At 42.9% G+C, this 143,166-nt stretch overlaps 3 protein-coding genes and 3 long non-coding RNA genes across 8 annotated transcripts; 4 read left to right on the top strand and 2 right to left on the bottom strand.

The window, feature by feature from the left end:
* Positions 1 to 10,845: 10,845 nt before the first annotated feature.
* Positions 10,846 to 13,718, bottom strand: NHLH2 (nescient helix-loop-helix 2). Its single transcript, XM_021548852.2, has 2 exons — positions 13,242 to 13,718; positions 10,846 to 11,319 (listed from the first exon to the last, which is right to left on the bottom strand). The coding sequence occupies exon 2, from the start codon at positions 11,297 to 11,299 to the stop codon at positions 10,865 to 10,867; it is 435 nt and encodes a 144-aa protein (XP_021404527.1). The 5' UTR covers positions 11,300 to 11,319; positions 13,242 to 13,718; the 3' UTR covers positions 10,846 to 10,864.
* A 7,648-nt stretch (positions 13,719 to 21,366) lies between these two features.
* LOC110480708 (uncharacterized) lies at positions 21,367 to 59,112 on the bottom strand. Of its 2 annotated transcripts, XR_002467145.2 has the most exons (5): positions 59,004 to 59,112; positions 36,018 to 36,197; positions 32,427 to 32,485; positions 30,727 to 30,837; positions 21,367 to 21,472 (listed from the first exon to the last, which is right to left on the bottom strand). It is a non-coding gene; the product is annotated as an uncharacterized LOC110480708 (long non-coding RNA). The 2 variants fall into 2 exon arrangements; XR_013339455.1 differs by lacking the exon at positions 32,427 to 32,485.
* Positions 58,857 to 93,419, top strand: SLC22A15 (solute carrier family 22 member 15). Of its 2 annotated transcripts, XR_013339453.1 has the most exons (13): positions 58,857 to 59,033; positions 71,486 to 71,698; positions 74,759 to 74,891; positions 75,906 to 76,070; positions 77,527 to 77,656; positions 79,362 to 79,577; positions 80,926 to 81,066; positions 81,801 to 81,886; positions 83,336 to 83,456; positions 84,311 to 84,383; positions 86,889 to 87,077; positions 90,016 to 90,346; positions 93,216 to 93,419. XR_013339453.1 is itself a non-coding variant. In XM_021548849.2 (12 exons), exons 1-12 carry the CDS (start codon positions 58,947 to 58,949, stop codon positions 90,100 to 90,102), a joined length of 1,641 nt encoding a protein of 546 aa, XP_021404524.2. In that variant the 5' UTR covers positions 58,857 to 58,946; the 3' UTR covers positions 90,103 to 93,419. The 2 variants fall into 2 exon arrangements, 1 of the variants encoding a protein (XP_021404524.2); XM_021548849.2 differs by having other exon boundaries at positions 90,016 to 93,419.
* LOC144245882 (uncharacterized) lies at positions 60,398 to 64,005 on the top strand. The gene is made up of 3 exons (XR_013339454.1): positions 60,398 to 60,743; positions 60,974 to 61,080; positions 62,808 to 64,005. It is a non-coding gene; the product is annotated as an uncharacterized LOC144245882 (long non-coding RNA).
* A 13,381-nt stretch (positions 93,420 to 106,800) lies between the features above and the next one.
* On the top strand, positions 106,801 to 124,109 carry MAB21L3 (mab-21 like 3). The gene is made up of 7 exons (XM_031505530.2): positions 106,801 to 106,901; positions 111,110 to 111,250; positions 113,325 to 113,396; positions 115,753 to 116,044; positions 118,387 to 118,568; positions 119,304 to 119,498; positions 122,293 to 124,109. Exons 1-7 carry the CDS (start codon positions 106,854 to 106,856, stop codon positions 122,524 to 122,526), a joined length of 1,164 nt encoding a protein of 387 aa, XP_031361390.1. The 5' UTR covers positions 106,801 to 106,853; the 3' UTR covers positions 122,527 to 124,109.
* A 16,723-nt stretch (positions 124,110 to 140,832) lies between these two features.
* On the top strand, positions 140,833 to 142,069 carry LOC110480814 (uncharacterized). The gene is made up of 2 exons (XR_002467160.3): positions 140,833 to 140,962; positions 141,547 to 142,069. It is a non-coding gene; the product is annotated as an uncharacterized LOC110480814 (long non-coding RNA).
* Positions 142,070 to 143,166: the final 1,097 nt, after the last annotated feature.

Below are 143,166 nucleotides of genomic sequence, written 5' to 3' on the forward strand. Positions count from 1 at the left end.
TTGAATCAGCTAATCCAGAGGCTCACTGGATATTTCTGCTTTTTGTAGATATTTTTTCAAAGTTCTGTGCTGCAGAGATGTCAAGCAGGGATCCCATTATATGGTGAAGCACATCAGTAACTGGCTTTTGTGACAATCCGCTGTGGTGCAGCACATATGGAGACCGAGGTCATCCTGTACCAGTCCCTCTAGGAGACAATGACTGTAACCTCCTTGCTTCTGAGTGCTTGCTGAAGAGTGCAATCTTTTACTCGCTCTCCATAATTAGAGACAGTTTCTGCTCTCATAAAGCAGTGGCCAGCAATAAAGCAAGGCTAACCCACAGCTCTGGATCAAAACCGCCTGGGATGTTGATCTGCTTGAAAGCTGGCTCCTAGTTTGGTGGATGAATTTAATGCCTTAACAAACTGGCTGACTGCAGATGGGCATACATAGGCTGTCAGCTCCCTTTTTTATCTTTCAGATGTCACTGCTAGGAACAGTGATTAAATCCCCATGTGACTACTTTCAATCCTTAAGAGTAGGTCTTGTTTCTCCAGAGTCACTACCGGAGTGGCTCTGTCACCTCATAGCACTGAGAGAGCACCTGTGTTAGCCAAAGATTTAGATACTTCTCATGGTGGGATGAAGCTAGATGAGACGGTCAGCTTCACAGACAGGGTGGGACTGGGCAGGTTGCAAATTCTCCTGCTGTGTGGGTCAGGTCCTTATACTGCTGACAGAGCATTTGCAGTCTAAACACGTAAAGGGTGGAAAAGGGGAGCATATGTTGCCTCCCAGGAGGATGTGAGACACAGAGAAATACCAGACTGACTGTGATATTCAGAGATTTAGAGAAATGGCTTTGCTGGTGTCAGTCAAGCCAGAAGCTGCAACTCTTAGAGAAACTCAAGGAGCCACCATGCAAGAGAAGAAGGAGCCAGTGTACCAGAAGTGTCTGGTATGGACACTTCTCTTGAGTGTGACAGTAGTATAACTTCCACATGACAGAAATTCCCCTGCTGAAGATGCTATTGTTTTGAACGCAATTATCTTTTACAAGGTTCTTCCAATCCACCTAATCATCTTTATCTTAATGTGCTTTTCCTTTCTACATTCTAATGTAAAATCCATTTCCTTTCAATTTACTTCAGATCTATCTGCATCCAGATTACTGTAACTTGGATGCACGGTAATTAAATGCGGTTTGTCTGACTAGACAGGCAGTGAATGCTATTACAGCTTGTTTATGCTAGCAAGCATTGCAGGTTTCTCTGTGCCATCCCACCAGCATGGTTTAACCCTGCCCTAGAGAGTCTGTGTGCTAGGCCATGTGCAAGGTTCACCATGCATTTGGTCCTTGGTTGATGGAGTGACGTTGGTGATTAATGCTCCTTGGGTTTCAGATTCTGAGATTTCAAAGTATTCATCCCACTAGGATCTGCCTCAATAGTTCAACCTGTGTCAGCTCCCACCTGAACCTCTCTTTCTAGTGGGGGCATTTAAGAGGCTGCTGACAATATCTGCATGTTTAAAAAAGGATACAAGGTTTCTACCCTTTGGCTCTACAATGCAGCCTTGTGCTAGAATCCCTGTGCGACTGACAGGATTTGACCCTAGCCTTGGCTCCATATGAGACCCTGTATTCTGGGAGCTTGTTAAAGATGTACTCTGAATCCCATTTCATGTTGTACTTTCACCTTTTGGATGCTACTGAGAAGCAAATTGTGTGGTAGCAAGAGTCCTGGACGTCTTGAAATGATACAGAGGAGGTATTATGAATGTCTGTAGTTCAAGCACACACTGTAAATGCACCATTGAGAGGTGCTTTAAGAATGATTCAAGAAAAGGTCAAATGAGGTAAATTCACCTTTACAGAGTAAGGTTCAAATTGGTTCAAATCTTGGATACTGTTACAAAGCAAATGGAGTAGGAAAGTTTTGTGCTAATTTACTTTGCACATTGTCAGGAGATACTTCATGGGTCAAGAAAGCTAGGAGGTCTCCCTTAGAAATACTTTGGCACTGATGAGCCTTGTGTGGGGAACACTGAACTGGGAGAGACAAGGGCCTTGCTCTACAGTTTTTAAAGACACTTTATTTGAAAGCAATGCTTTCTCTGATAGAGTCTGAACTAGAGAGTGTAGCCTTTGAGACAGTCATATGATTACGTACAGCAAAGTGACTTTAGCATCTAAAGATAATTTCTGAATCTCTGGATCATTTTCATGTTCTGTGTCCCCTTCAATAGAACGGGGTGAGTGCCCTCAAACCACCTATGAAGACTTTCTTCCTAGCTGGTCAGCAATACCTGGCTCATACAGGAGGTGGCCTCTGGCCACAAGATGTAAGCTGCTCTGTACTGGGATTTTCTGAATGATTACATATGGGGTCTGAGACTGGTTGTTTGTCTGAGACACCTTTGATCATCCAAAAGAGCCCCAGTGGGATGAGCTTTGAAGATGATTGTCCATTACCCCCATAGTTCATGTAAACCACTATTTTCACTCCTCCTCTCTTTGTTAGCATTTTAACTTTCTCTTCATTTTCCTTGTTTCTTCTTAATTTTTGAGGTTTGAATCTAAAGTATGTCAAAATTTACTGGGTTTTGATACCCACAGTGGCTTAATCTAAACTCTTCAAGTCCCTCAGCAGTCCTTTCTTGTTTGAAACACTTTGCTAGATCAATATTATTTAAGGTCTCCAGAGCTTTGATCTTCTTGGGGCAATTCAAGCAAGATAAGAAGTTGTGACCCTCACTAATAGGACCTACATGCTCAGAAGGCAGTCCTGTCAAAGTAAATTCTGAAAAATATGTCAGTACAAGGAGACTGGGGCTGAATTCAAGGCAGACCCCATCCTACATTTGACCGTCCTACCATACCATGATTATCTTCAGGATCTTTCTTAGGATTGTTAGTCTGGTGACAATCATAAGTAACTCCTTTGAGATCATGGAACTGCTGTAAGCTTACCTTTATGTGTTTGACATCAAACTCCAATCTTTTGACTTTCAGAAAAACCACATTTGTTATGTTTATTGCCCCAGGGAGCAAGTCCCTTCCCCCTGCCCCCACCCCCACCCCCACCCCCCCACCCCCATCTAAAAGATTATATTTATCTTGCCACATTGGCCCACTGAGGACTCACAGATAGCTTTTTTGGACAGCTTTTGTGTTCAGGTCCAAAGAGACCAAGGCTTGAAAGATGTTGGCATCTCTCAAATATCTATTTCGTTCAGATCATGAAGATGGAGACTGAGCCAGTCTGAAAATCCTTCTATCCCAACATCCCAGTGCAAATGGGAGCCAAAGCAGATGCCTAGGGAATATAACAATAGCAGAGGTCTATATGATACTTCCTGCTAGAGGTCTGCTGCCCTTCAACCATCTGTGGTTTGAGGAGAGCCTGAGTTGGAAGAAACTTCTACACATTTAAAAATCCTCATCAGATTTCTATTTTGTGAGCTTCTGTCCTTGAACTTGTATAATATTTTTGCTTTCACAACATCCCGAGGAAGGAGTTCCACAGTTTTACTGCACATGGTGTGACAAGACACCTCCATTTGTTTGTTTTGAGCCTGGCATCCAACAGTTTCATTTGACGCCTCCTGTTATCAAATTATATTGGATGAGACAGGGAACAACTGATCCCTCTCCACCATTCCCTTGTTAACTGGGATATGATGGCTTTCTGTAAAATCATTGCTGGCTCAGTCCTTTTCACTTAGTCATTTACTGCATGGAAGCTATTCCATGCTTTGTATTATCCTTGCTATCATTCTCAGATGCTTTTGGACTTTTACTTTGTTCTTACTGAGAATGAACCAGAGCTGAACATAGAATTTGGGATATAGACTTTGGTTTTATGCAATGGTATAATGATGTTCTCTGCCTTGCTATCTACCTGTTCTGTTCTCTCAATGGTGATAATAATATCTTACATTTCATTTTCTTTTTCCATGACATGAAGACCCAAGCTGATGTTATCATGAAGCAATATATCACAGCTACAAGATCTTGCTTCTGAGCTTGGCTCAGGACTGATCAGCTATATGTGAAGTTAGAAATGTCCTTCCCTGCATGCATCACCTTATCACTTTATTTAGATTGAATTTCTTGTGCTATTTTATCAGTCTCACACAGTCCTTCTGCAATTTTTCATGGTCAGTCCTTGTCTTTATTATCTTGAATAACAAAAGTGTAATACAGCTTTGTGGCTCTATCCTGTAGGAATAATTTCTGGGATAGTGTTGAAGCTGTCTTAAATTTTGAAACTGCTTAAATGCTCAGAAGACCCTTGGTATGGGGAATATTGGGTCTGATATGTGGGAAAGAGTTGTCTTTGAATGCTGTGACTACACACAGTGGAATCCTGCTTTCTCCTGCTCTGCTCTGTTCTGCATTTCTGTTTCTTTCTTTCTTTCTTTCTTTCTTTCTTTCTTTCTTTCTTTCTTTCTTTCTTTCTTTCTTTCTTTATTTCTTTCTTTCTCTTTCTTTCTTTCTTTCTTTCTTTCTTTCTTTCTTTCTTTCTTTCTTTCTTTCTTTCTTCTTTCTCTCTTTCTCTCTTTCTTTCTTTCTTTCTTTCTTTCTTTCTTTCTTTCTTTCTTTCTTTCTTTCTTTCTTTCTTTCTTTCTTTCTTTCTTTCTTTCTTTCTTTCTTTCCCTTTCTTTCTTTCTTTCCCTTTCTTTTTCATTGCTGAGCTCTAGGGTTTGCAAATTTTTCTGCCACTTCTAGGCAGAGAATTGTTTTAAACAAGTAGACAGAGGATTTCTCTGGAGGATAGATGTTATATGACAAACCTCTTGTCTTTTGGTCCTTGAAAAAATGTTACTGTGCCAGTCCATCCCTCTGGCCTATAGTTGTGGTGATCTCTCCTAAGTAGCTTTGAATGTCTGGTTAACAACTCCTTACAGTTCTCTTGGTGCCTGGTTCCTGTCTGTTCCTGGACTGAACTTGCTTTTAACCCCCGAGCAAGCTGCTCCTTCTGACTTTGCTGGAGCATCTTCTGCCCATCCAGCAATCCCATACCAGCAGCTCTACCCAGCTGCTCATATCCTTCTTTCTCACACTTCCTGCTGCTATCTCTTCCTATGTTTGCTGCCTGCCTTTTCGGATGCCTTTTGTTCCTCATTATGCCCTGGCGTAGGCCTCAGGTTCATATGTACATCCCACCACCCTCATGGAAAATCCTTTATGTTATGCCCAGACGCTGATTGATGAGGCTCCTCCACCTACGTGACCTGGGTTCTGCCATTAATTCATTCCATGCTGCTTTTTCTTTGATTTAAGTACTCCTAATGGCACCCTTTTTCATATTTTCTTCTGAATCTCCTCTGAATTCTCCCCAAATTTCTTCTCTGATCTTGTTTTAGTGAGGAACAGCAGAACAACTGTCATCTGTTGCTTTTTAAGTGACTCCATGCCCAGCCACTCTGAGAGCAATCATTGTATACATCAATATCTGTGTGCCCTCATATCTAGGAAAGTTAGGGACGCAAAAGCAAGGTAGGGGTTGAGGTGGAATAGATGGGGGTCTTTTATTCATTTGCTAGGAATGCCTTAAGCAAATAAGTGAGTTTGAGAAGTGTAAGTTCTGTAACATCACCTCTCTCAGATCAGTCGAGTAGAAGTCTGCATGGATGAGAAGTGAGCACCAAGCAGCTCCCTGTGAGAGCAAGGGCTGGCTCCACTGCAGGACATGGGCTGCTGGGGTGGCAGAGGAGCAGAACCACCTCTGCATAGCTGTGCCTCTCTCAGGGACCTTGAAGGGCAGGGTGGCTGTGGGAAGGGGAGGGGTGCAGGAGCAGCTGTGAGACCTGGGCTGTGAGGACTTGGTGGGCAGCAGTGGTGGGCAGAGGAGCCTGCTCTGAAAGAACAGAGGAGGTGACATTCAAAGAGCACAGCCGTAAGCTGAGAAAAACAGCAACTTTGTGCCTGCACTTGTGTCTGAAAGCGGACAGGGTCTGAGTTCTCTTTCATTTTGAGCCTGAGTTATTCCAGCCCAGTGACTCAATTTATTTCTGTCTCTGCTCCTGACATTTCTCTTTCAGGTGTCTGCTGCATGGTTTTGGGTGGGGCTGTGGGCTGGGGTGACTCGTGTTTTCAAGCTCTTATCGGCATCAGTATGATGTTCTGCTTTTCTTTTCTGTCGTACGGCATCCCGCTCCCCTCCCCTTCCTCCCCTCCCTCTGCCGGCTCCCAGAGGAGGCGACAGACGGTCCTGTAATTTGGTTCCATTCGCTCGACTGGAGCAACACCTGCCCCCCTCTCTGGGGACAGGAGGGTCTCATCCCAAACGGTGCAAGGAGCCAAAGATGAATCTGAAGCTCACATGCAAATAGAGCTCAGGATAAAACAACACGGCCATTCTGGGCAGGAAAGGCAAAATCCGTCACCAGGGGAAGAGGCAGAAAAAACGAAATCGGCTCTGAAGAAATAAATAAGAAGCGCCAGGAGATTGCCTTTTCCTTTTGGGTCGGTTGCTATTGTGGTTATTGATCTGTCCCACCCTGGAGAATAAACTGAGAGTACTGAAAAATAATGGCTGATATTAGAACACATTTATTCACCCTAAAAGAACTGGGTTAATTGGGTTACAGGATGGCTAGATGGATAGATATGTGAAGAGATAGATAGAATGTCTCTGCTCTTTCTTCACAGCTATATAATGGGAAAGATCAATTTCTTTGTTGAGTTTCATATACAATATCCTCTTCACCTCCCCACCCCCCATCTCTTCTCAAACACACACACATTCCCTTTGCTAGAAGTACAATAAAGATATCAAATCACATCCAAGACCCTCAGAATTTATCTGCTGTAAGTATCAGTGGTCATATCCTACCTGGTTCAAACACTTTTTAACACAAACAGTAAGACACTACTTTTGGCTGGAGAGTAATGTGATCCTGAATGCACAGTACCATGAACTTTGCTGACAGTGATGGTCTATGCATAGAAATTCTTCCTTTTGTATGTGCATATGTAATAGCAGCATGAATTCAAGTCTATATTTTGGAATATTTTGTGCTTGAGATCTTTTGATCTTTTAGGAAACTGTATGATACTGAGATACAGTTCCCCTTTAGCTGTACAGTCCTGTCAAAACCATTATGTTTATTTGGAGGAGTTACTTTTGGCTTGCTGTCTGTCCTTGTTTGCTGTATCAGGGTCAGGATCTGTTCCCAGGGTTCAGATGAATGCATTATCTGCCCTGCTTCCTAATGATACCATGTTAGTGTGTACTGCACCGTGTCCCTGTGAGTCTATATAGGCCTGAAAATGTGTCTTTAATAGGTGTTATAGCCCAATGTTAGCATGCATTGGATATCCCTTGTACTAGGATATTTTAGGTTTATCTGTTAGAACTACTTGCTCTCTGTGAATGCTGGAGGTGTCCATTCAATGTTTTATATATGGTATCCAGTTCAGGCCTAAAGTCCCTCTTTTAGAGTCAGCTAAGGGTCCAGAGGTAGTGATCTGCCTTCACTGTCTTTGAGTGCACTTTCTTTCATGGTCTGTAGAATGAGCTTCTCTTTAGTTGTGAAAGAAAGGTATCTGAATGTAGCTAAAATACAAGGAAATATTAACTGTGTCTCTTCCCTTCCAGTTTTTGTAATGGCTGAGTGTGACATAAACTTCCATTCAGCAGTTCCAACCCCATTCTTCCTATAGCATTGTTATTCAAGGTCATTCACTCCTTTATTGCTGAGGGAACATAAACATAGGCAAACTTTGATTATATAATTATACTTTATTGCTATCTAACCCAGACTTGCAATGAGATGGAGTTAAATTTGTTTACCCATTCTTCATAAATCCATACTTCTGAGCACTTAGCAATGCAGCCTTGTTTTTTGCATGGGCCTTGTAGCTTGTGCATACTACTCAGCTCCTTAAGAATAAAAAAAAAGGTGTGGAATGTAGGAGCAAAACCTACATTCTGTTTTCAACACTCATCAACTGCTAGATGAGAATGCGCTTCCTTCTTGTTGCCAACAGGAAAAATAGAAGTAGTTGGGGTGATGTTATGGTGGGGACAGGATTTAAACAGGGTGTTGAGTATATGAAAGTGAGACAGGACTTGTAGGAAAAAGCAATTTCTTCCATCAGATAAAACTTGGGAAAAAAAGCACATCTCTTCAGGTTAAGTGCCCTGACCCTTTTGCAGGTTAAACTTGAGATCTGACCCTTTGGATATCACCAAAAGCAAAGCCCTTGGTGCTCTGTGTCTGAGTGCAGTCAGGCTCTCTGCTGTCTCAGGGATGGTAAGAATAGAAAAGCCCACAGATTTTCTGACTTCCTGAGCCTGTTTCCACACATCTCCACGCTGTGCTCCTCTTTGCTCACAACACAGACAGCAGCCTTTCTGGCTTATCACTTGGGCACAGGATCATGTGGCTGGGAACCTGAGACTCAAGCATTATCTCAACCTGTACCTCTGACACGTGTGTGAGACCCCCAGAAGGGGAAGTGAGGCCAGGGGGAATGTGGAGTTGACAACTACAACTGCTAGTGACTGCAGCCATCAGGTGTTGCAGAGCACTCTCTTCCCCTAAAATAGGCATTCCCAATGGTTAAGAAGGAAATAATAGGTTTATCTTTTTATTAACTAAGTCCTCCCAAATGCTGGTAGCATGAAAGCTTTTTGGATGGCAGGATTTATATCACTCAGGCAATTACATCGAACTCCACACAGTGCCCTGATATTGAACCTAAGAAACAAACCTGTCCCAAAGGAAGCCAACACTAAAGTTGGTGGAGTTATTTCAGCCCTGAAATGCAGGATTTGAAACCTGTGCATTGAACTACCAAACCAGTGTGTACTCCCTTGGGACATGGCAAGCATGTATTTGTAGGAAATGGAATTAACCGTCTCTCTGACAGGTTTTCTGCATGGAGCTTTTCAGCTGGTCAAGACCACACTTAATTAAATCGCTATGCAAAGTGGCAGCCATAAAAATGGGATAGAGGGGAGGGTTTTATCTCTCCAGCGAGTAAGAATGGATGATGCAGCCACCAGAGTCAATGGCAGTATTCAAATGATAGGTAAAATTAACCCCTTGTGGGAAACGAAGAAAGGGTTTAATAAATGAGACAGTCTCACATTACTCAGGTAATAACCTGTCTGCCATTGAGTCTGTAGTATCTGTTCCATGTTACAAATGACAAGATTTGGCAATTGAAGCCTTGTATGAAAGATAATGATTGAGGTTTTCTAAAGCAGGGAAAGGGCACAAGATTTTTCTTTGGTTTCAGTAGAATAAGACCTGGCCAGAGAGGGATCAAAGCTGAATTTAAACAAGAGAAAGAAAACCCAGTGAACTCAGGCAGGACACAACACATACATTTGGGTGGCAAAGCCAGACATTTCCAAGAGTCAGGTAGCAAAACAGGTGCTTGCAAGCATCAGATTGAATTGTACAGCTTGAACTTTGGGACATGTGACCAGATGCCAGTCATGATGAGACTGGGAGAAAGTGACAACGAGGGTTCTGTGTCTCCTTTGCATTTGGGCAGGGCAGCCAGCTGAGAGCGGCTGGAGCAGGGGAGCTGTGGTGGAGGGACTGCAGTCCGAGTCTCACTAGGAAGAGGCAGGTAACCTGTTGAAGCTTCCCACACACTTGAGAAGCCTTTGCAATCCTTATTCATAAGGACATCTCATGTCTGTCTTACAGAAGGACCAACAGGGAAAAATAATTAGGAAAAAACAGCTTTTATTTGATACTTTTATTTATATGCAAAACAGCTCACCATTCATGAGAGATATGAAAAACGCATCAGATAGAAACCAGATTTATCTATTTTCACTACAAAATATTGCATTATATAAAGCAACATAGACACACAAAAAAACCCTGAAAAAGACTAAAATCTTTGGATAGCAGATGTGGTTTTTTTTCTTTTTCTCTTTTGTCCCTAAAATGCGCTTCTTGTTTTAAGAGATTCACAGCAAAGAACATGAAACATTTTCAGGTTATAGAATTTTTTTGGTTGTCACAAAGGAAAGCAGTCCTGGATTTACTTTTCTTTCTTTTTTTTTTCTTTTTTTTTAGGAAAAAAATGTCCTTTCCTAAAAATATACCACACACATACACACCCACGCTCACTCCCACACACATGCATGTGTACACACACGCACATATACATCCACAAAGAAACTACTTCCCTTATAAACGATTTTCAAAGTACTCTTCAGACGCAACTATAGATCAGAATAACAACAAGTTTTTTTAAAAAAACCTCTCCTAGTTAAGTGCTAGTGGTTGTTGATCCCACACAAGGAAAAAAAGAAAAAAGGTCAAGAACAAATTCCTTGATATATATAAAATATACTTATAAACAGGGAGGGGAGGGGGGGTTGTGGTACACAAGTGCAATATAATTGGAGGGAAAAAATAAATTAAAAAGAAAATAAAATTAACACTGTATTGATCCCAACAAACACTCATAAAGTCAAACATAATATTCCACAGGAGAAAGTGTAAACACCCGACTATAGAAACCAATTGGCACGAAGTATCCAAAGTAAAATTGCCACCACTCTGAAAAATAAATAAATCTTGAAAAAAATAAATTGTCAACTCCTTCTACCATAAATAAAAAATAGTTATTTTTAACTGCACCCATGGGTCACACGTTTAAGGTCACAAGTAGATGTTTTTGGATATATATAAAGGGGCACTTGACAGCCTGAAGAGACAATCCGGTTTTACACTTCTCTTCGGAAAGCGGGCTCTCGACCGGGCGGGAGCGCTCCGCGGGGGAGCACAAGCAGCAGGGACCCCCCGCCCCGCCGCCCGCCCCGGGGAAGGCGCTGCCCGCCGCGGCCGGACCCGGGGCGGCGGGACTGGGGGTCCCGGGGCTCCGGGCGTCCGTCGGGCGCTACACGTCCAGCACGTGGTTGAGATAGGAGATATAGCAGATGGCGAGGCGCAGGATCTCGATCTTGGAGAGCTTCTTGTCGGGGGGCAGGGTGGGCAGCAGCTTGCGCAGCTCGGCGAAGGCCAGGTTGAAGGCCTCCACGCGGATCCGCTCACGCGTGGCGTGGGCCGAGCGGTACTTGGCCGTGGCGCGGCGCCGCCGGCGCTTCTCCTCCCGGCTCAGCGGCGGCGGGTGCAGCCCGGGCCGGCCCCCGCCGCGGCCCTCCCCGCCGCCGCCGCCGCCGCCCCGGCCCTCGCCGCCGCCGCCCTCGGCGGGCTCCGGGTCGGAGACGCAGCAGCTGAGCGCCTGGGCGTCCGCGCCGCCCAGGGACTCCGGGTCGGAGGGCGCCGAGGAGGGGTGGTCGGAGTCGGCAGCTTGGTCCGGGCTAAGCATCATCTTGGAGGGGGCGGAGGAGCCTTCCCGAGACAGAGAAGCAGAGAGAGCGGGTCAGGGCCCCGGCCCCGGGATACAGGGGCAAGGCGGGGAGCAGGGATACGGGCAGGACACGAGGGACATGTCGGTCCCCGCGCCCTGCCACCGGCGCCGGTACCGCGCGACCGCGGCAGGGGGAGAGCCGGGTGGACGAGTTGCGGCTCCTTCAGGGAGTACTAATGAGAGCAATAGCGGGGATAAACGATACCCCGTCATTTAACCATCCCTTCTCTAGCGTTTGACAGCAGCTTCTCTGGAATATACTTCCTGCCGTTATTGCCTGCGCTTCCTTGGGTGTTGAAAGAAGCCCAGAGAGCAATAGATTTTTTTTTTTTCAAGCAAGCTAATATCCAGCGTTTCAATAATATGGTGATTTCCCGCTCCCCTCCCCGTCCAGGCCCCCAGTTTTAATATTGTCCTTTCTAGCCTGCCAGTTTCTGCTTAACTGTTTCTCTTTCGGAAACGCTCTATGGGATCCAGGCTACAGACATGATACTTTTAAATACACATCTCAAGGATACACAAATATAACAAGGCCAGTGGGGAGATTTATTTCCCCAATCCCTACGGGATTCGATGTATCTGCTAGGCTCTCCCCTCCGCTCTTTTCTCTGTGCTACTTCTTTTTTTTCTTTTGCTTTCTTTCCATTCCTGCTGCTAATCATGCAGACAGCGATTTGCTAGTGATCAATTGGGAATATTTGGGTGAGTTTCCGTTTCCTAAGCGTCGGATTCAAAAATAAACAAAAACTCAAAGCAGAGGCCGAACTTTTCCGTCCCTTTAAATTTTCCCTCCTCTCCCCTCCCTGCGCGAAAAGAGGGGGAGGCTAAATAAATAAATAAATAAATGCGGACGTGCCTTTCAAAAGAAAATTGAATCGTATCTTCTTGCGGCCTCACAGAGCACCATCTGTCATGTAGACAGCAATACAAATCCGAGCGCGTCCGTGGACATGCCGGCATGTAATAAAACAATACATCAGGCAACTAGTGAATAACCTTGGACACAAATGTATGTGTGTGTGTGCGTGCGTGTGTGCAGCTGGGGTGTCGAGCGAGGTGGGGAGCGAGCCCAGTGGAGGAGGGAACATCGCATCCTCCCTTCCCCCGAATTAAGAGTGAGAAGTATTTCCACATAAAGTTTCCAGGGAAAGTCCCAGTCGGGCCTCACACCCGGTTGAGAAAAAGAAACTATTATCATTATTATTATTTTTAACAGTAATAATAATAACAACCACATGGGCAGGAGGAATTCTTCCCAGTCAGGGCTAGAGCCAAGCCGCCCCACAACGGGGTGAGCCGCGAGGCACGCGTGGCGGGGCAGAGGGGCTCCGCCGAGGGCCGAGGCTCAGGACTGGGGAGTGGGAGAGAAGAGCTCTTCCTTCTTTGGGAAAGGGCCAGGGCCGTCGGAAACGCTTCCTCTTCGATTTTTAATAAAGAGCGTTAATCAGGCCCACAAGGCAGGGGTAGGGGAAAAAAAAAAAAACATTAGTGCGCAAGTCAGGTATCAGGTCTCGTGGGGCGAAAAGATACAGAGGAAAGGTTTAAAATCACCTTTCAGCTGGCATCCAAGCGAGGGGGCTTATACAAAAAGCACGCTAGAGAGACAGGATTTGCAGGGTGATTGTACGAAAACGGGCGATTAAAGCGGTGGTTCCTGAAGAAAGTTGCTTAGAGGTTTCTCCTACCGGTGTTGAATTTTTGCTTTGATTTGGATTTATCTGTACGGTGGGGTTTGGCGAGCTGATCCAGAAAGACGCTCTTCCCCTCCTTACCCCCACCCGTCCCCTCTATTTAAAAAAAAAAATTATTACTATTATTATTTATTATTATTATTATTATTATTACAGTAAACCCATGCCCCCTGCTACCTGCAAAATGGAAAGATATGGTTAAGGCTGCTTACCTCAGTGGAGTCGTTTGGATATCCTCTCTCTCCAAGTCCCCTCGCCCCCTCGGCGATTCCTTTACAGTTCAAATGACCCTTCGGGAGCGGAGCATGGAAAAATTAAAAAAACCAAAATCAAATAAAATTAATTACGAGCGAAAAAGTGTCCTGCTCGAACAGGGAAAGGCAGATCTCATCCCTCGCCGCGGCCTCCAGCGCTCCAGAGATGGGAGATGTTATACTGTCGTGTTTGTTTGCGGAGTATAAATAACAACTTAAGTTACTTACGATGCATCAGGGGAGGAAAAGCTTTTCCCCATCAAAGTCCTCCTCTGCCCGCTTGTCCGGGGCAGCGGCTTCAGCGCACTGGCGGCTTTGGCCGGTCGGTTTTAGAGGAGGAAAGTGCCCTCTCCCCCGCTTTTCTTCCTCCTCTTTCCCGACCGCGATAAATAACAAAAGGGATGCGGCGACAGCACCGGCACCGTCCGGGATTATTCCCTCTCTCCCGCCCCCTCAGCCTCTCCTTCCCTGCGGCAGCCCCGCCGCTCCCGGGCCGGTCGCGGGGCCCGGGGCGCGGAGCCCGGGGCGCGGAGCCCGGCGCGGCGCTGCCGGCTTTGTTCCGCCGCGGCCCGGCTCACAGGCACGCCGCGGGTCGGGGTAACAATGCGTCGCTCGCTCTTTTCTTCTCTATTCTTTTTTTTTTTCTTTTTCTTTTTTTTTTTTTTTTTTTGGGGGGGGGTGGGGGTTGTAATGTGAGGTTTTGTTAATTCACCGGTCCGGCGGAGAGGGGCAGAAGCGGGGGAGACGCCGTCGGAAAATGAATGTTTGGTTTAGTTCTTCTTCTGGTCCTTCAAGAACTGGCGAGGGGAGAAAAAAAAAAGATAAACGAAACCCCCATCCGTCCCTGAGCTTCCTAACTCCTCCTGCATCTTTCGAGTGAAAAATAAAGGAAAATATACGAACGCTGAAAAAGAAAAACAAAACGAAATAAACGAAAATCTCGGCGCGGCTTCGGAGCGGCTGTGAGAGATAACGGCGGTGCAGGACAAGGTACGCTCACATGCATAAAAAGAAAGTGCAGTTCCTCCTCCCACCCCTCCCGGAGTGGCAAAGAAGCCAAGGAGGGGTGCGGAAGGTGGTAGGGGCGAGACAGACAGACGGAGCAGAGATGCGTGTGGCTCCACTTCTGGTACCAAAGGGTTTCGCCTAGAGATGGTCGGAAGAGATAAAGGCTTGGAGAAAAGGGGGCGGCATTTTTTCCCTCTTAAATTGGTATTTAATGGGAAAGCCTATTGGACAGAAACCTGGACACGAGTCACTTAATTGGACTTGACATCTGTCACAGTGTGGGAGTTTTCACAGCCCAAATATTTTCAGCAGATCAGATTCTCGCTGAATCTGTGCCACAAATTATAACAGTCGAGAGCAGCCCATGATATAAACCCTAGCCTCTGGATATACAGTCTCTAGCCGTGCTTGCTCCCACTGCCGTCGTCTCCCCCCGCCCAAATATTGGATACCCACTGATCTAGAAAAACACCGCTGGCATTTCACATGTAAGATAATAAATAAGCTTTAAACATCAATTTGCATCATGTATACCAAGCTTGTGGAGAATCATCAGACTGGTTTCTTAGTTCTTTTATTTCGGTGGTCCCCCTGCTCTGTCTCCCACCCACCCCCAATCCCAGTGTGTGGCAGGCATGGACCTGTCAGAGCCAGGGGGACAGAAAGGCTCCCGCACTCCCTCTGCCTCCTGCCCTCCCTGCTCCAGTGCGCAGACAATGAGGCGAGGGAGTCAGCCATGAGTCTGTGGCTTTTCTGCTCTCAAGGGGCTGGAAGAAGCCAGGCCTCTTATTGCCTGAGTCAGGGGATGCCTGTGACCAAAATGACTCCTCTTGCTGTCACCCTGCTCCAGCCCCTGCCAGATGGCAGTGCCTTCTCTGCTCTGATCCCCATCGCCCTCCCTGCAGATCCCTTCAAATGGGTGCCATAGCCACTTTTCTGGGTGTAATCATATTCTTTCATGGGGACTTTTCTGTGCCAGGAGCCTGTATTGGTAGGCTCCCTCTGAAGCCCCCAAAAACGGACAGCAGGAGGCATGGGTAAGACAGAGCAGAACTGATTCTGCTGCTCACCAGCAGCTCAGTGGGTAGTTCTGGGTCCCATCAGCAAAAAGCATGGGGGAGAGGTGGCAGGAAGACACTTGCAGGGATCCCTGAGGGTCATCCATATGCAACAGGCTGGAAGATCTCTGAAAGGGGAGACGTTCTGCACTTGATATGATTTACAGGACCATAACAAGAATGAGTAGCATACCTGAGTAATTTTGAGTTTTGTCTATTTAATTTTTTTTTTTTAATGGTGGATCCTGTTGCACAGAATATAACCCCCCTGCATGACACCTGGCCCATTAGGAAAAGAAATGCCTGAAAGTGGATCCTAATGAGCACTTCTCCCAGGAAATTTGGGGATTTATCTCTCTTCTCCTACCCATAGGAAGTCTCCAAGGCAGCAGGAGGCTATCACTTGCTCTGACCCCACAAACTGACACTGGTTCCATGGATATCCAACGTGAGCTCAACAGGGCTTCTGGAGATTCTTGGCTAAGCTATCCTTGCCTGCAGTGGGACATGCCAGGAAGATTCAGATGCAGGTCACTGAAGCTGTGGCACATCCCCAGTCAGCCCACCTTACTGGTAACCTTCACAGATGCTCTTTGGAGATCAGGATCTGAGCCGTTCAAGGTCACTGTGCTCCACATTCCAAGATCCAAGATCCCATTCCATTAAATGACCATGATCCCAGACTTCAATGAGAAAGCTGTGGAGAAGACCTTCTCCAGCTCTTTTTTGACTGTGGCTCAGTGCTGGGGGCTTTGGCTTGCAGTGCTCCCCAAGGTATAAGTCTGAGGCCTCAGCCCACAGAAGCTGCAGGTGATGGAATAAGTAGCTGGCTAAGGCTGCCACAGATAACAGCCAGGAAGCTGCTAATTCATGCAAGCCACCCTGCTCTCTGCTACAGATGCTGTCATCATATGGCTTGCTTTTTAGTTTTAATTTTCAGGAAAAGACCAAACAGTTGCTTCACAGTGCTGTTCAGTTATGATGGACATTTTTGACACCTCATAAAACACTGATTACTGCCCCTGGGATTTGATTACCCCACTTCTCCACTACCAGATATGTTAAATCTAGAGGATCCCAGTTTGCCCTGGGCATGCCAGGCCTAGGGTGTCTTCCCAAGCCTCTCTGCTAGGATACTGCAAATATTCTGACATCAACTGCAAGACACAGGGTGTAGTCTGTATCTTTAGCCTTAAAAAGATGGTCAGAAATGCTGGAGCTGACAGCCTGGCTCTTCTTTAACCAAATAAAGCCCTAAAGCCCAGAAGCAAAACCAAATTCTCATAGCAGTGAGCTCTCCTGTCTCTCACCACTCACACCTGGAGCAAGAGGCTGGTTTTGAGAGCTCAACATGCATGGGGCCCACTGGCCCAGGCATGGAAGTCACTTGAAACAATCAGAAATTGAGGGACAAAAGTGGATGGAAACTAAAAGTTCCACTTTGACAAAGGAAGGATGACTATAGATCTTTCTCAAGCTCTATTTGTCTTTTCCCTAGGAAATAGCTCACAGCAAGTGGAGACCTACGTGTTGGCAATAAGCATGGTCCCAAAGGAAGCTGCATAGATGCAAAGCCACCTTATGATTTATATACCCAAATACACACAGAGCCAGCCACAAATCTATGCTTGGCCTCTTCACTAAGCAAGCACTTCACTGGCATCAAGGCAAGCTAAGATTCCCACTAAGAGGGAATCAAAGATGCCCTCATTGGCATGAACAGCACTGATTTAGCTTCTCCATAAAAGATGAAACTCCAACCTACAAGCTGCACCTGCTGAAGAGAAAGTGAATAGGAAGAACAGTGGCACAACAAGGGTCTCCAAACTGTACAATGGGCATCCAGGGGTGTTATATGGCTATGGCCTTACTGCAGACTAAATCCAGGATAGTGAGCCTTGCAGCACAGGCAAGTGAATCTAGTGAAGGAGAATTTGGGATTTCATTTTGCCATGCTGGAGGGCTGTAAGGGAGTCATGAACATCTATTCTTTACCTGGCTTGAGATGTTGCCTGGCTGGAGGTACAGGAGAAGGGGAAGTGGTTTCCTGTGGACAGAACTACAGCTCACACTGCTCCTTCCCAGAAACCTCTTAAGTTTCATGAGAATGAAAGGTGTCCAGAGAAGGACTCGGTATGAACAAAGCCACACCCAACCTTTGTTGGGGCCATCTCACTGAAAAGCAAAACGAGAATCATTCTATTTTGACTTCCAGGGCTTGCTGACAAGCCAATAAAACCATTTGATCTAGACTGCTCCCTAGGTAAGTCCTAACACAGAACTAATATTAGTTAATTAATTAATGATAGCCAATAAAAGTTGCCCACTCCTGTGAGACTTACAGTAAAGTGTCACAGGCCACCAAACAATATCAAGTCATAGGTAGTACTGAATTTGTGACAGACACTCACAACTCATGGTTTTTCAGGCTTCAGGGGTATCAGACTTTGGAAAGGCAAGATTCACTAGAGGATTGTCTTCAGGATGTAGTACAAAGAGACAAGACTGAAAACAGTGCTGCCATGTAATGGCATTTTATGTAAAGAGGGCACTTTCTTGTGTGAACATAGCATATTCATATTATGCAATGATTTGAAGGTGATGCTATTTGTGAGAATAGTCTGGTTTGGTGTGTAGCCCCTGAAAGCCTAAAAGGGTGAAGCACTAACACCCTGAAGTGGCTATATGTCCTAAGGAGATGTCCTTCTGGTCTGGAAAAGTAGAACAATGAAAGAATCCAACTGCTTTTTCCAGCACTGGGCCAGATATTATATATTGGGCAAAACTTTTTCACTTTTAGCTTGAACAAATTTCTCAGGTCTGTCGTGGGGAGACATCAAACATGAGAACCCAGGATGCTGCTTTTATGGTGTTGCTTGTCAGAGCAGAGCTGCACTTCCATTACCTACATGTCCTCTGTCTGCTGAAAGGACAGCTTTCTATGATGCTTGAGAACATCCATTCTCTTTTATAGCGTACGCCATTCACGTTGCTGGCATATGCTGCCCATTGAAATAAATGGAGCTTGTCACTCTTGGATGTGTTCCTTGGAAATAAATGGTCAAACAAATTAGAACACTGAGCCATGAAAATCCTTGTCCTTTTGAAAAATCTGTGCTGGATGTTGCTCATGGTTCCCTTAGACATTTGGGTGATATTTTTTGTTTTTCTATTGGTCATGTTTACTTTCTCTGAGGCTGTTTTAAGAACAGGTCAGGAGTTTTGAGGCTGCTGGCAGGAGCAGCCTGCAACTGGGTAAGGGGAAAAAAATAATGTCCCATGAACAGAGGTTCATGGATGGTTTACCATGAACAGAGGTACCACGGCCACCAGGTCTGGATGTGAGTTCACCCTGGCTGAGGTCTGCCAGTGTTTGTGGGACAGGCAGGGCCTTCTGCTGCTCCATCACAAATATGAGTGTGACTTCCCTGGGAGTGGCTGCTATGTTTAAACCAGTGGTCTCCAGATGACATATATGCTTTTGGACAAAACCCTATTCTTTTTTGTCTGATTGCAGCCTTTGGCATATGTCTCTTGGTTTCCACTTCCAATCTTTTCTTTTGCTTGTTTGACTAGAGAAGACATGGTATTAAGATTCAGCTGCCACTGTAAAGAGCCAGGTGTGCTCATGAAGGTGGTCATGTCCCTTCACTGCCACATTGTCTTGACTTCTACAATGATCACAAGATATTCCTTGTGGTGTCAGTGAGTATTCATAGATCTCCTGAGAGAAGGGTATTTTGAGAAATGGAGGATGAAGAGGAGTTTTTAAAGGCAGAAGGGACAACTGTGAGCATCTCCCACAGGTTGAAGGCTACATTACTTACCTCTTCATTTCCTTTATGAACATTTTTCAGAAATAATACCCGTTCACGGTTTAAACATTAATGGTGGTGGAGGATTCCCAATGATGCCTGGAAAGTTACTTCACCAGCTGTTTCTCCCCACTGTTGAAAACACTGATGTGAAAAATGAGTGTGCACACCTTCAGCATCCAGCTGTGGGATTTTCTTATATTTTGGCCCCTGGATTAAGAGTTCTCTTTTATTATGTTATCAGGTTTAGGTGGGATTTTGTAAACAGGTATGTGCATGCGTGCTGTACTGCTGATATGCCTGCATACACCAGTTATTAGCTTGGACTTTCTGGTCATGCAGAGCATAGCTACAGTTACTGCTGCTGCTCAGGTCAAATGTCTGGAAATTTTGGACAAATGGGAAAATTCCACCTGGGTGAACATTTCAGACAGAAAGAGAAGACATGCCTGAGTAAACCCAGACATCTGTTGGTCCTTCCTAGGTCAGTATTCATTAGTAGTGGCCATATCAATTCTGCAGCCTTCTTTTTGCTAAACTGAACAAAATTCAATGCCTTGTCATTATGCAGAAAAGACCAAGTTTGTTATATTTCTAAGGTTGTTCTGATAATGGGATATTTTCTGTTCTTCCTGTCCATCTTCCTAGACCAGAAATGTGATGCTTAGCATGCCAAGCTTTGAATGTAGAAAAAGAAATACTGTGCTCTACAATATGTTTGTAAGACCCTAATGCAGCCTGGATGCTCCTGGAACAGGTTTATTGGGAAATTATATCACAACCAAATTATAGAAAACACATGTGAAAACCTAAGAATGTCCACAGTAGATTAGACCAAAGCTATCTTGTTTGCAGCATTACCAAAGAGGGAAACCTGTAAGAATAACATAAATCTACAGTGATAGTGCCCTCAAGTAGTTCCCTGACATCCACTTAATTATAATTTAATGCACTGGATGAATTTTCCTTTTCTGAATTTGTCAAGTTGTGGTTTGAATGCATGTGACTTTTCAACATCCATAATTTCCTATGGAAAGGGCTTCTCTGTGAGCCATGTGATTTAGGTAAATGAATAAAGAGATGCTTGTAAACATGTTTGCAAATAAAATAGCCAAGTTTGATGAATTACTGTGGCTTCTATTGCTGATGAGCACATGAAGAGTAGCATTGAGTATGTGGGCAGTAGTGCCTTATGTTTTCAATGAATGAATTTTGTTGGAGGCATAAACAGTGGGTGGATTAAAGCCAGTTAAGAAAAAGAGGAGGAATCTCCTGTAGTCTGGGTAAGAGGAAGGAAGAAAGACCTGTTCCTTGAAACTGATCACCTTTAATTGACTTGGGCCAGGATCGGAAAGTGAGACCTGTCATGCACAAGCACACAGAATCATTATATAGGTTGGAGCCATGGAAAGTGTCCATGTGGATCAAGCACTAAAGGAGTTAACAAAACAAGCCAGAAACAGAGATGTGTTAACCTTTGCAAAGAACTCGACAGCAATCCCCACACATAAATGACTAGTGAGGAATTTGTGAATTAAGTAGGACAAATAGGAGGAGCTTGGTGATTTTTATACATGCCTGATGCACTAAATGGGGAGTGTGGGTTCATGTGGCTCTCAGACATGCACAGCTGGCAGGCGGCAGTCAGGGAATTGAGGGGGAGGCAGACACCGTGTGCTTTGCCACTGAGGACCTTACCTGTGCACATGTGTGCAACTGCTGGCTGCCAGGGTGAGGAAAGAAAAAGTAGATGTCAAGTCTAGCTGGCAGCCAATGCATCTGTCTTCTGTCTTTCACTCACCCACAGTCGAGGTGGAACTTGGCTATTTTTAAATCTGATGTCTGTGTGTGTAGCCATGGGGAATGCTCTTTCCTATAAAAAAGAAAAAAAAAAAATAGAAAAAGAAAAAAATTAAGATTTTGCAGCCACCTGCATTCCATAAGCAGATGTTTCTCCCTCTATTGATGCCAAGCAGCCCAGCCCACAGTCTTCCTTTCTTCACTTGGAAGCAACTTGCAGAACAAAACCCAGTGATCATTACTGGACTTCTTAGGCCAGTTGACCAGAGAAGAAAAGCTGCCATGCTATTCTTACCTTATGTGCAGGGTAAGAATGGCCTCACAGGAGGTACCATGTGCCCAGTTAGGTGTCTTTTCCCCAGCCATGACCAGTATCAGCATTTTCTGGAATGAGCAGGAAGGTTTTCACCGGCATGTGGAGTGTTCAAGGCCATTTTATTTCTACTTGAATAGCTTAGGGCAGCTGTAGCTGGCTTTATACTGGCTTCTGTGAGTTGGATGGTCATTCCTGGTAAAGGAGGAAAATTTATTTATTCCAAGAAGTCATTCAGACCTAACAAATTGTTTTTCCTATCAAAATGTTTCCAGGGAATACAGCCAGGTGTCTGAAAAGCCGTTTGCTTCCCACAGAGGCATATACCATATCCTAGGCTCCATCCCTGTGCAGGCTTAACATCCTCCAACAGCTGCTTCTCCCTCAACTTCCAAAGCTTTGGTTCTCTGGTTCTGAGCATGTGGAAGGTGGTGTTGGGTCTTCTGTGTCTTCAAACATTTCCATTGACCACCTTCTCTATTTCACTGCGGCTATGTAGCACTGGTGTCTTGATTTTTGAGATTCTCTTTGAACTTAAACCAACTAGGTCACTAACTGCTGGATGTTCCTCTCCTATTCCCACAGTTTTGAACTCTGTCTTCTGGTCTGGGCTCTAGAGTTGGTTTTGTATTGTCTTCTTGGACATGTTTCCTCATATCTTTCTCAATATGAAATTTGTCTATTGAACACTGTTGGACTCCCTGTTTTCCCTTTTGTTTCCCCATGCTGTTATTTGTTATTGTTCATCATAAACTATGCTCAAACTACCTAGTTGGGTAGTCCCTTGTTTGAAGGGGAGAAGTCTTAATAAGAAGACTGGCTGGTGTGGACTCAGTCCAAGCGAAGAACACAGCCTCCCTGAAGGATAAAATAACCTCTGTTATCTTTTCAGGATTCCCTCATGAACTCAGACCATTTCTATTTGAATCTATGACAATGCTTGATGCTTATAGGACCTCTCCTGAAACATCCTAGGGGAGTAACTCCTTATATATATGTATACATATGAATTCAGATAGGTACATCTGTAAGGCAGCTTCTTGAGATTCTTCTCAGGTTCCAGATTTTCTGCTTGTCTTCTCAAAAAAAGTCCACTTTAGGGCTTCAATTAAAGATGAAATAAAAAAAGCAAAGCAATTGCATGTCTAAGAAATTTCATGTTATAATTCACATTCCAATTTACTTCTTCTGTGGCCTCTGTGTTCATGTCTACAGGATTAGTATGAGACATATCTGGTTAGGGAGTCTGAATTTTTTTCTGGAGTCATGATTATGTAAAATTACAGCATCCCCTTAGAAAAGTGCTTCTAGCCCTCATGGTGTTGAGATGAATTTGAAACTGTGCCTGGAGAGTGTTAGACACAGAGAAGTATGAATGTGCATGAAGAGTACTGAGGTCAAAATTCTGTGAGATATGAACTACCTTGCATCATTTTGATGGGGCACAATTTCATCATTCACAGTTACTGACAAGATTTTTAATAAGACTAGAGTTGTAGTAGGATGCTGTAAAGCACTTGAAAGTCCATATGGCTTAGCAAGTATATGAATTTCTAGAAGGTAAAGAGTGCCTGATGTTGAAGGGTGTGGGATGGAAGATGTTTCCATTTCTGCATATTGTACTTAAATGTTCAGTTCTGTGTAGCTCCATTTCAGCAGTCTTTCTTAGCCCTGCCAAGCTGTGCCCGTTGCCCCAAGAAACTCTCACTGAATGACTGGAAAGGGACTTTTTTCCAGGGTGTGTAGTGATAGGACAAGGGGGAAATGGCTTCAAAATTAAAGAGGGTAAGTTTAGATTAGCTATTGGGAAGGAATTCTTTACTCTGAGGGTGGCAAGGCACTGGCACAGGTTGCCCAGAGATGTTGTGGATGCCCCATCCCTGTAAATGTTCAGGGTCAAGTTGGATGGGGCTTTGAGCAACCCAGTCCAGGGAAGGTGTTCCTTTCCATGGTGGGGACATTGGAACTAGGAGATCTTTAAGGTCCATTTGAACCCAAACTATTCTATGATTCTATGAGCCAATTCACGCCTTTCTTCATCAAGACTCGGATGTCAGGAGCTTTTATGCAGAAGAACAGTCCCTTGCCTACCTCCATGAAGTGGTTTAGGACAGAGCAGTAACTAATGGTGCTCTGCTAAACCAAATAAGCTCACACTCTCAGGTCTGCTGATGCTGTCATTCTCTGATCCCAGTGTTTGGAGAACGTTCCCAAGGGAATTATTCCACAGATTAGTGGTAGCTATAATCTCCATAGGTCATTTACAAAGCATGACATCTCTGAGTCCTTGGCTCCAGAAAAAATGAAACATCTGAGCTGTAAACACTCTTGCTTGCTATAGTTTGCTTGTATTCTGGGTCCAGGTTTAAAGAAATAAAGTTAAACGTTAGGCTGTCTTGAAGTCCTTTTCTGGTTTTCTTAGGTAAGGTCTCTCCACTGCTCACTTTCTCCAGAGTCTCTTAGAATGAGGACTTAGTTGTGAGTTGTCACCCTCCGTGTAGTGAGCATGAACTTCCTGACAACTGCTGCTCTGCAGTATTGAGCAGAAGCTAATGCAGTTTGATTCACCACTCACTTAGGGTTGACAGATGAACTGGCCAGTCTTTTTGTGGCAGTTTAGGCTATTTTCATATCCAGCTGTCTACCTCCTCCAACCAGCCACAAATTATTGCCCCTGTGGCAGAAAGTCTCAGCAGCTCCAGTTCATCATCTGGTGTCTCAGTGCTTTTAAACTAATGCATCAAACTTTGCCATGGCAGAGCCACAGGAGGATGCACATTCCCATCTGGCAATTCTGCAAAGGGAGTAATGGGAGGAGGGTCACCGGGAAGTTCTTAAACTGCTACTGTGGGGCTCATCAAAGCTCATTTGTCGGAGTACTAGAGTGAATCAAGTTACTGGTAATTGAGATTAGTATCGCTGCTCTGTGCCTGAGCAGACTGCAGCTTGCAGGGTATGGAGGCTCCAGCCAAGTCCTGGATTCTTAGAGCCTTAGGTCCTAAAAGGAAAAGTATTTTCTTTTTTTTCCATGGATTCAAGATTTCATGACCATATCCATATTTTATATGCTATAGCTGGAAAATGAGTACACTGTTCATTCAGAGATTGTCATCTCAAGGAAAATTAAAAGATGGGTCACAGAAGGAAGCAAATTATGGACTGCAGCTAATAAATGGCCATTTACTAGGGCTGCAAAGACTCAGGAGATGGAGGGTCTTCTAAGGCTGCAGTTTCACAAGCAAAATTAACATTGCTGCATAGAGCTTGACAAGTATATTCAGGGTCTTTATGAAAATCCTTCAAGAAAAAAGAGACCTCTCTTTTTGTGAAATGGGGGAGCATGGGCAGGTAGCGGGGGAGGAGAGAAAGATTAAAGGCTACAGGTTGGGTCAGGCAAAGTTTGGTTTTATCCCTGCTCAGAAAGTTTGGAGAGGGGCTACTTTAAGGAATGTAGCCTGGGTCTGGAATCATGCCTTCCCAAAAAGCTCAGCCTGGCTTACGGTTCATTTGCAGGAAAGTAGGAGGTGGGCCTGCACCTGCTGTAAGAATAAAGCAGAGACACCAGTGTGGCAGCTGGTTCTGGTCCCTCTTACGGCTTGGGCATTTCCCTGTGACATATCCCTATAAAACCCAGAGGCATCCCAGAGCCTCAGCAGAGACTGAGACTGCCATGGTGCAGACACTGGTGCCGGGCTCCCCCTCACCAGCTGGACTGCTCTTCCAGCAGCCAGGAAAAGCAATCATTGGCAAAGGTAATGAGATGGAGTCAGGCACACTATGTAAATACTGTTTGGGCTACATTCATAATCCAACACCATGAGCCACATTTCCATGGGAGAGGCAGTCTGGTCCCCTTGGATAATTTTAATCATTTCTGACATGAAGACTTCTTCTCCTATTTCATGACTTATTTCCCCAGTATCATTTAAATGTATTAAAACACTGTTAGTGTAGAAAGTAGGCATCATGTTAGCATAATATCTAATCAGAACTAGTCTGCCTGTCCCCGCAGGGTTTATTTATTTATTTATTTAGTGTCTATTTGTGCTGTTTTCTTGTTAGATTGGAAAGCCCTTCCTTGACATACTCATTTGTTCTGCTGTGTAATAGAATAGGATCCTTCAGAGCTGCTGACATCTGCTTTATTTTTGAGATCTGCAACTCTCAGCCCACAAAGCAACAATGATAATAATAATAGCGATAATAATAATCATAGTGCTAGGAAGCCTGAGAAGTGAAGTTAAGCATGAAGAGGAGAAGACAAAAAAATGGATGAGGAAAAGAATGGGCTGGCAAAGAATGTTTCGATCACTGGGAGTGTATTTTTATCGGCCCTGATTCTTCACTGAGTCACTCATGCTTTATGATTGCACCGCCCTGTGGACTGCAATTAATTTCTTTGTGACTTGCAATATTGCAAGGGAGAGGAGATCAGGCACCATGGTGTGTGTGATCAGGACACTTGTTCATGGGCATATTCAGCTCTGCTCTCACTCGAGTACATTGCTTTGATTTCTCAGTGGCATTGCAGTATTGATTTTGAAGGGAATTAGTTTCTTCAGAGCTCCTGAAGATCTGGCCACTGTGATTTCTCAGGGACTTAGTCAGCCTCCTCCCCCACAACTTCATCCTCACATGTCATAGCTGAAATAATTGGCATTGCACTATATCAAACTGGCAGGATGCAGTCCTGAAGGCTGGGGGGAATCAAATCCAGAGCAAGCCTTGACAGAAAGCTGCATGAGGAAGAGAGTTGTTGGGCTAAGCACTGTCTGAAATAGGCCTGGTAGCCATGATGGTCCATTCTAAGTTACCTTGTATGAATCCTGCTCTGTATAGAGCTTTGTACTAAGGAGAGGAGATTGTACTGCAAAGAGGCAAATGGTAAGAAAAGGTATGAAAAGGAAGGAAAGAAGAAAGGTGTAGGAAAAGAGGAAGGAAAAATTGCTGAAAAAAAAAAGGAAAAAATGCAAAAATAAAAGATATTCTTAGCAGTAAGATCAGGTCATGTTGAGTTTTGAGCATCCTTAAGGGTGTTGAACTTATTTGAGTGTGTTAATCTAAGTGGTTGCCACACCATCCCCCAATGTAAATTATTCACACTTAGGAATTCTGCATGATTTTTGACTTCAGATGGAAACAAAACTTAGGACTTCTGGTATTGAAAAGTTAGGTTCTAAAGGCAAGTTTCAAGGCTGATCTCAATATTTGTGGCCAGTCAATAGGAAGACAAACCTATTGCTTGAAATTGGTGAATTGACCTCATCCTGAGAAGCTGAGAGTGAGTAGCTCTATTGCTCTTTAGCCCAAGGCCTTCTGTAGTAAAAACAGGGTGGATGAGCAAGTACAGAGACCTAAAGAAGTCTAAATATCTTTATTAGCAAAGGCACAAAACCATCCAGGCCCAGAAGCAAAACTCAGGCTCCAGCATTTGTTGCTCTCCACCTTTCAGAAGGACAGTTTGGGCTGAAGACTCTCACTAATAATGGTTTTACCAAGTCCCACTTCTTCCAGCCCAGAGCTTGGGTGTCCTCAGAGCCCCCAGCGCACACTATTACTAGCACAGGTGTCTTTATGTTTTACACCAGACATAGGTGTGACTTCTTGCAAATATTGGTAGGGTCACCCTTCTGCTGAGTTCCTTATGAATATGACATGCAGGCATAAGATAAAATGAAATAGAAAATGGGTTTATAAAACTAGAGATGGAAAAGATTTATGAGGTCCTGTCTGCTCCCTTTTTCTTCTGTAATATGCATATAAAGGATTGTACCACTCTTATTGTTTTGCCCAGTTTTAAATACTGTAGTCACAGGATTTCTGTGTCCCATGGAAGGCTTCTCCATCTACCAGCAGCCCTCATATGCTCAGAAGGTGCTTCAGGAGACCTTTTCCAGCTCTTTACCCTGTGTCAGACTCACAGAGGATATGCATGTTCTACAGCTTGTCTGATTTGCCACTGTTTGAGCTGCATCAACCTGTGGCATCCCTCAGACACTTAGAAGCATTTTAGTACCATTCCATTCCATTCCATTCCATTCCATTCCATTCCATTCCATTCCATTCCATTCCATTCCATTCCATTCCATGTGACAATTTTCTTTCAGGAAGCAATAGCAGAAAATGGTTTTCCCAGGAATCTAATGGATTCTTACACTTCTCATGAATGACACTGTGCCACCAAGCTGTATGGGCCAGCAGAGTCCTTCACTGGCATCAGACTGTGCTCACCACTCTTTCACACATTGTGATTCAGGCCTGTTGGAGTGGCCACAGGCTCGCTGGCAGCCTCTGTCTTTACAGGTCCAGATAACATTTTCCTTCTGCTATGTCCTATATGCCTTCTTGTTTTGCTTCTTAATGTAGTCCCACAATACTTTCCTTTCTCTTGTGAATAATCACTGTCTCTGCTCCCCACTGGTTGCTCCTAAGAGCTGCTTGTCCCATGCTCCTTCCTCAAAATAGAACTGTTCTTCCCAAATTTAGGGTTATTTCTACTGTTCTTCAGTTTCTCCTTGTAGTTTGCTCTTGTGTCTGTGTAAGTCAGGCATTTACAATTAGTTCACTAGGCAAAAAAGCCCTTTTGGAGATGTTTAAATTGTATCTGTGCTTGTACTCCTTAGTGAAGCAATGCTTTTGAGTTTGAGAGCCAGAGGATGAAGTAATAATACTTTTCTTGCCCTGTTGGTTAAATAAGACTTAGAAAAGCTCTGAATATGCCAGTGGTTCTTGGCATTGGAGAGGCTGGAGTGGGCCTCAGTCTCTTGAGGCAGGTGGGCTAAATGTGCAAACAGAAAATGAGCTGTAAGATCAGGATGCAAATTTATGGCAAAACATTGAGTTCAGCTGAAATGGAAAAAAAAAGAAAAAAGAAAAAAGAAAAAAAAGTGGAAGTTATACTACCTCCATTGAAGGGAGGAGAAGGCTTATGTCTTGGCTGGCTGCTAGAACTCTTGGAAATGAGGGCAGGTGATAACAGGCTGTAGGGAAGTACTTTCTTGTGAGAGAAATCTGCTACCTTTCCCAGTTTAACCAATGAGAAAATATTATCTAAAGAGCAATAACAGAGTGCTCTGTTTGATGAAGGCCATAATGAGTGTCATTTCAAGAAGAATCCTCACAAGCACTGTTAATTACCTATCCAAGCAAAGTGGCTCATATTTTTATATCTGAGTGAATAAAATTAATCTCAGATCTTAATATCTAAATAAAAGTGTCATTTATCTCCCACAGCAGCTAAGGCTAGAGAATTTATGGATGTACAGGAGCTCTGAAGATAAGGCCCTATTTGTTTCAGTGTGTCTTTATTTTAGGGAACTTAACTATGGTCACCCAAACCAAGATATTCTGTTCTCTGTTCCTATGGATATGATCATATAATCCAAAGCAATTTAGCCAAAACAGACAAATCAACTACTCAGAATTTCTCTCAGACACCAGACATGCCAGTTTTCTTGTACTCCTGTGTAACTGCATTATGGGATATTGATTTCCATTACCGTGTATTTCAGAAAATTCCCTGGGTAATGCTCTGGTGATTTGCTCCAAACAGGGCACCTCAGTAATCTTTTGGCAGGCAGGAGAAACTGTCAAGCAAAACCCTGTCTACCCAACAGACCAAATTCAGCCCACTGCCCAGTTCCTGTTCCTCTTGCAAAATCTCTGAGATGGAATTGAGCCAGTTTTCATATTTGTTCACAAATCAAGTGAGATTCAGGATCATTTGCTTTAAAAATGCCGTATCACATGTTGCCACCTCTCACTGTGATTTCCCAGTGAGAAAACACTACAGTAATAATGCTGCCCTCCAGCATAACAAATACCCAGTTCTGCTGGGAGATAGATGCATTGGTAATTAGCAAATGTTTGAACATACTGCACCTTGCCAGCTTATACCCAACCTGATGCTACGCTTCCTATTTATGTTTTACATCTATCCTTGCTGCTGGTGAGGAGCCCTTCCGCATCTCTTACTGTACGATTAATGTCAGTAAAGCCATGGTACTTCTCTTAAGGTACATCAGTTGACACAATATGGGAGAGGTAGTGGAAAGCTAGGAAGTTTGATATGAGCTCCTGGTGGACTCTTAACAGAACCAGATCCATCAATTCTGTCACAGGTTTTGGACTTATCCTAGAAAAAATGTCATGGGAGCTGGCCATGAGTACCAAACTTGTTTAAACACCAAACACTATTCAAACTCTTGCAGGAGAACAGGAAGACTGAAATGTAGACAGAGACACTAATATTTAGGAGGGTTATCATTCTGGTCATATAAGGTCATAGAACATTCTGCTTTTAATCGAGTAAATAGAACAAATTTTATCTGAAACTATACTTACCTTTAGACATGATACTGCTCGAACAGGCCTGGAACTCAGCTCTTTCTGCCTGTGTGATCCTGTTTCTGTTAATTTCAACAATCACACACATGATAGATGGACTCTTAGCCTTCTTGGGGCAATTTTGTCCCTCAGCTAGTGACACTAATCCAGTGTCACTGCCTTACACTCAGAGAGATGCAGTACACTCCTGGTGAATGACTAAGGTTCAGGGGAATAACTAGTGTGGTCAGGGGGATTACATTAGACCTTCTCAGACTGCTATGAGATGACTTTTGTTATGTTGCCTTTTCAGTTCCTTCATTGCAAATCAGAGCAACTTTATTGTTATAGAAATATTCCGTGTGAATTCTCACAGGGGTGGCTGAGAATAGGAGATGACTTTGTGCCTTCATCTTCCTTGAAGGCATCTAGAAAAAAAAAATACTTTCAGAGCTGTAGTTCACCATCGCCAGCATCTTCTTGGCTTTCTGATTTGCTTCCTTTCTATGCTTCCTTGCGGATAGGTAAATAAACCTTTCTTTTAAAAGGACTTATTTGGAGAAGAAACCAGGAAATCTGACATTTCTGAAAATAAGGATTTGGGCTCCAGGCCATCTTCAGGATTTGCAGAACAATTCTCTGAATTTGCTAATGCTCATGGCTATTTTTCTTCAATTAAGTTTGGACTGTTGTGTCAACTAGAGTAAAGGTCAATCTATGAAGTAACGTTAGATATCAGTGTGGTCAATATCCTGTTTTGAATGCTCTACAAAACTCCAGGAAAGAGAGATCATACATATGACTAATCTTTATGGAGCATGAATACAGATCTGGTCCTCTCTACCCACTACTTAAAGTAGATGCAGATTAACACCTTCTTGAGAGCTGGTCTATAGAAAGCCCCACTTCAGACAATCATCAGTCCCCTGCCCTTTTCCTGCCTCCTCCAACATCAGACGTGTACCATATTTAGGAAAGGATGATTGTCATTTCGCTATTTAAACTAGATATGGTTAACTTCAGGTGCTGGCAGTTACCAAATTTTCAAGTTGTCCACTGTTCCTGAGAGCAATTTGCGAGGTCACCTGAGTCCCCATGTTTTGAAAATGAGCCATTTTCCTCACCTGACAATGTCCTCAGAATGAAAGTATCATCCTCGCTGTTCTTGACAAGCATCCTGGGAAGGGATCCCTAGGGACCAACTCCCATTTGCTGAGATGTGAATTCATGTGTGTCTGTAAAAGAATAATAGAAGGGATAAAGATGAGCTATTTAGCAGGAGTCTTGGTGCTATTGACACACCTGGAGTGGGATTTTTCTCTGTTAACTTCTTATGTCCCCACTTCATCTGAGATAGTTCCTCCCAGCTCCCTTTACACTCACTGGAGAAGACACAATGGTGATGTGACATATCTTGCCTATTTTGGATGTTGGTGGTAGAGGGAGGTGAAATACTCACCAGAAGGACCTGTTTCTCCCCAGTAAGAGTAGTTCAGACTGATGACTGGAGATGCTCAGCACTGATTCTCCCCAGTAAGAGTAGTTCAGACTGATGACTGGAGATGCTCAGCGCTGATTGCATAAATCCCACCCCCAGCTTCCAAAAGAGGCCCATGCAAATCAGGTACATAGGTCTGGCTTTCTCCTGAGCTGAGATTCTGCACCTTGCACCTCCACACTGGGCGTATTCATTTTCAAATCAGTTCATACTGAAAAGGAATTTCTATTTCTTCTACAACTGACAGCAGCAGAAAAAATGGACACAGGTTAGAGAGGCTCTAACCTGTCTCATTTTGGTATCTCCCTACCAAACTGATGGTACAAACACCTTTTTTTTTTTTTTTTTTTTTTTGAGATACTGTTGGGATCTTAACTGAATCCTCTGTCCTAAAATTCCAAGAGCTCTCTGTGATTTCTTCGGTTATTTGGCATTTCCACAGGGGCCTTGGAGAAACCCCGTTTTTGTAAGTGCAGTACAGACACAGGAGTTCCTGCTGTGAAGGATTTCAGCACCTTTGCTTCTGCCAGTCACCTCCAGGCTAGTGAGAGTGTCCAGACAAGGCAGAGATCCTCAGAGGTAAGCTGCAGGTGAGGCAGCTCCTCTGGCTCCATCTCTCACATCCCCATAGGATGTCCAGAGGGTAGCTGCAATCTTCTTGGTGGCATGGAGCTGGTGCTGGAGCTCTCAAATTGTACCCACCCTGGCCTGGGGAGGGGTGAGAAGCTCTGATTTCTGTTTAGAGCCCTTCTCACATCCTTACAGTGAGACCTTGTTTGGCCTGACTGACTGCGAGGAGGGGTCAGCTGTTGCAGGGGCAGAAGTGCGCAAAGGCGCATTTACCGTACTTCCGTGGGTTTTCCCTTGGATTTGACCTGGTGTTTTTATACTTCTAATCCTTGATCTCTCTCAGCATCAATCTCCACCCTCAAAATAAGACAGACTTGCAGGCAGTGTAAATGATTGCTGCTCCACCCAAGGCAGTCCCCCAGAAATCACAGCAGCTGCGGACCCTCTTTTCACCTCTCCCTCTTTCCTTTCTTTCTCCTGATCTCTTCACTTCTTTGTCTCCCTCCTCCCCACTTTTTCTGTCTTTGTTTTTTTTACCCTGTTCCCTCATGATCTCCCTCTGCCTGTGTCTCTCAGTCCCTCTCCCCGGCTCGCTCTCTCTGGAGACAGGTCTAGTGGCCTGGTTGCCATCTGCTGCCTGGGTTGTTTTTTGTGTGAGTGCGTGCGCGTATGCGCGCGCGCGGGTGCACGTGGGGCTTTTTTTATGAGGTTGAGATCAGATGGCATCTAATCGATCGTCATGGTCTCCATGGTTACCTGGGTGACAGAATAGTTGGAAGAGACACATACTCCAGCCTGGGGCTGTCAGACCATTCCTGAGAGAAATAATAAAAAAAATTTTAAAAAGGGGAAAAAAAAAGAATAAAAGAAAGAATAAAAATCAAAGCTCTTCCATCACATTTTACGCATTTACATCTTCCTTGGATCCAGGAAAACGTAGCCTGCGCTTCTGTTTTACATCGTCACCCTTTGACTTGGCTCGAGGAGGAACAAAGCAGACTTGTTTTCCTTTCTGCATGGCACAGGCACAAAAGTAAACCACATCTTTGGGAGAAGCTTCCCTTTCCCCTTCTGCTTCTCTGAAAGGTTTGAATTTTTACCTTTTTTAATCCCCCCCAGTCACTGTTGTAACCATAATGGTTATTTTTATTCTTCTAAATTGGTTAGTCTTTTGAATTGACTAAAGGCAATTTCCCAGGTATTCTGGGAAAAGAATTACAGTTTATTAGTATGAGCAGTATCTTTTTCTCCCTGGCCTCAGTCCCTAACACTAGACCATCTTCAGCTCTTTTTGTAAGAGATCAATCTATTTATTATTTTATGTTTGGAAGCAAGTGAAGTGTGATCCTAAGGATGAATTATGGAATTAGGTGAGTTTATTGTCTTTAAAAGCAGATTGAGTTGGGCATGGCAACATCTCTGACCGTGGCAATTAGTGTGTCAGGAGCACGGGAACTAAAACCACACAGTGTACAATATGAAGCTGCATGAATCAGGGGAGGAGAAGGATACTGCTGCATTTGAAACAATCCCATTGTGGCAGACACCCCTCAATAATCCAAGGATTTCACAAAGTTTGCCTATAGTGCACCACACAGGTACACACTGTCTCATTCACTGACAGCCATATTCTGCCTGGTCCAACACAAATTTGTGCTTGATTTGACCTCAGCACGGCCCCCAAAAGGCAATCAGGTCACATCTTCTGTTGTCTGGCTGCAGCCAAGGCTTTATTGCTCATCAAAGCTCACCCATTACAGTGCTGGGGCAGCTGCTGCCTGGCCATGTTCCTGTTCATGGTAGTAGACAGGGCTTTGGAAATGGCAAATATAAACACAGGCAAAGGGAGATGATAGCAACAATGAGCATGGCTGTGATGGGCTGAGAGGATGGTGACCCATCAGAGTTCTCCAGAGATCCTGAAGTGCTCACTTAATGTTGATAACTATGAAATGCATCAGATCAGAGCACCTCTGGACAAACAAAGATTTGAGAGCTGGATATGCATGTACTTTTCCCCAGTTTTGAATTAAACTGACTTTTAGTTGAAGCCTGTGGTCTTCCTTTGCTTTTTTGCCTTCCTGGTAGAAGCACAAGGTGCCCAATTTGGGTCGCTCAGTTCAGGCTGAAGATAGGCACTGAGAGTGGTATTAAGTTGTCCAAGGGGTGTCATTGCAGGTGACATCCTATCCAGTGAGCATGCACCACCCCCAAAAGGCACAAGTCTTAAACTGTGCTTATTAGTGATCTGCCAAACTCCTTCGTTTAAAAAAAAAATCCATGATCGTGCCTATTTGAATCCTGATTCTGCTCCCTCCCAGCAGCATAACATCCCTGCTTATAACCAGCAGGGTGGGAAATCCTCTGCTCTTCAATATTCCCTAATGTTAAATAACATGGGCCTCCTAGATTTTCATGCTGTACAAACACAAACTAATTAAAGTCGTACAAATACATCTTAGGCAGAGAATGAGAATCTGCTCACTTGAGGGAAGACCGCTGGCTTCCACATCCCAGGGAAAGCTCCCTCACAGTTTACATTGTTCTTTTTGCAAGGGATAATTTATGGTAAAGCCAGTTTCCACTGAAACAGCAGACGTGCACAGAGAGGAGAAAAAAATGTAAACACAACAGCATCTTTGTGAATGCAGTAAGGTGCTGGTGCCTGCCTCTGCATGCTCCATAATATATTAATACACACTGGCTGGCCAATCCCACTGGAGCATTCAATCATGCCACATTATAATAGAATTTAATGGAGTTGACAGCTAAGACCTAGTTGCTGGAGACATGTGAAAGACCTTTGCAATGAGGATAACAATTAATAAAGGAAAGCGCCATAGATTTTTGGAGAACCTCATAAAAAAGTAAAATATCGACATTGATCACGGCTTGCAAGAATATTAGACACGTAAATCGAGCTATTGCCTTTATTTATTTATTTGCACATCTTTAATATTATAGGCACAGGTTTCCCCAAGGCCAAAATGCAATTTCTCTCTCCATTTCTCAGCAGGAGCTTTTCATCTCCCTATTCACCGGGTTTTGAATTGCACATTTAATAAGCGATAAAGAATTCCTGTCTCTTTTCCTTGGGCTTTCAGACGCAGTTTTTCCCTCCCTTCTGTCTTGTGATGGAAACAACAATCCCCTTTACCTGGCAGTAGGTTGTTTGGGGATGTGGGGGCAGTGTAAAAGGGGACCTGGAGCCCACAGGGAGTGTCTGGACTTCAGTGTCTGCTGATATGCTTTGTATGCCAGGTTGCACTGGGTATGGTAAAGAGGGCATGGGATCAACATAAAAGGAGGGAGAAAGAGTCTACAACACTGTAAACCAGCATTTCCCTGTCTGCCTCCCCAGAAATTTTTGGTAGGAGGTATAGCTTATGTCTTCACTGCCTTCATCCCTGTCTGGGGAGAGACACTCTTCACCCTTCATGGGATATTGTAGTAATTTTAAAGAATCAATCCTGTGGGTAAACTGCACCTATCTCAATCCTCTCCCTGATGGAGGTGGCAAAAATTTCATCAGACTGCAGCTGGGAGCATTGCTGGGCTCCCCAGGCTCAAATCTCTCTGGATTTCCTTGGCTGTGCTCAGTTAACACACTCCTGAATCAGGGCTGCCTCCTTGCCTCAGAGAAGTCCTGAACAGCATTTCCAAGAGTATTTAGGTGTGCATTGGTACTTGGTGGGATATTTAGAAACACACAGGCTCCTCACTGCCCAGAGGCGCTGCCCAAGCTCCTGATGCTTACAGTCCCTGCATCTGTAAATGCCCATGTAGTGCTAGAGAGCTGCCCTCAAAGAGTGACAGATTCAGCTCCTTCTGGCTTCATCTTTACACCACTACAAGCCCACTTATCTCATTTGGCTTCCTCTTAACCTCCCCTGATGCACACCAAGGACAGGATCAGCCTCAAATGAACCCAAGCTTCTGGTAATGCAAAGGCACAGCTTTGTTAAGTTAGAGTCAGTGAGATCCTTGTGGGATCCTTCCAACTCACGATTGCTTCATATGGTTCTATGATTCTACGAGTCCAGCTATGCAACCTCAGCTGCTCTGCAGCTTGGAGCATTGATCTCACATCAAAGCCTGTTGGAGGAGTCAGGAAAAAAACTGAGGGGTCAAATCCATCCCTGGTTTAGGACTCTAGAGGCTGATGGTGTTATAAAAGGGATGACTTTAGCATCACGTTTAGAAATTAAAAACAACTGAACGGGAACTTGAATAGGCATGGTGCAATTGTAAAAAAGGGACTAAATAATTAGATACTTCCATTTTACAACCAGCTGCAGTAGGTTAATTTCTTGTCAAGTAAATCAGCCTTGTTTTTCTTCTACTTACCTATGCACAGATGCACTTCCTCAGGACAGGTGACGTCTTGCTTGGAACAAAAGAGGCCATTTGTCCATATCACAGCAGCAGCGACTGCACTATGTCATCTCATGCTCTCCTCCAGTAAATTGAGTTTGTCAGTGCTCAGCCACGCAGCTGAGTGGATTGCTGCATGATGCCTCACCTCTCCTGGGAGAGAGAAGTTGGCATAAGCCATATCGTAATGGGATCCAGAAACAAAGAAGCGTGAATGAAGTGCTAATTGCATTCATAAAGACATTAACAAAGGAATTAAAATGGCAGAAGCTTCCTTTCCCCCTCAAGGTTCATATAAACAACCAAAAATATATTAATAATCACTGAGGTTTACACTACTTTGAAGGGATTATACAGAGATAGGGCATCAGGGCTTGGAAAGACAATGTCAGTAGTCTTTTTTATGGGATTCTGTATCAGAGATGAGACATTCCACTGCTTCTGTTTATCCAAATTTGTTCTTTTCTTTCTGTCTTTTCTCTACTCCTTATGCTCCCTTCAAAGAGCAGGAAGACTGCTCATTTTCCCCTGAAACTTTTAATATGTTGTAAAAATAATGACATAATATAAAAGCCTGTAAATTTTCCTAAAAGTTCCCCAAAACAAAATGATCTCAGAAGTTTGGCCAATGGCACAGTGGAGGTTTCTTGTATAAAATGGCCTGAAACATCCTGCCTGGATTTTTAATCCCATTCAATTCCATTTACCTTTCCATGGAAAAGGGGAAAAAAAGTCATGCTTTCTGCTTTTTTCTCAGTCAGTTTCTACATGATTTAATCCTTCCATTACCAAACTCTAGCACTCTGTTCTTATTTGCATGCTACTACTGAGAAAAAACATTTCTCGTTAGAATTCTCTCCAATCAATAGTGTCTTTCCCCCCCATGAGAGTAGTACTATTAGCTTTAAACATGGAAAGAGCTCATTTCACAGATGCTAAATTCTACTACTTTAAACCACTACTTTAAACTGCTTGTATCAGCAAAATGATAGCTCTTGCTTTTTCAACTACTTAGTTGTATTTATCACACCTCTCCAACTCCTGCACTCACCTCCTTTCCACCTGCTTATGTGGGTGTTGTGCTAGGGACAGGTACAGCTAAAGTCAGCTAAACAGTTTGTTCTGTTCACTAATCTTCAGTCACTCATAACTTTCTAAAATGTTTGTTCTGGAGGCTGCAGTCTGCTGGTGAATTTCTCTCGGAAAGATGAGTCCAAGCCATTCAGCAGTTCTGTAGAAGGAAACACTTCTATCACCTCAGTACTGAGGCTGAAGTGCATGAAGAGGCACCACGCATGGAGAAGAGGACCCTGAACCAACACAGTTGCCAGCCCTGTGTCTCTATGTTTGCTCCATCCCCAGCTAAGACTCAGGACATGTGAGTGGCAGGATTGGTGTTTCCAGCTCTGGAGGGCAGAAGGCAGGGAGAATTGGGAGCACATCCAGGGAGATGGGATGGGATATGCCACAAACTCCTGAAGGAATGAAGCTCAGACTTTCATGCATGTGGGAGGTGTGTGGGAGCATGAGGATGGGGTCCAGGTTGGGGATATGTACCTGCCTAATACCCCAGCCCCTTTAAAGGATCTGAACCATTCTTGTTTCAAGAGCATATCTCTTTCCATGGTGTGCACAGTTCTTTCCATGAAAGCCAGATTTGGGGTCGTTAAGACAATGGGTACTTTTGGAGCTCAAGCACAAACAATGGTGGGGTAATTGGTATTAAATCCTAATTCTGAGGTGGATTTAAAGCCTGTAGACCCTCCCACACTAACGTGATTTCTCCCATTCCTCACTTCCCCATCTTTGCTTTCCTTCTTTACTCCAGGACAAAACAAAATCCTTCAGAAATACACTCATAGCCCATCCTTTCTCCTTTGCCCCTGTCCTGTCCCTAACAAGGTCCTGCCAACACCTCCATGGAACCTCCACTTGCAGTGCTCTCCTGGCACCTACTCTCCTGCATCAAGAGCTCCTGAGGTCATGTGCTGAAAGCGTAATGGAAGGAGTGAGAAAAAGAGTTGGTGATAGGATGAAGAATGAGAAATGCTCCCTACATTAAATGCAAAAACTGAAATTAAAGCAATTTTCCATGTTACAGACAGCTACAGGAAAACTGGTTACCAGCTAGCAGCAGCAGGAATTTTCAGGAGCTGCTGGGAGTCAGGATGGGGCATTCTTCTCATGTCAGTATCCCCAGTTCAGGAAGGAAAAACATATCCCTGGCTGTGGCTTCAGTGCAGGTGAGTGGAGTGCAAGGGCAGCTTCAGCCCAAGTCTTGTTTCTGAATAAATGAAATGTACATCTTCCATGTTTTCAGCTGGGAGGGAGAAGCCTATCTCAGGAGTGATGGCAGGTGCTGCTGAGCTATTTCCATTTTCTAGCTCTGCAACCTCAAGAACCTCTTTAATCCAAACCACCCACCAAGCTCCATTCACTGGCCCTGAAGATCAGCCAATAGATTTGGATTCATTTTTAAGGCTGTCTTTAATTTTTTTGAAGTATCTTGCTGGCGGATTTTTGGTCTCACCTGTGACTCAAGAAGAGATTTGCAAATCTCATTCTCATATTTTCAGCTATTTAAAGGGGCACATCACACCAAGAATTTAGGTTCTGCTTTCAATAGAGGAAACACAAGGGTAAAGGTATATGAAAAGAAAACCAGGAGGTACAGAATGCTTTGACAGATTTGTTAGAGATGAAAACATACTTTATTTGATTTCTGCATTCCCTGGGGCAGTGAGGAGAGCCCATATGCAATTGCATTGAACTAAAGTATGAAAATCAGAGAGCAAATTTGACAAGAAGCTCCACCAAACCCACCCAGAAGCTCAGTGAAGTGCAAAATATAAAGCTAACAGAGGAAAGAGTGGTGTAGCTCAGGGGGAGGATTTCAGTTACCGTGTTCTAAGGCATTGGTAACAGGAATGGAGATAAGAAAATACACGGAAGGTACAACCCAGTGTGATGTGATCTTACTTGGGGGTTATGCTCCACAGTATTGACAGCTATTGAGAGATGTCAAAGGTAGACAGTAATTTCTTAGTCATTCATACAATTTTCTAGTCAATCATGCAATTTTTAGTCAATTCTCAGAAGGAAAAATGCACACATGGACATGTGTGTGCTGCTACTGTCCAAGCGCCTTTTGGTGTCTCACTTGCTGAAATGCTTTCAATTAGGGTTTGGAAGCGGTTGACTCAGTCAGCCTATATGACACTTGCCAAAGACAAAATTAGTTTCAGTCATTGATATTTTCCTTCCAAAAAACCAAAGCATCACTCTCCCCTTCTCTCTTTCCCCATTATTGTGGGAGTCTATTTCTCAGGTAGGTGTTTAGCTGATTTTTAATGTCATGGAAACTTCATCTGCAAATTTGTTAGAAACTCTTCAGTAAAGCAGCCTAGTAAAACAGATGATTAATATTGGTAAGCTCCTCATTTGCATATTAATTAGTCTCTGTACTCAACTAATTAAAACAGGCCTGCCTGTTTGTAGACTTTCTGAATTCCAGATTGTTGCTATTGCTCCCATGTAAGTGCATTTAGTGCAACTAAGGCAGGCCATTGATACTACAAACAGGGCAACCCAAGCAGCAGTAGCAATACTTTAAGGCATTTAAGTCTATAAGGGAAGTACTTTCAGTGTTTTCTTAAAAAAAAACCAAAAACAATAAACCAAAAACAAGACTGATGCTTGAAATAGCAGGATGTGACTAAGCAGTGCTTCTACTTCCCCCTTATGTTCTCACAGAGCAGGACAATTCCAGAAACCAGACAAATCCAAGGCCAGAGCGAGAACAGCACTGCAGGGCACAAAAAAGCCCAGGCTGAGCTGCCCTTAAACCTTGCAACTCACTTTTCTCCAGAGATGCAGCCTAAAATTAAGCTCAGACTGATGACTCAAGACACGAAAATTTGAGGTTAATTCTGACCTGCATTGCTCTGGCAGAATTCTGTTCAGTCCTCCAAGGCCAGGGATGGAACTGGGGCTTGGAGTCCTTGCATGTCAGCTGGATTTGCCCTTGCAAGCCTAGTTCATGGCCCCATGTGCTCTGCAGAGATGCTGCGGGGGCCAGGCACTGGCTGAACTTTTATAGGTAAAGAGCTGCATTTTCCCCATCCCACATTTCCCTGCTGGCTGTGTGGATGGAACAACAAAGAAATTCCCCTGTTGATTCCTTGCCTTGAAGCTTTAGCACACCAAATTCAGTCCTCACATCAGTGACAAAGTCATCCTCCAACCCAGAGCCAGACAGTGCTGCCCTCTCCAACAGGACCCTGCCTCCTCCTCCCTTTGCCTGCCTTGAGTACACACCATTTCCTCCTCTGCCATCGGGCCAACAGGCAGCCCCCTCGTGTTTCTCAGCCAACACACCTGCTGGTGGCCATGACACTCCTCTGTCTTCCTACTACCCCTTCTAACTCCTCCTGCTGTTTTTACTTCTGGACCTTGGCTCTTTATCTTCTTCACCTTGTTGTGCACCTGTTTTTTGTTCCTCCCAGCTGTTCGCATTCCCCACTTTTCTATCCTCACAGTTGTGCTGGACTCCTGTAGAACTTCAGGGATTGAGGATAAAACACTCAGGGCTGAGAGGCACTTTATGATGTATATTTATTGCCATAAAATATTTTACATGGCAGTGACAAGTAGGTTTTCTCAAACTGTCTGTGCACTGAGACTTTTCCTCACCCTAGCTGCCAATAGCAGTTTGACAGGTTTTATTATACTCCATTATTCACAACAAGCCAGGTCGCTGTGCCATATGCTGTCCAGTCCTGCTAAAGCTAACCATGTGCCCATGTTGGCTGCAAACCAAGGCTGGTTAAAACCTGCTCCTTTTTTGCATGCTATTTGTTTTGAAAGAATCGGAGATGGGCTTCATGTCAGATGTTCCAGTGTGTCTTATCACACACTTTGCTCACCCTCAGCAGCCCAAACACCAAAACAATTGGAAAATCAGGGACTGTGGTATGGTTTGGACCAGGGGTTCTTCTAGAAACATGCACTGTTCTGGAGCTGATGTAGTGTAAGGCAGGAAAAGAGCCTTAAATGTCTCTGGGGCTGCTGGCAGTGTGCTCAGCTTGGAGTGCAGCTTTAGATATGGCTTCATGCACTGCTTAGTAGGACCCACAGCAAAGAAAAGTGCAATGTTTGTAAGACTAAACCTGTGCTTCACCAACAACAGCTGTTTTACAGGCATTGCAGCTACAGCAGTCATTGTGTCTGCATGTGGCTGGACAGACTTCCTACTGCATTTTCCAATGCCCAGCCTGCTCCAATCCTGCACTCACAGCTCCATGGCCCACACAACTTGCTGTTTCTTGCTTTTTAGCTGCTTTTGTTGGTCTGTTTTGTTTGAATGTTTGCTGCCTTGCCAAACCCCGCAGTTACCAACACACAGACCCATCTAGAAGAACATTTATTGCTGTCTCTCCAATCTGCCAGACTTTGGATCCCTCTCCTACTCATTGTTTGCACTGTTACTGTTCTCAGATGGATGTTTTCCTTCCTCTTGCTGCATCCATTTAGCTGATCCTTCTTGCTGTTCTCACAGCCTTTTCTTCCCAGCTCCCCATCAAGTAAGCTTATGGCAGAGGCTACTGACAAGTACACCCATTTCTGGACATGGCTCTTGTCTCTTTGGGTGTGCTGTCTGCTGGTTCTCTTGCATTGCCTTTGATGGTGTTCTCTGTTTTGGGAAATGAGCAGAAACTGAAACTTTTTGCAAAGTGGTGCATTCCTTTCACCCTGCTCCATGTCCATCACCATCCTGTGATTTCTCTGATCACAGTTACCAGGGACCCTTGTGGTGAGTGGCACAGTGAGGACCAAACAGAGGTCTTACCTTCCCAACACTGTGCATATAGTGTCACTGTGATGGTACATGTGAATCATGGCGCCAGCCTCAGGCTGGAAACTGTGTGTCTCCCATTGCTCACAGCGAAGGCAGACTTAGGTCTGTACTGATGACATGAAGTATGTTTAATTTAATTATACACCCAGATTTGCCCTTGAAACATAATGTGAGGCCTGATTCTTGCATCTTCTCATAAGGTCCTTGATCTCCATCACATCCTTAATGTATTTCAGTTTCTAAGAGTCCAGCCATTTGCAGGAATTATAATTTTTATGCTGTGTATGAACATGAATTGTAACAGATTGCATACTTCATTTTTATTATACAGGGATCTTTTTGCCACTGTCTTTTTCTCTTCATGTTGTCAGAAAACATCTATAGATTTTCTTCATTGTTTTCTGGCTTTAAAGTCAAGGCCAGCAAAACTCAGCTTCATTAGTCTCACAGATGGCACAAAGGGGTTACTATCTAATTTTATCTTAGTGTTGAAGGGCTTTCACCTTCTTAAAGTATTTTGGTAGAGAGCTAGATAAGTTCTACAATAACCTGTTCATCCTCACATATGACAAGGATGTTCTGGCATTCCACCATGATCCTATACAATAAACTAAGTACCAGCATCTCACACAGCCTTTGTTAGGCTGTCTGCCACCAGCCCAAGGTAAGCTCAGGGCACGGATGCCCAGATCTAGACTGAGCTGTACCTCTGCCTTATCCTGCCTTACTGGATGGTTTTCCAGACCTGTGTTGTAACCAGCTTTGTCCTAGCTCTGACCCCATCTCCTACAGCTTTTGACTGAGCTCTCTGACCTCAGTTCATCTTGTCTAGGACAATCAGTGGACTATCATTGCTCTGCCTTGCTCCAGAACTGTGAGATCATGTGGGTGAAGGTGCTGTTCTGCCTATGTTGAGGTCACCCCCAGCTTCCTGCCTGCCCTCCTTAGCAGAGCAGCCCTTATCATGCTGCTCCTTTGGCAGGTATTGTGTTGGTGCTATCAGGCATGTCCTGTTTGGTCAGTACCATAGCAATAAAAAGCAGACAGCTTTCCAGGAGAATGGAAGGAACCAACTCATCAGGAGAAATGGCCCAATGTTGTTGTGGTAGATCTAGAGAGACAATTAAGTCATCATGTCTATAACCTTCAGGGAAATGTTGGCACCCAGGTAACCTTGCTTTAGTACACTGCATACATCAATAACGAAATTCTGCCTGCTGTTGCGGGTCTGCTCTTGACACTTCTAAAGCACATTTGTTGCTTTCTTTGAATCTTTCCTGAAATCAGGATGTTTAGCTGTTTCAGGAACATAATAGGTTGCTGTTTCTTGTACAGAATAATGCATTTTCTACTATGAATTGCATTTACCTTCCACTGGCCAATGCATAATCAGCACACAGATATATTTCTCCCAGCTCATTTTACTGCTTATCATTTTTCTTAGTATTGCATGGCAGCTAGGTCAGCAGTCCAGCAGAATTCACATTGCTCATTGATCTTAGAGCAGTTAATACAATGGTAGCTGAATGGCATCCTTCAGAGATGTGCCTCGCATATGTGAATCTCCCTGGCTCTGTTGCCACACTACAGAAACCCATTGCACTGGAAGTCTGTGTCATGTACCTTACCATCCATTACAAAGCTGTGCTTTCCTCCTGCAGAAGAGATGCCAATGGGAAGTGAAATTGTGCTGTTTCTCCAGCATCTTCCACACCTGCTCATGACCTGTATGTTATCCACCTTGTCTCTTGAATTGTTTCTGTGGGATGTGTCCTGGATGATGATTTATTATTTGGCTGCCCTGCTTAATGAAAACTGTTAGCTCTGGCAAGTACATGTGTTCTTCTACATCAGCCATTGTTTTGATGCTGCTTTTTGCTCAGTTCAGCAGCCCTGCTACTCTTTCCCTGAGTTTTCTCTGGGTTTGTGTCTTTGGGCAAGCCGGAGTTCTTTCAGTTCACAGGTAGGATCACTTGCAGGATCTTTAGTGAGGCTCACTGAGAGTTTTGTTGTTGTTTCTTCCTCTGCCTATGTTTATTGTGCATGGTAAGTTTGTATAAGCATCAATACATTGTAACTTCCCTAAAAGCAGCTCTCTCAGTTCTTATTGCACTGGGGTTACTGTGCTTACCAAATATATTGCAGGCTTCCCTATATCATGGGGGTATGGGTGTGTTTTCTCACAAGTGTATCTCACTCTACTTAACCTTTTACTATGGTGAGATGTGAAAGAGATAGCTTTGACTTCTGTGTCCATGTGCCCCATAACCAAAGCAAAGAGGAACACTTCCTTGCAGGCTAGGGCACACAATTTTGAGACTTGAAGCAGACTACCCTGTGGGAATCCTTAAAATTAGGATTCAAAAAATTAAATCCTTAAATCCTTAAATTTAATCCTTAAAATTAAGATATCAAAAAACTTTTAAAGTAAGTTGCAACATTAAGTTCTTTGCTACCAGGGATGTGAGCTGCTAGCATTTTCGCATTGTCATAACCATGTAATGCGACTAATGCTAGAAAATCAACAGCTTGAGACGCGTTCCTCAGCAGTCCCATCCCATTCATGATTTATACCTAGACCCCCAGCTGACAATACTGCCCCTCCACCATTTCTGCAAGTTGCTTTCCTTCCACGTAGTCTCATTCTTGCTGTAGATCTCACAGGACTGCAGGCAATCACCCTCTTCTATATTGCCACATGCTCACTGGGTAAGAACCAGAAAGGTTCCAGCTATAAAAGAGAAGAATTCTCCTTAGGGATGAAGATGTGTTGTTACAAATAGCATCAAAATACACGTGCAAACTGAGTTAGCAGTTCCTCCAATATTTCCTTCCCACTTCGACACAGACTGCTACATCAGAAAAGATGTCTTTTGCTGGATCCTCAAAATCACTCCAAATGCTGCCCAAGGAACTGTGAGCCCTCAGCCCCAAACAACAGATGGATAGGTTTCAAAGGCTGGAGTCTCCACTTTGTCTAGCAGCTATTTTATTAGTGCCAAACAGATGTGTGTGCAAATGCCTCCTGCTGGAAGCAATGCCTTTGATCCCTGATATCTAAACTACTCACTGGTGGAAGGAGTCAGCAACTCAGGTTTAATAATGAGTTATTGTTACCCATTTCTTTCTTATTCCCTGGATCCTCTCCAAGATGAACTGATGGCTTTGGTAGATCACTTCATAGAAAGAAATAAGACATTGGCAGCTTCTACAAAATATCCCAGGCTACAGAAACCGAAATCTTCAACCTCTGCCCTTCAACCCTCAAGGAAGAATGATACAACACATTATTGTAAAAGGATCTGAAGATGATCTTACCTATTAACAAATCACAGAAATGTGCCCTAAACCCTATAGATTTATTACCTTTATCTGACCATAAATGCTGCCTCTCTTGCCCAGCCCTGGGAAACACCTTGAGGAATGGTATGATTGACCTTCCCTGCTTATCCACCTGACACAGTGCATGAGCTTACAGAGGATTCTCTGCATGTGACACTACTTCTAGGCCAGAAAGAAATGTGTGTTGTGTATTGTGTGACTCCAGAGTGGCAATTCATACTTGGGAACTCCTACCTCTGTCTTGTTTGACAAGCAATATTACAGGGTGAGCGATCCAAAGAGCTTGCTGAGTCTCACACACAGGTCAGTGCCTTTGTTTAAACATTCAACACGCTTCTTCCAACTGCCTGGCAAAAGGAATGTGTTTGGAGGTGTAAATGATTTTGACAATTCAAGTGTTGTGTGTTAATACACTGATCAAAACGCTGAGAATTTTCAGGTCAGGGCACATCTGTTCATCTCAGCGATTTTGTTAAGAGGTAAAGCCTTATAGCCTGGGAGACACCGAGGAAGCATTGCAGGATTTCTCCGTCTGGCAGGATTCCTTTCCAGTATTAAGTAGTGCTGGATCTTCACCACAGAAAGATTCCTGTCAGGGTCTTAAGCACTAAACAGACACCTCAGCAGATCAGTGTTAAACCAAATGGGACCGAAAAGGCCAGAAGCGCCTCCATGCTGTTTCCCAACCTCAGCACTGATGAATGGCGAAAGTCAACAACCATTCATCAACATGGCTAAATGAATGCAAGGAGTTTAGACAATGCTAAAAGAAGGAGCAGAGTCATGGGGCCAATCTGCAGAGATATTCTTGCTCATGTGAGCTTTGGGTCAGTTCCCTGCCTGTGCTGCCGATTCACTAGATAAATCTGGGCATTTCTGAGGCTAACAGGAGTTTTCCTGTTGTCTGACAGGAGTTTGGCTTTAAACTGTCATTGTCTTCCCTGCTTAGGAAATATGGATACTTCTGCTCACTAGGGGTGCTCTCTTTCGGCTTGCACTGCCTAGGATGTAAGAAAAAGCTAAATCTCCCCGCCTGGGTGCAATGCAGCTTGTCTATCAAGAAATATCCCTGAGAATAAACACTTCTGTTGAGTTGCTGCACTTCATTCCTAACAAAGCAGAACAATTTGCATTACAACTCATTTGTTTCAGAAGACAATGGGTGAAATCTGGAGCTTCACACTTGGCTTTCACTCTGTCTGTCTTCAGTGGGACTATCGCCAGCTAAAGAAGGGACAGAAGACAGTGTAAGATGCAGTAGTACCAACAGTGCATTTTTACAGTGCTATTTGTCCAAAGGCTTCAGAGTGAGTATATTTATAAACTAAAAGCTCAGGGAAATCAGTTGAAATCTTTGCATTTATCTTAAATAGCTTTTAGATCAGTGACAAAATAAGGAAATATGTGGCTTCTGGAAAATCCTAGCATGTAGGCAAGAATACTCTGGTTCCTCTTGGAGGCTATGGGGAGGAATGGAGGCACAGAAGTGAAATGGCTTGTCTGGTGCTGCTTGGATAACTTGAGATTGACACTAGGTGAATGCATAGATCTTTGAAGTACTGAGCATGGCGTGAGGATGTTCAGTTGATGTGAAATGGGATAAACTTCAAAATGCAAATTCAAATTGCTTCAAGAAACTTTTCAATAAAAAAAAAATCCCAAAGTCTCATGTGGATTTGGTATAGCATGAATTAAGGAAAAACTTCTTTTAATTGAATCTAAAAAGCTCTCTTGACTATTCTCTCTTCCATTTATGCCTTTCCCCTCCTTTGGTGTCTTTGTAGCTGTTGTGCTTTATTTACAGATAACTGGAAATGGAACATAAATTATCACAATGGAATTCTAAAGAAATCAGCAATTTATGAGTGTATTTAAAATAGTCTTGCTTAGAGGTATTAATGATGGATGAATGGATGGATGGATGGATGGATGGATGGATGGATGGATGGATGGATGAGGTGACAAAAGCTATGTTCTGAAACTTTGGGAGAAAATATCTTAGATTATCTAGTTCTGGCCCCAGATTTTCCTGGTTTAGAGAAAAACTAAATCCCCAGACCTAAAATCTAGGAACGGACTTTCTCAAGTGTTTTTGTTTCTGTAGAAGATTGATCTGCCTCTGATCACAGCTCTCAATTCACTAAATTAACAAATCTTTATTGACTTTCAAATAGCTGAAAATATAAATCCTTGTCTGAATTATGGAGTGTGGTTCCTTATTCTAGTATTAGAAATATAACTTACCTGATCATATATAATGTAACTGGCAATATAATCTATGTGGTCATGATGAGCCAGAAAATGACAGACAACACAGGTCTTTGGCCAGATGACTAAAGTTACAGCACATTTTGAAGAAGGGGGTGTTGCATTTTACCTCAAGTGTTACATTCCCTTTCCTGGGAGGTGTTTCATCCATGCTGGCTGATTGCTAGTTTTCCTGTCCTCCCCATGGACAGATCTATGGTTCTCACCTCTTGACTATTTGCTTGTAGGTTTAACAGTGCATCTATGCCATAAAAAACCCTCTCAATTTCAATTTTCACTTTTTCTCTCTCAGTCTACATAGACATAGATGTAACTTTTCTCACTTAACTTCTTTCTGTTGATTTCTTTATTAGCAAGTATTAAACTATAGAGAAGTTTGTATTGAAGTCCATATGGCATATATGATAAAGTTGTTTCAAGTGGCACTGTGGACTAATCACTTCCCAACTGTTCTCCACTCACGAAGAGAAAAAGCAGCTCTGCCTGTATTCTTAGCAAATTTCTCCTTGCTTTTATTGGCAATGCTTCTGTTTTGGCAGCAACCTGTCAAGTTTAGAGCTGGCAACCACAGTTTTTTCGCATTCTCAGATGGAACGTAGGCAACATGTTTTCTATGAAAACACCCTTCCTTCTCTTCATTAGTGCTTCCAACATTATTGTTCTTGGTACAGAAAGCAAACATTGGTAGCTTTCCCTCTCTCAGCACTGTAACTTGAATGGAACAGGGCTGAACTGACATGAAGTTTTTGACTGAGAAAGAAATGTTCAGTGAAGAAACAACAATCAAAGTCCCACTTAGCAAGGCCAGAATGGCTGAGTCTGGTATGCAAGTGTATATCAAGTCTAAGAGTTGTAAGCTGGCTTTGAATAAACAGCCAGGTCCACACTGTGCCATGCAGAGATACTCAATTCAGAGTACTGGAAATGTTACTGTGTGTTAGCTTCATTGCACTATGTTCCATTCATGTCCCATGCATGTCTTTCAGCTCCACAAACTGATCCTTAGAAACACATTTCACAGGAAGCAAAGCAAGTCATGCAGTTGGGTTTCTTTTTCCACTTGGTATAAAAAATGTGGCATACATCTGAGGCATGAACAGGATCAGGAAACTCTTGGATTGAGAAATGAGCTTGCCTCTACAATCTTTGTTTAAAACCCCTCTGGCTCCCTGTCCATCTCACAAATTATTTAAAATCAAAATCCCTGTAGGGACTTTATCCTCTTAGGTATCTGTGGTCCTAATGTGTCTACCCTTGCTGTGAGTTTTCTACCTTTGGTCCCCTTCTTGCAGGAAGGTTGCCAGCCCAGTCTTTGCAAAAAGACCTGGCATAGTGGCAGTCCACTTCACAGCTGTGTCTGGAAAAAGATCTCATAACATCTTCCAGCATTGCTGCTGACTCCCTGTGCATTTCACAGACCTTACAAAAATCGGCTTTGCTCATGGCCTCCATTTCCCTAAGACTCCTAAAACTGACTTTTGAATTCTTGCTTCACTCTATCCCTTAGGACATCTGGTAATTTAGGGTGGGATTCAGTTCCCCATACTCACACATGAGGATTTGAAAAATAAACTGGGAGGCAGCGAGGAAGTTTATCTCTGCTGAGAAGCTCGGAGCCTTTTCTCTTGCCCACCCTAGGATGGATATCCCAGCCTCACTGAAGAGTAACGCAGCTGTTCACACTTGTGCTTCCTTTATCTCTCCAAATGGAGCCTTTGCCCCCTCGACACAACGCACTTCAGTGACTGCAATCATTAAAGGCGTTGGAAATAGGGTTTGAGACTTATGCAAACTCCTGCCTCAGGTGTCATGACCAACGAACCGATCAGAAATGCCAGCTCCTCTTAGAATGCCATCCCTGAACTCATACCCCACGGCAGATCTGTCACACAGAAGCCAAACATGTTAATACAGCTGAAGCCTTTAGGTACACTTGTACCCTCGAAACTCAGTGGAGTTGCTGTCATTCTCCAACTGTTCAGTGGCCTAGATGAAATTAGTTAGAAGTAAGTCTAAATGCAGCAGCTAATAAAGACAGTGTATTTCCACCTCAGAAAAAGCAGCACCTCCCTTTGCTACCAGATGTCCTCCTTGGCAGTTTGAGTCAATGAAGAGCTAAGTGATGGAGAATGAACCCAGTCTCCAAGAGGAGGCCTCAGGCCCTGAATGCCAGCAGTGGAAACTGAGGAAGGGAAGTTCTCTATTGCTGTTCGCTACTGGGGCTTGGAGTTGATGTCAGTTCCTACTGACGCTGTTTGTCACCAGAACCTAATATAGTTGCTTGTGTGAACTCTCCCCTGCTCTTCTTTCCTTGGCTCCACACAGATCTCCTGGAGATCAATCTGGAGGTGAATCAGCAGAGCAATCCCAATAAGAATTGCAGGGTCTGAGGCCAACTGACGAGTACAGCTTGTGGATAACCAGATTTTAGGGAGAAGAAATATGCATCCTACCCTCTCTGCCTGCTTGTTACTACCAGAATGAATTAGACTGGGAGACCAAACTCAGCTGAATGGATTGTTCTCACAGTCCAGAGCTCCCACAGAAGGAGGAAATCGAGCAGGAACATTGTCTGCAATCTTTTCTGAGAAGTCTGTATATATGAAGGCTCTGCATAACTTGAATTCAGCACCACCACCACCTTTGACAGCAGAAGTGCTCTCCAGCTTTTACTTCATTTATATCAACAGTCCAATATCAAATTGCTCCAAATGGCCAGTTCTAGACTAAAAGAAGTGCTTTGTGAACCGGTTACAAAAAAAATCACACAACTAAGAACTTTTTATTCACTTCCTCCCTGCATTTCCACCTGAGGGACTTTCCTAGGCAATTCTTCCTCTGGACACTGTTCCTAAAGAACAGCAAATGTAACAAAGTAGACAATCTCAGAGAGTTGGGGCTGTTCAGTCTGGAGAGGAAAACACTTTGGGGAGACCTTAAAGCACCTTGTAGTACCTGATGAAGGGGACCTAAAAGAGAACTGGAGAGGGACTTTTCACAAGGGCATGTAGTGAAAAGCCAAGGGAGAATGGCTTTAGGCTGAAAGAAGAGAGATTTACATTGGATATTAGGAAGAAATTCTTTACTCTCAGGGTGGTGAGGCATAGGAACAGCTTGCCCAGAGAAGTTGTGGATGCCCCCTCTCTGGAAGTTTTCAGGGTTGGGTTGGGTGAAACTCTGAACACCCTGGTCTAGTAGGAGACCATGGTGAGGGAGTTTGGAACTAGATGCTCTCTAAGGTCCTTTTCAACCCAAACGATTCTATGATTCCTTGAAAATTTACAGAACAACAAGTTCTGTAATGGAAGATGCAAAATCTCCTCCAATTTCACCAAATGAAGAACAAGGCATTGGCAGGTGGTGGGTGTCAGGACAACAACAGGAGGTCCTCTTTCAAAGAACAAGCAGTTATGTGGTGGAAATCCTTGCTACAAGATGCAGTGAACAAAAGAGTGGGCAGGACTTTCAAAGGGGACTGGACAATGGAAAAGGACCTATCCAGCCATACTAGGCATGAAGGTATCAGCTGTGGCTGAACCAGCCACACGTTGCAAGAAGACTGGGAAAGGAGCCTGGGAAATCTTGTGGCAAACTTTCCACCTTCCCTATAGTCTTCCCTTGGTATCTGCAACTTGTCAGTGGTAGAGACAGGACTCATCTTTGTTGACACACAGTACAGATACTTCTATATGAGGTACATACTAATGACACTGGCAAGGGTCAATGGGACTAGTCAGGTCTTAGAATGAGCTCATTTCAAAGTCAGACAGCCCACCCTGGCCAGCTTAGGTAGAGTGGGCTTTCCCTGTGGCCATAAGACACTTACAGGAACTGAAGTGCAGGCTTTTGACTCTAGATTGAGGAAGTCATCCAAACTCACCCTCATAGAGCTGTGTAACAACTTTTACTGAAATTCACTCAGAACAGCAACACGATGTTTTGGAGAGGCATCCACATTTCCAACAGACCTATAGAGTACAGAAACTGACTTGGAATGAATGCAGCAGGAAATCACCCACAATTTCCCAGGATAGAAATACTAGTGGAAATAAGATCTCCTTTTCCTTTTTCATACAAATCCAGAAAGACTGGAAATGTGGTTTCCTCTTGCTGAATGTATTTTGAATTCCTCTAGAACACGATTCAGAAGATCATGTGTTTTTAACGTGGAGAAATCCTTCTCTATTTGGAGGACAAGGATGACTCTCAGATTTTAGCATCATCATCCAGATTTTCTAAAAAGTCTTTGAGTTTGCTGCATAAGACATGGATTCTACCATTTCTGTTTTCTAAAATGATTTCTCCCATTCATCTTACACTAACTCAAGACAAATTTGCTTCTGTGCAGTAGCCCAGAGACTTAAAAATGTATAAAACTGCCATATGCATTTACCTCTAGGAGTTGAGCTGATGTGATTTAGCCTTGAGAAGGGTCTCATTCTGCCCTTCTCCTAGGTTTTGCCAACATAAACAAATTTTGCAGCTACTTTGTACCTGTTATGGCAATTTAAAATGCTCCAGCAGTCTGGAAAATGTGACCATCATGGCCAAGAGCCAATATACTGGTCAGACTGGTACTTATCATTGCCATGTTGAGGAGGTCAACCCTTTAGAGTACCTGCTGCTCTCACCTCTGGTAGAAAAATATTCTTTGGTTTTTGTTGTATATCACAGCTCTATGCTGGTATAGTTATGTAGTGATGGGCACAGTGACTAATAGTCATAGCAATTAAGCTAGATCTTTACAAGTCTGAATGGCAAATTTGCATATCTTTTGCCAGAAACATCCGACGAGACCGCTTTCATATTCTGTCAAAGATTAATCCAGGCTACAGCATCCAACCCCAGATTTCAGCCGTGCCTTATTTAAATAGCACATTTAAGCAGCAAGATGTGCAGGTTGCTGTCATGCCCTATGCTTCAGGAGCCACGCCAGGAGGGCTGATGCTCGAGTGCCGCCCTGCATAAGCGGCTTGCAGGGAGCTGCTCAGCAGCGATGCGCGGCCCCTCCGCGCCCCTCCGCGGCTTCGCCCCGCGCGGCAGCGCTCGGCCGCCCCCTGCGGGCCCCCGCCGGCGCCGCAGCCGCTCTTTGTTCCCGGCGCGCAGGGACCCTCCGCCAGCTGCTCATTCATTGATGGGTTTTGTCCCGTCCTGAAAAGAGATTTAGGCATCTTCCTCCTGCCTTCTGTTGTGTGGAAGGGTTCCGCCCTCCCGTTTGTTTCACCCGCGTCGGGCCAGAGTTGGGGGCTGAGAAGGAGCCTCTGCCCACAGAGGGGCTCGCTGTTGCCTACTTCCCACCCTGCTCTATTTCCCTGTGTGCCAGTTGCTGAGGGTGCCGAGCAGAAACATGAGAAACCTGAATAAGTTTGGATTGAATATTAGGAAAAATGTATTCACTGGAAGGGTGGTCAGGCATTGCAACTGGCTGTGCAGGGACCTGGAAATGTTCAAACCGTCTAGAAGTGGCACTTGGGCAAATGGCCTTGTGGTGAAGATGGCTGTGCTGGGCTAATGGTTGGACTCAATGATCTTAGAGGTCTTTTCCAACTGTAACAATTCTATGATGCTATGAAATTGTGCCCTGTGTATCTTTTTTTTACACATAAATGAATTGTGATGTTGGAACATAAGGATGACTTGAAACCTTTTTCCTTGGGTAGCAAGAGATGTACCTGGGATTATCTTTTTCGACTGCCTAGCTGCATAAGTTTCAGAAGTGTTCTTTGCTGCAAAACTCATACTGTGTTACTGTCTCTTCCTGGTATTATTGAGTGAGGGTCATCCCTTGCAGACATCTTTTGTAGATGCTCTACAAGATCACTCTGAGAACTACATTTCTCTGGAGAAACAAAGTCCACAAGACCTTTGTGTCTTTGGAACTCTCCCAAGCTGCAAATTTGTTTGCTAGAGAAATGCCCTACTACTACCACCTATAAAAAACCTCTTTGTGGAATTCTGTTTATTCACATAATGAGTATCCCCCACCTCCCATGTCTAGAGCTAAATATACAGAATCCCATCATCCATGGATACTTCCTCTGTTTCATGCAGAAGCCTACACAGTTCCCTGGATCATGCTTTGGATAGACCTGAGCTAGTGTCAAGCAGAGCCTGGCAGTCCTTATAACACAGTCTGTGCCTGCCCATCAGGTCCAACAAACAGGTCCTCATTAGACTTTCCATGGTGCTGCCACAGGGCTCCTAGGTCTCAAAACTTCTGATAATTTTGTCTATGAGCTTCTACCTTATACTCAGCAACACTTGCCTGGCATCTGGCTGTCTTTACATCTTTCTTTTTGAGGGGTGCTCCTAAATAATCACACTTATTTTGAAAGAGCAGGACACAAAAAGCTTTATTTTTTCAGTTTGGAGTTGCTGTTGAAAGATAGGTTACTCCTGTGATAACCTGCAGCAGTGGTAATTAAGAAATTTAATGGTGGCGGGGGGGTCAAACATACTGAGTAGAATATCAGTACTACACTACATTGTACACCTGGGATAGAAACAGCTGCTGAAATCCATGAGGTTATCCTTAATTCTTGCATTTTGAGGGAACTGTGAAAAAGCTATCACTTGCCGAATGCCCTGTCTGCCTCCAAGTCCGGAGTGCTGTTGCCTCTGCCAGACAAACCACCTGTAAAGTGCTTCTGCTTACTTCTGTGGAATCTTCATCAGTCTCCAGAGTGAGGCATGGTCCAAACAAGTCTTTTGCATGCTGGTGATATGGCAGAGAATGAATGGTGTAAATGTCAAGATTATGAGCAGTAGTGCAGCCAAATGATGACTGCTTGGAAAGAAAAGACCCTACAGAGAACACATGGGTTCTCTCAAAGACAGTGTGGCTCAACTGTTCAAGAGAGCCATTCAGAGGCACAAGCATTCACCTTTATGTTCAACGTTGTTATCTCTGTCCCAGGCACTGCTGGGAGACCACAGAGGCCAATCCTGCTTTTTAAGACTACCATGTTTTTTCTTTTTTTTTCTAATGTTTAAGATTTTAGTATGTTTAAGCACAGAGGTGTGCTTCATAAACTCCTTTGCTTAACCAGAAACCCCTATCAGTGTTTGTGATGATAGCAGAACTCCCACAGTGCCCAGGACGGACACTGTGGGCAATGTCTAAGTGATGGGAAACTGAGCAGGATTGAGAGGATTACAGAGGCTGCTGGCCAAGAAGGTGTTGTTCACAGATGTGCACTTTGGGGTGTGACTAGGGGAAACATCCTGAGAACAACTATCCACTGCAGAGATACGTGATATGTGAGCAAGTTCAGATTTTTCTGGAACCTGAACTGGATCTGTTTTGCAACAGACTGTCCATCTAGGAAGGGACAGGGAACCAGCTTTTAACATCATTCACAGTTCAAACAGAAATTCAGTATCCCCCAAGCCTCGTCTAAAATTGAAAAGTGCCTCCAAAGGAATTGTTTGTTGCTTTGTTTGCAAAAAGTGCAAACAACACATCAGAGAAGCAAAAATGCCTTGGTGGATTGTTTGGCTGCACACTTAGTCAGGGTATATTGTAATGAGCCATATGCTAGCTTTGCATAGTATTATGGGGTAAGCCAGCTGCAACGAGCAGCTGATTAGTCTGGTTGGAAAAAAATCTTCATTTTCCATAACAGGGGGCCAGCAAAGGCAAGCATTCTGGCAGATACTGTCAACCCTCTAACTGCTCCTGTCATCGTGCTGTGGACCAGATGAAGTTAAGAGATCAAGAGAACCTCTGCTTTATTTTCATCCTAAAGGAGAGACCCCTTCTTAGCCCTGGGCATTTTTAATAATAACGGGTTTTATGAACCACAACCCTTTTATATTCTTGTGGAAGAGAATCCCACCACTCTTTCCACAGCTGCCATTCTCACTGCCACAGTCAGACTTCAGTCTTTTGCCATTCAGTGTTCAGCATTCAACACAACTGATGTGGCAGAAACCTCCTGTGAGCTAGGGAGTGGAGGTCACAAGGAGATGGGAACCTGATGAAGTGCAAGATTGCAAAAGTGGCAACAGGACTGCAAATGTCCTTTCTGGCCCAAATGCCATCTCCTGCTGTGGCCAAAAATTAATGTCTACACAGGGGTATCGCAAGAGAAGGTAAATATTTCCTTCAGATATCAGCTTTGAACAATTTGTCTCTGGGGGGCTTTTGAGAGTCAGAAGCGTTTTCTTTTTTAGATAAACCTCAGAGGAATTTTGTACTTTTTAGTACTTGTTGATCCCTCACTAGGACCCACTTATCTTCTGTCATCTACAGCAGCCTGGCTACAGAGTTTCATATCTAACTCACGCTATCTATTAATGGATGACCTGAAACTTTCTCCATCAGGAAGAGAACTTCTTTAGGTCTCATCTGTGCCAACTGCTGAATGAACAATTTGTGTGGACATCTTTGAATGGGTAAGCAATCCCCAGCCAGAAGACAGGAACATCAAAAGTTCTTTTAAGGTCTTTTTTAAAACTACCATTGCATGTGTTTCCAAAGAAAAATTACTGGCCGCTATCATAATCTACTACAAATGAATATAGCAAATCTGATAATAGAACATCAGTGACTCAGAATGAGTTTTTAGTGCTAAAACTCTAAGATATCTGATTTTTAAAAAAATTTTGTTTATTTGTTTGATTCCTAGAGAGGAACATAGCTTAAGGTTATCCCTTTGCATTTACATATATCTAGTGCTTTCAATGCTCTGGGTCATTATTACATAGAGACAGAACAGGGCAGAATGTATCTGGAACTATTATTTCAGAAAGGGTGAAAAAGAAGCCACGCAGCTGTCTCAGTTTTGGGTTGCCCAGATGAATTTGGTGTTTAAGTCTCTAATGGCAACAAACCCATGAAGCAGTAGTAACAGAGAGAGAGTTGGGAGCGATGTGGAAAAACCTAAGAGGCACCACATCTATGACTAAGATGCTTGATGTGCTCTCATAAAAAGAAAAATTCCCCACAGACAGGATTATTAAGAGTATTCTTATTTGACATGGTTATTAATGAGGAGGAGGAGGGAGCAAATTGTACATTAATGAACTTCACAGAGAATAATTCTCTGGGATGATCTCAGGGCTCCAGCAAGGCCATATCACTGGCTAAGTGGAGTGCAGTGCTATTGTTGACTGAAACCTCTAAACATTGCATCCAATCCTCTCCAAAACCACTGGCCTCATGGGACAGTGGCCTTTCATTGCCAGTGGGTATAACTTGTCATCACTGCCTCTTGTCCTGTTGGAAGGCAGCACTGAGAAGAGCCTGGGCTTCTCCTCTTCATTCCTTTCCATCTGGTTATTTACACTCATTGTGAAGTTCTTCCCTAAGCCTTCTTAGCTTTAGGCTAGACAGTTCCAGCTCTCAGCTTTTCCTCTCATGACAGATACTCCAGTTCCTTAATCACCTACATGGCTCTTTGCTGGACTCAATTTGGGAAGCAGCAGCACAAGAAGAGACAGCTCCCTAACAGCTGTTTTCCCTAGGCACAGGGCATTGTTGCAAGGTGTTGATATGTGTAAAGCCAAGGCTGTAACTTCTCTATGGTCGGAACTGAAAGCTGAATCCGAGGTATTATCTCAGCAGAAGTGTGGCAGGAACAGAGCAGAAGCATCATCTGGAAGGCAGCACCCCATGGAGGTGAATACAAAAAGCTGACAATTTTTAATTGCTGCCTCTATGGCAGGCAGAGCCTGGAGCTTGGGAGGCTGTAAGCAAGCAGGGAGCATAGGGAGGAAAATCCCCAGGCAGGAGTGCTGGAGGTCCCAGGTGAGACAGAGATGAGAAGTGCCTGGGGAATGCAGGATGCACACAGCAATTTGGGGCAGTACAATCCTGACAGGGAGACACGTACCACCTCCATCCCTGGGGTCTGTTCACCTTGGCTCAAGAGTCAGGGAGGAGCTGGGCGTTGATGGTAAAGCTCCCCGTTACTGGACAAGCTGGAATAAAGCTGTGGCTGCCAGGAAGTGTGGCTGAACTGGCGAGAGCGGGAAGGATGAAGGGAAGATGAGCTCCTAAACACAAAGACGTGTCCTCCACATTTTAGCTGAGCAATAAAATTAGACAAGTGCAGTTGGGTGAACAGCAGAAAGGTCCTGACATTTCAGAAATCCTTTGCTGTTTTGTGTTTAATCAATCTGTACTAAGCCTCAAATATGAAAAGAAGTACTTAGGGCAAAGGTGAATTTCATTTTAAGAGTAAATTGCTTTGATGATTGTCGATTTGCCAAGATCTTTTCAGCACAGAAATGGTATTATTTCCCAGGCTCCCGGCATGGTCCTAAAGGTCACAACTCACAACAACTCTCTTCCTATTGTTCTTACAATAAAAGCTACAAACACAAAGATGTTGCTGCTGCTTCTCAGTACCACTAGATAAAAAACGTCTCAACAATATAAGTTTTTTCATGTTCCTGGAGCTTTATTGTAAAGGTGTAATGAAAATGGACCATGAAAAACTCATTGCCATTTTGCAAGATGCCTATTTCACTTGGATTTATCTCCCTTCCCTTCTCTATGCAGTAGAGTTCATGCTCCTTCCCAAACCATTCCCATTACTTCTAAGTGAGAACTTCTGCCCCTTATTCACAGTGAAGTCTCTCCAAATTCTTTTCATGAAATACACTACAACTACAGTTTTGTGGAAACTGGTGTAATGGAGAGAGGCACGTCCTCACCAGGCATTTAAATCAAGAACAGTAAGATTTGTGTGGGTGCCGAACTGACCTCTAGTGGCACCTACACAATAAACTTATGTCCGTTTCGGTCTGTTTTTTTTTTTTTTTTTTTCCAACTATCGGCAGGTAGACTATGAAGTATCATCACAGAATATTCCACAGCGGAGGTGTGTCAGCATTTTGGGGTCTGCTGCGAACTGACAGAACTTAGGCAGCGCGCACTCTGTGGGTACAGCTCCCCACGGGGCAAACCGGCTGAGCGCACAGTGACTCCGCCGTGTTTGCTGGACCACACCGGACGGTGGGAGCCCAGCCGCTGCACGGACAGTGCCATCACCCGGGAACACCGCGCCAGCACGGACCCAGCGCAGCCTTCTCGCCAAGAGGTGCCAGCACCTCCCGTTCCCAAGAGCTGTGCCCAGGCGAGGCCGCCGAGGCCCATCCCCGCATGGCCGAGCCGCTCCGTGCCCCGGCCCGCCCAACCGCCGGTCCCGCCCGTGCGCCTGCGCCGCGCCCGCGCACTGCCGCGGCCCCGCCGGCCGCCCGGCTGGGAGGGAGGCGGCCGCCGCCGCTCTCCCGCAGCCTGCGCATGAGCGCCGCATCGCGCCTCCCGCCCTGCCCTCCTCTCCCTCCTCCTCCTCCTCCTCCTCCTCCTCCCGCTCCTTCTGCTCCAGCGCCGCGAGGGCCCGGCCGCCGCTCCGCGCCCCGCCCCGCCCCGGGAATGCGCTGCTCGGCGGCCGCTCGTAGGAGCTGCGCGGCGGGCGGGGAGCGGGATGGAGGTGGAGGAGGCGTTCCCGCTGGTGGGGCAGATGGGCCCCTATCAGGTGTACCTGTGCGTCCTGCTGGCCGTGCTCCTCCAGGTGAGAGGCCGCCCTTCCCGCCCGCTCTTGTCCCGAGGGGCAGCAGTGCCGGGAGGGGGATGCTCTGGGTGCGCTGGACAGCTGTTCCCAAAGTGCCGGGTGGATGTCCCTGCGGTGAGTGCTGCCCGCTGCGAAGCTGGTGTGGGAGGGCTTCTGCTGAGAGCTGCTGGTGGCACTAACAAGTCTTCCCCTCTGGGTCTGTCCTGCAGCAGCGTGCTGCGCTCCTGGGACCCTTGGTGTCGTGGTGACCTCTGCCCAAAGGCAGCGCTCAGTTCTGCAGAGTGAATTTGGGGCAGGCAGCTGATGCTCTCTGTGCCGCATTTCCTGGGCGGTTACACCTTGTGCCACTCGTGGAGCACATTAGGAGCTGCTCAGGTGAAGGGCTGGCTGAGGCTGAACTGAGGTTTCCGTGACCTGGACTGGAAGACGTGGACTTCTGTAAGAGGCTCTGCTGGGAATCCTGTGCAACCTAGAGTTAGTGGACTAGACTAGGTATTTCTAGGTTGCATGTGGCTTGATTGTCACTGATAAAGTGACAGGTGGCCACTGATACCTCTGTGTGCAGAAGCTCTCATGTAAGCAGCTGACAGGTGATGTTTGCTTATGGTGTTTTGATTTGCCCTGCCTTAACTCCTAGAATAGAGGGGCAGTGTCTCTGCATTAGGTATTGGATGAGGCCCTGCATTTTGGGTGGTCAGGTTTGTGAAATACAAAGCTGCAACTCTCTTAAGTTTCATGATAAAAGTGGAGTCCAAAGTAAGCAGTAGAGTGCTGGAAGAGAACATTCTTCTAGTGCTCTAGAAGAGACAGACTCTCTCTGGAGGGAGAGTTTCAGAGACTGCATGTGCAAATGATTGCTCTGCAGCTGTGTTTGTTGCCTTTCAGTTTTGATTCATCTTTGTGCATATTCCTGTGAGGACAGTGAAGGAAGACAAGAATAATACGTGTAGCGTCACAGTCACGTGTAGGACTGAAGTATGGTATGAATCTCACAGAAGTCTGCTTTACCCCATGTTAGCATCAAAAATTTCATTGTCATGAATTCAGCTAGGCTGACAGGTGCTGGCTTACTTCCACTGTGGAAATTTAATAGTTGCAGGAAGGAAGAGGGGAACATAAATGTCCTCCTTTCTCTGCTGACCCATATTTTGTACTAATCAAGAACTTTAGTCATGGGCTGTGAGACTGAAGATGTCTTCTCCTGGCAACCCCTACTTCCCCTAGACTGACCAAAATATTCAGAACCTTTATGAGATGACCAAAGAAAAGTGAGATGCCCATACCTGTTGGATGGGAACTCTATACTTGATTGCAAAGTTATGATAAACAGCAAAAGCTATGTAGGTTTCTATTTCCTTGTACTTTTTTTTTCTTTTGTACTGATTATACTTTCTTTTATAGCTGATTTATTCCTTAAAATTAGGCATTGATTGTTCTGCTGGCCAGCTGGCTAGAAAATGTATGTATTCACTGAAGATTAAGAATTAAGGAAGCAATAGTTACTTCTTCTAGTGCTGGTCATGTTCTGGAATGAACTGCAAACCATGACAAGTGCTCTGTGTTTCCAGAATTTTTAGTATGGGTCATCTGTTCTGTAATGTTTGTGTTTGTTTTGTTTTTAATGGATTAAATTGCATGGGAGAAATAAACAGAAGGATCTTTGCAAATCCTGGAACAAATTCATAATAACTGAAGAAGGCATAATAGCAGGTTAGCAGGTCTGCTTTTTTTCTTCTTATCTTTAATTCTTGAGCTGTGCCAATGAGTATCATTCTCTGACTGGTAAGCTTTCTTTACTTCAGATCATGCAGGCACAGGAGTCTGTAAGGAGTTTAGATGTGAAGCTTGTTGTCTTTTAGTTCATGAGTAGATGTGGATTTATTCATCTGGTTCCTGCTTGGGTGGTTGATTGCTTTTTGTGTTCCTTTATTGGTGCCAAGTTACATAATGTGTCACTGGGATGTGCGAGAGCAAGAATGAAGGCAGGTTCCACGACTGCTGTTAATCTTTTGTCTTGTTTATCATCCTTTGGAGAATGGACCTCAAGGTAAGTAATATCTCTTGTGTGTATGTGATGTAGAATGTAGATCAAGGTAATTATGGGCTCCTGTAGTGGATTAGATGCAGCACTTGGCAGCAGAATGAGAGCTCCTGGTAGTCTATATCACTGGCTGTGCCATGATTATTCCATTTTGTTGCTAGTTTCCCTGTCCATTTCCATGTGCTCCCTCAGCTGGCCTATATTTTTATGTTGGCCTGTTGATATAAAATTATTTCTGTATTTTTAAAGGTAAGAATACCCAATGCGTGAAAAATATTTGTCTGCTGTGTCCCTTCATCTTTGTAGCCAATATCCAGAGCTTAGACTGTGCTTTTCCTTCCCAGTTAGATTCCCAGCAGGTGCACTTGCTTTCCTTGTAGGCTTTTATGCTTTTGCATCTCTGCATGTTATTAATCTCCTTGAGTTTCATACTTTATAAGTATTTTCCTTCCTTTTAGTGTTTTTTTTTAAATACAAATTTCTACAGTAAGCTCCTTCCACCAGGTAGCCTTAGTGATACGCCAGTGTATCTGGTCTCCAAATTCTAATCACAGACATAGTTTAGTTCACAGAACTTTGAGTCAAGCTCTACCAAACACTTCTGGCTGTAGGGGTGAGACTTTCCACTTGAGTCAATTTTCAGGTACTTGATATGAGGAATGAGCTTACTGGCATTCTGGCAAAAACCTCCAGGTTGTTTCTAATTAGAAAAATGTTTTTTTTATGTTAAGTGTGAGTCTTGTGGTCTTCTTTCATCCTCCCTGATTTCTATTATTCCTCTGCTACCTGCTGCTCTTACACATTAACCTGCTGAGTTGTTACTATATCAAGGTATGCCCAGTTTATTCACTACCAAGTTAATAGAAATTTGGAAGATTTTTAGGCATATTCTGTAGCAATGGTTGCTAACTTTATAATGGACTAACAACAGCTGATGACAATAGAGAAATGCTTTTGCAAATGACATGGAATTACAGAAAGACTTATGTGAAGAATGTGAATATTGACTAATGATGTGAAATTAAGGCTGGATTAGTCTTGCATTGCTAGTGTATCTTTAAGAAAGTGAGGAAGACACAAAGGGAGCTGATAACTCTTAAAATACTTAGGACTTTATTTTGAGCTTTAAGTACTTGATACGTGTTGATTACTGGAAAGGTTGTCGCAACCTTTTGAAGAAATTATGCTCAAGTACTATTAAAGAATAGTCTTTTGGTGTTTAGCGTGTGCAGCAACATGAAACAAAATCACACACCTTGATCAGATGCTTGAGAGCACACACATACTTAAAAAGTTTCTTTGTCTCTTGTGGTTCAGCATATCTGGTTGAACGAGTCTGGCCTGTGCTGGTGAATTGGAGCTACAGGATTGCCCAAGCCCAAACTGAGAATGGAAATGTGCTCTTACTGTATTGCTACTGAAAGGCTTTAAAAAATGGTAAAATTTAAAAGGGAGTTCTTGTTTGCACAGCTGAAAAAGGTTTTGCTTTAAGTTGAGGAATGTGCATTGCACAGTAATATGGATAATTTCCAAGGGTGGTTGTTCCCATCCATCTTAGGAACTCCTTACTAACTGAAGGGAGGATGTAAAAACAGTTAAGATAGTTACATCAAGTTGCTTGAATTATACCTTTGCCTTAAACTGTGTGTGATGCATTGCAGCTGTAATGAGTGGTGTTGCTAACATCACTTTATTGTTGACAACAATATCATGTATGACTTATGTCATTACAGTATCCAGTGCAGAAAGATGGTTTTTAATCATCCCGTCTGCCCAAATGTTTTGAAGGAAAGCACATTCTGGGGCATGTGGTTTAGGTAAGGCAGATTAATTCCAAATCTCTAGAAATAATTCAGAAGAAATAATGTCTGTCTGCAGACAGCATGAAGATGTGATTACCTATGTATTCTTGCTTAACTGTTTCTTGACATTTCTTATCTATGCCCTGTACATAATCTACCTCTTTTAATGTCATGAGGCATCGCTCTGTAGTTGCAATGACAATAATGAAATACTTGGTCAATGAATCTTCTTTTAATACTTACATTTGCTTTTACACTTTACTTTGAACCAACCAGAATTGATCATACATTGAACAACTTAATCCCAGTCCTTGATGATGTATACTATTTGGACTTTATCTGAATAGGAAGAGCAAAACAATTTGGAAATGCGATGAACAATTTAAAGTTAAGAAAGGAGAGGGATATTTCACAAATGGCATTACAACTCTGCTATAGTGTGCTGCAGTTTTTCCGTGGGCATAATAACAGGTATGGTGTTTACCCAAAGTTACTTGCACTGTAACTTAGACACAGGTCAAGTACAAGTGTCTGTAAGGTAAGTGAGCAAGGTAGCAGATATAAAAAGAATCTTCAGAATTTCTGTGTAATAGTTTTTGCGTTTGATTACCTCAATGTTTGGGGTTTTTTCTCTATGTGGGAGAAGTATGAGTTTTAAGTCTCTCCGATTCTCAATGAAGCAGTTGAAGAGTGTGTGCCAGACATGTGCAACCACTTCCATGGAGGAGAGGTTTCAAATGTGGCATGAATATGGATATAAAAAGTAGGGACACAAATATTTTTCTTGTGGAAAGCTTTGTATCCCCATGTATTTTTGTGCATTGTATCTTACTCAGAACATGTTTATGCTGAAGGATGGTGATGCTTTCCATATAAATAAGATGAATGCTTTTAAAGTACATGCATCACTAAATATAAATCCTTGTTCTGATATAGCATACTCCTATTTGGGAGGACAAATAAATGAGGTGGGTGTGAATATGTAAGCTATTGATGCATAAAGATGTGCCACTACTCATTTAGCTAAGAATATTTCCATCTGAAAGTTGATGGAACTACTAAGTGAAGGCAAATCCTATCATTTACTTCAGTTGGATGGGGGAAATATTTCAAGAAAAAGAAGTAATTCTTCACGTGTGACATTTGATTTCAGTGGTGCTGATGAACAATCCTTTGTCTCTTTGTCTTTCTTTCAGATCCATAACTAATTTCCTTAAGAGAGACAATCACCTGCCTTTAATGTTATTACATTTGTAACCTTAAAAATATGAATGTGCCTGCTGCAGACACTCTAGTATTTTCTGCAGAAAACCCAAAATAACAATGCTGGGCTGTAACATGCCTTAGTAGCAGTGGGGTCCTTAACTCTCAGATATAGCGCAGAAGTCTGGATACTAACAATTGCTTTCTTACTGATTAATTTTAAAAAGCTAACTTGCTTGCTGTTTGTTTTTTTCAAAAAGAATCCCTAGTGGAGAGAAGTTAGGAATATGAAATCAGCTGCCTAAGCCTTCATCTTCCCTTAAAGTTATGTTGTTTCTTAATCAAACCAGTGCATCATTCTCACACATTTATGAGTAAATGCAAGAGTATGGTCAGAGCAAGCTTGGGGTAGAGAAGAAATGTGAACTGTAACTTCAAGACTTTCTCTTCCTTAGCTGTATCTGAACAGCAAAGCACATGCAATTGAGCTCATATTTAGGTGTTTTAAATGCCAGTTTCTGGATGTTCTTGCTCTTCTAATGGTTGCAGCATTCACTCTGACACTAAACCACACATTCTGTGCATGTCTATCTGTATAAACATCTCTACTCGGCTTCTGCAATTTAACTTACAAGGCTGACTTCAGCTTCTGTGCAGTTCAGTCCAAGAAGATGCCTGTTCAATGTGCTGTTGTGAAGACCTTAACAGGACTACTGCTGATGGGCATAGCAAGAAGCATGAGTTTTGGGACAGTCACAGAGCAGACATTCTGAAGGCTTACTAATGAGGGAAGGTAGCAGTGTTCTGCCTGTTTAAAAAGAAAAAAAAAAAAAAAAAAAGCAAACCAAAATCCAACTTTCCATTTTTTTTAAAAAAGGCTACATGGTGTGTAGAGTGAAGTTGTCAGAAGGAACTTGCTCTGTGGCTCTTTACTACAGCTGTGGCTGAATACCTTGATTTTTGCAGAGTCTTTAACAACAGGGAATGGAAGATGACTGCAGGCACAGTGTCAATAGTGATTGTCATCTTTGTATGGGCTGTGGGTAAAACCTAAATAAATCTTTTCTGATTATTAATAATAAAGTTGTTATTGCATAGTATTTGCATTGCAATGGTATTTGGACTCAGTGGGAGCCGAAGCAATCCCATCTTCTGCTATTTGCCTTTCAGTCTGGCAAATCTAGCCCATTTGTCCTCTAAGCACTCTTGAAATAGTAGCCTGAGAGTTAACAGGCATAATTCTACTGGGTAGCAAACACTATGGATTAAAAATATTTGTATTATGACACATTATCTCCCCTTCTTTCCTGCCCATGTGTACACACAGTCTATAACTTCCCATGTTTTGTAGGCAATAAATTACCTGTATTTTTCCACTAGCAATATCAAGGCACTCCTCCCTGACATGTCTCAATTTTAGAGGCTCTAAACTCCTTTCCTTTGGGGTGAGAGAATTAGTAGGTGTGTAATTGAATTCAGAATAGTTGTTTCCCACTTACATGAGATAGTTGCTCTTAATTTCTGGTAAAGTTTTGTGTTCTCAAATGTCTTTGTTATTTTAACTGGAGCAGTTAATATAACTACTTCTTTAAGACAACGCTTGTGTATTGTTTACATTAAGCACAACCTGTTTGCTTTTTCGAAGTGTTAGCCTGGTGGGACTGGAGTCCCTCTGGAGCAATAACATCTGTTTTCTAGGTCTTGCCTGTTTACAGTATGATCTGACTGGGTTTGCAGTTTAACGTGGTTAAATGTTTTTTCCTAATCGTGGTGGGCACAGTGTGAAAGGATGTTAAGAATTTGCCTTGGAAGGCTCGATGAAGGTTTTGAGATCCTTGTATAAAGAAAGATGGAGTGAGTTGTGTGTATAGCTTAATAAAACTTTGTGGTGTGATGTTGAGTTACTGGTATCTTAAAAATACATAAATACCAGAATCCTTTAACATATTTTAATTTGTAGACCCTTGACAGACTTCCTCCTGAAGAGGTTATGCCCTTTTACAGTAAATTTAAGAGTGCTGAAACAGTTATTTAATTCTTAATTATTTTTCTGAGCATCTTTAAGAAATAATTAATGGAATTCTGAGGCCTGTAGGCTGTAAGCTGAAAAATCAGTGGTTTAGCAAGTTCCACAATGAAACTAGAAAAACATATTTTTACAGTTCCGGAGCATCATGTTGCTCTGAAATAGTAGTAAACAGGGCACATTTTTCAGTTTAAAAAACCCCATAAACAAAACACAAGTAGATCTTAATTGCTTATGCTCAGACAGGTCCTTAAAATGAATAAATAAATGCAAGGAGCTTATACAAATGTCAGCACTGTCTTCTAGTTTGGATATTTAAACAAAAACTTTGGAAGCAATAAATTACCAAGTTAAGTACTTTAGCCAAGGATATGCTCTTCTTATAGTTTTAGCAGAACTGCCTTTCTGATACCAAGATGCTCACCCAATATTCCTTGGCAGTGTCCCAAAATGTCATGCAAAGATGAGGACTTTAATCTCTTAATATACTGCCTGTGACTTTTTTTTAGCCAACATGGGCTGGAAAGTACAGAGAGAAAGAGGGGCAGACAAAATAATAATACTTGTGGAAGCAGGAATAAATTCTGCCTGATACTTGTCAGCCCACAGTTCCTGCTTTTTTTTTTTGCCAGCAGTTGCTGACTTTTTTTCATGTTACCCTCTAATATCATTGGGATGGTCCACTCCTGGGCTGCTTTGCATTATATTCATACACTGGAATAGGAATTTACAGCACTTCTTTGCTTTATTCTTTTCGAAGTCCTTTTCCTCATAAGAAGAGTGGAGTGGCACTTTTGATGTGAAAATATGTGGCAGGTATTTGACTAAGCAGTTATGGCACTTGATTGCACAACAATGTAGTTTGACTTCCTTAAATGTTCCTATTGAAGCAGAGGTAGCATTAACAGTGCTTTTTGTAATTTTGGTTCTTTAATTTACCAGTCTGTGAGCTTTCTTTTTGCCTTGTGTTTCTAAAGGCATAAAAATAACACTTCCAACTTGATTATTCATGTTCAGAGACATGTCAGCCTGTAGTGTGAGTGAGGGTGCAGTGTTCTTGTGGCTCTGTCAGACAAAGGTATGTACACAGGAGATATTGCAGAAAGCTTGTACAATGAAGGTATTTGCTTTTCAGACACCAAACACGTGGAAAGTAAAGCAGCCTTTGTCTGTGTATGGCAGCAGTCACCTGGCTCATGGACACCCAGGCTGAGCAGGAGCAACAAACCCCTGCTGCTGCCACTGTCCACCAAAATAACACTGAGCATGAAACAGCTGAGAAGTGTGTGGGTATTTTGAACAGGAGAGGGAAGCTAGAAGGGCATTTTCCACAAACCTGTAGGAGGTGAGGCTCTAAGAGTTGTAGTCTTCTGTGTTTGTCTCCATTGTGGATGTTACAGAATTTCTAGAATGCAGTTATGTAAGGTTTTTGGACAGAGTTTGGACTTTATGCTGGGAATTCTGGAGGCCAGCAGTTTCAGGCTTTAAAACTCTAAACTGTGTGGGTTTTGTCTATTTCTCTGTGGAAACCCTAAGTTCTTTCAAAATATATCTCCGCTCTGTCATTGGTAAGTCAGATGCAATAACCAGCAATGGTTACATTCTTCATGGGGAGTATTTCCTGTCAGAGTGGGTCTGGGCTTGCTGAGGAGCTGACATGTCATGTCCTTCTGCACATGGTGATTCTTCACTTTAACTATAACAGCTTTTCCTTCTGTCTTATGGTGTTCTCCCTCTTCCCCTTCCACCAGGAAGGGAAGGATACTTTAATGGAGGAATGTGTTGTCAGCAGCAAATAACAATATTGCAGCAAGAAAAAGTTGTAGGGCTTATTTACATAGGAGCTATTGAGGAGGAAAAAATAATATGGATTTAAAGCCAAATCACCCTTTGGAGATGACTTGGAGCACATGAGATCATCAGATTTTCAAAAATGAGGTTGCCCTCCAGCTTTTCAGCTGCTTGTCATGGGTTCAGAAGAAATTGCTCGAATCCTGAACTGTAATCATCTCTTTATCAAAAGCTTCTACCAGAGCAAGGTCATTCATTGTTCTTCCTTAATTTCTGTCCTTCCTCAGGGTGCAGTTTTAATGTTTCTGTATTCAAAAGGTCAGAAGTTTCTGTCTTACTCATTATTTTGTTCGGCAATGAATGCTTCAGCTGCTACTTGTCTAGAATGACCAGGCAGGTTGGGAATTGCTGATGAGCTGACTAAAAAAGGTTGAAAACTCCTCTTCCTAGAATTGAAGTCTTGCTTTTGTTTTTTCATTTGTGCTTCATAATGGGTAAATTATGAGGTCTAAAAGAGTTTCTTAAATTATTTTTATGCTCATTTCACTATACACAATGAAACTTCAAATTCATTCTCCCCCTTCCTTGCTAGTCTTATTGGAGATTCTATATATTTCTTGGATGTAGTTTATTATGAAAAGAAAAATCCGAAAAGCTGGTCACTTCTATTAATATTATTTTTAAGCTAATTTCAAAATCTGTTAGTGAAACAGCTTTGACTGGCTAACTAAAATCCCTTCTACTTAGCAGGGAATGTGAAAGTTTACAGATTACTAGGGCATTGCCTTTTAATAAATTCCCTTGCATCACAGTCTTCTAATTTAGGCAGACTATAAAATTTTAACCTAGAGAGAATATTAACAAATAGAAGAAACCTCAACTAACGGAACTCTAAGCATCTCATCAGCAATGATTAGGAGCTTGTGCCTTGTCCCCCTGTACTTGGTATTTATCTTGATTAATACAGATCAGTGCAGGGAATTTGGTAGGGAGCTGTTAACATCCATATAGAACCAATTAAAACGTTTTATGAACAGGAACTAAATACTAAATGACATATATTTGACTTCATTTGGGTTATAGAACAAATGTAAAATGAAGGGCTTTGTTTGCCACAGTGCATATAATGTAGTCATTTTATATTTTATACAATTGTTATATAACATTTCTATTTGATTTGTTACTGTTTTATGTTGTTCACCAGTCTGCACAAGTATGTTGCTGTTAAGTGCAAGCATTTAGAATTCTTAAGGGAGAAATCTTAAGATTCATTAACACAACTCTAACTTAAATGAAAACTTTATTTTGTAATTAAGTGTGGAGTTTCCTTCACCATGTTTTTAAAATCACTTTTAGAAAATGTTTCTGACCTTTAGAATTGTCAATGAATTTTGGGGGGTGTTTTGTGGGCTTTGTTTTGTTTCCACAATGAAATTAATAGGATTTATTGTACCTCTTACCCAGAATACAAGGCAGGTGCCCACTAGAAAGGAGAGTTTTGTGTCAGCAATGACTCAGTGAACTTGAGTATAGAACAATACTCTTTGATAATATCAAAACACATCTCCATCTTCATATGGTTTGCTGATTGTACAGATCAATTGAAAGTGTTTCTATCTTTACGATATCCTTAATTGCTGCACCCAGAAGGATGTCAAAGGCTGATTGTTGGGCTTTTTTATTGGAAAAAAAAAAAAGTGTAGTGTTCCTGCATGTGCCTGTAATTGTTTATTTTTTCTATTCAGTTTTCTGTAGCTGGTTTCACCTTGTGCAAAAATGAAGAGTGTTGTGTTTTCCTTCTTGAAACCAAATACCTTGAGGATTTTGTTTCTTGATCTACTTCAATTATATGCTTATTATTTCACAAGACAAAAGCAAGGATTTTATCAGTTAGTCCTGGCACATACTTGTCTGAGTGAGTCAGTGTAGGGGGATGCACCACACATCATGACCTGTAATTCTCATTCTCTAATTTCAAGCTCATTCTTTCATTCTCTAATTTCAAACTGTTCTTGAGAGTATTGTATCCACACATCCCTAGCAACATGGTCACTCAGGTTTTTAATACCTCTTTTCCATGTGATCTTAGTGGTTGCCTTCTTTTCCAGATAAGTTCTTTTGCTTTTCATTGTTGTCAATCTAGAAGTTGTTCTTAAACTCAGATAATAACAGTTAACTGGTTTTTTTTTATTAATTTCTTCTGAGATTTAGTAATTTTAATGGAAAAGTGAAAGATAATTATTTTAAAATATATTTCTCTACCTCCTGCCACTAAAGTAGCAGCTTATCATGTAGAATACAAAGAGGAGCTGATGGGGAAAATTGCTTCCATGTAATAACTCAGGGTTCTGTTTTAGTTTAGTAATAATTCTCATTTAGATCTGGGTGTAACTCCAGCTGCTCAGCTGTTGTACAGAACAGAGCAGTATTATCTGATGTATGCATCAGAATTCAGAGGTCCTCAGGCTGCTTTTTTGTACCTATGGTTCTCCCAGTTTTGCGAATTATTTGTGAAGCAGTGTTCTGAGAGAACGCACTTCTGTAGGTACCTTGTTCCTGAGAACATGGGGAGGAGATGCTGGGAGCAGAGCAAGGACTGCTCAGGAGGTACCTAAGTAGGGTTTGACTAATGGTGAAGTATTAATGAGGGTTTTTTTATGGAGGGTTTGTTTGTTTTGTCAGGAACCACTGTGCTGAGTTTAGTTCCTCAATGAGGGCTTGAGATGAAGCAGTTTTATTTGGAGAGTGTGTGGGGCCTTTTGTCTCTCTGAAGACTTTATGATCCATCTTCTCATGTGGAATTTGTATCACTTCTATGTTCAAACAGGTTTCAAATAATGGGGTTTTAAGTGGTAGTTGTAATGTGACCTATGAATGTTCTTCTCAGCAAGCAGCAGCAACCCAGCTATAGACCAGGCTTGAAATGTCTGGGTTTCCAGCAGTTTTATTTATTCTTTCCTAAAGAAAAGTGACTGTTGATCACTATTTAGACCTTGTGTGTGTCTTTAAATATGTAGGTATATTAAAAATGCATGTGTGTGTTCACATGGTTGTCTCTGTCTCTTCTAAGAGTAAAACAGGTCCACAGAAGGTAGAAAACCAGCAAAGAATTAATTTTGTCAAAACTGGGAAGGATTAGATATGAAACCATGAGGAGGAGATCTAGTCCAAATACCAAATCAGAGGAGTGAACAACACAGAAGGAAGGAGAGCATAGGAGAGTAATATATTGCATTGAAGAATAGGGGTTTTCTCCTCCTTAGAACATCTAATAGCTTTTCCTCCATCCATGATCTGTACCTGCTATGAGTGGGAGTTTGGAGCTGTCTGACTGAGGGAAAGGTGTCAGGAGGGAAACTCCTTACCTCTCAAATATCCAACACGTAAAAGATGCAAGAACCACTTTGTTAAAGCTGTAGTTCTTGAGTGTGTGCCATTTGGTAGACAGGGGCTACACACAATATCTCATAGTGGTAGAAGGCAAATACAAGAATAGGAATATTTTTAATACTGATTCCATCTGGCTGTGGAGGAGACATTGCTTGGATTCAAGCTGAGCATCTCTGATGTTTTTTGTCTTTCATGCCAGCTCTATGTGGCCACAGAAGCCATCCTCATCGCATTGGTGGGTGCGACTCCTCCCTACCACTGGGATCTCCAAGGGCTCTCAGCTAATCAGAGCCATGGCAACCATTCAGTGAGCGAGCAGGGAGCTTTTGGGGAATGGCTTCTGACTGCCAATGGCAGCGAGGTGCATAGGCACGTGCACTTCGGCAGCAGCTTCACATCCATAGTCTCTGAGGTAAGTCTGAGATGTGTTTTGCAGCCTCACGTGTTAGTAGTAAATCTTTTGGGAGAGGTCTCCTTGTACTGCTTTTTCCTTGCATACTAATGCATGTTTTGATTAGCAAATGAAACGTGCTACCTCCACTTAGAGCCCAAGCTAGCTTTATATTGCTGTGCAGATCTTGACCTGTGTTCTGCTCCAAAACTTCCCACCTTTTCTGTGTGGAGGTTACATATTGCATCCTGCAGCCTGGTTCCACATTTGAGCTGGAATCATGCATTCATTTTACTAATTTGCTCAAATTCCTTTATGGACTCTGAGCTCTTTCTGGCCATCCCCTTGCTGAGCTCCAGTGCATGTAGTGCATCCATCATGCAGTCAGCAGGAACTGGAGGGGAAGTGGTTCATGCAGTCTTTGCAACTGCAGATACAAGAACATGGGCAGTGGGGAGTCATGTGGACAAAGCAGCTCCCTCACATTTGATTCCAAAACAAGCTTTGGCCTCATTGGCATGGCCTCTGTGTTTTTAAGTGGTTTCTTTTATGGTCTAGCCACAGTCCCTACAGGAATGATTCCAGACTCTGCATTGATGTGTGCAACACCTGCCCTTCCTGGGTCTGTCAGTATCTGTTAATGTCAGATTTTTCTTTATAAGAGCTCTGAGTGCATTGGCTACAAGGCCTGAATGTAGAGCTGAACTGTGGAGTCCAGCGTAGTACCACTTGATAGTTTGTGGCTATTGTCCAGAGGTATTAATGCTATCCAAATTATTCCTGTAAAGCAGTTTATTGGTTAGGAGCATATTAATAAAAATGGCCAGCTTTGGAATAGTACCAAGCCATTGTGTACAAAAGGCATTGCTGCTTATTCTTGCAATAAAGAGGATATGAGTACTTATGATACCATTTAAATTATAATTTTAGTGGATGGTGGATTTCTTAAGCATTATTTAAAACTCAGGAAGGCTTTTGAATTTTCTCTGGGGTTCTCTTTTATTTATTTTTTTTTAACTTGCCCAAGAATCTTTTACTCTCTTAAACTTTACAAGTGAGACATGCTTGTAGAGCCTAGCATATGACACAGATCTTCTTACATTTTGGTTGCATAAATAAGAAATGTAGGTAAAGAACAAAGCCTGCTTGAGCATTAAAAAATCCTAAAAAAACTCCCCAGCCAAAAAACCCCAACCCCAAGGCAACTTGTGTAGAGTCTGCTTTCTAATTCTTTAGCATATGTTTCAGTAGAGGACCATTTGAATAAAATCTTTGTACCTCTTTTGTTTCCCTGTATTAAAGTACAATTTTTATTAATTTGTTGGGTGAAAATTTGATATATTTGGAGGTTATGTGCTAAGCACAAATATTTTGAGAGACAACATACATATCTGGAGAATATTTCACCACTAATTCATTATTAATCTAATTTCATGATTGACTGCAAAGAATTTTTTTCCTGCATTTAAAGAGAGTGTGTCAGTGCTTAACCTTGTGGCATCATTGATAACATGACCATTACAAATTTACACTGAAAAATATTCTGATGTGAAAAGCTTGCTTTGTGAATAAGCATATTTGTAGCGCGTTTTTATGTAGAAGAGAAAAGCCTTTTGAGCTCACTAAAGGGCATAGACATTGAGATAAAACTTGAGGAGAAATTTTGCTTTGCAACCAAATTATCCCTTAATCCCTGAATGATTCAGAAAGCATTTAATGTCAACAATTTTCATGTTGGCAGCTTTTAAAATTTTTATACCAAAAGTTAGGACATGATTCTTGTAGCTGTTATAAAACAAACTGACCGTGTTAGTTCAGGATAAAATTAATCTCATATGCAATTATTTTACAAATGTATTTTTCTGGGAATTGTTTTTGAAGTCTGCAGATGCTTCAAAAGCTGATTTATGGTCGTGTGGTTGGTTTCAGTTGAATTTTGTCAGTCTTGGCACTTTATGGATGCATTTCCTACTATTATCAGTAACTACCTTCCTGTTAAAGTAACAGTTCAGAATGAAGTAAATCTAGAAAGTAAGCAAGTTATTTTCTTGGAGTTTATGAATGATGTTTTGTTAGCATCCTAATCTTTGTGAGATTTAATTGCATGGCTCTGTTCTCATGATGAGGTAGTTTATAACTGAGCTTTGAAATAATATAAGCTTTGCTAGAAAGGATATTTAATGAGATTTTGGTAGAGGAAGAGAAGATTATGAGGAGAAGATTAGATAGAGTTATTGCAGGGATAATGACATAATCACCAGCTTACCAGCACAGGAAGAAGAGTTGGTTGTCACTAAAACGAAACATTATCTCAAGGTGAAAGAGGGATAGAAAAAGAAAAGAACAGAAGACGTGGAGTGTTTAGTATGTGAAAGGAAATAACTTTTGAACATTGAGAGCATGGCATATTTTCATTCTGCACTTCTGTGGGGCAAAGAATTTTGTCAGGTTCAGCTTGAGATATTAAGTCTGTAAGAATCCAACATTACAAGATGTGTTTGTGTGGGAATTGAAGAGAACTGGAAATGATGAAGTACGCTGTAAAAAAGATGAGTGTGTGCAGAAAACCTGACTAACCTGTCTAGTGCTACCAAAGTATTGCTCAGGGACAAGGCAATTCATAAAGAGGAGCTTGTGCAGGAATATCTTCAGACATAAACCACAAGTATTTTTTCACAATGTGTGTTCTACACACTGCAGTGACACATGTCAATAGGCAGAGCTGAATCTATTTAGGTTAACAGTTTTACGTAAAAGAAGGCAGAAGACGTGAAAGTGGGAGAAAGCTGCAAAAATTAAGAGTATTGTGAGGATTCTGTTCTTGATTTCAGAACCAAAGACTGCATTTGATTTGGGAGAACTGCAGTAGTTAGTATCCTGTGAGGAGTTTGGGAGACAGCAGTGGGGACCAGTGACTTACTGAATATGATGCTTAGGAGATTTGTGAAGAGTTTTATCTTCTTTAAAATTTGTAACATCCCTTCCAGCTGTTGACTGGTGGTGAACTGTTTGGATTCTGAATAATTTGCCTTTTTGCTGGTTTGTTGTTTCTGGTTTGTTTTTTTTTTTCTCTCCATCCAGTGGTTTTTAATTGGCAATGCATCTTACAAAGTCAGTGCTGCCAGTTCTTTCTACTTCAGTGGTGTGTTTGTTGGAGCCATTTCCTTTGGCCAGCTGTCGGATCGCTTTGGGAGGAAGAAAGTCTATCTCACAGGTAACCCTTGACAAAATGAATGACATGAAGGTCATTGGCAATGGCCTGAAGATCTGTGGCAGCAGCCCAGTTTCTGCTGAGAGTTTGATATGCAGCTGTAAATCATGTGCTGTGCTTTTGTTTGTTTTGGCATTCCAATATACTTGTGCCATGGAAGTTGAGACAACAAATCAACATCTCACTGTTCAGTCACCATTTGGATTTCTGTGAGGGGTTCTGGGTTTGTGAGTTACACCGTAAAAGGCTTTCACTTGTGCAATATTGTGCTCTTGAGATCTCTGCAAGTTGCAATTAGTATTTTTAGTAGATTTGTAACAGCATTCTTACATGTATAACCTGCTAGAAATTTGTTGCACCTTTTATCCCCTGTCTGCATGATTTAATTTTTATATATTTGTGGTCCTCATACAGTTTTGTCATAAGCTTTCTAACTGTCCCTGGAGCAAACAACATTTGAAACAGCATGTTTTGTGTATGTTAAAGTTGTGTGTCAATGCATGAGCATGTAGGATTTAAAGAAATGTTTTATGCTTTTTGTTTTGCTTTGAAGGAACAGCACTTGTTCAAAGCACAAAAAGGTGGGCCTGCTCTGCATACAAACCCACCATGTATTGTCCCCTGGTGATGTTTCTCTTCTCTAGTTTCTATACACTGGTCTCTAAAAATGGGTAGAGATACTTGGTCATATATTTAACCTGTGCCTTCTGTATCAGGTGTAAATATAAAACCATCTTTAACAGGAGACAGACAATGATTCTGAGTGTATAAAATACTGTCTGCTATGAACTGAATTTAAAGGCTCAAACTGCAAACTATGCATTAGAAGACCACTCCTGTGTCCCCTCCTTTTTGATATTGACTCTAGGTATTTAAATTTCTTTCCAAACCTGTGGCGGTGGTGTTGACTGTGATGGCTTAGGACAGACACCAGTGGGCATCAAGTAAAGATACCAGTAAGTGCTTCTGTTTCTTTAGGCACCCTTCTAAAATGAAACTTTTTGCTTTATTTTCCAGGTTTTGCACTTGACATCTTGTTTGCCATTGCAAACGGATTCTCACCCTCATATGAATTCTTTGCCGTTTCCCGATTCTTAGTAGGGGTGATGAATGGTGGGATGTCACTGGTAGCCTTTGTTCTACTGAATGAGTGTGTGGGTACAGCCTACTGGGCATTAGCAGGTAAGCTGTCTTTATTGTCAGAATTCACAGATTTCAATCTCACACACCACTTGAGGCACACAAAGCAGTTGCAAATTTAGCTCCACTTGAGCATATCTGTGATCACAGTCTTTGAACACTGCTTGTTCAGTATGAACCTTGGACAAGCAGGGTAGATGACTTGGGGCCATTCAGACCTCTGCATCACTCAAGTTGACAAAAGATCCAGCTGAGACCTCTCCCATGAATGTTACCAGCTAAATACTCATCCAAGGTGTTTGTCACAACTGAGCTCTACTAATCAGAATGTTGGACTCTGTTAAACAGAGTCAAGTGCTTGTATGTTAAATATAGATTCTTCCTGGCAGTTCTTAAAAAGAAATCAAAAGTGTTTTTATATCATAGGAGGATGAGAAAACTGTTGCTTATATATTATTAAAAAAAGTTGTACCATGTAGTAATTACCCTTAGGATTTAGAAGATACAGACACCCTTAACTGTCTTGATTTCTAGTGTTGGACCTGTCCTTCAGAAATGTGTGTAACCTGTACTGCTGCTGATGCCTTGTCAAGGCTGACTAGAACAGAGGCTAGATGGAGTTAAAGAATAAAGTAGCTATTTATTAAAAGGCCTCAGTGGATGCACCTTGGGCAGTACAAGAGCCCAGCCAGGGCTACACCCAAGCTGAACCAAAATGGTTGCAAAAATGGATGACTGGTCATGAGGCCTCTCACTTTTATAAGTTCTGATACAGCTGCATCAGAACTTACAGCTTGATAGCTTTAGCTTATGAAGTACCATCTTGTTTTTCTCTCTTCAGTTCATTTTGTTTATGCTCCTGGGCCTGAAATTTGGATCAGTTGTCCTTGGTCCCGAGCTAGAAAAGGAATTGTTTTGTTTAGCTATTCTGTGAAGAGTGCTTACCATCCCTTAATATGAAGTTGAACTGCACACTAAAGCAGTACAGAATCTGAAAATTTTGAAAGCTAAAACTTAAGGCATCACTAGAGCTCCAGGACCTGACTTAGAAAGCCCAAGAAGTGCTATGCTGAGACTGTTTTAAAATAGGGTGTCTTATAAATCATGGAAGCCACAAATGAATACTACGTATTCCTAAAACTACCAGTTTTTCAATATTTTGTAGTATTTATTTTTACACATAGAAAGGTACATACTTACGCTGCATATATACAAATATTTGGAATTAGAAGACTTCATTGTTCACAAGGCTTTGTTGGGTGTGGAATATGTAGAAGAACACTTTTGGGGATTTTATTGATCTTTGCAATTAGATATAATACTTCTGCTCTACATGAAAGAAGGACAGGGTGTTCTTTGGTCAAAGAGCTGTGGTTGTGCCTGAATTGCTGAATGATTTTTTGCTGGTGAAGAGTTAGTTCTTGTCTGATGCCATTTGTTGTGATTTACTAATGTTTCTAACAGAAGTGATAATGTGTTGTTTTTAATTGTATGTTAGGTTCTATTGGTGGCTTGTTCTTTGCTGTTGGAATTGCCCAGTATGCTTTATTAGGGTATTTCATCCGTTCCTGGAGGACTCTGGCTGTTGTGGTTAATCTGGAAGGAACAGTCGTCTTTCTCCTCTCTCTGTAAGTTGTTCAAACTGAGTTTCATAGAGAAAGATGTCCAAAAAACAAAAACCATCAAACAAACAGAGTACCCAAACTGTTAAGTCAAGTTGCCTTTCTAGGATGGCATGAAATGGTGTAAATAAGGTATTTCTCTCAACTTGTGCACCCCCTCCCCCCACATGGTCTGTGGTTTCTTTGAAAGTAGTGCTGCAATGTCTGAGCCTGTAAGTCTCCAGTGTACTGTGTGTACAGTATTAGTGTAGATGGGAGCAGTCTCCAGGGTGGAAGAGAAGCACATCCTGTTCTTTAGCTGGTGTAGGTAGATGACTAAACTGGTGTGCAACAAGGCACTATGAGTACATGGTAAAAGATACAGGAATGGTTTCGTATTTATCTGATAACATGATACTTCTCCTGTGTTTACATAGAGGGAACAGTATCAGAATTACTTGCCTGTCCAGTCCTAAAAGTGACATGCAAAAGAAAAAAATGGGCAGCTCCCTTTAATTTTTCAAATATGATCTTTTTGGAGATAGTAGGGGCTTTGTGAATTTCAGCACTGAAAGCTCTGTGATGCAATGTGGTCTTTTCTTACATGCCTTCTGATATCTAAATCTCAGTAAATAAAAGTAAATAAATTACTTTAGCTGCTGTTTAAACTAGAGGTCTTTTCCTTTCCAATGTCTATTTCACTTCAATAACTCCTTGAATAAAGCTTTTGCGCCTCAAAAAATCCACACAACCCTTTCAAAGGAAGCATCAGAACTCAGGAAAGGGTCCTTGAGGCTGTTCATGAGGTGAAAGGCAGAAATGACACTTGGGATATTTCAAAACTTTGTGGTGATAGGCACCCTTGGGGAAAAAAAATTAACTTTCAGATTTGTAGGTAGAACTTTTTGAAGTGAGTTATACCTGTGATTTCAGAGCTGTGCTCAGAGGCCTATCTTTTCTGTAAGAAAATGTTTTTTTTTTAAATTGCAGATTTCCCACTGCCTCCCTGCCACATTGCTTAAAAATTACCCAATGTAGAAAATACTATAAGATTTTTATCCTGAGCAAGAAAATATGTTCCTTTCTAATCACTTTTTTTGGTGAAAACATAGAATCACATTCTTTTAAACTCAGAGGAAAAATAAAATTTTTGGTCTGAGGCAAAAATCTTAGAAAGCTTCTGGCCAAAGGCTAAAGTTTAAATTAGTTCTGGAAACCTGAAAATAATAGAAGATGTGTGTTGTAGACATTGTTGGAGTTGCATACCTGTCAAGTGAGGAACATGACCTTTGCACAGTTTCTGCCTCTTTGTCTGCAGGAGAGAATTTGGCAAAAAGCTGAAAAATAAGAAGTTGAAGTTGGTCTTGTAGAAAATGTAAAATGGAACTAATAGCTCTTACAAAAGCATCCTGTGTTACTTGTAGTAATCTCTGCCTCTTTAATTCTGAATTCTCCAAAGACAGAATCCTAATCATACTGTAACTTGTAATGTTCTTTCTATGTGTGTATATATGTATACACTCCGTGTAATTTCTTGTTATCTAAATTATGTACGGTTTATGTTTCCTTTCAATATGCCTTGTTTCTGTTTCAGTGCATGAATTTTATACCTGAAGGGTTGTTTGAAAACTCTTTATTATACTGAAGTGCATTTCAGCCTTATTCCTTTAGACAAGTCCAGCCTCCCAGAGAAGAAAACCCCTAAAGGTGTCTGTGTGTGTGTGTGTTTCAGCTTCATTCCCGAGTCCCCCCGCTGGCTCTACTCCCAGGGCCGTCTGAACGAGGCAGAAGATGCCCTCTACCTCATTGCAAAGAGGAACCGCAAGCAGAAATGCACTTTTTCATTGAAACTCCCAGCAGAGAGGAGCTCCAGAGAGGCTGGCAGCTTTCTGGACCTGTTCCGATACAGGATTCTCCTGGGACGCACCTTGATCATGATGTTCACCTGGTACTGGAAATACTTTGTGGGCCCAGCTGTGCTACTGCAACCTATTTAAGTCTTTGAGAGAGTGTGGTGCTGAGAATTGCCTCATCCTACAGATTGTTAGGGACACTGTACCTAAAAACGATCCTTTGTAGTATTTAAGTATCTATTACAGTATTTCCTTAATAAATTTCTAGCAAAAAGTCATTTTTACAGTCCAGTTCTGAGGTATTTTATCTCTGCATTTCTCTCTTGTGTTTTGAGTCTCAAAATAGTTGAATACTATCCCTTTTGTTCTGACCCATAAGGCTGCTGAGATTAGTCTCAGTGTCCTCCTCTTAGGCCCAGAGCTGTCAGTATCTCTTCACATGGATTATTCCTTGTTTTGTGTGTAAGGAGCCCATTAGCAGGTGGGTAGCCTACCTTGTCTAATGAGTAGACATTGTAGGCAACAGTTCTTAAGAGAAAGTGCTGGCTGTTGCTGCAGTGAGGGGCAGGAGCCCATGATGCTCCCCCTCTAGTTATTAGCAAAAATTTAACATCAAAAGTGCCTGGTTTTTTTCAGATATCTTGCTAGCCCTGAGGTCTTTCACTGCTTTTTTAAAAAAGCCTTGCATGACATAATATGGAGGTCCTTGGGCATTACTGCTTGTGTAGTTGCTTTTATCATGCATATATTTGGGAAAGATGTATCAATTAAGAATAAAACAAATGGTTTTGTCAGCATACAGCACTGAGCTGTTTTCATGTTGCTTTTCCAAGTGCTTACTGCAGAATAAATAGTTGATTATTCTCTTCCTTAAATGAGAATTGCTGATTTGCTGCAGAATGAAGTAGTGACCAGTTTCTTTCCTCTCTGTAAAGACAACTCCCTTTACAGGGGTTGACATGACGATAGGGTTACAAAAGAAAAATTAAACAGAGTTAGAGAATGAATTAATAAAGTGGGACCAGGGTGTAGAAATTAAAAGAAAGTTGAAGTGTTGTTTGAATTGCTTGAGAAACTTAGTTTAGACATAACTGGAAAAAGTATGGATGAAAGTGTAACCTGATAAAAACAAAAGGGACAAGGACATTTCTGAAGTTAAATAATACAGTCATGATTGTATTTTAACTTTTTACTGATTTGTGCACGTTGTTCCTAACTGTAGTCTCAAGTTTTACTCAGTAGAAAGTCAGGAATTGGTTCTTTGCTGGGACAAAAAGGTTTATTTCCCTAGAAGGCTTCATACACGTACAGAGAAACATTTTAGACTTATTTGCTGAAACACTAAATATAGTTTATAGTGTATTGTGCCAGACCAGTGTTTCGATTTGGCAGTCAAAGTGTCAGCTCTGATTTAACTTTTTTTTTCTCTCCTCTCTTTTGCAGGTTTGTGTGCAGCTTGGTTTACTACGGTCTTACACTTAATGTGGGTGACTTAGGCGGAAGCATTTATGCCAATTTAGCCCTGTCAGGCTTGATAGAAATCCCAGCGTACCCAATCTGTATTTACTTGATTAACCAAAAATGGTAAGTATGGAATTTATTAACCCATTCAGGATTTCCTTATAACTTTTCTCAGAGATAGGTTTTCTGTGTATCACACCTCCTAGCTTGTCGTGTGCGGCTTCCTGCTTCAATGTGAAAGTGCCATTGATTTATGTCTATTTCAAATAGCAATTTAACTTGTTTTCAGTCGCTCACCTCATGGTGAGCCATCCCTCTGACTTGGGTGGGGTTGATGTAGCGGGGAGGACCCTGTGCTGCCTCCAGGCTGACACTAGATAGCGTCCTTCCCACCGCTGCCCCGAGATCCCATCCTGGCTTCTGGGACAGCTATCCCCACTCCACAGGCCATCCTGTGGGCTCAGGACCTGCAATAGCAGTACCTCTGTGAGCTACTGTGAGAGCAGAGCAGATATTCAGCCTTTCCTGAACCACGATGCTCTGGACAATGTGTCTCATTTTTTTTAGAATTTCCTCCCAGTCTCAGCTCTGTCTCCTGAGGAGGTTTGTAAATGTCACACACAACGGGAAGCAACCCCAAATCCTAGAAATTGTGTCACTGTATAAAGTTGGTGCTCATTTTGTTAAGTATGCGGCAGAAGCTTGTTTAAAAACGGTGTGAGAGGAAGCGTTGGTAGAAGATGCAATTTATAATTCCCAGCTGCAAAGAAAGATTCAGTGTGAATTCAGAGGGTTCATTACTCTGCAACCCACAAACCTAATGCAGAATATAAACCTTTGTTATCTTTGTGTATCAGGTTTGGTCGGAAACGAACGTTGAGTGCATTTCTGTTCCTGGGAGGATTGGCTTGTCTTATTGTCATGTTTCTGCCCAAGAAGAGAGGTAAGTAGTTTTTTGTTTCTGAAGTATATGATAAGAACTGGTAGAAACAACATCCTACAGCATAACAATTTGATGGCTGCTGGAAGATTAGGCTCATACCACATGTGAGTCTCTATTTTTGAAACCAGAGAAGCCAACTCATTAGAAAAAAAGAATAAGCAGTAGCCTCCCTAAGACCTTAGAGAAAACTTGTTAGTAAGGTTTAGATTTGAATTTTTGCCTTTGGATTCTGCCCTTTACTTCTGTTCACATCAGTTGCTCCTTTCCAGTGTTTTTGACATCATACCAATGAATGATACTTTTTCTGGTATCTCCAATAGCTAGATGATAGGTTAGTGTAAGTAGTACCCATGCAACTTGGATATATCTCTCCGAGTGGAAGATCAGTGTCAGAAGATCTGAAGAACTGAGTGATGGAGCAGGTTTCCATCTCTCCCACACTGCTCTGTAATATTCAAAAGTAGTGTGGTTGTGGTAATGGTAATGTGGCTACACAACTTACAGCTCAGGAGATCATTCTGATAAACTTCTGAATTGGGGGATCTTTAAGAAATGTGAAATTAAACATCTTTTGTGTAAAGATGCACTAATGTTAATTTTCAGATTATGTAGCAATTTTTCTTTTTAAAACCAGATAGATAAATTCACTTTGCTCGTAAGATCTATGGATGTGTATTACCTTTTGTAAAGTAAGAGAATGTCTCAAATGCTTGAAGAGTGATTCAGGAAATTAAACATCTATGACAGAGTGCAGAATTTGCTCTAGATGACAGTAGGTCTAATAGGCAAAGCTTTTTTAAAGGGACACAACTCAAATTTTCAGAATTACTCCAGGTGCTTGAGCATGGACACTTGGAAATATTCTGGTTTGGCTGGTACCAGTCACCATGTATTCTTTTTATGTCATTCCAAACATAAGATGTGAAAAGAGAGGACAGAACTGTGAGACCTCAGGAAATCAACTGTGTACTGAACTGCCCAAGTCAGGCAAGGGTGATGTGCCTGGGGAAGTGAAAGGGCTTACTGGCCAGAAGCAAGCACCTGTCTTCACTGGGCATGAGCTCTGATTTGCCTGTTAAAAGCAAATAGGCACTGGCTGTTCTGACAAACTAAGCTGGATGGGAAATTTAGTGTGATTCCTCACAGCATCTTCCTTTCAAAGTAATAATGTTAGAAGAATATTATCATACTATAGAAATGACAATGAATCAGACTTCTGTTAAAAAAAATTTGCTCACTTTTGAAAAATGTATCTGTTATACTCTTCTTCAACTTTCTGATAGAACTAATTTAGTATTTAATTAATGGTAGACCGAAAATACTGAATTGTAGCTTCAGCTTTTAGATTCTTCTCTAGTTTCCTTTTCACACCATACTATTGTGTGATTGAAATAATTAGAGGTGTATTGGAGTGCTCAAAAGCCTTACAAGGATCACATTTTCTCTCAGATACTGGAGTGTTTGCAGTGGTGAATAGTCGCTCTCTGTCTTTGCTGGGAAAACTGACAATCAGTGCTGCATTTAATATTGTCTACATCTACACATCAGAACTTTATCCCACAGTCATAAGGTAACACAATTTTAAGTCTTCATTTTTTTCATTCTCTTACATTATCATCTTTTATTTTCTTATTTTTTTTTTCTATTAACTATAGTTTTTAATTTGATTTTTTCAGTTACATATAATGGTTAGATGTAGTTACACATTTGAAATTTTTCCCTTATCATCTTCTCATTCCCTCTTCCATCAAGTTTGCAGTGTTCTCTTCAGACTAACCATATTTTTATGTGACAGTTAAATAGACCTTCAGCTGCTTGGCCTGCTTACAACTCCCCTTCTACTAATGAGGATAACTATAGCACTGCAGATACTTCTCTTAATGAGTGCTTTATAAAACCAGACAACTGTATCATCATATGTGCTTAACCAGGAATATTGAAGATGACTGGTCAATAAACTTTCTAGAAGTAACTTGATGCTTCACAGGCTGTGTGTGGGCAATGGTAGAGGCAGAAGCACCCCCTGCTTGTGCTGACAGAGATGACAGAAGCTTCTGCCATATGGGTGCATGTGATGGTCAGCCACCAGTGAAACTATACTGTGGTGTTTTTCATGAGTGGGTAAATCTGATGATAAGTAGGATTTGAATAAATTAATTCGGCCAGAGTTTCAAACACAGGCAAGATGCATGAACTAAAATCACACTTGTTTTGCCTATTTTGTATGTAAAAATTCTGAATGTAAAGGGGATTTTTGCTTGATTTTAATAGTAAAAAACATGTTTCATTCCTGTCTTGGGATGCTCTCGGTTACATTTGACTTTTCTTTGCCAGTTAATGTGCTCAGGGTCATGACTGATGAGTCTTTTTCCTTGCTCAAGTAACACTTTTCAAAAGATTAATAATTTTTGTTTTTTTTCATAGGAATGTTGGAATGGGTGCCTGCTCCATGTTTTCCCGTGTTGGTGGAATCATTGCACCTTTTGTCCCTTCATTGGTTTGTCTGAACTTCTCTTATGTATATTTTTGTTTGTGGCTCTGGTGTATCAGAGGCTTACAGAGATGGGAATATTTGGGATAAATTTCATTTGTAAATTAAGATACATAAATTGCCTATCTTAACAGTATCGTGGTAGGCCAAAAGCATTACAGTATCTTCTGTGTGATTAGACAAAACCTCAGCATTATTTAATTTAGAAGGTATTTTAGCTCTGTACGAATTTTGGACCTTAAAATACAATAATTTCAAATCACCAAGATGGTGATACCAAATTTTAAACCCTGCACAACCTGGAGACCCACGTGGTTAAAAGAACTACTGCATCAAAATTAGGCATATGGGCTCAATAACTCATATTTTTGAGAAAAAGTTTGTTTTAATGTCAGTGCACTTCATTAAATATCCATGGGTTATAAGTATCAGCAAAGCAGTTCGTCTTTCAGTAAATGAAGGTGATGTGGAGATCTGATACACCCTCAAGGCAAAGAAAGATTCTGAAGAACAAAACAGGGGGATGACACCATTACTTTCCTGTGCTTAAAGTGTTACATGTATGCAGGTAAAAAGTGTGCCAGTTTTTCCCAGCTGTTTTCTGAGGCCCAGTGACAATTCCTTTAATGTGACAGATTTAATCTCCTGTAATTTTCCTCTCTGCCATTTGCCATGTTACGTGTGAGGCAGAAGGTTAGGAAAAGGGCAGGTGAGCACAGGGAACCTTTTAATTTGCAGAAGGAAACACTGGGCAGGTGAGAGCGTGAGCACCTCTGGGGAGCAATAGGCAAAGCCAAGACTGCTGCCGATCTACCAGGTGGATTTAATAGGCAGCTTTTATGTAGCAGTTGGGGCATTCATTATATTGTGTCTCCCAGAGATTTGATACTGCATGAGACACAAATCTTAGATCATAATGTTTGAAGGGGCTCCATAAAAATGAAAGTAGTTCTGGTTGCATAATAAATGAACCCTCATTTGAGAAAATAATAATTTTTGTGCTTCATAATTTCTTCCCATATTTTAAAGAATTTTCAGTGTCTGGAGATCTCGTAATAGTAAAAATAGGAGAAGTTAACAGCTGAGATAAAAGATGAAATGTCGGTCTTTTATTTCATCATGGCCTGTTATTTTTCTCAATTTAGAATTGCTCTCTACAATGTGAGTTTTTGAAACAAACGGCTAAACTCTTTCCCTGTTTTAAAATAAGCCTTCTTTACTGTGAGAGCATTGACAGGCATCAGGAGTATAAACTTTGCTTATAAAACTTTGCTTAGGCTGTCACAGGTGATGACAGGAATACCAAAGCTCAGCTGAAGTTAAAACTAGCAAGGAGCATAAATAGGGATTCTATCAGCTAGAAGAAATAAGCCTGTTGATGAACGGGAGGGGCTCCCATTGGTAGGTGACATAGATGAGCTGAAATACTTGTGCTTCAGTCTGGAGAGACAAAGTTTCTCTCCAATACTCTGCCTATCAGCACAGCTGAGGAAGCAGAAGGCCAGCAAACAGTAGGAGGAGCAATAGGTTCAAGAACACTTAGAGCTGAAAGCTTTGCATTCCATGGGGTAAGAGTCCATGAGAATGGTTGTGATAGTGGGAAAAGTGTTCATCATCTGTAATAAACCACTATTGCAGTGAAGGATTGCTGGTAGCTGTGGGAGGGAAAAAGCTAATCCTGTGTGTCTCTTCAATATCAGAAGTGGAAAGTATTACAGGCTGAGCACCTCTTAGTCTGTGGGAGGATTGAGACATGACCTCCCAGAATCTGTTTATAAGCATGTGAAGGCAAGGAAGGTAATCAGGATCAGTGAACATGGATTTATTAAGGACAATTCCTTTTCAGCCAGCTTGATTTAATAGTCAGCCATTTCATCATGGATGAGCAAAGGGAGGAGAGCAGAGAAAGCTTTTGACACTATCCCATGTTGTTGGCATATGTTTGTCACAAGTTTTGGCTTGGGGGTTAGATAAGAAATTTGGAAAATAATGTTATTGAGAAGCTTAATGCAACCTGAAACAATCTACTTGGAGGGGAAATCTTCATCCTTGGAGTTTTTTTGCTATTTGATTTTGTGAAGCAGTGATTGACCTTATCTAATTGATGCTGTAGTTGTGCTTAGAGTAGGTGGTTGGCCAAGATGACCTCAAGAGCTCTCCAGTCAGCACTTCTGTGTTTCTGGGGTATCTATTCCCTTCTACAAAAGAACGTTGCATTTGTTAAAAAGTACATATGTTAGAGGCAAGAACTGAGTTCAAATTCAGCAGGCATTTCTTTTAAAGTTCATGACAAAAATCTGTGGGGTTCTAGTAGTATTAACAAGATACAATTGACAATACTAGTAAGAAACCCAAACAAACAAAAAAACCCACGACAGATGGATTGGTGAATTTGTACTAAATATGAACACAAACACTGCCAGAGGGAATGGTTGTAAAGGCTAGGTCCTTTAATAATGCAACATGAACTACAAGGAACCAATCTCAACCTAACTCTGTTATTTTTTCCAGAAATCTGTACAGTGGTCTCTGCCTTACATTGTGTTTGGAGCAACTGGTCTGTTGTCTGGGCTCTTAAGCTTACTGCTGCCAGAGACCTTAAACAGCCCCTTGCTAGAAACTATTTCAGACCTGCAGGTGTGCTCCTACTGGAGGCTGGGTGATGAAGCCATGTCACTGCAAGCCCTAGATGGCTCACAGGTATACTGATTTTTTTCTAGTACTTTTCTGTTGTGTTTATTTTAGCTGTCAACTTGAATTTGTCACTCTAAATAGATTAGGATAATGATCTTTGGCCTGTGGAGGATAGGCCCCAAGGAGAAGAAAGTGTAGCAACCCTACCATCATGTCTGAAATGTTTTCTGGAGATGCAGGCTGAAATACAGCAGGATTAATTCATCCCTTCAAGGCCACAAGCTTACAACATTTTCCTTTGGGATAAAGTGATGTCTGTGCATCTCTGATCTCTAAGACTGATGGCTACAATGTGCTTCAGCCAAAGCTGGTCACTGGAGCTTGAGAAGCCTGAGATGTTAACAAAACCAGAAGCCTGTTTGTAAAGGGCTGCTCTCAAAGGCAGCACACTACTTCTGACTTGCCCAGTCTGTTCTAGATAGGCTCTGAATGGGTTAAAACCAGACTAACCTCTGAGATCTCTCCCACTATTGACTCTGGGAAATGAGATTCATTGAAAACATTGGAACTACAGAACTCCAAGGTATAAGCATAAATAAATGTGGCAGCACGATGTTTTTCAATGAGGTTTCCTTTAATTGTGTTTTTCAGATCACTTTATTTTGTTAAACTACTGGGCACCTCTCTGGGTGTCTGTATCTTTCACTCATGTGGAGGTTTTTTGACATGGTTAATTCTCTGTGAATGAAGTGAGATTAGAAAGAAGCTAGAGAGCTGGGAGTGGGTGTTTGAATCTGGGTAAAGTTTTAAATTTTAAATCCTGGTCGCAAAACTTTAAGTATGGAGGGATTTACAGAAATAGAATAAGTGATCAGAAGACATGAAGGGAAACTCGTAACAATGTTAGCTGCCCCATTAGGCTGAGATGAGACAGGAGCCTTTTAACACCTTTACCTTCATTTGAATAATTGTTGGTCAACCATTCTGACATTCACAGGTAGTCATATTTATTTTCACAGAAATCAAGTACTTCTAGAACAGGAATATTTGCTTCCTATCAGAAGCTTCAATAGATTGCCTTGTTTACCAAGTTTAGTTGTAATAGTTCTTGATAGGACAACACAGTTTAGTGACAAAAGCCTTGAAGAAAGGCTGAAAAAGGCAGCCCTGTAACTGTTAATTTTATACTTTAGGTGCTTTACATGATTATTTTATAAACATTTTCAACTATAATGGATAATGTGTTGTGGCACCACATTCTTGCTGACTACACAAATCCATCATATACGTTTACATCAGCTGTTATTTTGGTAATTACATGATTATTAGGACTTAATTGTGCAGATGGTTTACCAACGAAAGCAATTTTTGTAAGCAGTGCAGGTGTTCCAGCTTACAGGTGGGAAGTCACATTTTTATTTTCTTCTTTAACCAACTACAGTCAGTATTACCCTTAGAGGTAATTTGTTAGTATTCCCACAAATTGGTTAGCTTATGTCCTCTCAGGTTTAAATCTTTGCTTGTCCACCTGTAGGCTTAAAAATCCCATCCTAAAAAGGACCCACAAAGGGGGGGTGTTGTTCCAAATGGTTTTCAGGAACATTTTGCCCAGATAAATGAAAATTACTGAATCTGAATGGAAAAGTCATTGTTTCAGGCCTTAACTAATCCTGTAACTTCAGTGAAGTTATATCTGGAACGCATTAGGGATTTATTTTAAAGCTCACAAAGAAAGTGCTGATAAAATGGAAAGCTGTTATACATTAACCCTATTTGACAAGGCCATGAGAGGTCTCATGAAACTATTGTGAGAAAGATTTAGAATTTATTTGGCATACCCTGAATTCCCCCTGTGGAATCCATTGTCATTTTGTACCATTTTCAAGATAACATGTGTTCTGATTGCCCAGAATGGAGGTTTTGTTCCTGTTAACATACGTGAATGTGATATTCAAGTTGGACAGCATCCAGTGATAGCCTGACTTTCCTCAAATAGTTTTAGAAGTCTAGGGAAAAAAAAAAAGCCTAACATGATTCCCTTTACATCTTCTGACAGGTCGTAGTGCTCAAACTGCTTGAAATTCCTTTGCAGTTAACACACATTGCTGTAGCAAAGCTCCTCTGAAGAGAGATCTAAAGCTACAGATTTTGCTTGCATGGTACTGTCAGTCAGGAGCACTATTTCCACTTCTCTATTTTTCATCCTCACACTTTTCTTAGCATATGACTAGGCAGGCAGAGGTCTTAGGATGGATGCAAGCATATTGGGGAAAAATCCTAAATAATCAAATTAGATGGAGTTTATACTATCAGGAGAACCTTTTTGACTGGAATCATTTGTGTCAGTTCCATGGAAAAATGCTACACTGGCCAAATAAAAATCAACTAGCTGTAATAGCTGACTTTATTTTAGGTATGTGTATAAATTATGTGTGAAAAGGATTATGACTGGAGTAGGTATGCCTACAATAGGGATTTTACCTTCTGAACATACAGCATGGTAATGATTTTCCCTTTTCCATAACACTTTCATTTAGTATTGCAGGGGGATCTTTTTAATTCAACTTGCACAGTAAAATGCTTGTGCTACCCAAGGAAAAGTATTAATTGTGGATGGAGAAGCTTTACCTAGCAAGTAATATGTGTGTTCTGAACTACTGTGTTTCCAGTAGCTCTCCACAGAGTAGGAATTAGACTAAATTTAAGAAAGTTTAGTAGATTACCACTTCAGAACCACTCTAGCTAGTCTCTCCTGCATATATTCTCTAGGGTACTGGTGGAGCAGAGAAACTCCATCCACTACAACCTCATGTCTTTTAAAGATACTTGGAGGAATCAAGGATTTTAGCGTGAATTCACATGTCTTCTACAAAGTTTTAATACAGTGGTTTGACCTGTGTTTTCTTACCTTTTCTATACCAGCATTCCATAGAAGTGTAATGGTTCATGCTCTATATGTTGAGATTTAGTGGCTTCAGTCTAACTAACTACTTTTCACTTCTAGTCTGGAGACAAAGACAGCTCTACAGGGAGTGGAAGTGAAGATGAGGAGTTCTATGATGCTGATGAAGAGACTCACATGATCAAGTAATGAAAAGAAGAAACACTGGCCTATTTGATGCCTCTTCTTGCCCAGTCAGTCCAGCTGTATGACAAGTACTGGGGACCTTGCTTGCCAGGCAATGTAATTGGGCAAGTGCCTGCGTTTTTCCCTACTTGGAAGAGGGATTTGTGTACTGTTCAGGCTGATGACACCACTGATGCTCTCCATACAAGGCAGCCATTCCAATTTTTGTGGTTCAGAATGACAGTGCATGGACTGCATTTGAAGCCAGGTGAGACTGCAGGAGTGGGATGATGTATTTCAGAAGCCTAGGAAACAACCTAGGCTTAGACAGATTTGGACAGATCATCAGTGCATGTGTTAGTATTTTATTTTCAAGGTGGTGGATTTTATTTCAATACAAATTAGTAAACTTTGAAACAACCACTGTATTTTTCCACAAGGGGGAAAGTGGTTGGAGAATGTGCTGTGTGCTACTCCAGTGGGAAAAAATTGCTGAAATTGTATGTTAAAATGGCTTTTGCATAGTCAGTAGAGGAGAGGCAGCTGTGAACAAAAGGTTTCTCTGTGTGCACACCTGTGCAGAGTTACAGGTGCAACTGTTTAGTCATGAGCTGGGCTTTACCTTAGTGATAATGGAAGGCTGGGAGGAAGGACAACACAAAAGAGCAGCCACAAAGCCTTCGAACATAAGGAACGTTACTGACTTTTTTTCCTTCTTTTCATACACAAAGCTTTGTCTTGGTCTGTCTTGTGCATATGTTTGCCACATGTTCCCCACATCGCAGCATGGCTGTTTATAGCTTTGCCTACTTTTACCTTGTCCTTACTTTGCCATAACTATTGAAGCTCAGCAACTTCTCTGTGGAGTGAAATAATTCTGTGATGGATATCATTTCCTGGGTGCGACAAAGGTGAGGTATTTCTCACATACTGTGTGTGTGGTGTGATAGAATGTATAGCTTGCTTTTGTGGACCTATTTGGGTCTTTGTTTCTGGAAAAGGCTTAACTCTGAAGTGGTAAGAGGAACTGTGTGGTGCTGTTATATTTTGGGTGCTATTTTCAGGAAGTTGCTAGTGTTTGTTTTAAAATCTTGTGTGTAGCTAAGATTTTCATTTAAAAAGTCTGCAAATCTCTTTGGACCTTTTTGGTTACTTGATGTTTTTTAACCAATGCTTGCTCAAGCAGTTGGTTACTTGACCTTGTTAAGGAAAACAACTTAACTTCCCTGTTTCACTGAACTTCCTGTAAGTGCTTCGTTAGAGGGATATGGAATCCTGAAGTATGAAACATGAACATGTGGAACATTCCAGTTACAAAAATGAGGCCTTACAAAGATTCAGTTTTCTTGACGTTGTCATCTTCATCCTCTGACCTGTGGCTTTCTCTATTAAGATTGGTTTCCATACAACATTAGTCTTCCTACTTGGAGTTCCTAGCAAAGTGGCACACAATGGCAATAAATATATTTTCAGGCTCATGAGTAATTTTTGCAGATCTTAGAATTAAAAAAGGCGTGTCTAAAAATATCAAAATGTCTGCTGAATATTTCCTCGTTCAAGTGGGAAGTTCCTTTACTCTGCAAGGAAGTGAAAGTAAGCAGCATCTGAAGTTTGCAGCTAGCTGCTTGAACTTTGTTCACTGGGAACTGTAATACAGAGAGCAAAGTGCAGCTGCCCCGATTGGTGCAGAGAGCAGCCCAGAGTCTGCAGTTTCACACATGCAGCATTCCAGTTGGGTCTGAACTTGATCCAGGTGTTGACTCTGAGCCAAGCTGGAAACTTCAGTCCCTATGAACAGTCTATCAATATTGTTGTGATTTTTGCCTGTGTTATGAGTGTCGCTGGAAGAATTCTCGCTCATGATCTTCACTTTCCCCCCCACCCCCGACTGTTGAGTAGTTGTTGTAGATGTGGCACTTTTTAACACAGCTGGATAGTCTTTCTGCCTTATTTGACCCTTTTGTGTATAAGAAAATTGCACCAAATAAGGTACTTTGAAAAGTTGAAGCTATTCAAATATTTTAAATTTTTTTCTGGTACTTTAATTTATGGACAGCTGTGAAAATTACTTTTTATTGCTGATGGCAGACAGCTGTAAGCCTGGCAGTAATAACACATTGCCAAGAACCAACAGTAGTTTTAGGTGTCTGTTGCCTCTGTCCCTCTTTGGATGTTGGGTGTAAGTCAGGAATAAGTCAGGAATTTAATAATAAGTCAGGAACTAAATAATAAGTCAGGAACTGTCATTACCCGTTTCTGGCAACCTTGTGTAATGGCACAAGACCGTCATTCATTAACAGTAGGATTCTCTAATAGTTCAGGTGGAAAAGATTGCTCTTTGCAGGATGTGAGCTAGATTTTGTGAGTCTTCAACTAAAGTCTTCTTGTTAGTCTTTAACTAAAAGTTAAATTTACCTCTGCACTCATGCACTTCTGTATCATTGGTATACATATGTAAAATTGCAAAAACAAGAGTGAAGACAAAACTAGCAATTTTTTTGCACAGGAATTTTTGCTCTTTTTTTAACCTTAAATCTGTCCCATGTTTTCACCTTTAAAATTTTAAAGGGACTATTTTAAAAGGAATTTTAAATCTTCCGTTGTTGCTTTCCCATATCAGTTAATTCAGAAAGTGTAGAGGAGAGAATCCCTACAGGAGGAGCTCAGCAGTGTAGCGTCAGACTTTGTTCTCCAGCTTTCTGTTCTGAAGTTCAAATTCATTAGGTGCATTAAGTTTCTCCTCTGAGGCTGTTCATTTTCAGTATGAGTTTGCCTTTGATACTGTTCTTCTTACCCATGATATGTAATGCTTTACAATATTGAGATAGTTGTACCTCAGTGTCTGGGTAGTAAGTTTGCCATGAGGAGCTACTGGAAAGCAGAACACTGGGTACATGAGCTTACTGCATATTGCAGTGCTAGGAGTCTGAGACCAAGGTTCTTGCTACAGTTTAGTGCAGTATAATAATCTTTTGCCATGTTTTTTGCTAGAGTAGCCAATACTGTTAGCTATTTTCATGTTGCGTAGGTACTAAGATACTACGTTTCCCAAGATGAAATTTTTTCTCTGGATTCCTTTGGCTGTGATTTTTTTTCTTTTTTTTTTTTTTCTTTTTTTTTCTCTTTTCTTTTTCCAGGTAGCTGACTTAGTGGGATTATGCTAGAGAGAAGAGAGCCTTTCCCATGGTGCTGATTAGTCAGGTCTCAGCAGAATCCCAAACATACTTCACCTACCTGAGGAGCTTACAAGTGATAAGTGAATACAGCTAAGAGTGAAGGAGAGTGACAGGTCATGTGAGGCAGCATGGAGGAGAATGAGCTGGGAGAAGTAAAAAAAAAAAAACCAAAAAAACAAACAAACAAAAAAACCAAAAAAAAAAAAAAAACCAAAACAACTGGAGGATTCAACTGAAACACATTAGGGCAAGGGTAAGTGAAAACACAAAATAGCAGCTGTTGGGTAGAAATACCCTTTAATACAATACAATTTCAAATTTCTCCTGAAAACAAAGCTGATGCTCTCTATTTAGGAATTGGGAAAGTGCTGTTCAGAGACCCCTGACATACCAGAAACTTAGAAGCTCTGTGTTAAAGGAGAGCCAGAAATGACTCTGTTCAGGTCAGGATGCTGAGTGAAGAATCTCTCCAGAGACACCTAACATGGAGCTGGTTGCAGCTTTTTCCACCATAGTTACAGTCGAGGCTTTAAGGATGGGAGCCACATGCTCATCAGCTCAAAGTGTGCAATCCATGCCAGCTTTTCCAAACTGTGTGTATGTTCTGAGGTTAGTAGGATATAATTTACAGAACCATGGGGAATGCAGTTGAGCCTTACATTTTACAGTGTATTTCACCTGAGCATATAAAAGCAGTTTGCAAGAGAATGTTTTTCTTGTATTCAGGAAAAGGGGAAAATGAGGAATTTTTCCCGGAGCATGTTAAAGGGAACATTAGAACTAAAGCTCATGTTCTTGAGTCTTCTAAATGCAGATAATAATCACTGAATGCAGATTGGGTGAGTAGTCTTTTGTTTTTGCTGAAGGTTGTGTACTATTTATCCCTTTTCCCACCCTGTGAGCCCTTCTCTGGTCATGCTCTTTGACACAGCTGAATCTGTGACTGCAGACTGTGAGCCTTGCAGTAAAGATGTCAGAAAAGCCCAAGAGCAGTGCTGTCATTTGATGGTGGAAGTTAGTGTGGCCTGACACAATGCTTGTATCAGAACTGTCTATATTCAGCTGTTTACCAAACAGGAGACTTAGGGTATGCTGTATTTTGAGTCTCATTCATTGTATCTTGCTGCAAGATACGTGGTAGAAAGACACCTATGTAAGAAAACCTCTCTGGCAGATCTAAATGTGGAATTGGAGGGCAAACAATTTTATACATAATTTTTCCATGCTGTGTATTTTAATGTATTTTAATTTTGTCTAGTCTGTTGTAGCCTTCAGATTTTCCAGGTGCTACTGTTAATGAAGGCTAGTAGAGCTGGGTAAAACTTTTACCCAGGTAGTCTGAATTTACTGAATTTTCTCATCCTAATTTTGGTACTGTTCTCTGTTTCTGTCATTCTGAAAAATGCTCCTGTATTACCTAATAGGGAACAGATTTTTTTGTTCTAATTTTTAGTGCCTGTTTAATGAAAGTAGTCTTTTAATTTCCTCCATCAATTTTATATGGGACTATGTGTAAAGTAGCATCATAGAATTGGATTATATGAGAGCCAAATACAGTTTTTGCTGGAAAGCAATAGTCCAAAACTGGTTCTAGCTGCCTTTATTTAGACTTAATCCATGCAGAACTGGTCCGTCAGAGCTGGTATTTACCAGCATCCCTGAAACTATAGGGACAGAGTGTTACCTTTGTTTGCTTGTCTTTCATTGCTCAGATCACTTAAGTAGCTTTTGTCTCTGAGAAACCAAAGAAATTAAATGAAGGATTAAAGTGTTCTTTTTGTAGAACATTCAGAGTTTATACCATGTAGCCATTACAGAGAAATCTGTAGAAATTATTTTGATTCTGAGTTGCAAATGTCGAAGTTTACTCTCTAAGACTGATAAAACCTCGTTAAAAACTGCATACTGGAATTCGTTAGTTCATTCATCAATCTTAAAAATTAGCATTGCTAGTAAACAGTTTGCCTGGAGCTTCATGGGATCTAGCAGGTTTTATAAAATGCACACTCTGTTTGAGGCATTACTAAATAATAATGTATGGATTTTAAATCCCTACTACAACTAATATTCACAAGTCAGCCTTATCATGGCTACATGTTTGTCAGCAAAAAAGCAGATGGATAAAACTTTCTGCAGCAAGGGCTGATTAGGCCCAGAAGAAGGATTCTCTTTCAAGCTACTCTGCTTGAAAGAGATAATTCTCTACACATTCTCTGCCATGTGTACAGGATAAAGGGGGACTGTGGGGTGTATACAGCAAGATTGTAGGATGGAGTATGTTTAAATACTTGCCTGCCCTCATTCACTAAAGGTTTCTAGAGGAAATCTGTCTTTAACATGCATATTTCTGCTTCCCACCAGCACATCTGAGGTGCTCATATTGTACCTACATTGTCAGGAGCCAGGCAGAAAGTATGGTGGCAAGAAAACCTTTGCCAGTATTAGAAGTTGTATTTACTTAAAAATATCCTAGGAGAGATATCTGGTACATCTGTTTTCAAATAAAATGTTTTTAAATTATGGAAGCCTGATTGGGAGACAGGCATTTCTGATGTTAATCTGTAAGAAAAATCATTTTTGCAGATACTGATGAAAATTGTTACAGAGCAAACAACTGCTAGGTGATTTGTGAGGAAAGTTGTGTATACTTTGATTTCAAGTATGCCTCTAAAATAATGGTTTTTAGTATTTGATCCCTTTCACTCCTCAAATTCCAACCCAAATTTTACTTTGTTCTTGTTAGAATTTGAGTAATGTGGAAGTGGGAAGTATATTTTTCATACAGATACTTTTATTGCACTACCTTTGCTTCCTGAATCAAATAGTATTTTGATTTTTTAAGCTACCTCTTTTATGTTGAGTTTTTTTTTGTCACTTTTGTATTTAATTGGTTTTGAGGAAATTACAAAATATTTCCTTTTTTTATTTATGTGGGAATCCATTACTTAGTCCTCAAGTCATCCTTCCCTTTTAAAGGTTTTGTCAAAGGCCTTTTAAATTTAGTTGAAAGACTTAAAACTTCTGAGGAGCTTCATAATTATGCAGTTAGAACATGATTTTTCTGTATATGTTTTTTGTCTTTAAAAGGGACAAAAAGCCCTTAATTTTGTACTAATGTAAGCTGAAGGCATGACTTTTCAATGGCAGTAGATTTAGAGTCGGGGGGCTTTAATCAATTTAATTTATTGCCAGTTAGAGTTTTGTTACTGCTTTGGTATTGGAATTAAAAATAACCATGACACTTAAGGAAGATACTGCTGCTTTTCTCCAGACACTGATCTTCCTTCTCTCTACCCATGCCATCCACCAATTCCTTGGCTGCTTGTCATGCTCAGTCCCTTCAGCAAGGCAACAGGCAGTGCAGGAGACTGGGATCAGTCTGTTGTGCTTCTGTTTATTCACCGCTCTTTGTTCCATGTTCTGCTGCTCTCTTGTGGGTTTCATCACCAGCCGCAGTCCATTTAGAGTTGTAGCTCCTTTTGAGCCAATTCTCGGCCTCTGCTCAGGCTGATTTTCCTTTGATGTTTCTCCTGCTCAGCTGTCTCTCAGTTTTTCTTTTGCTGGTGTGGGCTTATCCGTTTTCCTCACCCTGTTGTAGCACTGTAATGTCTTTTTCTTGGTATTTATGGCCCTGTCTTAAACATTCTTTTGTCCAAGTGCCATCAGCTCCTCTGGCAGTGTTGGAGTGCAGTGGGTCAGTGCTCGCCGGCGCAGGAGGCAGCGGGCACTACCTGAAGCACAGGAGGATCCATCAGAGCATAGAGAAGCACCTTTTTAATGTCAGGGAGATGGAGCACTGGCACAGGTTGCCTGGAGAGGTTGTGGAGTTTCTGTGTGTGCAGATACTCAGGTGTCACTGGGACATGCTCCTAGGCAGTCTGCTTTAGTAGTTGGCTCTGCATGAGCAGGGAGGTTGGGCCAGGGGACCTGCAGAGGAGGTGCCACCTTGCATCCTCGGCTGCCCTGTGACTGCTGTGCTGGCTGCTGCGGAGCTGTCTGGGAGCAGCACAGGCAGTCCCTGGCACAGTCCCTCACAGGACGCCCTGCACCCCCTCTGCCCAAGCCCTGGCAGCCCTGCTCATACACCGCTGCACAGGGTTTTCTTTCAGGTCCTTGGCCTGGGCTGACAGGTGGCTGGTACTGCATTGCCTTTCTGTGCTGCTGTTGTCTTAGGTCAAGTAACTGAAACTCCTAAGGACATGAACAGACATTTATAGCCAAGCTCTGTCTGTGTGCATTTATATCCTTGCTGATTTAGAAGACAGAACTTAGACCAGAGGGGTAAAATACTTTTTTAGCTGCTCCACCTTTCATCATCATGAAAACAAATCTTTGTGTAGTCTTTATATCCTGTAGACTTTTGCATTGTTTTCTCATTCCTGTTTAATATGAACTAACAATCAAAAGTCATTGCCAGGTGAGAGCTGAGTAACAGGAAATTGGTAACGGGGGCAGGGGGAGCAGATCCAGTTAAAAAATGTAGTTGTATATGGTTGATGTGTGTACTGTTAAATATTTAATTTGGATTAATGGAATACTGAGTGTTATGAGCCTTCCCATGTTAAAATGAGGACTGATATATTTCAGAAGTACTTTGTCTTCTTTAACTGTGTTGGTGTGCTGTTGTTAACTCAGAGCTGTACTGCTGGAAAGTCTGTTTGTAGAATACTTCATCTGAGAAGTCACAACTAAAGACAGCATAAGCTTTTCCACAGTAGACCTTTTATGGTGATATATTCATATGTTCTGTGAACAGTTGTTGGATCCATCTTTTTAAGATGTTCTTTGCCATAGGTAAGGGGCTATAACAAATGTTGAAATATTCAGAATAATTGCACTTACCTATTCCGTTTTCTTATTGTATTTCCTATGCATACTGCCTTATCTGTATGTATTGTGCTTCACTGGAGGCGTGAAAAGTAAATATCAGGTTCTTAATTTACAATGTGTTAATGAGTTTTTTAAATAATTCTGTAATACTAAATATTTTCCAGTGATCTCTGTCTACTAAGAGAGGGTGATGATGGGTAAGCCCAGGTGAATTTAGTGAAAAAGTTAATATTGGTTTCTTTACTTTCTCTTTTAATTTCTGAATTATTTCAATAATTTTAAATACATATCTTCCTTCAAGAATTTTGTAGAGGCTAACCTATGTTAGTAAGCCAGCTTTTAGGTGATTTGTAACAGCTCTGATACTGCCTTTGACTCGTACAGTTCATCCAATGTCTTTGTAACTTATTTTGTGCCTTTTCTTCCCCTTACACAAAATGTCTCAATAAAAACAAGTTCTTTTGCAACACTGCAAACCTATTTTATTGTACTGATTTTTTTTTACTTGCCTGACTGTTTTGTTTTGTTTTCTGGAGGGACAAGAAGCTCTCAGAATAGAATAGATATTTCTAATGGACTCTGCAGAAGAAAATTGACAAGGTGGAAAGCAGGTCATTTTGGAAAGGCAGTGCTACAAAGCGCCTGGGAAACTGGGACTGTCAGTACTAATCAATATATTCCACCATATCTATCACAAATCATTTCTAACAAAAACTGGCACCAGTGGAATGTGAGAATCAATTTACTACTGGCTTCAGTTGTGCTGATTGATGTTGAAAGACTGGAAACACTTTGGGGGGTTTAGCATAGTGAAATGTCTGTGGTGGTGTTACTAACATGTACTGGGGGAGTTCCCATAAGCTCCAGTTGTCCCTTAAACACCCCTTCTTAAAGTGGATGCAAATGCACAAGGCCATAGTCCCTGTCCTCAGTGCTCCTGCCAAAACATTTCGTCAGGGAATGGCAAAATTTGAGCATTTGTCTTCATTACCTGGCAATGAGGTGATAAATAGCTTGACTGCATTTCCTGTCCCCTGTCCAGTGGCAAAGAAAATATTGTCAGAATCTGGAAAAAGTGACTGTAGGGGAATAGGGATCAGTGCTCTGTTCTAAGCTGCCGTTTCACTGTTTCCTCTGCCAACCCTTGCTTTGTTAGAGAGCAGTTCATGGAGTCCCTGGGTAGCAGAAACTGAGTAACCCTGTCCTCCTGTGAATGCTGTTCTTCCCTCCTGCACCAAACTGTTTCTCTCGTACCAGGTGGCTGGTAGCATTATTCACCTCATTTTCCATTTGAAGCACATCTGCTCGTTTCCCTCCCTCCATGAAAACCCAAGGAGCAGAGAGATGGCTTGCTCCTTCATGCAGGAGCCTGGCCAAGCAACTTGCTCTGCATATTCCCTGTGGTTTTATTCCATGATTGTTTCTCCTCCCCCACTCTGGTTTTCAGTGCCCTTAATCTGCATTTAACTAGTTCTAGCCCTGGATATCTGTCCCGTGGCCTGTCACCGCCTGGAGCAGATACAGCACAAACGATTGACCCTCTCCCTTTGGCAGTTTGGTTTTGGTTGCACAAAACAGCCAATAAAGGGGAAAGGGCTGGGCAGCTGATTATGGGAATTAGCTTGATGCTGTATAGTTTTATGGGTCTGAGATAAAGGAGGAAATGTTTGCTTGAGAATGAAATTGCTTTCTCTCTTTATTTCTCCTGCTACCTGCTTTTCAGATGACAAATTTTCAGAAGTTATGGACTAAAAGAATCCATATGTATTAGCCAGACATAGCTTGGGCTGGAGGCTGTTAGCTCATCTTCCAGTGACTGAAGCTGGAGTGTGTAGCTATTCAGGTCATTATGTGATCTGTCTAGAAACTCTGAAAAGACTTGACTGAAGCCTCTGTAGAGATTCTGACAAGGCTTGTTCTCACTAGTTGGCTGATTATCTTGGTCTGCTTTGTGGTACATATATCATACTTCTGATAAAAACCAAATTATTTCTCACTTCTGCTGGTGCTCTCATTGTACAGTAATTGTTCCCACATGGCAATTGTTTCCCTCTGGGCCCATGCATTGCAGAGTCCCAGTGACTCTCCTCCCCTGCTTTCTTCCCATACAAAGCATGTAGCTGTCTGGGCCTTCCCCTGTGTTTTTCTTGAGACACTTCTACAGGTATATTGGCAAAATCTTCCTTTAATCCCTACTGCTTCTTCAACTTCTTCTTTCCATCCTCTCCACAGTGCCACGTTAGCCCTGGGACACAACACCGTGTCCAAGTTGACATATCCTAAGGATCACCTGGGAAGTCTGGGATCTTTGACCTTTGTGTGTAGTAGGGTGGCAAGCTGTGGAGTTTGATCAGACAGCTTTGATAGTGGATTGGCACTGCTGCTAACCAAGATCATACAGAAACACATCTGCTTTTCATGTGGTTCTGACAGAATGTGATTATCAGCTGTCCTCACTCTGTTGGGGGCTTTTTGTGGGTTTTGTTTGTTTTGGGTGGGAGGGGATGGGTTTTTTTGCTTCATTATTGTTGGGGTTTTTATGAGGTTTTCTTTGTTTAGTTTAGCTTTTTTTTTTAAATCTCGCTCTCTTTCCACACAAGTATTTATTCCAGCACTCTAAAATAGCTCCTGAGGGCCAGGCTTTTTTGGGCCTGGAGGCCCTTCTCAGTTTCCTTGCTCAAGCAGGCCTGTTTGCTCTGCAGTAATTGTATTTTGATAAAGAAAAGGCAATAGATCTTAGGGGTGTGTACCTGTCATTGGCCTATGATATATGAGACCTAGTTTCTAGCTCTGGCTCCACTGAACTCTTGTACATTTTTTATTAGTCAGTGACTGAATGAAGCACATAAACAGGGTTGCCAGTCTGAGTCTTCTTTCTCCCAAGTGAGTTTGTGTTGGAGTGACTGTTCTCACTTAGCACTGGTAATTTACTCAATGTACTTCAAACTGCTGTGGACTGAAGCAATAAGTTCTGAATCGGGTAAATTTGGACACAGCAGCAAAGTGTAAAAATAATACAAACTAACATTGTGCTCTGAGAGCAGTCACGAAAAAAATACCAGCTCCTGGAAATGCAGTGAATCGAGTCTCATTCAGCCCCTCTTGTTGACAGAGCATCATTGCAAGCATGCTTCTTGGTTTGGCTCTTTTAAATCTTGGACTTGGTTTCTCTGTCCCAAGTTACTGTGCCCCTAAATTTAAAATGCTTTTTTTGACACCTGAAAATAAGCAGCAAACCTGTGCTGACATCAAAAGTGAGGCAGCTTTTTCTCACCTGAAAAGACTTCCAGTGCTAAAAGTTTTCCCAGTTGCACTGTGCTCTGCCAAACATGTTTCTTCCAGATGCTGTTTTTCTAATCATGTGTTTAAATCAGTGGTATCAAGTATTTCCTTTTCAGCATGCAAGCTATTTACCTAGGCATATAATAAAGATGCTGGAAGGCTGTCATTTTTGTGGATGTTGGCTGCAGGTAGGTTTTCAAGATGGTGGGACATCCTGATTGAAACAGTAAAACAGTAGTTGTAGTTTAGTGATGGATAAAACATAGAGGAAAATTATCCTTAGAAATGGTCTAGTGGAATATTTTATGTTTAAATTATGATGCATTGAAATTACATTCTTTCAGTGAACTTTCAGAGGATAGTACAAGGATTCAGAACTCAAATTGCCAGTTTTCCTGTCCCACATCTCAGTACACTCTCCTGGAAGCCTCAGAGCTGATGCAGCCAGACTCCCAGCTTCCTGCCTCTCCTGCCGTCTTCTGAGCTAACCATTTTAAACTTGGAAATTTCCAGACCCTGAACACATCACCACACTGTGTCCCAGCGATGTTGGCAATATTAGAAGCACTGCTGTGTGATTTATATTTGCTGCCCAGTGGCTTGATGCTTAATAGCAGCTGCAAAATGGACTGGATTCTGATGAATTTCCTAGTTGAGGCTGATCAGTAGTGGGTAGCAGCATTAGAATCTCAGCATTTTTCAGAATTTCCCACATGCTCAGTTGGTGATCACTCTCTTTGGAAATACTACACTGCAGCCTGAAAACATTCAGGTTGTAAATAATTTGGGGTTTCAAATCTCTTCCCAGATTAAGAGAACTCATTTCTACTGTGTTTTTCTGACGTGTCTGGTATGACCACAAATGGAAAAAAGATATCAGGTTTTATAAATGACTGGACCTGATCCAATCCTGTGCTTAGTTTGGAAAGGATGTAAACCTTTAACTTGCATGATATGAAGTGCAGGTCCAAGGCTAATGTGAGAATGTGTGGCAATGAGAACAAGCAGCAGAAGCATTCGGAGCATTTTTGAGCCTGACAAGTATTGATTGGTAATGGGAGGGAATGAGTGGAGAAGCATTTCAATTTGGCACCCATATGTGATTCTGGTGCTGTCACAGTGAATTAGCAGGACTTTCTTTTCCCTCTAGTCCATCCCATGCTTTTGTCATTGACGTATCCCCTTTGCTCATATCAACTTGTTTAAAGACAAAGTGGAAAAAACCCAAATAAATTCCCAGAACTTTTGCCCCCAAAAAGCCTGATTATGTTATGCTGCTATCCTCTGAATGGAGGCTGAACAGTACTAACGACTGTCACAGCATGGATGTTATAGGGGATTCAAGCTACAATTACTCATTTTGCACAGTCACTTAATCCACTAATGGGGAGAAATGGGACAACAGTTTAAGAAGGCAAGAGAACTGTCAGAGATTATTAAATCTGTTGGGATCATTTGGTTTAGTGGTCTGTCTTGACCCAAGTACATGGTTCAGCTAATGCAACAGACTTAATGCCTCTGGTAATTAGAGCAAGAAGAGATGGGTCATCATTAGCAACTAGAAATTCAGGGTTGTATTTCATCTGGAAGGCAGCATTTTCAACAGGGCTTATTTGTTGCCACTGCAGATCATCTGTGAGTCACAAGTGGTACATTGGTCTGACTCATTTGTGTGATTTAGCAGAGGCTTTTTAATACATGCTCACTGTTCCGTATGAATAGTTTTTCTAAATAGTTGCCCAACAGAAAAAGACACAATATTGGACAACCCTGTGCAGTTAAGACTGCTGCTCTTATTTACAAGATGTTGGTGATTTCTTTATTGTTGTGCAATTCACAGTTCATATTACTTTTGATTGTAGGTTTGAAATGTCTTTGTCATATCTGTGAAACTGAAGAGTGAAGAAAGGAAAGCCAAGCAAGCATAGAAAGCATCAGTAATTGGCATCTTCACAACATACAAGAGCCAATCTAATACCATTCAAGGCATATATTCACAGAATACTTTCACAAGCATTTCACAGATCCAAAATCATATTCAGTCCTGCATATTGCCAACAGCATGAATGAAAATTATATACCACAGATTCAGTGTTTTTGCAGATACTAGGAAATTTCTAAATCCTCTTCAGAGTACTGCTATGTAAATGAAGATGCAGGTACAAAGGAAATTATCCACAATCTGAACTTCATTATAAGGTACTATAAAATGGGAACTGAAATAATACAAATGGGGTGATGTAATATAGCTGAGTCATTTCATATGATCTTATGCAGATCAGCAGACAGGGAACTGTGATTTGAGAAGACCAAAGTATTTGAAGTGTGGCTTGAAAATGCTTGAGAGAAACTGTATAAATCAATGGATGCTCATCAAGCAGAATTTGGGTGTCTGTGGTTGGCTAATTAGATATGTGATGCTAAAAACCTCATCAGAGACACCATCAAAGAGGGAAGGAAGGTTGCAGGGCTTCAGCAAGAACTGTCTGGAGAAACTTGTCTCTCAAAAATATGCCCAGACCCTAGTGAGGGCCTAAGGCACTTCTAACAATCACTAGAAAAGAAAGAGGATTCAGAGGTGTCAAAAAGATAGCCATTCTCAGTGTGGATGGGAATCTCCTTAGAAACAAGTATACTTAGGAGTTTAATTTGCCAATTTAATCAAGCTCAAAAGCTCTCAGTAGTGCTCATGTCCATGATATCTGATGGATTGTGAGCTAACTAGAACTGAAGAGTGGTTTTGTCTTCACATGGTTGCCTGGCTTTAGCAGAGTGGTTTTTATCTCCATGAAGCTGTTGTGAGCTTTTTCACAAAAGAATGGGTCATCTGGTCCCACCTCTCTGCTCAAGCAGGGTCATCCCAGAGCACATGGCACAGGATTGCATACAGACAACTGCATACAGTTCTGGAATATTTCCAGTGAGGGAGATTCCACAAACTCTCTGGGCAACCTGTTCCAGTGCTTGATCAGCCTCACATTTAAGAAGTTCTTTCTCATATTCAGGTGGAACTTCCTGTGCATCTGTTTCTTCCCATTGTCTCTTGTCCTGATGCTTGAAACCACTGAGAAGAACCTGGCTTCATCCTCTTGATGACCTCTTTCTTTCCTTCTGTGCTCCTTGAAGAGCGAGGAAAAAGGAATAGCCATTTTTCACTCCCTCTTGCTGGTGTGCCTGGGGAGTTAAGTTGTTGTAGGCTCAGGGGAAATATTTTCTTATGAGATTGTATTTATCAACTGTTGGAGCTTGGATCCATTTCCAATTTTCTCCACCTTTATCTTACTTTATACAAGCAGAAGGTGCCTGAGAAGGACCCATCTGATGGAGGTTTCTCTGCAGTATCACTGCATCAGCTCAGTAGACCTCACTGGAGAAGACTGGATTCTTCCCACTTTGTGTCTGCATCCTCTTTTATCTATGCAGATGTTCTGATTTCTGCTCTGTCCTTTCTCTTTACTCTTTCCTTCTGATGCAGGCTTTTCTCACAGTAACATTCCCTCTTCACACATGGCCTCTGCCTCTACTTTTCTGCTGCATTCTGTGCTATCTGCTCCTCATGTGACAAACACAAGTTCTTGTGAGGTCAAGACTGTCTGCTGCCTTTGATACCACTCTAATCTGTATTTTGCTGGTGGTGTAAAGGTCTTTATCAGTTGTAGTATTTACTGTAGCCGATTAGTAGCATAATATGTGCTACTTACAAGATGGAAATAATGGATGGATTATAATATTAAGGATTATGAACATAAGGTGTGTTATTATATAAAAGACAAATGACCAAAACCACTTCATCTCTCTGCCAGCACTATGTCTCTGGACAGCTGTCACGAGGAGAGACCTTACAGGTGCAAGAAAGAGAGACCCTTAATCTCTCCTTGCTTCATAATACATGTCTGAGGGTCTGAGTATTAAAGTAATGTCGGGTGGTGTCAAGAGTGTTAAGGAAGTTGTCTGCTATATGTGCAGCTGACTGACTGAGGGAGCACCAGGGACTTAATGTTTTAGGGGCATGCTTTTAATGCTCTCTTGTACATTCTGCTTGGATATAATCCCATTCAACCAATCCCTACAAATTCTGTTCCAACCTGTTATTTCACTTGCCTTCTTTCAGACCCTGCCTTTTATCTGGCTTTCCTAGCAGAGCTCACATAAACTGCTGTCCCCTCAGAGGAAAGAGAGCCAGTGAATCCTGAAGTGAGCAAAAATATGGTATGAGTCCCTAGACATTGGGGAATCGAGAAAATCTTTTTCAGTGCCCAACTCTAGTGGAAGCTGGTTTGGGAAGTAAATACCTACACATCTTTGTGAAGGAATCTTCAAGTCAGTAAGAAGACAGTGGCAGCTGTCTGTCAGAGAAAGGTTTGCTTTGTAGGTGCTAGGGAAGCAGATGTCTTGCAGGTATTTGTGCTCCAATTAATTACTTAAATTAATGTATTTCATATTTGACGTAATGAAGGACGTAATGAAGGATAACTAGCAACAACAGTACCTCTCCTGAGGTAGCACCCAGTGCCCACCCATGTGCTGCCTTTTGCCAGCTGCTGCAGAGGCAGTAAATCTTACCCAAAAGTGGAGTGTGCCTTCCTTAATAAGGAAGAAATGCTTAGCAGCATGGGGTCTCATGTCTATACTCTGTCTCTCCCTTCTATGTGCTGATGTACCCTTCTTTCTAAAAGCCACCAAGCTTCATTGGATCAATGAGGCCTGATCAATTGTTTTTGCCTCTGAATCATCCATATGGGGTTGTTAGCTGAGCTGCTGGCAGAAAACGAGAGGCAGCTTTCTGTCTGTTTACTGTAAAGAAAGAGAAGCAGGCTACAGGAGGGGACAAGCTGCACAATATTTACTGTCAATACAGCCAGAGAGAGAGGGGAGATATAAGGAGAGGGGAGAAGAGGGGAGCAGGGGTTGCAGACTGCAACCCCAGTGAATGATATGAGTGTAAAAATACCCATATGTTTTCAGATGGAAAGAGAATGGATTAGTCAACAAGGAATAACTTGTTGAGAGCATTTAAGAAAGGGTGTAGTGAGGCAGGGGCGTACTAGTGGCATGCAGATTAATAATGCTGTGCATGTATGTACTGAAGCTGCACTGCAATCTGAAAAGCACTTCCAGATCTGCCCTGAGACAGAGCAGTTGCTGGGATTTTTTTGTGTATGCCTGCATGCAAGATCCACCATTTAAAAGTAATAAGATTAATAATAACAATTGAAGGTAGAGAATAATATTTGGAGCTAGTTTTCTGAATGAGCTGGAAGTCACCATTGTAGCTCAGAGCAGAAAAAGAAAATTATTAAAAATAGGCATGCTTCCTTGCTTCTCTCTTCTCTTACTCACCCACAGCACAGAGTTGTTAGGTGAACTGAGCTTCACAGGGCAAGAAGGCTCTGAGCAGCTCTCTCTGAGTGTTCCTCTACTTCCAGAGGCAGGTGAACAAGTGAAGAGTGAATTCACACTTTAAAGAGCAGCGAAGACCATCTTGCCATGAAGCCGTTCACAGATGAAGATGTAGAAATCTACATCCAGAGCAAGGTAAGACTTTATCTGACCAGATTTTCTGTCTCCCACACTAGGTGTTGATTCTGAAGGGTGCCAAATTTGACACTTAGTTGCTCGCCTGCTGTCTTCATTTCTGAGACAAGATTGGGTGAAGTTTCATGAGAACTGTATTTCTAATGAGATTTCTAGGTTTCTGTTGTAGAATCTTATCTGCTGGTAGCCTAATTTTTCAAGGTGTTTGTCCTCTTCTTCTAGGTGTCCTGAATTTTTGTTCCTAATCTGGAATTCCAGATGTGAGACTAGCTGTAATTGACAGCATTTAAATCTAAGGAAATGTCCTTGCCTCTCTCCCTGTCTGGTGGTCTTGGCTTGACCAAAACAAGACCAACACCAGCCAGGTGTTGCCTCTAAAAAAGATTCATGTAGGAACTGCAGAGGCAGACCAATATTGTTAGAATTCAGTCATCAGTCTGTCACCTCAACTTAGGATACTTCTCTATATACCATGATTAAAATAACATGTCTCATTAGCATATGCAGACTGGAATCTCATTTTCTATTTTATAAGATATTCCAGCACTCAATTTTTCCCCCATTATGAAATGAAATAAAACAGAATAAAATCTTCTGTGAAACAATACTGTTTAATAAAAGTTCTAAGTGAGCCATAACATTTTTTAAAGCTGACATGTTTCATGGCAGTACTTAGCTAGATCCTGTTTTATTGTCTGCTTTCCCCAACAAAATGCAAGATACCAAAGTGACAAATAATTTCAAAATGAGAAAGTGTAAGGCTTTATCTTCTGTAAAGGATCACATATTCTAGTACAATGAAGGGGCTGGTAAGAAAGGTTTGTTTTCTCTGTGGAAATGTTTTGGTGGCAAGTAGGAAAGTTCTCCCAGAAATATACCTTCTTCAGGCATGCAGTGTTGTGCACAGGAAAATAATTCCATAAGAATCTGTTCAGTGAGCTATAACAGAGAACACTTCTCTGAAGATTTAAAAAGCAGAGCTACAAAGGAGGGAACAGAGGGAAGCCATGCACAGGAAAATGCTCATATGACAGCCATAAGTACAAGGAACAGAAGCAGGCTCTAGTTAAGTGAGACTCATAGTTGCCAATATTTTAGATTATACTAGAAGTCTGTTTTCTAGCAGCCCTCCAGCTCTGATGGATTCTTAGTTTCTGCCTGCTCCTGAGCCTCTTGTCCAACTTCAGGCAGTTCAGCTTGTCAAATGCTGCCTGTTTTTGGAAATAGGTCAACCACCTGGTGCAATGAATCTCTATAATACCAGAGATTTCATCCTTAAGCTGCTCATCAAAGGAAAAATTTGAATGTGTATGGTATGGATGAGGCTGGGTAAATAAGGGAAACAGTTTCTAATAAATCTCAGTCCTGCTTCCTTCCCCCTTAATAAAATCATAATTGACCTTGTTATTCAAGTTTTGTGCATTTATTTTAGCACAATTCCCTGAGTTAAGACCTAGTAAGGGGAATGCCAGCGAGTCACAGAAGTGACTGTCCAGCAAATACCATACAGTGTCTTTCTTCCAATGTGTCTGTGCTGGTACTAGAAGTATCTGAGATAAATGCCTTGGCTCTTCAGACTCACCTTCTGTTTTCTGATTTTTTTACCCTCCCTTCTGTAGGAAGGTTATATTTTCCAACAGGATGATTAGGGAGCTAATTATAGTTAGTTAATTATAGTGAGCACCCTCTGTCAGTCACATGCCCATTGTTTTTTATCCCTGCTCCAGTGATGGGGAGAACACATGGAAAGAGGTGTTTAGTGGTACTCCCTCAACTGGTTTTTTTTTTTTTTTAGTGTATATTATAAAGAATTCATGACAACTGCTGTAGCCTAGTCAGTAGGTGATGAAGGCAGAATTAAATGAGGCCAGGCTGTGTTGAATAGATTTTCCCTGGATACTGGAAGTGGCAAAAAATGTTTCCAGCAGGTGCCCCTTAGAGAGAGCAGAGCATGAGGAATGCATAAAGAGGGCACTCTAAGTCTCTGTTTGAGCTGACCCACTGTGTATACTTTTTATACTTTTCAGTTTTAAAAAAGTCTTTTTTTGCATAAAAGCTCTTAGACATGGACAACTTTCTCTGCCACACACCATTCACTTGTTGGAGAAACCATTAGGTATCTTGTCAAGCTTATTGGACTATTCTAAGGAGTTGTTCTGGATGAACAAAAATAAGGTGGAGAAAATAGATACAGTATAGATACAGATGGAGAAGTGCCATAAATGAAAGCTGAGATGAGGAGGTGAAAATGAACATGGGCTAAAATCTTTCAGTGTTTTTTGGGTTTTTTTTAAGTACATGTAAGTAGCTAAAACTGCTCTTAAATAAAATGGTGAATTGGAATGAGGAGGAGGGTGAATTACTAGGGAAATTAAAGGGCATTATATAAACATGAAGGACTACATGGTGTTAAGATAGTAAAGAAACAGAATGTCAAGGGTGGATGAGAGCTCAGTCAAGGGAATATGGTGCTGTTGCCTGACATATTTCCCACTTTCAAAAGCTATTCAGGCTTAGTAGAAGTACTGTTAACTTTGTTGTCTGAGGGAGGAAGGAATTCAAACTCTGCTCATGTTCAAGTTCAGTGTTAGTCAATTGCTGTTTATGGGCTAATGGATATGAGGCAGGCGCTAATCCACTTTAGTCCATTGAATGGTCCCTTTTTATGAAGAAGTGGATGTATTTGTCCTCTTCCAGGCCCTAGGGACACATTTCAACACACTTGTGTGTTTTTGGCTGATAGTAAAAGAGACTAGGGAGTTGTTTAGATGCTGAAGAAGATGCTGAGTAAACAGGACACAGGAAATTTAGAAAGCCATAGGCTGGTTTGGGTTGGAAGGCACTTTTAAAGATCATATAGTGCAGTTTCCCTGCCGTGGACTGTGACACCTTCCACTGGACAAGGGCTCAAAGCCCTGTCCAGCCTTGCCTTGAACACTTCCAGGGATGGGGTATCCACAGTTTCTCTGAGCAACCTGTGCCAGGGCTTCACCACCCTCACAGTACAGAATTTTTAACTTATGATTTTGCTTCCTTTTGGTCTTTGATAATAACAAAATATTGTAGCAATTATATTTGACTGTGGCAATTATGCTTTATCATTCACTTTAGCCGAGTGATGAACTCTGTTTCTGATTTTTTTTCTTGCCTGCAAGCAATAACATTTAGTAGAATATGGTGAGGAAAAAGAAGAATCAAGAAGAAAGCAAAAGCTGCAACTAAATTAGATGAAGCATAGGATCCAAAAATGAACAGTAAACAGTCTTAATATTTCACTCTCCATAAGTAATTCTGCTTGTATAAGTAATGACAAATATGTTCTTGAACTTTGTTAACAGCTGAATCTCCTCACTTTGGTAAATGTGTAAGGATATTTGGGAAATATTAAATGTCCTTTACTAACATGGTTCCTTCATGTTCCTCTTGTTGAATGTCCTTGTTCAGATTGTGACAGTCCCCTTGTGCTCCCTTAACTTTTAGTCATAAGTGAGGTTCAGGTTCATCTTATATTTTTCTGAGTTGTCCACTCATCACCTCAGTTGTCCCAAGACTCAGACATTTCACTGAAATAATTTTCAATAATTCATTATGCAACTACTTCTTGAATTGAAAAACTACCCTTCAAGCCACACAAACACCTAGTTCCCAATGGGGCCAGTTTTGGAAATATGCTTTCACACTGTCTAGGAGTAGAGTTTCATCTGTACTTCAGCCATAAAGAAAATATGGATACTTTCAGTGTAAAAGGTAGGCATCTAACTGATGCCACATACATCTGCCACCTGACTAATGGACAAATCTCGAAGTCTTGATGTCCTGTCAGTTCTTGGAATGGAACATATTCTGACTTTGAGAATGGCTACCATATGCAGGGGAGTAACTGGTATTCTGCATCAAATGGATAAAGACTTGAGACTGTAGAATTAGTTGGTAATAAATTTATCTGTGTAGTGAACTCCCTTCCTTCCATCCAATGGTGTTGGCATGGAAATATCAATTAATACTCAATAGTCTTGAATATTGACCCTTTGGTGTTCTCAGCTCTGTCTCATGGTAAATTGATTGCAATAGACTGGGGAACAATTTTTATTCCCAGTGCAGCACAAGCGCAAATGTTTCAGGATGCTTTAAGCTGATTTGTGTGCTTCCCACTGGAGACTAAGACTGCAATTACATCTAACATGAAGTGTCTTTTCTGGAACTGACAGGTGGAACGGCGGCATTACCTGGTTTCCAAAGCAGTGGAGGAGGTGCAGAAAATCATCCAGCAGCTGACTGCAGAAATCAGCTACAAGGCCGTGCGATTCCAGGCTATCTCCAACTCTGGCATTCACAATGAGAACATCAAGGTATGAAGAAAAACCTTAATGCACTCTCTGGCAGCCTGTAGGCAACCAGAAAGTGATTTCTCCATTATGTAAGTGTTTGTATGGCAGGTACCTCACCCAAACACCACAGACGATGTGCTGACACCACTGTGGAGTTCTACTGACTGGGTCATTGGCACTCACTCATGGACATCTCACAGCCAGAGGAGCATCCAAGAGAGATGGATAAATCAAGCAGAGCCTCTTCTTGCAGCTGCTGTGTTTACAAACAGCATCTATTGCCAGAGCTGTCAATCCACAAACAGAAGCCAAAACTCTTTGGGAGTCAGAAAGAAAAACTTATGCAGCAGTAACTTAAGAAAAAATGCTCATGCCTTCATGAGCTATGACCCATATTTTTCACAGGTAAAAAAGCTGTCAACTCACTAAAAAGGATTAAAGAAGAATTAAAAGTCCTTCTTCTGCTATGAACATTAGAAAGTTTCTTCTGAAAAATATGTTTTTTTCTTTGTCATGAATTGGAATTTCTTTTTCATTAGGAAAAAAATAATTCTTATTAGTGGGAGAATTGAAATGCCTCCCTGCTTTAGACCTTCAGACGTAAAAATAGTAATGTCCTTCCCAGCTGTGACAGAAGAAGGCTGCTTATTTCTTGTGACTCCATTACACAAAAGTAACTAGTAAAGACACAAGAAACAATCACAGCAATGGTAACTTCAGATGAAAACAATTTTTTCATCTGAACTAGTTGAAATAATAATGTCAAGCATTATACTGAACCACAGCCATTTACAGATCAAAACACAGCAAATACATAAAAGCACGAGGCAACTTTTGCAGCTCTCTGGGACTGAAAGGGAAGAAGTCTTTGTATGAAGCTGCTGGAATGGTATGGAGGTGGAGGCAAAATAAAATCACCCAGTCTGAAATGTGGCCATTACCCTGGGGACAAAGACATTCAGATTCATAGCTTTTCTGGATTTCTTGTATCCCAGAGCATGTGGTCTTGTCAGTAAGTATGGCCACAGTGATAGTGCCACATCCTGGTCCATGAGTTCCTTAGTGCCAGACTCTGCCAGGCACCTCTTGTGTGGAACAAACCTGCTTGGCTAATGAGGTCTGACAGGACCAGGGTCAGGGTAAAATTGTTGCTCCGGAAAGCAAAGTAGAACAAGACCACCAAGGCAATCTATTATGAGCAGTAACTTGATGTTATAGTATGCAGATCTGAACAAATTCTGCTTGAAAGAAATCCTCAAAATCTATTTCCTTAAAAGTGGCAGATCTGTTGTTCGTGCTTAACTGAACCCAGTGTTACAAATCTGTGGAAGTAACACTAGGAGGAACTGACTAACTGTCCTATTTGTGTGGGGCATGAAAGAATGGGTTGATGAGAAATTATTTGGTTTGGGCTGTCTACTTCGAAAGATTGAAAACTTTAATACTGTTGCTGACATACTTTAACATAGAGGAGACTTGTGTCCAGGGAAAGTCAATCTATTCATTTTTCCATGTTCAATTTCGCAACATATTTTTTTATGTCAGTTAACTCTACAGGATTTTTCAGAACTTTCAGCTTCTGGCTAAAAGGAATCAATTTAACATGGTGAGAGATCTAAATTTATTGAGAAGCCTCAAGCTCCCTTCTAAATATGAAGGGCTGAGTGGAGACTAGTTAAGAAAAGTCTTCAGGTATACAGTGTTTTCCTGTGATCCATGTAACAAAAAGTTATGCTTTATTGAAAACCTGAATTAAAATTCATATGAACAAAACAGATTATTTAATTTTTAAAAGTTCTAACTGTTTGGGTTTTTTTGTGGCCCACCATTTTTGGAGCTGTCAACTGTGCAGGGCTGATGAAAATTCAGTAAAGTTACAATGAAGAGGGGCAGACTAATCACTGGTACTGCACTGTCCAGTGGCATTGCCAAGTGTTTAATCAAGGTGGGGGAAATGGGGGGGGATTTTCCTTCAACAAACTCCAAGCATCCGGGGAAGCTTGCAGCTTTGCTCTGTGAATGAATGACCTTTGCTGTGAATGAATGATGCTTTCTCTCTGTTCTGTCCACTTGTCTTCCTTTCTGCTTCTCTCAGGATCAGCCAGCTTTACTGGCCAAGTGGTCAGCTATGCTTCGGAGGAAGCGCCCATTCCACCCATCCATCCAGGTACAAAGCCTTCCTGGTGCCTGACAATCCCTGTGCTTGCTTCCTCCTCACACACCCTCTTCTCCAAACAACTTCACCCACCACACTGATCCTCCCATGACCGATTTGTCCTCTGAACAAGAGACTTGCTTTTTTTTCCCTCTCAAAGAGTAATTATTTTCTTTCTAACCTAATATTTCTGTCTCCCTGGAACAGCCTGGCCAGGTTCACAAGAATGAGGTTATATTTAATTTGCCCAGCATACTCTAGACAGAATGTTAACACAGCAGAACTGGCCACAAGTTACACACCCAGAACTGGAGACTCTTGCCTGTGGCCTGCACACAGTGTGTGAGACCATCTTGTGACAGCATAGGTGTGGGACTGGGATTTGTTTAGGCCAAGAAGTTACCAACTGCCCAGCTTTACAGTGCTAATCCCAGCCTTGTGCATTCTGTTGTTTTCTGGTAAGCCCCAGGTGGAGGACCCTTGTGACTTGCATTTGTAGGCACTCACATAACATGTGCAGCTCTTCCCTTTGCAATTTATTGGGTGCCAGTGCATACAAGACAGCATTTTGGTATGGGGGGAAATGGTTGTTTACCTGAAAATGTGGCTGAGGCAGTGAGAGGAGTAGTAACTGCATGACAGCCATTGTATTTTTTCCTTATGGAGCCTATTACTCTGTTTCTAAACTGCCCACAGGATTTCTCAGCCCCACCAAAGCTGACATGTGCAGGTCAGCTTGATCTGCAATGTCATCCTTTCAGCATCTTCCTTTATGGTTTATATTTAACAAAAGAGCAGCATCCTCATTTATGGATCATATTTGACAAAAGAGCAGCATCCTGGTGTTTTCTTTGCTATTTCTGTGCTTCTGGCTAGCCATCTTTTGTTTTCCAAATCTCTTGCCAGGGAGCAGAGAGGACCAGCTGCTCCCTGTGAGACAGAGAGACAGGAGGTAAGCATAGCAAGGCAGCCCCTGCCCTATGGTCCTTGAGTGAGACAGATGAAAGGAGGGCAGCTGGGTCAGCCACGAGTGTAGATCATAAGGGGAGCCTGCTGATAAGTCAGGTCTGAGGTCAAGCTGCTTCCCCACTCACTGGATCCCAGGGCTAACCTGAAATAGGGGTCCCAGACCCATGGCAGAAGGTCCAGAAAGGCTGCTTAGGGGCAAAAAAACCTGTTAGTGCCCTCAGGGCCCTGGCACCTCTGTGGTAATACTTTAAATCAGCTGAGATGAGGAAGGCTACCAGAGTGTTTTGGATTATTACAGGAGAGTGACAAGCGTGTTTCGTTCACCATGGGTGTAACCACCTCACAGCAGTGGCTGTCACTTCACATCCTGCTCATGCAGCAGCTTCACCTTACTTATGCCACTGTAAGTTAGGTTTGGTCTGCAATGTTCCTAAGCCAACATGGTAAAAATCTGAGGACTGAACACCCCTTCTGGAATCACAACTGCCAGATGCTTCCAAAGTAGCACTTGGACATGTCTGGCTATGCCCTTGGCCAGACAGATGATGTTTTGTGGTATTTGAGTCACCTCATTCTTTCCTTGCAAATACTGTCTCAGAACTGCTTTTTATTAGAAAATGGTTGTTCCCCAAGTGAGGCAAATGAACTGGCTTGCAAACAAGCCTCTTTAAGGCTTCCTTGTCCATTGGTTGCTGCCTCTACCCTTACACTGTTTCTGTCATGCTTATCAGGAAATGCAGTTCCATACATTACAGCTGGCCAAAACCTGGACTTATTTCTGGGTGTGACACTGCCTCTGTAGGCTCAGGCATGTCACTTGCCTTATGTCTGTCCCTTTAAAGGCCAGTCAAACAGAAACACTTGAAACACTTGTGAAATGAATGGGCCATAGCCTTCTTTTGCTAATGTCTCTCACGGACTTCGAAAGAGATCAGAAAGGTGAACTTTTTGCCATAGTTATGACTAGCATTGGACTCTGGGCTTATCTCAAGTAACAATTCTGAGATAATAACTACCACTCTTTGGGTTTCCCTTGGCTGGATCTCAAAACATATTTACTTATGCCTTCCTGCTTCTTGGAAGCTGCTGGTTATTACATGTCATCAATTGCAGACTAGAAATAACAAGAAAAGGGGGAAAGCATGGCAGGTGTTGTGGCAAATTAGCCAGTGAGCTCTTATCTTCTAAGAGCTTCACATCAGACACCTTCTAAGACAATTTCCTTTTAGTCTGCATGCCTCCAAGGTAACCCTTAGACACATCCTGGCTGTGTTCAGTTAGTCCCATCATAGTTTGTCCTTCTTTTCAAAGCCCCCAGTTTTACCTAGTACTTCCTCAACCCTGTTTTCCTTATGGATCTGCCCTTGTCTCCTCTCTCCATCTCTCTGAACTCTCCTAGGTCTTAGCACCCAGCCAGTTCCTCATCACAGTTCCTCTGCGTGGCCTGACCGGCTACAGGGAATGCCAGGTACGGCACTGGCGCTATTACACCGTGAATGGAGCCAAGCTCCTCTCCTCCGTGCGGGACCCTGAGGAATTGCATCAGTGGCTGGAGGTGGAGCAGTTCTCAAAAAGCCTTCAGCAGTGGCATGAAGAGGATGTGAACATCGAAGGTGATCTGGTTCCAGCCAAAGTCCTCATCGTCTTCCGGGAGCTGGTGGAGAAGTCGATCGTCTCCTGTAACCTCTCCAGTGAGTTTGGTGGGGACAGGTGTGAGGGAAACCATCACACATGCAGAGTGTTTGGCTTGCATGGTCAGAAGCTGAGCAAAACTCTGCAAAGCCAGGAAGCCTTCAAGTGATTGAAGGATCTACACAGACCTGCATTGAAGATAGAATTCATTAGTTCTGGGGCTCTTTGTACCCAAGATGTTTCTCCTTTCTTCGGAATTTGGGTAGGGTCTGCAGCAACAACACCCTGGCAGTTCAACTGAGAGGCAGCCTATATTTTTAGAACACTTAGGAGTTTGTTTGGGAAAAAATCCTTCTCTACTACAGTACCTGCAATATATTTAAATTATTAATGAAGGTAGTATAGGAAAATTGGGTACTGGAAAGATGTGTACATCTGAGAAGAACATGTTTGAAGATATTTAAAGGGCAGATAATGCTCTGGGGAAACCTTAGTTGCCCACAGATTTCCCACAGCATCGGATGGTGGGAACTAAGTAGAAGCACTTCTACTGAAGCAAAATATTTTGGACAAGAGCTCTTTTCCCCAGTGTCCAGGCTATTCCTGTGGTGCCTCTTCCCATAGCATGGTTCCAGAATGACTTCACTCATCAGTAGCCTAATGAGTCTTCTATATTTCAGAGCAATAGAAGCTATTTCCACTGATCTGATCACACTCTGAATTGTAGTCACAGGAAAAAAAAAGTCAAGCTCTGCTAGATAATAGCATTTTTTTCAGGAAGTACTTCTTATTATAGGAATGGAAAGGTGGATAGCAATAAAATTTCACCATTGAGGCTCACAAGAAAGACCAGCTGGAACAGGCTTGCTTCTGAGGCTTTACCTATGTGAAAGTTTTTGTGTTGGGCAGCAATCACATCAAGTTTTTGAGTGAAAATTGAGTGTTGCAGGAAAGGTACTTGCAAGGACCCCAGAGAGTGGTGTTTAGGTTGATGATTCTGATGCCTTTTTTGTATGGTCCACTGGGAGGAGATGAGCTAAGATGAAGTCCAGAGAAGCAATTACCATTTTTGGTTTTTAATGTGAAGAATGGACTTCATTCATCCCACAGTATGGCTAAAGTTACAGAAAAACTGCACTTGATTTCTTTGCTTCCTTGTTTTTTAATTATTTCAACACCAGCAAAATCAGTTTTTGAGATGTCTCACTTTTCATTAGTGGAAAAATAGGTATAAACATTGCAATGCTTTTGGAAATGCTATGAACATATTTACATGCTGATACAGTGGTTGCTCTAACACATCTCAGCTGCTAGGGATCCTTGTTGGGAGCTTGGGAACACAACAATTCCTGTTTTGATGCCACACGTGGCTCAGCAGGGAAGTAGCACATAGATTTTCTGAGGTGAATGAAGTTTTGGTTGGGATGGACTCTACTCTTTGCATGGTAAGGTAATTCACCCCATGAATTGCTCCTTAGCACATGCCAGTCAAAATGAGGTGGGATAACACACTGCTCTTTAAAGGGCTTATGTTCATCTGCTCAGCCTTTCACTTCAGTGGGTTAGACAATGAACATGCAGTTGGCTCAGATGGCAGAGCTGAAGGGGCAATGATCCTGCCAGAGTGACTGGGACAGAAACTTCTTCCATGAACTCAGCTGGACCAACAGGAAACATTCCACAAAGTCCATTAGTTGCAGCTTGTTTTCCTTTCTGTACTCTTAGATCATGTTGTTCCTGGAGACGAGCCACTCTTCTTTAACACTGAGGAAACTTCTTTCCTCCCAATCCCCTTGGAACTAACTCTCCTTAACACTCAGCACCTGCAGTGATGTAGCAGTTAGCCTTTTCTGTGTGACTGCTCTACACAACAGACCATAAATTCTGGTATTGTCTCCTGTGCAAGTGCATCTCCAGAAATAAACTTTACAGATAGCCCACAAAATATTCTGAATGCCTGGCAGTGGTAAGTGTGATCTGGCGTGGGTCTGATCTTAGGTTCTCTGAAGGAAGAAGAACATCTTTAGATAGGAAGTGTTCATCTGGTCCTCTCCAATCTGCAGTGATCTCCTTGTAGTATACCATTAGAAATGTTAAGTTGCACCACTTATCTAGCTTTATTTTTAAGAACCTGATCCTAGGACTTAAGAGGACCCACAAAGAAAACAAAAAAGCATTATAATTGAGTGTAAAGTTAAGAACATTGTTCTTCCATCTTCCTGTTCTCCTTCCCCAGGATAGACTTCTATAGATTTAGGCTTTTCTTACAGTCTTCATGTGTTATTGAGGAGATGGTGTTAAGACAGAGCAATAGAGCTGCAAGGTCCTAGACAGCCTCTTGCTTGACTTGTAGAAAAGGACCTTTTTATCTATATTTTCTTCTCTTGTTGTCTTTTCACAGGTAAAGTGACAGTGCTGGAGAGCTTCAGCTCAGTGGTCCGGGTGGCTGTGGAGACGTCAGAATCCCAGGTTGAGGTGGAGCTGGTCCCTGCTGTGGAGATTCCAACGTGCTGGCCCGAGAAAGCCCGGTGGCCTCGTTGCCTTAGGCGTTGGCCTTCTCAGGAAAAAGTGCAGTGCATCAAGGTAAACAGTGTAAAAAACACCCTTAACTAACTCTGGGATGGAATTTACCTCTAAGGTGTCTGACAGTGTTTTTCCAAGGAAAGAACTGTATGGTGATGGCAGTAGGGTTAGAAGATGTATTTCTAAAGAGAGAAGCAGTGTTTCAAAATATTCTGTCGGAATTTATTTGGATTTTGTTTCCCCCCCTTACAGTGGTGAATTCTATAGGAAAAATCTGAGTTAACTTTTTATTGTGTGAGTCTCCAGCAAACAGTTCTACCTGCATCACACAGCTCTGACATGCATCATTCTTGTTCTGCTTCACATAAGACTTCAGCAAATAGGCTGGTGTCTTGCAATTTTCCCTCCAGCTCAATCCCATCTTTCCCTACAACATTTATGGCTGAATTCTGGCACTTCAGCTCAACCCCAGCTGCCAAGTTCCTGCCAGTCCCATTCTACCTTCCAGTCCTGCTCCCCTCCCTGCTGCACAGGAAAGTGCCTGCAGAGCTGTACCTCTGCTTTAGTGGCACTGCTGGTACTGTGCCTGATGGCTGTAGAACAGGATCTCCCGGCAGTAATTAATACCAGCACACAAGGAAACAATGCAAAATGTGTGTTTATTCAACTAAGAATTAAGATGGGAGTGCACCTCATGTTTGCTGTCTCTGCTAACATGCTTTTGTAACCTGTGTCTGCATTGCTGGGAGAAGTTTGCCTCTGATCTGCTGTCACACTTCCCCTGTCGTTCCTCAGTCGCTGGGTTTCGACCTCCTGGCCCGCTCTAATTACCACTGGCAGCTGTGCTTCTCCCGTGCTGAGCACATCCTCATGGAGGGACTGGATGAAGATGGTGGTTGTCGCATGAAGTGCTTCAGGGTCATGAGGCAGATGAAGGAAGATGTCTGGTGTGCTGGGAATAAGCCTGTCATCACAGCTTATCACCTCCAGGTAGGCACCACCCTGATACCTGCATACAGTGACGGGATCTGTTGCAGTGGCTTCCATCCAGTAATGTCAGAATGTTGTGGTGTAAGTCAGTGTAGCATCTGTGTAACTTCTAAGGTAACTGTTAAAACTGCTGTACCTTTTCATTGCTTTATGGTGGCAAGGAGTTCACTGAATACGTGTTCCAAACTTCAGTAAGGAACTAAGGCCTGTAGGAACAGTATGATTGCAGCAACATAAATAGTTGAGGCCCCTCCTCTGTTTTGATTTCACGTTGTACTGTTGTCTGTAATTGCACACTTGCTTCCTGCTTCTTGACTATCCCAGACATCTATATCCATCTGCCTCTCTGGTGGAAGGTGGTGCTTTTTTTCTTTGTGGATGTGTACCAAACAAAACTGTCTTAGGCGAGCATTATTAATGAATTAGGTGAAAACTACAGTTCTGGTGGTGGTTCACTTGGGATAGGAAGGGAAGAAGGAGGAGTTAAAGAGGTGGTGGCATCCTCCCTGCACCTATTTCAGGGTTCAAGATGGCTTCAAACAAGATTTGTGAAGAAGAGAGAGAAGACCCTGCTGTTACTGTGTCTCCACATCTGACAGCTGCAGACACCACTGTGCCACAGGCAGCACCATGTGTTAGATTATAGATTAAAAATCCTGTTTTCTGGGACTTCTTCCTCCTGGAGTTACCAGGGAGAGGCTGTACTTTTCCCACCTTGAAGCCTCAAGCCATTAGGTTCCTACTGTAGTTACTGATCTTTTGGTGTCTGAAATCAGATGCAATGCTGAGAGTCGTCCTAAAGAAAAAGCTGGTGACCATCAAATGCTGTTACAGTCATGGCACTACACTAAGTCAAGATGGAATTAAAAAATTAATGAGGCTGATTAGAGCTTAGCTGAATGCAAAACTCCTCAGTGCCTCTAAGAACTACCTAGTGGGAAAACTGTCATATGTAAGACAAAGTGAAAAACCATTTAACCATTAGGAACAATGTTTTTCCCTGGCTGAAGGAGCAGATGTGCAGGAAGTGCTGTTGCATGGACTTTTGATCAAAGTAGGAAACTATTTAGAAGCTCTTCAATTCTTTACTATAGTTACTATAGTTCCGGCTTTTACAGCAAGAGAGGATTGGTTTACCAGACAGAAAGAATTTTTCAAAGTTACTCATATTAGAAAGAAAAACAGGAAAAAAAGAAAAGAAAAATGAGAGAAACAGTCGGTGGTTAAACCAGCAGTTGAGCAGAGGCTTAGCGTTAAGTTTCTTCACATTCTCATGTTCCCCCTGTTTCTTCACAAATTCTCAGGTTGCCCCTGTCAGAGGTATCCAACAATTAGGATTAAACAAGATTCTCTGTGACAGGGGAAATCTGCATACCAGGAGCTCTGAAAGCCAGAGAGAACCATGTAATTGCCCTTCTTTTGCTTACCTGCATAGAAATGAAGTTTGAGATCTGGAATTTCAAAAAGATCTAGGTACATTCTGAAAGCGAACTCTATGCTGTTGGTAGAGAGCTGGAAGTTAGGGACATAAATACTGGGGATAAATCACTTGTTTGGGCTCCTGACTGAAAAAGCATCACTGTTTTCCTTGCCTTCAGAAACTTCATTACAACTGCTGCCTGCTGAAGTAGTTTTAGTGTGTCAGAAGGTAACTACTCTGCAAGTCTTCAAGGAGCAGCTCTCAGAGAGTTATAGCTTGAATTCCTCACTATGTCTTTGTTCCCTGGTGACATTCAAGAAAAGGGTTTGTGGTTATTGCAGCTGTGAACAAAAAAATTTTCACATTTGAAAAACTGTTTGAGAATAAATTTGTCAGCAGTACAACTATAGATGAAATTCTACCTCTGTAGAAACAGACATTGTTGAAGGCTGTGGTTCTGCCTCCTCTCAAAATGTCTGTGAGTCTCTCTTTGGGTAGCTGAATTTGCAAAATAAAATTGGGATTCAGAGGACAGTTAAGGAGCTTAGCAGAATTATTGAACACTGAATAGGTGATTTTGTACTTTAAAATGTTATTTCAGGCTGACCAAGGCAGTCAGTACTGCTTTTTTGGTACAATAAGTCTAAGTTCCATGAGAAAATTCTTCTCAGTCATGGGAAAGTCTGAGAAAATGCAACATAGGCAGTGTAAAAATAATATTATAAGAGCAACAATCATATGCATTTTGTTATTTTAACTATGTATTTCTCAAATGTTAAATTGCATAAAATAATTTTGGAGGAATAGAACATAAAACATGAAGTATCACATTTCAGAAAAAAACAGGCAGTATTTGAGCAGAAAGCAAGCCTTGCACCTGCAATAGCTTCTTGGAATCTCAGTCTGTTCAAGATGCAATCTTCGTGTATCTTCAGCACAAATACAGCTGAAGCTAACAAATAATTATGTTGATCTTATTATGCTCTGTTCCTCCTTGCATCTACTGGCTTCTACCCTTGCATAATAGGTCATTTTCTACAGCTTAAAATGCCTGGCATTTCTACAGAGCCTCCTGCTGGAGGATGGCAAATAGGCCAAGATTCTTTTAGTGACATCATTTTCCTTGGGCTCCTGGCTCAGTCAGTGAAGAGTGGCTCCTCTGGGGAGAGATCCTAACCAGGCACCTCCGAGCTGCTCTTCCTGGTCATTTGGGATCCCTCCATTGCAGAAACGTTACCACAGCAAGGTAGCAGCATGTGTCTGTGTGATTTCCAAGGCTGTCAGCCATTTACCAGCACTAAAAGTGCCTTAGTAAGCTGTGTGAGCCCTCGACAGAACCTCTAACACATCTTCTCTCCCATCTGCTTCTTGCAGACAGTGCTATTCTGGACGTGTGAAAAATACCCACGCACCAAGGATTGGCGCTGCTTCCCTGAAGCCTTTCTGAGGCTGGTACAGAAGCTGCACAAGTGTGTAAGCCAGCACTTCCTCAAGCATTACTTTCTCAAGAACACCAATCTGCTCAAATATGCCAACACCAGTGACCTGGACCTGGTGGCCAGCAAGCTGGCAGTCTTCTTGGAGAACCCTGTTTTCTGCCTGGACTAAGGCAGGCAAAGATCTTGCCCCAAGCCCGAGTAGATCCCCCAGCTCCTCTCCCCACCTGTGGTTACCCCCCGTGTCCTTCCAGTAGATGTTGCAGCTGGCTCTGTGAGATGGTTGGCACATGCAGCGCTAAAGAGAAGTGTCGAGCTGGCAGCGGTGGGCGGTGAAAACTGATGGGAGGTATCACTTGATGCCCAGCTGATCTAATTTGCTTTCAACAGTGACAGCCTGCCTGGAAGCTACAGCCAGTGAAACCCAACTTTGTGTGTCAGTCAGAGCAGGCAACTGCCTTGTTCTGTGTTTCCAGTCTTGTGGCACCTAAGCTGAAAGGCAGCGCAAAGGAGTCTCGCTCTGCTGCCTCTGTAACCTAGCCCATGTATTGTTGCTGCAGTCACCTTTCTCACAAGGACAGCGGGTTTAATTGCCTGCTTACCTCACAGGCCAGCTTTGCAGAGGGGCAGAGGAACATTTCTGAGGTATTCTGAAGCTGGAAGCTTTGTCAGAGGAAATTCAATTCAGTGAGATCTGCTCCAGTAGGAATCTAGTAGGAATTTAACCATGCTGCTAGTGTTGAAAAGCTCAGTGGAATCAAGAAGAGGAACAACGGGTTTTGCCTCTTCTTTTTTCTTTCTTCCACTTATATTTTTCTTCCAATTGCTTCAAATATGTCTTTTTCATGTTTGCCTTTGCCAGTTGTGTTAGTGCCATACAATCAAGGGGCTTTGGCAGATCAGATTTCACTCCCATCCCCAGCTCTATCCAGCAGGCTGGACAAAGAGCAGGTCTTTCCCTAGTTGTTAACACCCACCTATTTTTAGGTGCAGTGCAGAAGGAGAGTATTTTTCAAAGGCTTTTAGCTCCAAGATCCCCAGTGCTTTTAATTTTGTGGATGTTTCAAAAGAAAATGGATTTTAGTATTTCAAAAGAACAAAGCTTTAGAATTAATATAAAGAATGCTGGGTTTAATGTTATTAAATCACTAAGACTAAACCAAGACAGGGGGGGATTTTGGGTTTGGATTGGTGGGGTTTTTTTGTCACATCTGTGCAGGAAAGTAAACAAGTCCTTTGCCAGGGTGGGATTTGCATCCCATGCTCCAGGAAGCTGCACAAGGCACATCTGCGGCGTGGCGTCTCCCCGTCGTGGCAGACTGCGGTACAGCCCCGCGTCTCCAGCGCAGCCTCTGCCTCTGGAGCAGGCTGTCTTCTACAGTGTCTTCAGCAGAGTGGATATGGGTCAGGAAGGATCTCAGCTGTGTGGTCCTGGTCTGGTCGTGTCTCCTGCATCACACTCACCATGTATAGACCTGATCCCACCATGTAAACTGGTACCCGTGTTGCTTCGATCCTTGGAATAACCTCCAAGTTGCCTTTCCACATGGGTAACTGCGTTGTGTGGAACTGTTTCAAACAGTTAACTTCTCTTGCTAAACCTTTGTTCTCCAGGCTCCCTAAATGGGACACAAGTGTCAGTTTCATGATGACACCTCCTGTTCAAGTGTGACTTTCCTGTTTCCTGTAAGTTGAGCTGTTTCATTAAAGCACAAGGAAATGCCAATCTGCCAGGCAGAGTCAAACAGCTGTGGCAATGAAGTGATGTCTCCTGTTTCATCTTGATTTTGTCTTGTGGTTGAAAGGCTGGCTTCTGAAGTTAGGAGGGCAAAAACAATTCAAACTGTTCGAGGATAGTGCAAAACATTCAGAGCTGTTAATCCCAAATTTAATATTTTACTGCTCTGATGTATGGCTCTTGTGGGATTTAGTTGTGGCTGTTGAAGAATTTATCTCCCTTTATAGCTGGGTGAAAAAAAAAGTTTCAATGGTGATACCTCAACTTGGATGCAGCTGTGTATCAGTCCTCAGCTGCTGAGCTTCACAGCCTGCTGTGAAGCAAAACCATGGGTGTGCACCGTGTGCTGCACAGCCGTGACATGGAGTGTTCCACTGCTCTGCCAGGGTGGCAGCCTCTTACAGCCAGGAATGAGTCAGCAAAGCCAGGAAATAAGCACGGAACGATGGACCCCTGCTTTGATCCAAGTCTGATCAGTTTTTTCTCTGTTTTCTTCTTGTTTACACGAGCAAATGCATCAGGTAGCATATGCTGCTGCAGAAAGTATCCTCGTCACCATGTTTAAGTGGAAGGTACATTACTACTGACCACAAAGACACACAGGAATAGTCCTACAGCTTTTTCTCCAGAACAGCAAGATGTGACACAGCTCACCCCTGGCAAAGGGAACAGGCTTTGAGGAAAGGACTAATGTGTTCGTGGAAGCAGTTGAATGCAATAATTAATTCCTCTCAGAGACATCTTTGAGATACTATCTTACATCATCTTGTGCAGGTCTGCTTGGGTGTGTGGGGTTCTGTTGTGAGGCAGTTTTAGTTTTTTGTGGTTGTGGGAGTTGTGCAGGAGGTCTCTTACTAAAAATAACCAAACTTGCCAAATATATTTATCACATTTCTTACCACAGTAAACTTTCTGCTAATAGCTTTTCACTTATTCACGAAGCCTGACTGCAAAATCATGGCCTCACCCCAAGATTTTCTTCCAAAAAGAGATACCACATTGTGTTTTGGCTACAGAATAAGTTTTATGTATCATATTTATAATTTTTCTCTTTTAAAAGTGAGCATCTGGACAAATACAGACTTTCTTGAAGTAAGTTTAATCAAAAATTCTTTGTTCAGAAGGAATGTGATGACCATTTTCTCTCCCTCTCTTTTTCATTGCTTTCATGAGTTTTTGCTGCATTCTCAGCCCTTGCTACAGTCAGCATAGCTCTGTCTGTCACAAATTTGAATTGAATGTGTTGTTCTGACGTACAAAACTCATGATGTTTTGTCTTTTTACACAGCTTGCCTTCTAGTCACTAGAGGGCAATGTCTCTCTGAAACACAAACACCGATCCAGCATCTTGCTCTTAAAATCAGCATCTTGTTATTATCATCGAGATGAGACAAATGAGCTCAATTCATTTAATGCTGAATTCTGTTGCCAAAAAGGAGAGAAGAGACCATGGGGGAGCTTTCTAATAAATAGCAAATCCTGAGTAAAAAGTCTCTAAATTCTGGAAGCCACTCTAAGAGCCAGAATATGGATTTATTGTTTCTGATAGTCTTGCAGTAATTCCCAACAGCCTTCGATTGGGAAAGCACCAATAAGCAAAGTACAGGCACGATTCTGGGAAGGAGGGAACTTTCAAGAATAGCCACTGCCCTGCTCCATTAAGGTCCTGCCCTCTCTTCATGGGGCTAGGCCATGACTCTCATGTGTGCCTACCCCTTAGGCTCCTCTGCCTCCCTCTTGTTTTCTCCCTCCAGAAAAAAAAAAAATAAATTCTCAGAACAAGTTTTTGCCCTGGTGGGAATGGTTATTTTTCAGTGCACATCAACTCTCTTTTAATTCATGGGACCCAGGTGTACATGGAGGCCATTACAGACCATCTACTCACCATCACTTACACTGCATCTTTAGTTTGAAATGGTGCCCAGCAAGGAAGTTAGATCACCTTGCAAGCTATGTTCCCAGTGGGAACAGCCTGGCCTCTCTGAGCAAAGCTGGGACATGGATGATGATAGGCAGGATAATTCTGCCTTCACACTAAATATTTTTCTGTTTACCAATGATAGGATTACTGGTTTTGAGGAGAAACATATTTTTTATTGTTATATCACACTCATCTGAGGGCTTTGCAATGTCAGGTGAGATAGTGACACAGCTGCCAGTGCTCAAATCATGGTAAGAGATCCCACTCACCCTATCAGGCCAACCTGTGCTATTACTGTAGGAGGCTGTGGTGCCCTTGTCCTCCTTGGTGTCTGACTTCTCTGGCTGGAATAATATGCACAATTTCAAAGGAAATTAAACAGCTCCAGGTAACAAATGTGTTTTTAATCTGTTCTGACCCAAACCATTTTAGCACACAGAAATGGACATCACTTTCATCATATTACAGGTACTTGTCAGTTCTGCTTCAAGCAGCATCTTTGAACTGAAAGAAAGGACAGGATCAGCACCTGGCTTTGAAAGCATCTCCTGGATGGGTGATGAAGAATGCACAGATGCCACCAGAGACCAAGCTTATGGAGAGTACAGAGTGTATTTTTCACAGGAAAGATTGTCTAATTTACCATTAGCATCTTCACAAAAAGAAATTACAAAGAAATGCATTAAGGAAAGAATTAATCAAATTGAAAGGCTTTATAGTAATTAGAAAAAAGAATGGCATCTTCCTAGGCTCCCCTGGGTGGTGGTAATTACCAGCTGCACAACTGTGGCTTGTGCCACTTAAAGATTTCTGGACTAAAAATCTTAATATCTTTTTGTTTCCATTCTTAGAAAAGCCACTCTTGGAATCAGGCAGCAATGCAGACCAGCAGCTCCGAGAAGCATGAACTGAGCCTGCTTCAGCCTGGGAGGGCACCCTTTACATTCAGGGTGGTCCAGAGCCTGATCCCAAGCCATGGCTCAGTTGCATCTGGCCCAGCACACTTTTCCTGTTGCCTTGGAGGAGATAGGTACCATTTTTTATCCAGCAACTTGAACAGCCAAACCTCTTCTGCTGCAACTGCAGGCAGCCTTACACCCATCTGCTCCTGCAGCACATCCCAGAGCAGGGGGCAGGCCACAGCCCCTTATGGTGACAGTATTGTCACCAACGCAGCTGGGAGACCTGAAGAGCAGGGTTGCATGCACTGCAACTCCAGGAGGCTAGCTAATGCATTCCAGGGAAAAAATTTGGTTAATTCACGAGAGCTTAAAAATGTCCGGTTTCAAGCTAGTAGTGAACCAAAACAAAAATGCAGCTCAGAGGACATTTTTTTAAATCCATGGTAAAAATTACTAAGGAAATGAACATCAGTGTTGAATTTCTGGGATCCCATTTTAAAAGGGTGAGGACTGGGAGAAATGTCATCAGCCACCCAATCCATCTGCTGCTCTTCCTGGTCCTTTCCCCCAGATGAACCAAGAGCAGTTTCAAAGGTAGGCAGATACTTTGCCCGTGGCTCCCGAGGCAGGCAGATTATTTCAGACCCACACAGATCATTAGGAGCTTTCTTTGAACTTTCAGCCTAGATGTGTCCACAGCCAGTGCAGTCTGGTTTGTACCAGTACAGATCAAGCTGCTACTCACCCTCCATGGGGTTTGCTCTCCGTGCAACCATCACAAGGATAATCATAAGCTCCCTTGCCTTCAGCTGAGCATGACTAGATGTGCCAGACTCTGTGGTCTTTTTCTCTGTGATAAAACCTCTGTTCCAGTCTTGCTCTACACTGAATGTAATTCATCTCTGCACAGATAAACAGGCTGGTTTGCAGCCTTCCAGATGGAGTCTCATTAGTATCTCCAGTAATGGCACGTCACATTGATAATACTAATCCATGTAGTATATCCCCTGTACTGAAGAGGAAAGGACACACAGAGGTCAAGTTAAACAACTTAAAAAACAACTGCAACTTCAAAGGAAGAGCAACTGTCATCAATGATTTCCTTGGTAAACCAGGTTAGGCTGGTTGAAAGACTTGCTATGTTCTGGTTGTCTTGGAAGTGAACCACATTCCCAAGGCATGGGCCAACAGCTTCATCATCTCCATAAGACCTGAGCTTAGGCCAGAATCAGAGTCTGCTCTAGCCTGTTCCTCGCTGCCTTCCCCAGGCAACAACCAGCTCTGGCCTGTAATTCTCCCACACTTCTTCCCCTTGAGTTAGTGGCAGACACCATTCCTCTTTGTAGCACATATCCAGTTTTTACTACTAAGCTGAAGAGTTTGGCTGTTTTCTAGCTGTGTCATTAAAATGCCATAGACTGGAGAGGCAACAGATCAGTGACCAGAGCCAATGGCAGCAAAAAGGATTAAATAAATAATGGATCTTGAGCATAATTTATGAATGCCGTTAGCCACTGAGAGGGAATTATGTTTTGGCTGCAGTTCTGAGGGGGAAGGGTGGGTCTTATCTAGGCAGGAAGGAAAAAAGCGTCTGATTGCATTTGGATTAGAAAACAATATTGATTTGCTATGTGATACATCTTGGGCTTTTATGTTTGGATCAGATGTAATAACATCTGACCAAAGACAAACTGTATTTTCTCTATCTTGTATTCAGACCCTCATGGCCAGACAACATTGTGGTCACATCTCACAGGTGCCAGTCACGGAGCATCTGCCACCCTGCCTGATAGAGCACAGCTCTCCATCAAAGCTCTTGCAGAAGGGCAGGTCTTCTCCTCTTACAGAAGAGACACGACATGAGTTGCAGGAGTGTTTCCTTGTAGCCTATGCCCTTGATCCTGGGGATGGGACTGAGCAAGCAATGTCTTTGTCTGCAGTGTCTCTTCTGCCTTTTGTTTGATAACCGACACAGTATCTCATTAAACTGCTTAGCTTGGCAGCTGGGGCCATTTGTTAGAGTGGGATATGAAGGATCATAATCAGATTAAACCTCAGGGTCATATTGTGGAGACAGAGATTAGACTGGAGAATAAAGAGAAAGTTTAATTTTGTGTGACAGTGCAGAGTTGCCTCTGCTTAGGGTGGTAAGGAGGGTTAAAAGTGATTGTGGGGGCTCAGCCTGAGAGGGCTTGTTTCATGTCTCCCTGCTCAGTTTTGAGCAGAAGTGTTTTAGCACCCACTTTGAAATAGGGAGTAACTCTGCAGCCACCAGCCCCTCATTGCTTTTCTTTCCCAAATGAGGGCCTGAAGAGGGGGCTTGCATGGGAAAGGAAAGCTCAGCAGGTGTAAATGGTGCCAGAAGCCAAAGCTGCACGTACACTGAAGTGTGGTACTTCTGGGAGGGGACTGCCCTTGGCAATAGCCACTTAGTTATCATTATCTCTGTGCTGGAGGTCCAGGTCCTTGACTTGAACTGCTGTTCCCTGGGTCCTTCTGTTCCAGTGAATTTAGCACAGCATCCTATGAGTCCTCCAACAATCTGGGGACAGGAGGCACCCTCCAAAAGTCAGTAGGAGCCCCACAGTGAGAGTATACATCTAGGAGGTCTTCTTGTGATCACCTCTGAGCTGGTTTGGTTAGTGTTAGAAGTAGCAGTAAGAGAAAAGCTGGCATGTTGGGAAAGGCAGCATACAGATGGATTTCAGGCATCTGTGCCCCCAGAGAGAAGTGACCATAGGTCAGAGCAGCTCGGTCCCTGTTGTGAGCCCATTTAACAGACAAGTCTCAGGAAAGCCCCCAGCTACCACCAGCTTTAGAATCAAACTCAGACCTCTGAAGCTCTCTCCATGGACATTATCTACTCACATGATGGCATGCACATCCCGTCATGAACAGTGAAAACAGTGGGAACATATAAATACACTCATTTTCAAAAATGGTGGGTAGGCCTACTCCTATCCCAAATGAAGTAAACAGATGTCAAAAAACTAGGAGATAAAAATGGGTATATACATTTTTTACAACTGTACCTAAGGCCTTTGTAAGTTTTGTTCCTGCACTCCCTCTGTTACTTGTTCTGGAGATATACTTAATGAATAATATATTCTCTCACTGGCTTGGTCTTTTGCCCTGATATAGTACCCTCTTTCTTCTCTTTTGTCTGCCCTCTAGTCCCTGAAGACTTAAGTACTTCAGGGCAGGAGCCTGTCATACAAAGATTTGTTGGTACTCTCTGAAACTTAACACAATGCAAACCCTTAGCAACACCTCAGAGTAACAAAGGAGATGCTGATTTGAACAGCTGAAAAGACAACAGAACCTTTCCAGCCACCCAAGATAACTCCTGGAGTGATAAGAAGGTACCTGGGGAGGAGCAGATGGATGAGTGCTCCTTGCAGTGCCACAGCCATGCAGATCACTAATGACATCCCCTAGTTTAGGATGATGAATTGGCAGCATTCAGGGGATGGCAGTGCCAGATGCTCGGTGTATGGCTTCGGGGAACTCACACCCGATATTAACAACCAAAAAAAGAGGGCAGCAGACTGTCATCCCCTCCCGGTGCCTGACAGAGACTGCAGAGGAGAGGGAAAGCACACACCTACCTGTGACACTCCTCAGCCTTGCAGCAGGGTGGAGTGATTCTCTCTGCTTCCTCAGGGCCATTCATAGTCCTGGGCTGTTCCCAGGACTTCTGCACAGCATGGTGACTTTGGACAAGTGCCTGGACCCATGAGGAGCCAGGGAAGCTGCTCAGGAGGCAGAGCCTTTTGATGACACTTGGGAGGATTTCTGCTCAGCCTGCAGCCATGGTAGGAGTGGGGCAGGGACAGAAATCTTACTCTGGCTGGCGAGGCCCACCTTAGGTGTAGTGGCAGCTTGAAACAGTGTTGTACAGGATGGCAGCAGCTGTGTGCCCCCAGAAGCTGCTTCCCCTCTGGCTCCACACGCTGCCAAAAGCATCCCTGATGATGAAAGAGGCTGTTTACAGCAATGGCACCTTGAGTCTTGATGAAGATTTTAATAAGTGGTGATGATCATATGCAATATGCATACAACAGATATTCTATAATGTATGCACCAATCTAGCCAGACTTGGGCTGTATTTTCCTGCATCACTCTCTAGAGGTATGTGGGCACCATCAATTTGGGGCAGAGCCCAAGCACTCTCTGCCTGTGCCTCCAGCTAGAGCTGAAGACAGTTGCCTCTGTAAGTTCAGTGCAAAATCAGCTGCTGAAAGGAGAAGATTGGTCAAATGTTGTCCTGTCACCCTGCTGACTCTGTCAACTAAGGTAGCCTGTGTTCAGGCGCTGTGCTTGTGCTAAAGGCTCCTAAATGCAGCAATCCTGCTCCAGGACCCATGCAGGGAGACTCTGGTCCTTTTTGTGCCTCTTGGAGCTTCTCTAACATAAGAACTGATTTGGAAGTGTTTTCAATTAGGTTCCTTCAGGCATGGAGAGAGGGGAATCTGAAGCACAGTGGTGAGACATCAGAACTGACAAAGTCAAACCACGTGATACTCATGGATTTGGGACCTATAGCAAGAGAACACCTAAAAACATGGGTACTAACCCTCTGGCAAATTGAAATACTTCAAGAGCTGTTGAAGACACCTCCAAACATGATCAAAGACCTAAGATGATCACTGTTCTTCCTTCCTGCTGTATGTGAAACAGCCACATGGCAAACTGATGGAGGTTGGGATGTGGGGATGGCTGGGATTGGAGGTGGCAGCAGCCTCATCATGCAGCCTGGGCAAAGCCCCTTAATGTGATCCCAGTATAGAGAGGCTGTAGCAACTGTCTGGTTTCATTTGCTAGGATTTAACAAGAGGAAAGTTTTTCTATTCAAAGTGGAGGACCATTTCCCTTTTTGTATTCCAGTACTTAGCATTCCCCTTTTGCTTAGGAAACCACAGCAAAAGCTACTTTTGGTGTTCTAAAATTTAATCTTTTTGAACCTTCAACCTACAGTCAAAACAAGAAAATAGAAAACAACATTTCAACAAATAATCACTGTTTGCATCCAAAATATATGTAATTATTAAAAACATGCTAGCATCCAAACCTGGTGCTTCTTTCCTGAGCTCTGTGTAGCACCTGGTTAGGGAATTAGGAGGGCACTGGGGGCTTGGGGTGTCTTTCTAAACAGGAAACATGTTAGAAAACAAATAGAAGTTTTCACAATACTCAGTAGTTGTTGAAATACAGCCTAATACAGTCTGGGAGAGCCCTAATGCTCATTTCTGTTTTACCCAGGGCACTTCAGGCATAGCTCCTTGGGACACTGGTCAGGTATCCACAAACTTGCTGTGCTAAACCTTCACTGAAATTTCACACAAAACTCATGGGTGTGAGCAGGGGCATCCCTTAGTTCACACAGAGACTGATCTGATCTGTGACCAATAATGAAGGGAAAATGTAGTATGTGCCCAAGTCTGGGGCTTAGCAGAGAGAAGCACCAATGTCAGCCCAGCAATCATCTTGTAATGCTGACAGCAGGGCTGTGTGGGAACAATACAATGGCTCCTACCTACATACTCTGGACAACAGCTCAATCTAAACCTCATTCTATCAGAGGCTACAGTTCAAGCTTAGCTTTTATTGGTTTTCTTTTTTTTTTTGTGGGTTTTTTGTGGGGTTTTTTTGGGTTTTTTGGGGTTTTTTTTTTGTTTTTGTTTTTGTTTTTTTTTTTTTTTTTTTTTTTTTTTGTTTGTTTGGTTTTTTTTGGTTTTTTTTTTAATTTTTTTTTTCCAGTGGTCTGCTCTTACAAGCTGAGAAAGCCTGGTCAAATGAAGTGCAGGTGCTGGGGTCTCCTTTGAGACCCTTGTAAGACAGACATGTGGTACTTTGAAAGATGACCATTAAAATCAACAGGACTCCCTCTTTTTCTTCCTTCAATTTATCCCTGCATCCTCAAAAGTATCTTCAGGCCCTCTCCCTGGCCTACAGGACATGAACCCACATCAGCCCATCTTGAGAACCTGGAACAACTGGGTAAAACTTGAGCTGGATTTAGCAGGATTTTTAAGGTGAGCGATCTGAAGTTTTTCCTTCCAAGTATGACATTTGGGCACCATTTTGGGAAGAGGGAGGGAGGTGTGATTGTGGTGCTGCATATTCCAGGCTTGTCCTTACTTGTATTGGTGCATAGGGCAAAAGGACAGCCTGTGACTTGTCCAAGGTAGTGCAGCAGAGGGTCACAGACAGACCTGGACCCAGCTCTCCCAGCCTTCTGGCCTGACTCCTTGAACTGTGCTGAGCTGTGAAAGTCATCTGTGACTGCCTGGCTGCTCTGTAGGTGGAAAAGCTGCTGTTGTTAGTGAGGCTGTGTTGTTTTTCCCTCTGTTGATATTTTATATCATTAATGGTATGGTTTCCTTTCTGTTTGTTTGCTTGTTTAAATCCTTCTTGGTGATTATAGAGCCATCTCTTGCCAAATTGCAGTGCTCCATCTGCACATTTTTTTGTATCTTGGATGTAAATATCATTTACAATAGTTTCTGACTGTAAATGCAGGATTTGTCATGAGGAGAACATTTTTATGCCACTGCCTTGGCCTCTGTTTCAAAAGTGGTCTCTGCAACAGGGCAGGACTGATTGGCAAGGTCATATTCCTCAGACTGACCAGAAATAGCAACATTTGCAGTAATTCTGTTCCTCTGGCTTGGGCAGGAAGCTGTACAAGTATTTGGACTACTGTCAGTGTCTGCCCAGAAACACAGGGGCAGGGTGTGAGTGGATGCTATTGTACTATCGTGCTGCAGGAAGGCAACACTTCTCCACCTTCCTTTCTGCTGCCTGATCCAGCCAGCTCAGCTGGGAGCCCTGCCATAGGTTGTCTGTGCCTCAGCTCCACAGAAACTCCAGCTGTATTTGGGAACAGTTTCTGCACTGCAGCTGCACCTCCAGGTGAAGGGGGAATTTATTTCACCCCCAACAGGGGCAGGGCATCACTCTGGCCCTTCTGCTGGCAGTTGGGTGCTCTGGTGCTCATCAGGGTGACAGCGGGAGCTCAGCTTCCAGCTCTGTTCACAGCCTTCCAGGGAGAGCCCTTCTTGCTCTCCTTCCCTGCTCCTGAGCTTGTAGGGTTTGGTGTGTGCAAGCTGGCAAGGGTGCAGCTCATGCCCCACATCCAGTGCATGCCAGCTGGTCCCTTCTAGAGTGTCACAGTGCCATCCCCCTGCTTCTTCCCCTGGAAGAGCTGCAAGCACTGGGGAGAAGGGGCTGGGAGGCTCCAGGTTGCCTTGGTTGTGTTCTCCCTTGTGCCCTGAGTGTCTTTGGTGTGCTAGGGAAGAAGGTGCTGCCAGAGGTCCTGCTCTGTTTGCTAAATTCACTCGTGTGTTCCTGTATCTGCTGGAAGCAGCCCCCAGCTCCCCAAACCAAGCCGCAGTCCTTGTGCAAGCTTTTCCTCTGGCTGCAGTGTTGCTGGAGGAAGACTGGGACGGAGGGGAAGCAGGATAACGAGGGGCACTAAAGTGGCTGTAACACTAAAATCGTCTTTGTGACGGAGAGGCGCTGGGGAGGGCTGGGAGCCGTCGCAGTGGGAAGGCTGAGGATGTGTGAGGGATGTAGAGGGAGCCCGAGGGATGCCTTTGCCCAGCGGATCCCGCTGGCGGAGCTCGGCGGCCGCTGGAGTGCAGTGCAGCCCCGCCATCCCGCACCGCCCGGTCCCCACCCGGTCCCGGCTCGGATCCGCTCTGAAGCCTTCGAGGTGGCCGAGGGCGGCTTGACAGTAGCAGTCCGGGACATAAATCCTTCTCCTTTCCCCCTAAAAACCTGGTGTGGGGAGCGTGGTCCTCTGTGAAGCGTGCCTTAGGAACAAGCCCCACTGGTGGCAGTGGCAGAAGGAGCTGGGGCAGGTAGAGCTAATCCTCCAAGCCGTTTTAAACTAATCCTCCAACGTTTTAAATCCAGCACCAGAACCATCCCTGGCAAGACAGTATTTGCCCTTCCTGGGCAGAAGCCAGGGGTGATCATGTCTGTATCCCTGGGCAGAGTTTGTTCTCACAGTCAGGTAGTGCAGAGCACTACTTCAGACATGGACACCTCGTTATAAACAGTTTCTCTTGCAATTTAATTTCATCTGAAGGTGCACAGGTTTAGGGTTTTTGTTCTCACTTGTTCTGATCCAAGCCTAAATTTTTCTCTGCATTATCTATGCCAGCATGACTGAGCAGGCCTTCCCTGGGCAGCAAATGTGCCCATTGCCCTATGCCTGCCCCGTGTCCCGCCTTGGCCCTAGCTTGGGCCAAGAACATTATGAACCTGCTGGTGGGTGGTGCTTGTCTGTGACTGCTGCGCTGTTATGTTTCTCAAGCCAACACCAAAAGTTGTACATTTTCATTTCTTTTTTTTTTTTTCATTTTAAATGAATGCACTAGATTTATTGAGTAATGGAAACTTTCCATTCCAAATGACTCAAGTTACACTGGGAACTGAAATATTTAAATATTTCTCATCAGCCCTTTACACAGCTACACAGCTCCCTCATGTTCCTTCTCTCTGGAAGAGCTTTTAAACCCACAGATGAACTGAGACCACTCACTGCCCCCTGCTTCACCAGACCACGGTGCAGACTCCAGGCTGCTGAGCACAGCAGCCCCCCTTGCTGGGATGGAAGTGCCCTCAGGTAGCATGGGGTCCAGATATAGCCAGGCACTTTCGATGCAGTTCTAGTCCTAAAGCCAGACTTCCAGCCTGTGAAGATTGCATGTGCCTCCTTAACAGTGCTGCCAATCAGATCCACTGGGTCCAAATTCCTTCCCACCCGCTATGATACCAGCTCAGGAAGGCAGTGAGTGCTGTGCCAGCCTGAAGGAAAGTCCAGGTATGTGGGTAGCTGGTGTGGGGGATGAGGGTGCCCTTTAATTGCTTAGCATGATGCTTCTACCCTCCTGCTCTGATTTGGGGCACCTCATGGCTCCCCTGGTCACATACAGCAGTCCAAGAAAGTCAGGATGATGCTGTGTGGAAACTGTAAGCAGTACCTTGGATCTGCTTTGAGCTTCATGCATCTCAAAAAGCTCATCTCTAAATGAAGTTATTTCAGAGTAGAGGAAAAGTACTCACACTTCATACCATACATGGTGTTACTTAGGCAGAGTAGTTATCATGCAAATACTACTTGCATCCAAATTAATTGCTGGGCAAGGGCATGCCCTGTGTCAGCAAGTCAGCCCTTCCCCGGGTTATGTGGTTTTTCAAGACAGTGCTTCCTGGGACAAGCAGCCAGGGCACAAAGAGCATTGGGCTGCTGGTGTGACTCCCTGCTGGCACTCAGCACAGCTTGGCTCAGCCCTGGGGACAGCACCTGTGCCCTGTCAGTGCTCCCCCTCCCTGCCACCATCCCCAAACCTGCAGCCCCTGGCTGCAGCTGGAAAGGGGTGGTCCCAGCAGGGATACCTCTCCTCCTGCACTCCCTCGCAGCGCAGCAGCCAGCTCTGCCCAGTGTGTAACAGGATGGGGTGTGGGAAATAGGATGCCAAGGGGGCCTGGCGCCTCCATGTGCCTCCCAGAGAAAAAAGTCACAGTAAAAATCATGCTCCCCTGCTCTGGAGAGAACCTCTTGTGAACATGATGGTCATGCCCTGGCACATGTCTTCTGTCCCACAAGGCAGATTTCCAGTACCTAAAGGGGACCTACAGGAAAGAGGAAGAAAACTATTTGCAAGGGCACATAGTGATAGTACAAGGGACAGCAGCTTTGAACTGAAACAGGGTAGGTTGAGATTAGCTATTAGGAAGAAATTCTTTACTCTTATGGTGGTGGGGCACTGGAGTAGGTTGCTCAGAAAAATTGTGGATGCTCCCATCCCTGGAGATGTTCAAGGCTGGACTGGGTTTTGAGGAAACTGTTCTGGTGGAAGGTGTCCCTGGCCATGGCAGGGAGCCTGGAACAAGATGACCTTCAGGGTGCCTTTCAGCACAAACCATTCTATGAGTCCATGTGTCCCCATGTCATGGACAGGTGCTTTTGGCTGCAGCCCTGAGGACTACAGAGGATAAGCATGGCCCATTGCAGCCAGCAGGCTGAGGATGGTCCTGCAGCTGAGCCAGCTGAGGGGAGCACAAAGTGCTTGGCCTTGTCCTGGTGTGACCAGATGACTCATGTCACCCTGGTTTTCTGAAGAATAACAGGCAGCACTGGGCAGCCAGGGTGAGGCTGAATCATTGTGGGCAGAGCAGCTGCATGCAAAGTGCAGCAGGCTGTCGGGACTGCTGGCAGGGGAGCGCTGCTGCAGTCAAATCCCTCTGGCTGCGGGCTGGCTGGGAGCAGGAGCAGGGCTGGAGTTGTGCCGCAGCAGGAGCAGCACTGGCGCAGCGTTGCTGCCTGTTGCAGCGCGGCTGGAGACTTGGCTCTGCCCGAGAGGTTAAAACAATCCCTCCCTGGCCTTCGGGGGGGGTTGGATTTCCACTGTGAGAAACATCGGCTTGGACAGGAGATTTCTGACCGAAATTGCCACAGTTCCATAGGCGATGGAGACAGCCAGTCATGGTGATTTATTTCCTAGCCCCCCTTCTAAGCCCAGGCTCTGTGTATACCATTTGCTGACTTCCCCTTACTCTGCACCCAGACCTTCTTTTGCATCCTGCTGGGGTTTTATTTGCATTGCGTACAGGGCAGCGTTTAAATCTGGGTAGTTTCTCTCTTGATAGTAATACTTAAAAAAGACAAAACAACCCTAAACTCTTCAATTTCAGCTGTTTAGTACATCAAACCGGTATCAACCATCACAGTTATTTGTAAATCACTTCTAGGGTTTTCATAATAAATATTACCTCTCAAAGCCTGAAAGAGAGGATGAGAGACCCTGCTCTTCATCTTAAATGTAATAGAAACCTTGATTTTTCTGTGCGGGTGGCTGCACTGGGCAGCACTGAAGAACACCCACAGTTGCTAGTTATTCCAGTAAAGCTCCATATTTTCATTTAAAAATAATAAAGTAGCTTTCCAGGCCTGGGATGTGTGTGGGGGGAAGTGTGAAAAATGAGCCTACAAGCCTCACATTTTTCATACTAAGCAGCAAATAAACCCCCTACAGATTAATTTTAAAATAAAATCTCAGCTTTTTTTTTTAATCCACCTTTATGACACTTCAAAACTTCACATATGGGGTGTTTTTATTAGTTATTTTTCTCCTTCCTGCCTCCACCCCGCCCCGAAAGCTGGGGAGCTGGCAATAAAAAGGCAGCCATTAATCCACCCATCAAGTGGTTCTGAAAATGTGACCTGTGGCCATGTAGCTGAGATGGATGGTGGTGCCTGGCTGGCTGTGTACATAGCCAGGGAGGAGCCTTCTATATTTAAAAGGCTCATATGGTGGTCAGAGCAGAAAACAAGACAAGTGAGTCTGTTAATTAGGAATAGAAAGCCTCAGTCCCTGTAGCTCTGGTACACATCACACTTTCCTCTGGCCCTTGACTTCCTCTCCACCCTGGTTATTCCACCTTTCTTGTTTGTCTTATATTTGATTGTGAGGTCTTGGAGCAAAGGCTTCCTTGTTGCAGCAAAGCAGAGTAGTCAGCTGTAATGGTCTCTTCTACTCCTGAAGTCACCGAAAGAATTACTCAGTGCTTGATTCCTGACTCACGTGTATGGAGAGCTAAGAACAGTGTCCTGAAAGCTCTGGTCAGCTCCTCTGTCCCTAAGGGCAGCTTCCCAGGGGATCTCGTCCACTAATTTTTTAAACAGATAGAAGTTCACTCTGATCCCTACAAGACCCATGTTCCTCAAGATCATTGACCCAATCCAGGGCCTGGCTGCTACAGTCCAGACAGCCTCCACTAAACTTCTCTGATGAGCTCATCAGCACATGTGAGCACCAGGTCCAGCAACACTTCTTTGGCAGCTTTGTCCAATACCTGGACCAGTAGGTTGTCCTCTAGGCACTCTAGGAGTCTCCTGGATTGCTCTCAGCCTGCTGTACTGCTTTCCCAGCAGCTGTCTGGATGGTTGAAAGCCTCCATCTGGATGAGATCATGTGGGTGTGAGGCTTCTGCTGCTGAAACAAGAAGCCTTATCAACCAGTCAGGTACCTGGAGCAGACCTCACCCACAAGCTGTCCTTTGGTGGTCCCATCCTCAATTTTCATCCACAAGTTCTCAACCTGTCTGTGACTGCTTCTCAGAGGCAATTCTCCACAATCCGTCCATTCCTTAACCTACAGCACAACAACCCTCCTGCCTTCCCAGCCTGTCTCTTCTGAAAAACTTGTAGCCCTCAATTGTAGTGTTCCAGTCATGCTACTCATCCCACTGTGTTTCTGGATAGCAATTAGGTAATAGTTTTCTAATTGCACCATGGTTTCCAGCTCCTCTTGCTTGTTTCCCATGCTGTGTGCATTGGTGTACAGACACTTCAGCTGGGCTGTCACCCTCCTTACCATTTGGGAAGAACCCTGTCCAACTCCTTTGGGATGAATGGCAGGTATTTCCCTGCTGCTTCCTAAAGTATTGGTGTTTCATGGTTCCTCTCTGATACTCCAATAAACACATTTTGTAATTTGTGGCTCCATGTGAGACTTTTTAAAAGAGTCATATTAAAATTTTGGACAGCAAGCATTGCTCTGTTGTGTTTGGCCTGCTATTCAAACAGAGAGTGCCCGAGGTCTCAGGGACCCCCTTTCCACAAATCCAGCCTAATTTTGGCAAATTCTAGATGTTTGGAAACAACAGCCAGCTTTTACATGACCTTAATGACATGTGAGTGTGTGCTGGTGAGACAGGGAAAGGCTGTTTTGGGCTAATCCAGAAAAAGCAAAGGCTGGATTGTGAATGTTCTCAGAGAACGGGGTGGGAGAGAGTACCTCTCCATCACAGGCTCTCTGTAATACTCCAAAATACTGCAAAGGACTACTAAACCCAGTCATTCCCTGGGGAAATCTTGGTCTGTACCACACTCACTCCAGCTGCTTGGGTTTGCTCCACAGCTGAGAAACCATTCTGTGGCAATCAGGTGGTTTCCCATTAGAGGTCCATTACATTTAATATCATCCATCCATAAAGCTCTCTGCTTCACCTGCAGCCTTAAGAGATCTCCTTAATAATTCAGTGCCTTTAGATACACACAGTAACAATTTGGCTCCTTTCAGTGGGGATTTTACCTCCCAAGCATCAAGCAGAGGTCTCTCAATGTGCTAATGCTGCCCTTTTCTCTCTGGGATTGGCTTCCCTCAGCAGATACTGGCAGCAGAAATGCAGCTTTCCCTTGGTGCTGGAGAACTGCCATGCCCATCTGCCTTCCTGGAAAAGCCAATTTTAGCAAAGCTGTAGCCCTCCAAAATTGCTGTCCTGCTGTGATTGCTGGTGGAATCCAACCTGGGACATCCCAGGGCTTCCCAACGACAGCTGATGTGGGTCTTGCTATAGCTGGTGGTGCTAAGCTGATTTATCAGTTGTTGTTCCCTCTGTCCCACAGCTGCTCCTGGCTGTGCCAGGGCCTGGAGTGAAAGAGCCTGTTGTTCCCCACAAGGGGTACAGTCTTGCCAGGTATATCATGTCCTCATTAAGGGAGGGCTGCTTATCTCCTAACCTGCTGTGGCGACTGCAGTGTTCCCTTTGTTACCTCTCCATTACAAAGCAGCCAGGGACAACTTGGACACAGGGAGCGTGGGGGTGCACACAGCCCCACTGCTTCCCTGCAGCTGGCCAAGGACTGGGAGACCAGACTGGCACAGCCCCCAGCAGCCTTCTGGCCTGAAACATGGTCATCTGAGGAAATCTAATTAGATAGCCAGGAACAAGCGGAAGGCAAGGGGAGTTAAATGGGTAGTTGAAGGAAAGAAAAGTAATGAGATTTTTTTTTTTTTTTTTTAGCTTTCTTCCATGGGCAGTGAAGATGTCCCCTCCTGCTGCTGTACCTGAGAGCACTGGCAGCTGCAGGCATTTCTCACTAGACCTTTAGTTGTGGCTACACTGATTTTTTAAAAAATTCTCTTAAATTAACTGTTATCCACATGCCCTGCCCCAGCAGAAGGAAGCCAAGAGGACCAGAGGGACTAGAGTTGTCTCTGCCCAAGGGCTCGTAGCTCTTGTTTGCAAGGTAACTTGGAGTTAGACCACCTGGCCCAGAAAACATCGCACCCCTATGTCAGGGACATCCACCTGCAGTCCCCATTTTAATTTCAATTACAGTTTTGGAGGGGAGTCTCCTTGTCAAGAGCATTCCTGGGAGCTCTCTTCTGCAGATGGGGTTTGCTCTTGGTGTGGTGGCCAGGCCTCGCTGAGCTGGGTGATGGGGATGGAGGCTAGGTTTGCTGGCTGGGTGATGTGGCTCTGGTGGCTGTGACATCATGGAGGATGGCTCACAGTGGGAGAAGTCACCAGGGGCATCAGGAGGCAGCCCCAGCTCCACCACAGCTGCTCTCATGTAGGACTTAGGTGTTGGTGAGTGCTCGTGCAGGGAGAAGGCTCGGCTGGATGGAGGATAGGGCAGATGCCAGGGGGTTCTGAAACAGAGAGCTGAGCCCCTCAGGATAGGGCACTAGCATCCTTGGGTCTGGGGGCAGAGAGGCTAGGGGCTCCCAGAAATGGCCTAGAGAGGCTTTGGGAACATTCTGGGTACCCCCAGCTCCCTACTCTCTCCACACAGAGCTGATGAGCCCCCTTTCCTCCCACCTCCTCCAGGCCATGGCTGCAGCAAATGCTCTCCTCCTAGCTTCGGTGGCCAGACAGATCATCCAGCCTGGCCGGAAGAAGTGTCACCACATCAGCAAAGCCATGGCCAAACAGATGCTGGAGCGTGAGGTGTATCTGCACCAGGAGTTGATTAATTTGCTGAAGGAGATGGAGAAGATTGCAGAGGAAGGCTGGTTCTTTTCTGGGTGGCTGTTTTGGACTGCTGCAATTTCCCTGGTCCTGCTTGCTGTCATCTGCTGGCTGGTCAGGCGAAAAAGGAAGCGTCAGGCGTCTCCTCAATCGATTAGAGTCTTCTGTCCTGATCTCCCAGAAGACATTGATGAGATTGAAATTGGATTAAGTGTTTATGACCACAATCGCACAAGGCGCAACAACTTGAGCTTGACCAGATCTTAAGTTAGTCCAGGTTATCTGGATGGCATTCCTTGCTTCCATCATGTCAACTGCTTCATTAAGGTTTCTTTGGTTCCATATAGGACTAAAGGAGTCATATTAAAATTTGGGAAAGCAAGCCACTAGTGTGTTGGTTTTGGCCCGGTATTCAAAGCAGGAATTGTGCTGGTAACTTCTGCTGCAGTAGTTTTCCATTGAGGCTGGGTATTTTCCAGAAAGTGAGACAGAAATGTTGACATCTTCCAGGACCCCTCCTATTCATCAGCTGGTACAGCTGACTCATCTTGTGCCTGCCTCTGTGCCTCTTCCTGTCTCCCCACCCCTGCATCTATCTCCCTGCACATGTGTACACTGCTGGCATTGCCGGTGGTCCAGGGTGGCTCTGACCACTTGTGTGGCATGTGCCATGCAAGAAACAAGAGCCAACGTGCTCCATCCCTCCTCCAAGCTATGTCTCCAGAAGCCTTGCCAGTCCCTCCTCTTCCAGGGTTTCTCACCTGACCTCTCTGCTTCTTGTAATTTGGCCCATCAGGGTCCTCTGCACTCTTCAAAGCCCACAGCAACCACAGTTCCCCTGCCCTTCGCAAACTTTTTTGGAAAGTCTCAACATGCCCTTGCTACAGCATCCTCCCCCGCACCACCACACCTGTGAGCACAGCACAGAAGCTTCTCATGCAGGTGGCAGTTCATCTGGTGTGTGATGTGGTTGCCACTGTGTAGGGAACACATTTTTAAGCAAGGCTCTGAGCAGGTATTTCCAAGCTATGTCATGCAGGGCCAGCTGCCCTTTCTCTGAGGGAGAGGTGCAATGTTATCCCTAACAGCCTTAATTGCACAACCTGCATTTTTCTGAAATTGGAGGATTTTTGCCTTGAGTCTGCCTTTTCCAGCCTTGCAGCCCTCCCCTTTTGCCTGAACTCTGATGAGTATCTGTGCCCCCCACCCTTGACCTCCGTTAGCCCAAGAGGCAGCTCCCTTGGTTCATACTCGTCCTTCCCTGTCTTGGAGGATGAAGGAGAGCTTCTCTTCACCTCCAGCTTGGTGGCTTGCAGGCACTAGGTCGTTGCCATAGTGAGCAGCCTTATCTGAGGATCTTTTCCATGAGAGCAATGCAAAGGCAACAAGAAGCTGGGTTGTCCCCTAGGCCTCTTCCAATAGCCCTTTCACTCCCCTTCACTTTCCCCATCCCTCCTCCTCTTCCCTGTCCTTTGTCTT

The sequence above is a fragment of the Lonchura striata genome, chromosome 2 (genome assembly GCF_046129695.1).
Source record: "Lonchura striata isolate bLonStr1 chromosome 2, bLonStr1.mat, whole genome shotgun sequence".
NCBI classification, from domain to species: Eukaryota; Metazoa; Chordata; class Aves; order Passeriformes; family Estrildidae; genus Lonchura; species Lonchura striata.

Excerpts from the sequence above, each read along its gene's own strand:
- SLC22A15 (XM_021548849.2), top strand. The coding sequence starts at position 58,947 with ATGGAGGTGGAGGAGGCGTTCCCGCTGGTGGGGCAGATGGGCCCCTAT. Across the intron at positions 81,067-81,800 it reads TACTTGATTAACCAAAAATG|GTTTGGTCGGAAACGAACGT; the intron begins GTAAGTATGGAA and ends TTTGTGTATCAG. Across the intron at positions 84,384-86,888 it reads CACCTTTTGTCCCTTCATTG|AAATCTGTACAGTGGTCTCT; the intron begins GTTTGTCTGAAC and ends TATTTTTTCCAG.
- MAB21L3 (XM_031505530.2), top strand. The coding sequence starts at position 106,854 with ATGAAGCCGTTCACAGATGAAGATGTAGAAATCTACATCCAGAGCAAG. Across the intron at positions 118,569-119,303 it reads AAAAAGTGCAGTGCATCAAG|TCGCTGGGTTTCGACCTCCT; the intron begins GTAAACAGTGTA and ends GTCGTTCCTCAG. Across the intron at positions 119,499-122,292 it reads TCACAGCTTATCACCTCCAG|ACAGTGCTATTCTGGACGTG; the intron begins GTAGGCACCACC and ends TGCTTCTTGCAG.
- NHLH2 (XM_021548852.2), bottom strand. The coding sequence starts at position 11,299 with ATGATGCTTAGCCCGGACCAAGCTGCCGACTCCGACCACCCCTCCTCG.